Genomic DNA, 128,548 nt, shown 5'->3' with positions numbered 1-128,548 from the left:
CTATTTACTCAGCGGTCCAAAGGTTGTAGCATACGTCCATGTATTATCCAAGGGTTAACCCAAAAGTAGAGTATGTCTAATACTATTGAGGTGTACGTCCACGTACTATTTGTAGAGTACGGCGTACTATTGGCAGAGTACGTCCGATGGTCCCCCAACGTACGTCCTCACTTAAAGACAATAGCGTATGTACGGTGGTCCTCGGCCGCACGTCCAGTCAAAAAGTTTGAAATTTTCAAAATACCCTTCTAGCTGTTCCTATTGACTCAAAGTTTAAATTAACCCTCTAACTAAGCTACCTAAGCTTAGTTAATTATTTGAGTATGTAATACATGTATTTTAGGCCCCAAACCCTAAACCTAAAAATAATACAAAATATAATCGGATTGGTAATCCTACGAGGCCTGTCTGAACAGGACATACCCCTGTACGAACAGACAGTAACAAAGTGTGTAAAAATAACATAGGTGCATCCGGATGGGTAGAGGCCCCGTTCGGACTGGCTTTCCTGAGACTTTAATATTGATGACCTGTCCAGACATGTGGGATCCATGTCCGGACACAAATTCTACAAACTCCGAATTACTCCCCACGTCCAGACATGGATGTCATCTCTAGACACTGCGATCGTGTTTTGACTCCTTGGGGTCCCTTCACACTCACATATGCCCGAGTCTTTCTCATGAAATCCCAAACACTCCGATCTACATCATCCTCCCCAGGTTGAAGAGAATTCACCTTTGAATTCGTATCCTCGTCCGAAGAGTCATCTGTGAACGAGACAAGGTGCTTGATGTTAAAGACATCAGACGCCTTGATGTGGCTATGCAGTTTCAACCTGTAGGCATTTGGATTGATCTTCTCCACAATTTCAATCGGGCCAATCTTGCGGGTAGCCAGCTTGTTGTACTCTCCAATAGTGAACTTATCTTTTGTCAAAACAGCCTACACAAAATCCCCCTCCTCGAACTCTAGGGCACATCGCTTCTTGTCCGCATCCACCTTATACTTTGCCGTCGACTCATGTAAATTCTTGATGGTTGGCTTGTGGCCCTCCTGGATTTGGTCAATTCGGTCTTCAGCTTTAGTATGTGTTCGCTTCAACTTAGGAATAGGTGCCAAATCCAACGATGTATGAGGATTACTTTTATAAATGATGGTAAATGGGTTAAGGCCAGTACTCCGGTTGTTTGACCGGTTGAAGGCGAATTGGGCTTGGTACAACTTCTGATCCCATGACTTGAGATGCTCCCCCACCAAGCTCTGATGTAATGCCCCCAACAATCAATTGACGACCTCCGTTTGTCCGTCCGTTTGTGGATGGTAGGCGCTGTTGAAATCGAGTTTTGTGTGCGACATCTGCCATAAACACCGCCAAAAGTGGCTAAGGAACCATGTGTCGCGGTTGGAAACTATGGACAATGGTAGTCCATAGAGGCGATAGACCTCTCTAAAGTACAATTGTGCCACATTTACTACATCAAAGGTCTTCTTACAAGCAATAAAATGCACTATCTGAAAGAATCTATCAACTATCACAAAGATGGAGTCATTATCTTTTTGGTCCTTGGTAAGCCCAACACGAAGCCCATGCTCACATTAGTCCATGGCCTTTCCGAAATAAGAAGGGCATATATAGCCTGACATTAGTAACCGTCCCCTTGGACACTTGACATACGCAACAAATCCTCACAAGTTTCTCCACCTTTTTCCTTAAGCTCAGCTAATAGAATTGCTCCACCACCAATTGGATTGTCTTATCCCGCCCCATGTAACCTTCATTGTGGCGCTCGTGAATAATCTTCAGCCGTAGACTACCTTCGGGGATGCAAATTTGAGTGCCTTTGAAAAGGAACCCATTATGCAACCCAAAATCTCCCATTACTCTAGAAGACACATCACTGACAATAGGACCAAAAAATGGATCAATAGAAAATGAATCTTTTAACAATTTAAAACTAAGTACCTTCGAGTTCATGGTGGTCAATAGTGTTGTTTTCCTATTGAGGGCGTCGACCAATTTGTTCAAAGCCGCTGATTTGTGCTTGATGGTGAATGATAATTGATGCACATATGTGGCCCATTTGGCATGTCGAGATGACAATTTATCTTAACTATTTAGATGCTTCAGCGCTTCGTGATCTGAGTACAAGATAAAGTCGTTGTAGGTGAGGTATGAGCTCTAATGTTTTTGTGATTGCACCAACACATGGAACTCCATGTCATAGGTGCTATAGTTGAGTTGTGCTCCCTTCAACTTTTCACTGAAATATACAACTGGCTTACCTCCTTGACTGAGTACCGCTCCAAGGACTACCTTAGAAACGTCACAATGCAATTTAAAAGGCAAGTCGAAGTATGGAAGGACAAGTAATGGGGTTGTGGTCAATTTGAGCTTGATCAACTCAAAGGCGGTAGTAGCTGTGTCCCCCCAAGAGAATTTTCTTGCCTCATACACTCAGTGATTTGCACAATTATGGTGTTGAAATTATGAATGAAGCGTTGACAGAATGACACCAATCGATGGAAGCTTCGGACCTTATGTAGAGTAGTGGGAATAGGCCAGTTTTGGACAACCTCCACTATCGACCACCGCCAACCCATCCTTGGACACCACATAACCAAGGAAAAGAATGGAGTCCACCATAAAGGAACACTTGGAGTGTGCCGCATAAAATTTCTCCCTACACTGCACAAGTAATACATCACGTACATGTCGGATGTGCACCTCATGGTCGGAGCTGTAGATAAGGATGTCATCAAAGTAGACTACTACAAATTTCTCAATAAAAAGGTGAAACGTATGATTCATAACCCGCATGAATATGCTCGGAACATTAGACGACCTGAATGGCATCACCAATCATTCGTAGAGCCCCTCTCGCATCTTGCACGCGGTCTTTCACTCATCACTAAGCCGCACCCAAATCTGGTGGTACCCACTCTTCAAGTCAAGAATTGTGAATACCGTTGCTCCACTCAAATGATTAAATAAATTATCCAATCGTGGAATAAGAAATATGTACCTTACTGTGGTCTTATGACTGGACCCCTAGAAAGAAACTTAGGCTTTGATACCAATTGATGCGGCGTAGAACTCATGATATGCAAGAATAACAATAACAAGAAGGAATAAATACTTCTATGATCCTGATACTATCAACGACTCAAAGAAATCTTCTCTAAATGCTAAATGCTCTCTAGGGTTTGAAGGAAAATAATGAAGAAACTCAACTCTAAGTATTCTTATTGAAGAAAACTGAATAATAATCAAAAGCTACGTTCTAGGGTCTGTAATACATGTATTTATATGTCCCCAAACCCTAAACCTAAAAATAATACGAAATAGATTTGGATTGGTAATCCTACAAGGCTTGTCTGGACAGTCACTAACAAAGTGCGTAAAAATAACATAGGTGTGTCCGGACAGCTAGAGGCCCTGTCTAGACAGGCTTTCTCGAGACTTCAATATTGATGACTTGTCTTAACATGCGGGATCCATGTTCGGACACAAATTCCAGAAACTCTGAATTACTCCCCATGTCCGGACACGGATGTCATGTCTGGACACTGCGATGGTATTATGACTCCTTAGAGTCCCTTCACACTCACATTTGCCCGAGTCTTCCTCATGAAGTCCCAAGCACTCCGATCTACATCAGTTACCCAGTTATTTTTCGTGTCGTGTTTGAGAGTTCAACCCGTTTATCTGAACGAGTCATGTTCGTGTTTAGGTTAATCGAGTGACAGGTCATTACGGATCGTAATCGTGTCGACCCACTAACCCATTTTGCCACGCCCAGAGTTTTACATACATTTAAAGTACTAGCAGCAACTTTGCTTAAGTTTGCCTTAAATTTGGAGAACTAAGTTACATTTTGCTTCCCTATTCAAATAAACTCCATAGTAACTCCCATTATCTTTTTTTTCTATACCATTTTATCCTTTAGATTTAGATAACTAAGATACTTTTTGCTTCCTTATTTAAATAAACTCCACAATAAATTTTTTTTATCCTTTCCCTTTATGCTTTAAATATTCTTTTAAATAAATGTTAGGGGAAAGAGAGAGAGAGAGAGAGAGAAAAAGTAATTTAAATATTATTTCAAATAAAATGACAGGGAAAAGAAAGATGAAATAGAGAAAAAATAAAGCTTTTTTTTTTTTTTTTTTTTCTAAATAAGAATAATAATTGTAAGGAAAGCAAAAGTGCTATATTAGATCTAGGGTAATACTATAGCACTTTTGGTTCATTTGGGTTTTTATTGGTTTAGGGAATACTAGTATTACATCCGGGACGTAGAATGTTTATTCAATTAAAAAAAAAAAGATAACTTTTATTGAAAATATAATAAGGTGGAATGTAATAGTTGTGGAATAATGATTCCCACGGTTCATGAAGGAATGACTATCCCATAAATTGAGGAATATCTATTCCTCTTAATTATGGGCCATGAGAATAACTATTATAAGTGTTAGAGTATCTCTATATTTTAACACAAACAATATTTTATTCTACATTATTCTATTCTTAATATAGGCTATTCATTTTCCTAATGAAATAGTCATTACGCTTACCAAACCTACCCCAATGGAGTCTGTTGCAACGACTTTTTAAAAGTTTTTCATACATTTAAGGAAGTGATTGAGACTTAAAAAGTGTGTTTGATACGCGTAATATGATAGATTTTATTAGAAATAGAAAAAAAAAATGGAATAGAACAATCTTGGTGTTAGAATATATGATAATAGCATTATTAACAGTCTCATCAAATTTTACTCACCAAAATAACCAAAAGTACAATTTTCTCTATTTTAATTACTCACTTTTTTAGAGCATCTTTAACAGTCTCCATATTTTAACAATTTACTTTCACTATTCTATTTAAATATTATTTTTCAAATATTTGTTTATTCTTTCTTTAACTATTAAAGAAAGAGAGAGAAACATAAATGCAAAAAGGAGAAAGAGAAACCATTTTTTTATTCAATTGGTGAGTGAATAGTAATTCGCTTACTATTTTTATTTATTATTTTTTCCATCAAAGTGGTGTGACTGAAAATGAGGGGTAATCTGGATCCAACTCTGGCCGAAGCTGGGGCTGTCTTGATGGCTATTCGTCTATGTCACACAATGGGCTTCCATTCGGTGATTGTTGAAAGTGACGCACAGCTTGTGGTGGATGGAGTATATTCTATGGGAGAAGATTGGAGCAGGTTGGGTTTAATGGTGGAAGATATTAAAGCAGAATTGACGAGCTTTCAGCAATGGCGTATGAATTTTGTTCGTAGGGAAGGGAATCAAGCGGCACATGTTCTTTCAAAAAAAGCAACTATGGCTGAAATAAATCAGATTTGGATTAGTCAGGTTCCTGATTGTATTCAAGATATTATTTTGATGGAGCAACATGCTCCATCAACTTGATTTTATCTAATGAGAATGATTTGATTTCAAAAAAAAAAAAAAAAAGAGGTTTTTTAGGCATTTTTACCAAATTGTCTCATCAAAATAACCAAGAAAAGGTTTTGGTGAGAGCATTCTTAGCAGCTTCACTAAATTTTACTCACCAAAATAACCAAAAGTATACTTTTTTCTATTTTAATAACTTACTTTTTTAGAGTACTCCAGCAACCTCACTATTTTAACAATCCACTTTAACTATTCCATTTAAATATTCTTTTTCAAAAACTTCTTTATTTTTTATTTTTTTTTTAACTTTTTTCAAAGAATAGGAAATGAGAGAGAAAATTTATATTATTTCTCATTCATTTGGTGAGTGAATACTACTTACTATCTTTAGTAAGTACTATTCATTCACCAAACCAAAATCGTTATTTTGGTGAGGCTGTTGGAAAGTGTTTTTTGTGATTTTTAAAGATTTGACTTACCAAAATAATCAAAAAATAAGGAGTGCATCTTCTATGCGGTCATTGCACAAAACCCCTCATTTGTGCCGCCACTAAAAAATGGACAAATCAACTTGGAACAAAGTAAGAAAACTCATGCAAAACACTAGATTATTTCTTCCTAAAAACCAAACCTCACACAAATGAAAATATAGACAACACCCTTCCCAACCATCACTGCCACTCGACGCCTGATCCCACCGGTGTTGTCCATCTCAGATTGCGCTGCCGTCACCTAATCCCGACCGTCACCGCTTAGAGCTACCAAGAAGAGAAAAAGAGACTGAGAGAGAGGAAGAGAAAATCCACACAAGGCCAAGAAGGGCGACGCTGGTGGAGAAGATCTCTGGCGCTGGTGGAGAAACACACAAGGCCAAGAAAACCCCACCGCCATCTGAGAGAGAGAGAGACTAAGAGAGAGGGCGAGAGATACCCTGAGAAAGACTCAGATCACTGTAGATCTGATTCCGCCGCAACCACTGGAACCCCACCGCCCATGCATCATTGGTCAGAGCAACCGAGAGAGAGAGAGAGAGGGAGAGAGATACCGGCCAGCGTGGCTAGATGCGACGAGGATGACGTCTGGCGTGGCGGACAGTGGGGGAGGGGAGGCAGGCGGTAGGTGGAGATTGTGTTATTAGGGTTTTGTTTTTAAGAATAAAAAATGATGAATCATGTGTTTTGTTACACATGTTATTATTTTGTTCCCAGGTGATGTGTCAGCTTATGAATGGTGGGCACAAAACCCTTGCTTTGTGCAAAGACCGTATTGAAGTTATACTAAAAAATATGGTTAAATTCACTTTACCCCCTGAAGTTTCAGAGATTTTTTAATTCGAACCACAATGTTTAAAAATTGGCAATGTACCCCCCTAATGTTTCAAAAATTTTCAATTCAGACCATCCGTTACTAATTTTCGTCTAATTGAACAGAAATCATCTCACGTGGGATTTTGATGCCATCTATTCCAATTATGCCCTCATTAAAACCTATAAAATTACGTAATTACCCTCAATTTCATAGGTTTTAATGAGAGTAATTACGTAATTTCATAGGTTTTAATAAGGACAAAATTAGAATAGAGGGCATCAAAATCCCACGTGAGACGCACGTGAGATGATTTCCATCCAATTAGACGAAAATTAGTAACTGAGAGTTTGAATTGAAAATTTTTGAAACATTAGGAAAGTAAATTGTCAGTTTTTAAATATTGAGGCTCGAATTGAAAAATTCATAAAACTTAAAGGTTGTAAAGTAAATTTTCTCCTAAAAATTAAGCTTAGTGAGACTTCAAAGAATGCTCTGAGGGTGCAAATTGTGCTCTACGGATCTAATACTTATAATTGCCATCCTCATTCTCCATGAGTAATAATTATTCCTACCTCAGCCATGAAATTTGCTATAATAGGCTATTTTTATTCTTTTTAAAAATAAAAATAAAAACTATTCATTTTACTAATCCCATTTGTTTTTTTTTTTTTTTTTTTTTTAATTTTAATATAAATATGGGCTGGAGATATTCAGGAATCCCATTTGGGTCCACCTACGGTCGGTGTGACTTGACTATCCGGTACGTATGGGTTAGGGGAATTCCACGTGTCTGAACACTAAAGCTTGTGATTAAAAAATAAGTCAAATAAAAAAAAAAAAAAAGGAAAAAAAAAAGAAAAAGAAAAAAGCACCGTCTTTTGCAATTTCGAGAAAATATGTTGCAAAGTTCGTAATTGTAACGCAATTGAAGTACCGTTGGGTAAAAACAAAACCCTATAAATTTTCCTCTTTCTTCCTCCTCCCGTTGCGTTATCTTCTCTCTCAATCTCAGCCCTACTTCTCTGCAAACACAACAAACTTTGATCGCTCTCTCTATCAACTTCTCTTTTTTTCTGAATCTTCCTCTCACCGAACCCTAATCTTTTATCCCTCCCCAGCGTTCACAAGTCACAACTATCGCCTAATCTTTGATCTTCGAGGAACCCTCGATTTTTTACATCAATTTTATTTGTCGAGACAAAATTTTCTTTCAGAATTGTAATATTATCCCTTTTTATTTTTGCCAACACAGTATATATAAATTTATAATAGTATTTTTTTTTTTTTGGGATAAGATTTTGCTTGATCGAAACCCTAAAACTATAAGGAGCTCCTCTCTGATTCGATTTCCTAGAAATTTACGCAAAATTATACATTTCGCTTCCCTCAGATTCTATCTTTCGTTTGCACTCTTGGGGCCGATCTGGGAGCCGAGCAGATATGGTGGGCGGTGGAAGCAGGAGAGACGATGGTTCGATGGTGATCAACAACACCAACGTGTTCGCGGCGCTCGAGACTCTGCGGAAGAAGAAGAAGTCTGATAAGGACCGCAAGAGCGGCAGCAAGGCCCATTCCTCCAAGGCCCACTCCGCCTCGGCCCAGGCCGATCCCAAGGAGCCTGAGCGCCAGGTGTTCTGGACCCCTGCCCCGTTGACTGTCAAGTCCTGGGCCGACGTCGACGATGAAGACGACGAAGACTACTACGCCACTGCCGCCCCGCCACAGACATCCTGGGGCGCGGCGGAGGAGGACCAGCAGCAGAGTAAAGGGCAGGACAGCCACTTAGAGGTGGGGGCGTTTTATTTGCTTTTGTTGCTCTATTTGTATGAGTTGGTGATTGTAGCTCTATGTTTATTGTTCTTTCTATGCCTTCAAAATTTGATTTTGTTGCCTGATGATGGTGATATGGATCCTCCGCGTCAATGCCTTAACATTTTACTTTTTGTGTGTTGTTTTTTCATAAATGTTGTAAGAATGCTTCGTGGGTTGGTCGCTGTTTTATGCACGCTTGTCAAATCGCGAATCAATCTCAAAAATTTATTTTGTATAGCGTATAGCGAATTGTGTCGTAAACTCCATACATGACTTTTGAAATGAGGAGCTGCCTCGTGGCTATGAATGGAGGAAGTGGGTGTTGGGATTATTGTTGGATCCTAAGTGAATGGCCAGAAAATCTAAAATATTGTTTCACCTATTGTAAGATACAGAAACACATGTGAAAATTTATGAAGAATAATGTCTGCATATTGTGAAAAGAAGGCATAAATCAATTCATTGAAATTTATGTAACTATATTAGGGTTGAAGCTCAAAAGGAGAAGCTCTCACTTGTGGTATACAAGTCAAAAAGATGTATGACAAGATTAAGGTTTGAATCCTTGAAACACTAAAATCTATTTATTATGAAGTTTTTGATAAGTATATTTTTCTTTCTTAAGTCGCCAGACTTTAAAGAAATTTGCATTGCAAAAATGTCCACAATACATGTTATACGGAGTACTAGACTAGACATAAAGTAGATATTTCTTAATGAAAAAATCAAAAGCAATATACTTTCAAACTCAATGCGGAGATGAGCCGAAGTTGCATCTTGTAAGTTGGAATCAAGTTTGTTGTCCCTTGCGCTCCAGTGGTCTTGGCATTCGGAATATGCATCAGTTTAATCAAGCTCTCTTAGGGAAATGGCTTTGGAGATATGCGAATGAGAGTGAGACTCTTTGGTACAAGATTATCAAAGCTAAGTATGAAGGCCAGGATGGTGGGTCGTGCACGAAGGAGGTTTTGGGCTCTCATGGTGTGGGCTTATGGAAGCATATTCGACAAGGTTGGAACTTCTTTGCCAAAGGTATTCGGTTTGAGGTGGGGGTGGGTTCGAAAGTTCGTTTCTGGCATGATATTTGGTGTGGGGAAAATTCTTTGAAGCATGCCTTCCTGTCCTTGTTCAGTATTGCTAGATACAAAGAAGATTGGGTGAAGGATAACTTTACTTGGAGGAATGAGGTTGTCGAGTGGAATGTCATTTTTGTGCGGCCCGTCCAGGATTGGGAGACGGATATGGTTTTTTCTTTCTTTGATCGGTTGTACTCTTGCAAGATTTCCCTAGGTATTGTGGATCGTATTCGCTAGACCTCGTCTAAGAAGGGTAAGTTCTAGGTTAAGTCGCTCTTCAAGGCCTTGTCCAACTTTGATCATGAGGTGTTTCCTTGGAAGAGTATCTGGCGTACTAAGGTGCCTCTGCGAGTGGCTTTTTTCCCTAGACAAAATTTTGACTCACGATAATTTGCGTAAGAGGAACCTTGTGGTAGTGGAATGGTGTTGTATGTGCAAGAAGACCGGAGAGTCAGTCGATCATCTTCTTCTTCACTGTGAGATTGCAAGTGCTCTTTGGCATACTATTTTTAGTGGGTTTGGGTTGCTTTGGGTCATGCCTTGCAGGGTAAGGGACTTGTTTGATTGTTGGTGATCGGGAGGGTGTTCTCGAAGTGCAGTGGTGTGGAAGATGATCCCTCTTTGTCTTATGTGGTGTATATGGAACGAAAAAAATGCTAGATGTTTTGAGAATTCCATTAGGACTGTAGAGGAACTTACTCTTCTTTTCTTTTTTACTCTTTACTCTTGGACGGCCGCTTGGCTTGCTCCTTTAGTAATCAGTTTTTCTGACTTCCTCTTTCATTTCTCTCCCTCTTAGGCGCCCTCTTTTTATACTTCCCTTGTATGTGGGTTGCACCCTTTTGCGCTTTTGCTTTATATCATTATTACTTATCAAAAAAAAAAAAAAATGCAGATATTATCCTCATCATCTTACAAGCCATCAGAGTTGGGGAGCTCCAAGAGCTAATGTTTTGTGGATTAATGTAAGTGGGTCTTGCCCAAGAAAATGAGAAAAAGGTATGGGGAAAATAGCTTGCTTGAAGAAGCCAAAATTGTTCCCCAAAAAAGATTGATTTTTTGACATTTGGGTCCATCTAGATCTGAGTCAGATTCATAAGATCTTGTTGGATCTTTTGTAGAATAGGAATCATGTGTACATGAGATTGTATCACAATAACTGTATCGCACAATATGCCCCTTGTATCGCATGAGAACCATGGCCATAATACAAAGGCACGATATTTACCACTTCAGCTTCGATATGATATGTATTGTGCAATCTTAGCAACGATGATTTTATGTTTCTCAATATGACGTTTGTGCAAATTTATTTTTTTACTAGTTAAGAGGCTTATGCAGTCATTAAATTTTAAATATGTTTTGGTTGTGTGCTTTGTCATATTTATGCTTTTTTCTTGTTAAAAATGTTTTGTTTTACGATTTTTTAGTGGGAGTAAGGTTATAAATTATAATCCTTTTCGACTTGTGTGAATGCGTGGTTATGAAGGCATGCTTGAGAAAGACCATAGTTGATGATGTACCAAGGTCTATGGAATTTGGAACACTTCCACAAAGTTGATGGATGGTCCTAAAATATTGTTAACAAGATATGGCAGCAATAGATTGTAGAAGAGAATGGCTTATATTGTAGTTTGTTTTGAAGGAATGGCCTAATCAGTATCAGTGAGCTTTTTCATTGAAGAGATTTTGGTGACTTAGACAAGTGGATTAAAGTATAGCCACATGGTCGTACAAGTGGCTGATGGAAGTGGTTTGAATGGAATTATCTAGTTACAGTAGAAGTACAGTCAGAACTAGTGTTTTCTTTATTGTTTTTTGATGGTGGGGTTAGTGGCAGTTTTAGGGTGGTTATAATGGTATCACGTTGTTTACCTTTTTCTTTTGGAGCAGGAATGTATTCAATAATTTCTGATGGCATATAGTGTGTTCTCATCTTTGTGAGTTGTACAATTTTCTGACATAGTTTTGTAAATGTAAACTAATTGCACAAACAATTAATAAGTCTGAAATATCTTTCCATTGCAAATGAATGTTGCAGATTATTGTTTCATGTAAGAGAAATAAAACTCTTATCGCATCCTCTTGGGTGTTGTAGTAGGAGTAGCACAGTTCTTAACTTTTAAGTGCAGTAATGTCAGGCTGCCTTAATACATTGCTTTGTTTGATTTGGGATCAATTACTAGACATAATGAAATTTAAAGGCTTCATGATAGCCGTGCTGAATGGTTATGACACGAGCTGTTAGGGAATTTTGTTTTTTGTTTTTCTTTTGCTGTCTGTAGTGGTAAGATTTAGCTTTTGTTTTATAGAATCAACTTATTTTTCAAATGATTCTGCTTATGCAACTGCAAATAAATTCATTATTGCTTGCTATAAAAATGGGAAAACCCAAGGGTTTGGCCTAGTGGTTGAGACTTGTGGTCTTTGGGAGTATCACCCCATAGATCCCAAGTTCGAGACTTGCTAGGTGCAAACTTCCCTTAGGGGCTACACCCCCTGGTGTTAAAGCCATCGATTTGCCCTGATCCGTGTAGGGAAACTTTCGAGGGTGCAGTGCACGGGTTCGAGGTTTACTCTGCAGGGGTGGGTCCGAAGGGCCATACTTTGTTGAGGTTTCCTGTCTTAAAAAAAAAAGAAGAAAAGAAAAAAAGAAAAAAAGAAGGGAATTGCTGATGAAAATTAGGGTTGTTTTCTGTACTGAAATTATAAAATGCTTGCCTCTATGATTACAGGAAACTGAGAGTGAAGAAGATATTCTTGATGAAGGCGATGATGATGTAGAGGATGAACATGACCATGAACCAGAGGTTCCAGTGCACCCTGAACCAGTGGTGAAGAAAACTCCTGAAGTTTCTGAGCCACCTAAGGAGACAGAGAGGCAGCTTTCGAAAAAGGAAAAAAAGAAGAAGGAGCTTGCAGAACTTGAGGCCCTTTTGGCTGATTTTGGAGTTACCCAGAATGAGAGCAATGGTCAAGATGAGTCGAGCGGTAAATGTGGCCTATTATCTGTTAATGAAACTCTGTCTAATGCTCTTTAATTGTACGCCTATTTTAGTTTCCTGCTTAAAAGTGCAAAGTTTGTTCTGCATTCCACTTTGCACTTTCTCTTTTTTGGTCTTTTTAACTTGAGGTCTAAGAAACTATAAAAAGCTGAATCATGAATTATCTTGTTCCAAGAATCGACGACTTGTCAAAAAAAAGAACCTAACAAAGTCTTTTCTAGGGTTATGCAATAGATGTCTCTCTCTCACTCACACACAAAAGCACATAGCGGCATATGCATGTGCATGTCTGTGCATGTGTGGATGCATGCATGGTGAACCACAACCTTTGAAGCTTAGGGTCGGTTGTCATATTGAGGTCCTTGAATGACCACATGTATTCTGTAATTTCAGGAATAGTTTCTAAGATACAAAATGTTTGAGATATGAATACTTGGGTTTATTAGAATCTCGTATTATCATGTGAGTTACTCCTCATGTTTTGGGTTTTGATTTTTTTATAGTAGTTATTATTTTTGGTGTGATGATAGTTATGCATTCTAAGATGTATATCAGCCCATAAGCATTTGGTTATCCTTTCTTATGAACAAATAATGTTTACATCTCGTCTAAGCAAATGATTTTCTTGACTTGCATCTTTAGGTGCTTCACAAGAGAAGAAAGATGGGGAGGCTAACACAGATGGAGAAAAGAAGGAAAATGCCTCTTCCGAGTCCAAAAGCGCCAAGAAGAAGAAAAAGAAGGATAAAACTTCCAAGGAGGTGAAAGAATCCCAGGATCAGCCCAACTCAGAAGCGACCAATGGGCCAGATGAAGCTGCTGGTACTGAACAGACAGAGGAGGATGCATCTGGTGTTGATATGAAGGAGCGAATAAAGAAGATGGCATCTATGAAGAAGAAGAAATCTAGTAAGGAGATGGATGCTGCTGCAAAAGCTGCTGCTCAAGAGGCTGCTGCAAGGAGTGCAAGACTTGCGGCAGCAAAGAAGAAAGAGAAGAACCATTACAACCAGCAGCCAGTGCGGTAAACGATGTTTTTGTCGGCAGACCTTTCTTCAACATCTATATAGGAATACGCATCTCTTGATGTTCAGATGAAAGTACGAAATAAACTTGGCTCTAGTTTTGTGAAAGATGACATTTAGTTGTATTTCCGTGGACTGAAGGAGGTTTCTTTCTGGCTTTTTGGATCTTATGGTTGGTCAATTATCGTGGGACATTTCATTTTGACAGTTTTGCTCATTGAATATTCTTCCTTTGAAACTGGAAAGTAGTTCAACTTGGTAGCTCTGTATTTTTGTAGTTATTTCTTCCCATGTTCTTTTTTCTTATCTTATGGAATGAATCTTCGGCACTGAAAAATTATTATAGTTTCTTTGGAATCTTGTGCTACTAATTTCTGAAAGAGTAATCCAAGCCTTTATGGGCCATGAGAATTGGAATTCAGCATTTAGGTTCCTTCTAACAACTCGAATGATGTCCATTTATCACTGATTTCGTTTTATGTTTTATGTTATGTTAATCGGTGAGAAAACTAGCTTTACTTTTTAGTGTCTTATGCAGAAAATATTTAGGTAATTTGGCTCAACAACACAACTCCCTAGTTTCTGTAAGCAACCTGGTGGTGTGCTTTTGTGGGGGATTGTCAAAGGGGTTTAATTTTGGGTGGATGATCATGTGGGTCTATTTGCTACTACAACTTGAGAACTTGAAGAATGGTGAAAAAAATATGAATGTGCCAATAATTGAATTTGTTCCATTTTTCAGTCATTAACTGTTAATATACTCAACTCCACGTGCGATTTTCCTTGAGCAACAACTTCATGTGCATTTTAGATCCCAACGGATTAATTATGTCCCTAAGAAGTTGCTAGGGAGTATCCTTTTTCCTGTCTTTTAATTTTTTAAAAACAATTCAGGAAATGGGGAGATTACTAAGGTGGGTCTTTCCCACTATTAATCCAAGCAAAATAACGAAAATGAGAGTAATTGTGAATGTTTCCAAAAATTATGTAGGAAGCAACCTATTTTACGAGTTTATATGCTATGTAGTTAGCACTTTCGAAGGTCTTTCAAGCGGTCTAACTTTGAAAAAATTGGAAAAAATCTAAACTTTATTGATAGTTAGAATTACAATGAGAGAATCTCCTTCTAAACAAATAGAATAGTAATCCTATGATTGATTAAGTGAAACTATATGCCAATGGTCTCCATGAACTTCTCCAACATTAACATTCACCAATAGTTTCATAATTAACTTACATCTTTTGTCTTTTATATTACCATACAATAATGTTTTTCACTTTTCTCTCGTAATTCAATTTTTTTTAAAAAAAATCTTTATATCAAATCAATAACTTCTCGTTATCATTTACAACAAAAGCTCTTTACCAAACGGGCTAAAAAGAAGTGTTTTTTTTTTTTTTTGTTTGGGAGTGTTTTTTAAAAATGTTTTGAAAAGTGTGTTTTGTGGTTTTATATAATTATTATGCAATTAAGAATTGATTAAAAAGAGACCAGCTCAGCTCATTCATTACCAATCGTTGTTCAGTACGAGTTCAGATAAGGTCATTCTCGTCATTTCAAGGACTCCCCCCAGTGGCATTTTCGTCAACGAGACCCGGTCCGATATCCCCATTCCCCCGTACACAAAACCACCTGCAATTCAAGCAAAACAAAAGCCAAAGCGAAATATTCACAAAGAAAGAGCGGAAAGATAGTCCCGGAGGGAAAGGGAACTGAAACAAAACCCCCTATTCCAAGCAACAAAATCTCACTCTTCTTTCCCCTTTTATTTCACCTTCTCCGGGAAAATGCTCAATTCTTCCGCTTCAGGTTCTAATCTTCTCCTCCAAATCCTCCGATTCCATTTCATTTCCCATTCTACGTGTAATACGTAAACAAATATCACAATTCTATGCAACGTTTTTTAATTTTTTTTTTTCTTTTCTTTTACACTTGTTTGGCTGGTCAGAAAAGAAAACGCATGAAAGAAACGGTTTGAATATGTTTTCGTTGTTCTTGTGCCTTTTGTTTTGTTTTGTTGTTTGTTAATAAAAGTTGAGGCTGATTTACGTTCAAGAGCAACGTAAGGTTCACGATTCAATGCTTTTCTAGTTTTATTTTCGTTTTGTTTTGTCAATTTTCTTGGCAATCCATTTACGTGATTATTACTTAGTCTTTTTCCTTGTGTAAGGTTTAACTGGAAGTGGTTTTTTTACTTTGTTAGGGGTTTGAATGCTTGGCCGCTTTGTGATGCTATGAATTGTTTTGGGGGGGACTGAGAGCTGGTTCTTGGTCCCCAACGGATGAGTCGCCGTTTGGTGGAGTTATATATTTGAAGGGAGATAATGAGTGTAAAACTCCATTGCCCATTTCTGGGGACTTCGCTTGGTGGCTCTTCAAATGGTAGAAACAGAGGAAAGTTTGTTTATCTGAGCAGTAGAGGACAGCCTGTGAAAAGGGTCTTTCGCAGGTGTACATGTGCAAAACAGGATCCTTGGATAGCTCAGGTGATTAGGTTTTCGAATTTTTGTGGGCAAAATGTAGAGTTATTGAGGAGAGCCCTTAGGTCGAAAAATGGGTTGAAGGTGGAATGTGTTAAAGAGCCTTTTTCTCGAAGCAAGGCGCTAATTAGGTCATTGAGCCCCTTGTGGGAAGAGGGGTTACTTTTAGTTAGGTGTTCTGTGCTTGTGGCTGTGATATCTGGGGTATGCCTATTGGTATGGTATGGGCAAACAAAAGCCAGGGGTTTTATAGAAAGTAACCTTTTGCCCTCTGTTTGTTCAGCACTCAGTGAACATATTCAGCGTGAGCTTGATTTTGGTAAGGTCCGAAGGATTTCACCGTTGAGCATTACGTTGGAGTCGTGTTCATTCGGACCTCATAAAGAAGAGTTTACTTGTGGTGAGGTCCCCACTGTGAAACTTCGTGTTCTTCCTTTTGCAAGTCTGAGGAGGGGGAAGATTGTAATTGATGCAGTTTTGTCCCACCCAAGTCTCTTTGTTGTGCAAAAGAAGGATTACAGTTGGTTAGGGATACCCTCATCTGAAGGTAGTCTACAGAGGCACCTCTCAACTGAAGAAGGGATTGATTATCGTACAAAAACCAGGAGGGTTGCTAGAGAGGAAGCGGCTACTCGCTGGGAAAGGGAAAGGGATGATGCAGCTAGCGAAGCTGCAAAGATGGGTTACATTGTTTCTGAGAAAAGTCCGATTGTATCCGAAGTTGATGCTATAAAAGAGGATGCGATTCATTCAACAGCATTAACAGACTCCAAGTCTTTCTTATGCATGGATGAGAAGATGCACTGGAGGGATCATCACTGCATGGACACAGGAGTTGATTATGATATGAAGCATGCAGATTTGGAGAAATCATTTGGTATAAAGATTCCTGGTTTAGGGCTTAAATTCTGGTCTAGAGTGATAAAAGGGCCTAAAAAATACAAATTCAAGAGGAAGGCTAATGGAATTGACATTTCTGCTTCTGGTGTTTGTGCCAAAAGAAGAATTCTTGAGCGCAGTGCATTAGCAGCGGCTGCATACTTCCAGGGTCTATCAAATGGGAAGTCTGCTGAACTTTCAGAGGCATCTCGAGATTATGATGTTATGAACCTTGACTCACTTTTGGTGAAAAGTGAGGTTGATAGTCATGCTGACACTAATCTGATGGGAAGTCGTGAAGAAATTTTAACAGTTGATACTCAGAATGCAAAACAATTCGGAGATTCTGGAATCAAGGACTGTACTGTAGGTAAAAATGGTAATTTTGTTCACAATCTATCTCCCGTGACTGTAAGAGATCAGAAAATCGGTGAAAATTTGCCATCAATAGAAGATGTTGCAGGAGCTGCTAACACTGATAATTGTAATGTTAAAAATGAAGGTTTATGTGTTCATGATGAGATGTTCGGGAGTCAAAGAGGTCATACATTTGAAACTTCTACTTTGGGAAAGCTTGAGCCTTGGCTTTCAAAGTACCTTCCTGTTCCCATTTGGCCCCTAAGCCTAAAATCATGTTTGCCATCTTTCCCTAGGAATGTGGGGGAGCTGTTAACCTATCTTCTCATTGGTCCCTTGAAATCTCTGAAGTCAGGCATGGGTCTTAAGGTGGAAGATTTTGTTGCAGAACTTGATGATGGGTTCGATGTTGTGCAGAATGAAGGAATTCAGAAGATGCTTCCCGTTACATTGGATTCTGTCCATTTCAAAGGCGGAACACTGATGCTACTTGCATATGGTGACAGGGAGCCTAGGTGAGGGCCAATTCTATTGTATTTATGTCTAATTTGTTCTCAAATGTAAGATAACCTTTTCACTGGCTTAGGTCACTAAACAATTTATACTGTTTCTTTTTGCTTTGCCTTTATTGAACCCAATTGCTTGTATTTTCACTATTTCCATTGAATTCTTAAGAGGCTGATTCCTGGTCGGACTGTTTTAATCAGTTGCCTTACATGAACATTATAGTACAAAAAACATGGGAAGTTATAAAAAAAGAAAAAGAAAAAGGAAAATGATAAGCTTTAATCAACTGATATTGGAACTAATCTACATGTTAGCTGAAAGCTAGAATAGTCATGTTTGTTAGAATACTGACAATCATTGTATTGGCCAAGCTGAAATCAAATATGTGGTTCCCATATGAGATGGATGACAAGAAAACATGTCTCTTACTAATGAACCAATTTGGGTGATGAAGGTCTGCTTGTGTTATCATGCTGGCCAGAAGATCCAGCTGCAATCTATTTGTGATCATTTATAGTTAAATCACTTTCAAAGGTTTCAGCGCTTCAATCCAGATGGTCTTTGGCCTTGCCCTTGATGTAAGAGATTGATGAAACAAGTTATAAACTGGGAGAGCACAATAAATTATAGAATTTTCTTACAGCTTGGCCTTTGTAATGAAATTTTTTAAATGATTTAGAATTGATGGGAACATTTAAATGATTTAGAATTGATGGGAACAATTGTAGGACGCTTTAATTCAGACATTTTTCTTGGCTTTGGTAGGTTTTATTAAGAGGCGCATGTCCCACAGATTGACTTCAACCTATTTATATCTGCTTTACATTAAGCTGACAGCAAACCCATCATGCTTCTCATATTTATTGATGTTAAAAAACTGGTGAGGTGTCACAATATTTCCAAATGGGCATTGAAATAATTAGTGCTATTTGGTTGTGTGGGGTTGTGCAGATTTCTTCTAGATAATTTGTTGCCATATGTATACATGTGGGTGTGCATTTGTGTGTGTATTGATTGTTCCTAGCACCAAAATAGTTGATTATGGGTTTTAAACTTTTACAGTTTTACTTCAGTGGTGTGTATATGAAACTTGGGTGAGTTTTTTTTTTTTTTTTTGATAAGTAAACGCAATTTATTAAAAAGCGCAAAAGGTGCAATACAAGTACATATGAAGTATACAAGAGAAACCCCTAGGTAGAAGAAGAAAAAAGATCAAGAAAAACATGGAAACTAGAAATATTTATGTCAAATGCAGCTGTCAAATGATAAAGAGTCTTGAAAAAAAAATCCCCTTAATTCCTCCATCGGTTTGCGGTCTTTAAAACTCCAATAATTTCTTTCCCTTGAAAGACACCACATAAGTTAAGACTGAACATCTTCCACATGGTGGCATTCTAAAGCCTACCAAAATGCCCTTTCCAGCAAGCGAAAAGGCATAACCCAAGCCAACCACCCTTCAAGGCTGAAGATGGTATTTTGTAGGGCACTAGCCGTCTCACAATGGAGTAAAAAGCGGTCCACTGACTCCCTACTCTTCTTACACATACAAGACCAATCAACCACAATGGCATGCTGCTTTCTAAGATTATCAATGGTTAGTATCTTCTCTAAGGTGGGCGACCAAGCAAAGAACACCACTCTCAAGGGAGCCTTATTCCACCAAATGCTCCTCCAAGGTAAACGAGTGTAATCATAGGGGACAAGGGCATTGTAGTATAATTTAACATCAAACAACCCTCTCTTGGAAGGTACACAACAAAGCTTGTCTTCACCTCTCTAAAGGAGTATAACAAATTGAATAGCGAGGTAAAAAAATCCACCTCCTAATCACGCGCTGCTTTGAGAAAATGAATATTGATGAGAGTCATTAGAGAACTTGAAATGATCTATACCACAGAAGCATCCTTACAATGAGGCAAACTAAACAAATCTAGAAAAGCTGCCTTGAGGGCATGCTCTGCACACCACACATCATGTCAAAATCTAATTCTGGAGCCATTACTGACCTCAAATCTAGTATGACTAGAAAACTCCCCAGAGCCCCTCTTGATATTCTTCCAAAGCACTACCTCCATATCTTATTGACCTCATTTGAACACCACCTACCCCATAGAATCCATAACCACTCTCCAAAAGGTCTGTCTTTCTTGAACATAATGCCAATGCCACTTTCCCAAAAGAGCTCGGTTGAACAAAAGTAAATTACGGAACCCAGCCCTCCTTCAGAGATTGAAAAACACGCTTTAGACCAATAACCAAATGGAATTTGAACTCATTACCAATACCACCCCATAAAAACTGCCACTGCTTTATGTGGTTGGCAACACCAATCGAGAGGGGAAAAAGAGACATGAAGTAAGTAGGCAGATTAGATAAAGTACTTTTAATCAAGGTCACCCTCTCACCCTTTGACAAATGCATCCTCTTCCATCGAGCCAAACAATGCTCAATCTTCTCAATAAGAAGTTCTTGCCAATAGGATGAGGAGGATTGTGGAGAAGATCATTTCCAAGCCTCAGAATGCTTTTGTTAAAGGTAGGCAAATCCTGGATTCGGTTCTTTTAGCTATTGAATGTCTGGACTCGTATCCAGTCTGGCGAACCAAGGGTGCTTTGCAAGTTGGATGGAGAAGGCCTATGACCACATCAATTGGAAGTTCTTGCTATATTTGCTAAAATTGTGTGGTTTTGGAGAGAAATGGTGGTTTTGGATAGCACATTGTATTTTGTCTGTGTGTTTTTCCGTTTTGATTGACAACTCTCCTTCTGGTTTCTTTGGTAGCTCTCATGGGGGACCTCCTTTCCGTTTGTTTTTGTTATGAAGGCTCTTAGTAGAATGATTTCCGCTACTATTCATCATGGCTCTCTCTTAGGTTTTTCTGTGGAGTATGGACTCTTCAAGATGGTCAACATATCTCACTTGCTATTTGTAGATGACACATTGGTTTTTTATGGGGCTAATTCTAACCATATTTGCTCCTTGCGAGCGCTACTTGTTTGTTTTGAAGCTGTTTTTGGTTTAAAGGTGAATATGGCCAAGTCAGTGTTGGTTCCTGTGGGCAATGTGGATAATGTGGTTGAGCTAGCTAGCATCCTAGGATCCAAGACGTCCTTCTCTACCTTTGAAGTATCTTGGCCTTCCCCTTGGGGCTCATTTTAAGGTCAAGTCTATATGGAACGGCATTGTCGAAAAAAATTGAGCGTCGATTGGCTAGTTGGAAAATAATGTATTTGTCCAAGGGAGGTAGGGTTACCCTCCTTAAAAGCACTCTTTCCAACTTACCCACGTACTTCTTGTCTCTTTTTCCCATCCCTGCCGCAGTGGCAAATCGCATAGAGAAGCTCCAACAAGATTTCCTATGGGGTGGAGTAGGTGAAGAATTTAAATATCACCTGGTTAGTTAGTCCAAAGTTTGATCTCCCATCTCTGAAGGAGGCATAGGGATTCACAACATGAGATTGTCTAATCAAGCCCTCTTAGGGAAATGGTTGTGGTGTTATGCGAACAAAGACGAGGTTTGGTGGAAAGCTGTCGTGGACGCCAAATATGGCTGCAATTGGGGCAGGTGGTGCTCTATTGATTCCCCAAGGTCGTATGGGGTGGGACTTTGGAAGTACATCAAAAGGGGGCGGAGGTTCTTTTTGAGTCGTACTAGATTTGACCCGGGTGATGAGTCAAAGATTAGATTTTGGGACGATGTGTGGTGCGGCGAGGCAAGCCTCAAGGCAGCTTTTCCATTTCTATATAACATTGCTTATATGAAGGATTATTCGAGTGACACCCTTCAGTGGAACATCAACTTTGTCCATTTGGTTCATGATTGGGAAGTGGATATCCGGGCCTGTTTCTATTCTTTGTTGTATTCTTTCTGAGAAAGAAGAGGAGGGAAGGACAAGCTTTGGTGGTCCTGTCTTGCAAAGGGATCTTTGATGTTAGATCTTTTTACAAAATCCTAGCACACAAATACAATCCCTCTTTCCCTTGGAAGAGTATTTGGCAGACTAAGGCTCCCTCAAAAGTGGCCTTCTTTGCCTGGTTTGCGGCTTTGGGGAAGATTCTTACTATGGACAATCTCAGGAAACGACAACTTATCATGGTAAATTAGTGTTGTTTATGTAAATTGAATGGAGAATCCATCGATCATCTCCTCTTCCATTGCGAGGTTGCCAACGCCTTATGTAACACCATCTTCAGTCGCTATGGACTTTCCTGGGTTATGCCTAATAGAATGGCGGATTTGTTTGCATGTTGGTGGTCAGGGGCTAACCTTGGAGTGTGGCTATCTGGAAGATGGTGCCTCTTTGCCTTATGTCGATACTATGGAGGGAAATAAATGATAGGAACTTTGATAATCAAGAGGGCCTTAGAGGAGCTCAAGTTCTATTTCTTTTTTTTTTTTCCCTCTTTACTTGGACAACTGCTTATTCAGCTCCATTAGTTATCAACTTTTCAGATTTCCTTGTTCTCTTTCATCTTTCATCTTAGGCGTTTTCTTGTATATTCCTTGTGTACTAGGGTTGCGCCCCTTTACGCTTTTTGATATATACAACATTACTTATATAAAAATAATAATAATAATGCCACCCCCTATAAATTTGGCCTTAAACGAAGCTCCCATCAAAAGGTCTAGATATTTAATGATTGAAATTTCTGAATTTCAATCATGGTGGAATTCTTCTCTCCTTGGCATTCTTCTAAAAGAGGTGGAATTCTTCTAAAAGAGGTACATTCAAGGTCAAGGCTCTCTTTCTCTCCTTGGCATGCTCGGAGGGAGGAGGTTCCCCTGGAAGAGTGTATGGCGGACACAGGCTCCTCCAAGGGCAGCGTTTTTTGCGTGGTCGGCGGTTTGGGGAAAATTCTGACCTTAGATAACCTCAGAAAGCGAAATGTGATTGTGGTAAACAGATGTTGGATGTGCAAGAAGAGTGAGGAGACGGTGGATCATCTTCTTCTTCATTGTGAGGTGGCGTCTGCTTTGTGGAGTGCCTTTTTTGGCCAGTTTGGGTTATCATGGGTGATGCCTGGTCGGGTGTTCGAGTTGCTAGCCTGTTGGTGGTCTGCAGGAAGGGGGGGGAGTGCTGCAGTCTGGAAGATGGTGCCTACTTGCTTTTTTTGGTGTCTATGGAGAGAGAGAAATAATAGGTGCTTCGAGGATGAGGAGAGGTCCTTCGAGGACATTATATCCTATTGTTTCCATACTCTGTATCTTTGGACTGTAGCGTTTGTTTTCCCGGTTTCGATTAGCTATGACGATTTCCTTGTACGTTTTTCCCTTTCTAGTTAGGTGATCCTCTTTGTATACTTCCAGTGTACTTTGGGACGCCTACGCTATTAATAAAATCAGTTACTTACTTATCAAAAAAAAAAAAAAAATTCTGAATTTAATTTTTGAGCTTAGAATCATGGTTCATTTGAGTGTATTTGTAGCTTGATTAAAATAGAAGTGATTATGGATGATATTGTCTGCTAGAAAATGAAATGAAATTGATTATGTATAATAACAAAATTCTGCAATTATGCAATAATTGAAGCACTTATGATTACATATAGAGAGATGGAGAACGTCAATGGACATGTGAAGTTTCAAAATCACTATGGTTGTGTGCACGTACAACTGAGTGGCAACTGTATGATGTGGAAATCAGATGTATTGTCTGAAGATGGAGGCTGGTTGTCCGCAGATGTTTTCGTTGACACTCTTGAGCAGAAATGGCATGCCAATTTAAAAGTTGCCAACCTCTTTGCTCCGGTAAGGTATACAGTGTAGTCAAAACTGCCAACACTCTGTTGCATGCCTTTTGGTTGAATGGTTTATTTATATGCCTTGTGCCTGTTTGTCTTTTTGTGCAGCTTTTTGAAAGGATTTTAGAGATTCCAATCTTCTGGTCTAAAGGAAGGGCAAGCGGCGAGGTTCCTTCTAATTCTTCTCCTTTCCATGTACCAATATCAAATGAGGATATATGTCAAATTTAGACCTCTTATTGTATCTGTATTAGAACTCTTTACATGTATCCCATTCTAAATTTTAACAGCTGCTTTGGCATTTAGTCTTTTGTTATGGGTTTTCTAATTTCCCCCTTAATTTGGACTTTAGTATGTTAGAAAATTTGTTGAAGCTCTTTTAATGCTTCCAAGTGGTTTTTGGGTTTTACTCAAGGAGAAAAGATGGGGGAATCTTTGTCTTCACATGTTTGCTTCTCAAAGGCATGCTTTGAGGGGTTTGATGGGAGTGATTGTTCCACTTTCAAATACCATATAATTGGGCTATAATGAGGAGACACCCTTTAGAGCTGAAAATGACTTCTCAACTCAATAAAAAAAAAAAATTCTTATCAAAAGATAAAGTGCCAATTTCTTGTTTGATTTTATTTCGAGCAAGATGTTTTAAAACATGTATAAGCTAATAAGTAGTTTGTCTCCTTCTAACTAGGCGCTCTGATAGTGATTAGTTTTTTCTGAATTTCTTATTCTTTTTTCTCCTTCTAACTAGGCCCTCTTTTTTTATACTCCCTGTGTAATAGGGTTGCGCCCCTCTGCACTTTTGATATATACAACATTACTTATCAAAAAAAAAAAAAAAAAAAAAGAGTAGTATGTCTCTTGGACAACTTAAGTCTACTAAAGCTAAGCATTATTCCATATGTTCTATAATAAATGAGAATTTGTATACAACACACGTTTTAGTGAAAAAACAAAAAGACACATAACAATCTTCCTAAAGCCTTCAGGTGGGTTAAAATTTAAGGGTAATATGGGAATTAATGGATAAATGCTTTCATTTTCTGAAACTTTCATACATTTTTAGACAGCTCAAAAAGAAATCACTCCATTTGTTGTGGACCAGAGGGAATATACATTTTATGTTGGTTATTTGGAACATGAGATTTTTGGACCTTTTTTTCTTCTTCTTAATAAGTAGCCAGCCACTATAGTTCATCTCTTCTCTTTTAGAGATATAATAGTTATTATGAGATAGCCTGCAGAGGTAATTCCCATTTCAATGTATTAGTTCAAATTTTGGTGGAATTAAACCATTTCATTGTTTAAGAAACATGTAAATTCTTTTTGGATGGTACACATACGCTGTAGAGAGGTTCTTAATTATCTTCCTTGAGTAGTACTAAGATGTTAGATAACTTTTTTTTTTTTTTTGATAAATAAGATGCTAGTACTAAGATGTTAGATAAATTTCAAGTAGATAACTTGAAATTGTAATTTGGCCATCTATTTTTTATTAGGTAACAGGAAAGAGAAAATTTAGATTTACTTTAACAAGGATATTTGTTTGGTTACCTTATTCACTTTCTCAATAAAGTTGATATAGTTGGTGATTCATTCAATGGCAAAGATTGCATTTTCTCCCATATTCTGGTCTAATTTGGGAAACTTTTGTGGACCACATCTACATGCTCTGATTTCAGGTTCACTTGTGCATGTCAAGGGGAGAATTGTTTCCTAATCTTCATGGGCAACTTGATGTGACGGGATTGGCCTTTCACATATTTGATGCTCCATCATCATTTTCGGTATGTCCTAGTTTCTTTTGTTGTTAAATGCCTGCCCCTTCTTGTCAGAGATGCTTTTGCAATGTTCCAGTATATCATAGTTTTAATATCTCTTTGTTGCTTGTTAGCGAGACAACTGTATTTGTGATGTTACTGGGTCATATACTTACACTTACCAAAACATGTAGAGTAAGATGAAAAAAGATTAGAAGTATTTGTCATATAATTAATTAGTTGTTCCAGAATCGATGGTCCAAGGATTGAACACAAGGGTGGCATTAAGGGTACTCGACACTCATAGTTATACCTGAATGTGCTAAGAGTTGACATAAGTGGTGAGGGAGGCAGCAAGTTGGGCCATCAAACGTTGTATGACCTCCATGGAGACAGTAGAAGTACTCTCAAAAGACTTAGACGTATAAGTATGGGACTTTGATTAGATAAGAGCACTCCATCCTCAAGTGGGATCATAAAATTTCCAACAAGGATAGAAATTTCCAACAATTTAGGTTGTAGGAAAATTGTTCTAATCCAGTTTCTAAAAGTATCATGTGTCTTTTAGCATGTGATCTACGCATTTTGTGCTATTGATGATTTGATTTTTAGGTGAACCGTTGGTGCGTAGGACTTTCATGGGTGCTTGGAGGTGATGTTTTGTTTATTGATGTTGTGGCATGAAGTACTATATCTTTTCTGGAACAAATTATGACCCCATGAACCTAAATTGATGCTTTTATAATTTTATATATCAGGAAATACAAGCCATTTGGTGAGAGTAAGTGTACTTTTTTACTAGGTGGAGAAGTTTAGATGTGGTGCCATTTCACAGCTTTTAAGTACTGGCTGTATTTTGTCATTCTATTTGTAGCTTTTGTGGTTTGGGTTTTCAAGAGTGCCGGTGGTTTTGGACTCGGCAGTAAACTCTTAAGGATACTCTGGGTTACTTCATTTAATATGTGGAGATTAAATTTGACGAGGATGATTGAATGAGATGATATACTTTTGTCCAAATCTCATATACTGAAAAAGGGAGGGTCTTTTGATCACCTGAAGAGATTTTTAGGCAGAATTGGAATGGTTTTTGCTGTGAAGATTGAGCTGTCAATAGAGAGTTTCCTTCATTTTCTGGGCTAAAATATATATTTTGCAGTCCATTGAAGAAAAAAAAAAAAAAAACTGACAGTATCCTGCCATTTTTGCTTCTCTGATTACTTATATTATATATACTTTTTTTTTTTTTGCTTCTCTGATTAAATTGTCCAGTCATTTTTAGTGTTAAACTTCCCTTTTGAGGTACTTGGTTTGGTAAATAGCAGGATTTGAGATTGTGGCATTCCCCTTGTGTGGAAGAGTATTTGACTACTCTTGGGCTTAGGTTTAGATTCTATATGGATTTAAAAGGTTTTCTTATTTAGGAATGGGCATTTCAATGGCAATTCTTTTTTCATTGTTCTTGTTCGGTAATTTAGATTGTTTCTATTTTAAGCTTGATTTTTGGTTTGAAATTATGTTTTAGATTCAGATCTCTCTTTTATATGAAGGTTAGAGCAAGAAATGTTTTGGCATTTCAACAGATACCCCATAAGTGCTCTGACCCAGACAACGAGAAGAAATTGGCTAAGATGTGTTTGACATAGTCAATGACGACCAATGACTGTATCATTTATAGCTGGTGCAGTATAGGTAATACAGAAACTAGAGGAAGCTCATGTAAATCTACAGTTGGTGCTGGGATAAAAGACAAATGGCCTTGGGTTTAAGAAATAAATGGATCTACTGCTCTTCTAACCCAGTCCTAGTAATCTTTGTTAAGTCGTTTATCATCTTCCTACTACGCTTTAACAGCACAGTGATTTTCTTTATATTTGTTTCAGTCTAAGTTTGACCAGATTTAGTTGCTTCACAGTTGTCGTTATGATTGTTCATGCCATGCCATGCTTCAAGCTTATACTGATTACATTTGGTACCATTATACTGCATTTGAATTTGAAAAAAGATTCTTTTAGCAAGTTTTAACATATTTTGATGTATCCTACATGTCTTCAATGCAGGATATTTCAGCAAGTTTATGTTTCCGTGGTCAACGAATATTTGTACACAATGGAAGCGGCTGGTTTGGCAGTGTTCCTTTAGAAGCTTCTGGAGATTTTGGCATTCATCCTGAGGAAGGAGAGTTTCATCTAATGTGCCAGGTAATTCTTGCATTTACTATAGCCCTTGGCTTGGTATGAATGAAGCTGTAATGTTTTAGCTTTTTGGTGGTCAATACATCCCTTTGTAATGCTATATGTTGAGCATTGTAACAATACATTGCGAGCATTGTCTTGTTATATGTTGAGCATTTTCCATTTTTATTTTCTTCCCTGAATAGTAATGCTAGCGATGGATATTTCGATATTTCCAAGAATCTTCCATGATTTTTGGCTCACAGCTGCAAGATATACACCATATTGCCCACTTGTACAAAACTTGCTCAACTCCCCTCCTTTTAGCAGCGCCTCCATTGAATTCCTCAGTCATCCTACGCTCAGCCTCCCCAGGACCACCACTTTGAAAGTTCCTCTACTTCTCTCTGCTAACTGTGCACCACCAACACTAATTTCAGGACGAATCTCAAATGATTTAGCTTTCACATAGAAAAATCCCAAGTATCCCATCTCTCAACTCACATGAACTAAAGCAACCAGAATTGCAATGATACACCTCTAATAGCAATCTCACGCGCCGAAAGTCATGTTTTTAGTCTCATCACAAGCTTAGGAGATGTGGCATTTGGAGAACAGAGGGGTCAATCTTTGGAAGATGAGTTATTGGTGCTAAGTATGGGGAAACTTTGGGCCATTGGATCGCGGGGTTGTTGAGAAATATTCATGGGTGTATTTGTAGTCTTTGGAGGGTCTTTGTGAGCTAGACCTGATTGCAGAGGTAAAGATCATGAACTGAAGATGAAGAACTTAAGAAAGAACACTATTCTAGAGAATTGGAAAGGAGTATCCATATAGAAGAAGTGAGTTGGAGACAGAAGTGTAGGGCTTTTTGGTGGAGAGAGGGAGACAATAATACAAAGTTTTTCCATTTGTTGGCAAATCCGCATAAGAGAAATAATTCAGTGTAGTCTTTAGTGGTTGATAGGAATATGACTGTTGATTTATGAGTAGTAAAGGATCATATTGTGAACTTCTATAACCAATTGTATTCTGAACAATATAGGTGGCGACCAAAGGTGGATGGTCTCTCATTCGTTTCAATTGATGAGGGGGACAGAAGTTGGATGGAAATAGAATTTGAGGAGAGTGAAGTGTTGGATGCAGTGAGGAATTGTAATGGAGACAAGGCGCTAGGACCGGATGGATTTTCTAGAAATGCTGGGAGGTTTTAAAAGAGGACATTATGGCAGTGTTTCCATTATTGTTTGTGGTTATTATGGAGGCATTAAGTAGGATGATGTCTACTACGGTGGATAGAGGCTTTGATAACAAGTACTTTTACTTGTGAGATATGAGGTAGGAGATGGATCTAAAGTGCTGTTTGGCATGATGTTTGGTGTGGGGAGTAGCTTTTGAAGTTCTCATTTCCAGAATTATTCACTATTGCTTGTGGTAACTGGTAAGGATGTGTAGGTGGCGGATCATTTGCAGTTCTAGAATGGAAACATTGGAAGGTGAGGATACAATTTGTTGGAAAGTGGTTTCTGGGTTCTTTGAGTTGCTGTATTCTCAAAGAGTAAAGCATGAAGGTGAGGAGGATACAATTTGTTGAATTCCATCTAAAAGGAAATAATTTTTAGCTAAGTCTTACTATCAAGTTTCATCCAATCCTGTAAGGTTCACTTTTCCTTGGAAGAGTATTTGGAAAGTTATGGCTCCCTCGAGAATGGTGTTCTTTGTGTGGACGGCGGCTTTAGGAAAAATCTTAACTTTGGATAATTTACGAAAGAGGAACGTTAATGTGGTGGAGTGGTGTTGTATGTGTGAATTGGATAATTTACCAAAGAGTAACGTTAATGTGGTGGAGTGGTGTTGTATGTGTGAATAATGCGGGGAGTCCATAGATCATTTACTACTTCATTGTGAGGTTGCAACAGAATTGTGGAGTACGCTTCTTTAGTTGTTTGGTGTTGTTTGAGTTATGCCTCTAAGGGTGAGCGAATTATTGGGAAGTTGGAGGGGACAATTGGGAAACCATAATACTTTGAAGATCTAGAGGCTAGCTTTTTTGTGTTTAATGTGGTGTCTTTGGAGAGCAGAACGCAAGGAGTTTTGAAGATTGTGAGTCTGGATTGCTAAAGATGAAGCAGATGATGTTACAATCCTTGTATACATGGAGAGTGGTATGGAATAGATTGCCAGTTTCTAATTTTTTTGAGTTCTTGGAATTATATTCTTCTATAATTTAGAAATTCTCTTGTATACTCTATGTGTATTAGGGTTGTGTCCCTATGTGCTTTGAATGAATACACATTATTTATCAAAAAAAAAAATGTTAACAAGCATATTTTTTGTAGGATGTTGTGCCGCCGCAGATGCCATCAAGAGTTTGGAAGTTGTTTGATCTGCTTATTTTAATGAGATGTGGTATCAATGTGGCTGTTGCTTCTAAACACACTGCATCATAAGCCAAAAAGAAAAAGAAAAAGAAAAAGAAGGCCCAAACATATTTTTGCTTGTGTGTATACATATTTGTGTCTAGCATTGGATATATGGTGGTTCTCCTCCTGTCCTTGTCTTATCAATGAGGGTATATTTAGGTTAAAAAGGTTCATATCCATGAACCATCTTATTGTAACAGACTTGTACTCCCAAATCAAGGCATTGCGTTGAGCTTCAACTGGTAGCTTTAAATAGCTCATTTGTTCTTTCATTTCCTCATTAGTGTTGCATCCAACTAATATTCTGTGTACTTTTATGTCTAGGTTCCTTGCGTTGAAGTAAATGCCCTGATGAAAACTTTCAAGATGAAGCCTCTATTGTTCCCGGTATGTGTGACTTGAGATTGAATCCGACTCTTTAGTATCTAAAAGTGCTGATGCCTAAAGATAGGGTGTACATGTACTGTGTTATTTCTGTTTTGGTAGATTTTGTCCATTCTAAGAGTGCTGAATATTGTCTCGCTAAAAAATGTATGCCCTATATTATAGAGGGTCTTTTTGTTTTTCTTTTCGTTGAAGTTAAGTGCTAGGTGCATTATTCCACGTATATTCCCCCTTTTTTTTTCGTCGTTCTTGTTAAACTCGCAAAAAATACAGGCATACAAATTCATCCTGCCCATTCATCTTTATGTTCATGTCCATTTTCTTTCTGTATCAACTGCAGTTGGCTGGTTCAGTAACTGCTGTATTTAACTGTCAAGGCCCACTGGATGCTCCAATATTCGTGGGAAGTGGAATGGTTTCTAGGAAGATATCTCATTCAATTTCTGATTTTCCTGCATCGTGTGCATCTGAAGCGATGTTAAAAAGTAAAGAAGCCGGTGCGGTGGCAGCTTTTGACCGTGTTCCACTTTCATATTTATCAGCCAATTTCACTTTTAACACTGATAACTGTGTAAGTTCTATTGGTATTTAGCACATGTAGAAACCTAAGGGTGACTTGTTATTCTCTGTAAGTACAATAATATATCCTGTAAATTTACTTTGCATGTGATAGGTTGCTGACTTGTATGGAATTAGAGCTAGCCTTGTCGATGGAGGTGAAATTCGAGGGGCAGGGAATGCATGGATCTGCCCAGAGGTATCTAACTGCTTATGAAATAGCCTATCTCTAGTTTGTGATTAATAAATGCAAGACATCCCTTTCCCGAATTGATTGTGTATAGAGATGTAGTTGCTTCCTCGCGACCCTGCTGTTTTCCCTTTCTGTGGCTTTTATTTATTTGCCATCATTTCTAAAATGGTAATTGGTTGGCAAGCCAGTTCAACTTCCCCTTCTTAGGGGTGTCAAGAGAGAAGCGTTTTGTAGTGGGATTTGTTTTAGTTCTTTATGAGCTCATTGTAACATGTTTATGGATGGCTTTTGGATGGCAGTCATTTTTTAATTAGTCCTAAAAGACATGGGTGTAAAGTGTAGTGTCTTAACTTTAGTTAGGGGGCTGACTAGCTTATAGGAAATTATTGTTTTGAAATCTGTGGTGATAACTCATTGGAGTAATGTTTTTCTTCGTCTTGATGTAGAAAACTTCATTTTTGCAGGGTGAGGTGGATGATGGAGCAGTAGATGTGAATTTCTCTGGAAATTTGTCCTTTGATAAAATCATGCATCGGTATATACCTGGATATCTTCATATGATGTCACTCAAATTAGGGGATGTAAATGGAGAAACGAAATTGTCTGGATCTCTTTTGAGACCGTAAGATTCTTAGAATCCTCTTTGTTGTTGATTAAGTTTTGCTTTTGTTATTGCTTATAAGTTCCATATGCTTAATTTTTAGGCTGATCTACAATTTGGGTTTGTTGTTGATTTGATCCTTATAATTTCAATCTTAGCAATGTCAACCCTAAAGTTCGGAATCATTGTCAACTTGATCCTTTTGTCAATCTCTGGTAAAAAATAGTCATCAAATGTGTTGTTGCAAAAAATCAATGAAAAAATAGAGAAAAAGAGAAGAAGAAAGATGAAAGCCAGAGAAATTCAATGATGGGAGATGTGAGGATGATCTTCATCACGCACTGATCACAGCCACGTCGAAATCAAGCCCTCTCATCCTCCAGCACCACCCTGATCTCGCTGAAACTCTCCAAGCCCAGAGGACTCTTCCTCTCAAGAAGTTCTCTTGGTGCTGCAGGGGCAATACATGGGTCATCTCCGTCTTCATGATCGTCCACATTGTCGCCTTCTTTGCCACCATGTTTGTCAACAATTTCCAGGATTTTTGTACTTGATTCTATGGGTTTGAGTTTCTATTTTTTAGGATTGGGAATTGTGCTTTTAGTTGTAAGTGGGTTTGAGAAGAAAAGGTACAGGAAAAATTAGAGGGAAAGGAGATAGAAAGAGAGACATGCATGGGCGGGGCGGGGGGGAGACAAGCGAGAGCACAGAGAGGGGAGGAGTAGATATGGGGGTGGGATGATGAGTGAGGATGGGGCAGAGAAGATTCAGGAGGAATAGCTTTGGGTAAGAAAATAAAAAAAGAAAGAAAGAAAATGAAAATGAACTGAAAAGTGGAAATTGGGAAAGATTGAGAGAAACTGAGTTTAACCTTGGGTTTTCAAACCTCTTTAATAAGGACCACTGTTGATAAAGTTAATGTTACGAAGACAACTTGTGAAGGTAACTAGGAATCATGAAATTCATGAAAGGTAGATCTGCTTTAATCGTCCTCACTATCTCTCTCCCTCTCTCTCTACCCCTCCCCTTCAATTTTCAATCCATCTTAGATCTCGTATCATCGAATTTCTCTGGCTTCATCTTTCTTCTTTTGCTTTTCCTCTATTTTTTTTATTGGCTTTTGCATCCACAACACATTTAAGTGATTATCTAATGAAGATCAACAAAAGGATCAAATTGATAATGATTCCAACTTCAGGGTTGACTTTGCTAAAATTGAAACTTTAGGGATCAAATTGACTGCAAATCTAATCTTAGAGGGACAAAATCATAGTTTAGCCTAATTTTTATTATTCTGGATGTCCAATTGTTCTTCAAGTTGGCTAATGCAACATTATTTTTGAATGTAGGAAGTTTGATATTAAATGGATTGCTTCAAAAGCTGAAGGTTCCTTTAGTGATGCTCGAGGACATATCATAATTTCACATGATTACATCACTGTGAATTCTTCTTCTGTTGCTTTTGAATTGTCCACAAAAATTCAAACGTCTTATCTTGAAGAAGACTGGCTCAACAGAAAGTGTGGTTCAAAGAGTGTCATGCCATTTGTTGTTGATGGAGTTGAGTTGGATTTACGAATGCGTGGTTTTGAATTTTTCAATTGGATATCTTCCTATCCTTTTGACTCTCCAAGACCCATGCATTTGAAAGCAACTGGAAGGATCAAGTTTCAGGGGAAGGTTTTAAAGCCTTCAAGTATTACTAACGACCAAAATTTTGGTTTTGAAAAGACTAAGCAACTTGTGGAAATGTCAGATAAAGGAAAAACAGATAGTCTTGTTGGTGAGGTTTCAATCGCAGGTCTCAAGCTGAATCAGTTGATGCTAGCACCTCAGTTGGCTGGACAGTTGAGCATTTCACGCGAGTCTATCAAGGTAATGTGTAGAAATTTCAACTCCTATGCAAGTTATTTGTAAAAAAATGAGTTTCAGATGGTAATTTTGTTTGTACAAATTCCACTTTTCCAAAAAGGAATCAAGAAGTTTTGTTCCATTGTGGGTGATATCTGGCAAGCAGCACTTTTCTTGTTTGATGGTGGAATGTCAAGTAGCCTTAAGTGGCCCTATTTTAATAATGTTTTGGCCAATCCTTTTTTTTTAACACCCCGGTCGTGGAAATTTTATGATTTGTAGAACCCAAACGTATTTCTATATAGTTTTTCAGTATTGGTAAGCTTCTTATACACTCGAGGGAGCAATGGAGCAAAAACAGCTTGAAGTATATGATGTTTCATATATCTGCCTAGACCTGCAAGAATATTAACTCTTGGTGCAAAAGTATTATATAAAGTGGTATCTGATTCCATGAATGCTCTCTCTCTCTCTCCCCCTCTCTCATTTGTAGTTGGTAATGGACTGAAGACAACAGTATACTATAATATTTCAATCAATCAATGTCAAATATTTCAGCGTCCAACAACGCAAGTGTCTGCTCAAATTTAGGAGTATCTGATTATTTTGGTTGCCAGTACTTGGATGGGTTACACATAGTCACAAAAGAGTGGCATAATAAGCAGCTTTTCTTCTCTTCGCCTTGCACTTGCACTCGGGAATGGGACTCCAATGGAATAAATTTCATTAAGTTATTTAAATAAGAACTGTGATCTATGTTGCGCTTAGTAAGACTGATTTGTTAATTTGGTTATATGCAATATGCTGATGGGAGAGGTCAGGTACTATCATCATGGATCTACTCCAATTCTACATATTTTTATATGGTCCTGCTTTGCTTACTAGGTTATACTCAAATCTTAGCTCTATCTGGTAATGCAGTTGGATGCCACAGGTAGACCAGATGAAAGCCTCACGGTGGAGGTTGTAGAGCCACTGCAGCCTAGTAGTGAAGATAATCTGCAAAATGGAAAATTGCTGTCTTTTTCCCTTCAAAAGGGACAACTGAGAGCTAATGTTTGTTTTCGACCACTACATTCTGCTAACTTGGAGGTGCCTTTAGTTTTGTTCTTTTTATAGTAATTTAGTTTTATTTCTGTATGTTTTATTATTTATTTATAAAAGCAGCAATAGTTTGAGAATATAAGTTATTTCTCTCTCTTGACTTTGCGTGAGCTGGTTGTAGGTACGTCATTTGCCACTTGATGAACTGGAGCTGGCTTCATTGCGGGGAACAATACAAAGAGTAATCAGTCTTCCTTTCTTTCTCGTTTTTTTTTTTTTTTTTCTTTGGCCAATGGTAGGTAGCAATTTGATTCCATTGTTCTGTCTCCAATTTTGCTATTTGATAGTCTTTAATGTGCGTCCAATCATTATGAGGTGAACCAACCATTCAGAAATAGTCCATATTTAGTAATCATTTCTTTTGATGTAAGTTGAAAATAGTTTCTGAAAAACAACTAGTTATCTACCGTTTTGCTGGAAACCCTGAAAATATTGTTGGAGGGGGAGGGTGGAGGGAGAACACCAGTATCAGACAATATAACAAAATCTAATTAGATTTTATTGTTATACGTTGATTCCTTCCCCACTGTAAACCATTGTTCGTCTAATCCTGCTGTCTCCTATGTAGGCGGTAATTTTTATGTAATGTCATATCAGTGAACTTAAAAAGGGATCTTGTAAAGATCTTTATTTAGTGCCAAGTGGAAAGTAAAAAGTAACGTTAAGGGGTAGGGAGGAGGACAATATCGACATGGTTAGCATATGTAGGGGGTAAGAGGGCCCTGGTAAGTTTTTTTTTTTAACAAAATGGAAAATTGATGTTTATGAGGACTCAATAATCTGTTTAAGACAAAAAGCTCAAGTGAGTGCTGTATAAAAAATAGAATTGCAGCAGGAGATGATCCACTTATAGAAGAAACACTTTTCCCGTTTCTAGCAGTCAGGTATTTAATAGAGAGATTATTTGTCAAATGTTGTTGTCCATGGTATGAATGCAACTCTAGAGGGAATTAGAATCTTCAAGGGATAAAATAAAGGACTTTTGTTGGAAAGCTTTCTTAATTTCTTGTTTGCAACGTAGTCATTAATCTTTCTCCTTGGTAATTATGGGGAAAAATAACTGAAAGAGCTATATTGAACCAATTTTTCTTTTTTCTTCCTCGTTCAGTCTTTTATGAAATTCTCTGGAAGTTTTTTTTTTGTTTGTTTTAAATGCATTCTGGCAATTATGTCAATGGTGATATGCTGTATTTTCTTTCCAATGCTAGTAGAGGTGAAAATATTTTATGATCTCTGCTTGTGCTATTCACTGGAATCATAATCTGGGTGAAGCTTCAAGATTATTTATATTTGATAGTTTTTAATCAGCAGTTTACTTTCAGGCAGAAATTCAGCTTAATCTTCAGAAGAGAAGAGGTCATGGAGTATTATCTGTGCTTCAGCCAAAATTCAGCGGTGTGCTAGGTGAAGCCTTGGATGTGGCTGCTAGATGGAGTGGGGATGTTGTGAGTCCTTAAGCTATAGTTTGTGTCTTGAATCTGTCCTTTTTATGCATTCATTGGTTGAGAATTTATCAAAACTGAACACATTCTTGACTCACTTCCTCGTACCTTGAGCTTCTCCAACTATGAGTATTTAAAAGTATTGAATATCATACGTTATAGGATTAACCCCTTCCTTGCAAATGCCAATATATTATATAAAGGAAAAATACGAAAGAGAAACTGTACAGAGGTGAAACAAGATTTTAAGATTTGAGATATCTATCTGTTTTCCAATCTCTATCCTAGGAAGTAAAACAAAAAAAAAATGAAGGAGTTTGTTGTTCACATGGTTAATATGAGATGTCTATCCAAGTTCAATTCTTAAACTACAAAAGTAGGCCTAAATTGCATTGGTCAGTACCATTTGTGTTCTACCATGCTGACTTCCTTCCAAACAGAATACATGCTCTACCTTCTTGCTATTTTTGTTGTCTCTATAGCTCAGTTGATATCTTAAATGCTTTTCCGTCCATTACCTTCAAAATTATTCTAGATTATATAGCTACTAGTAAATCTCTATATTGTCAATTATGATGAATTCGTGCTTTTTCCAAAAATGAGATGCTTACTATTGTTTTACAATAATCACATTGGGAGATAATGCAATATTTTTTACAACATTGTTGATAAACTTGTCCTGAAACAAAGTTATAGCTGTATATTGCTGCAATATAACCATACTATTTTATCTTCATTTTTTACAAGTTCTGGTATATATGTAATTTTATATGTACAATTACTGCATTATGAATGACCTGTCTAATGATGTACTGGTTGATTAGATCACTGTTGAGAAAACTGTTCTGGAACTAAGCAATAGCCTTTATGAGCTTCAAGGTGAATATGTCTTGCCTGGTACCCGAGATCGTAGCCCTGCTGGCAAGGACGGGGGTGGCTTGCTCAAAAGGGCAATGGCCGGGCATCTGGGTAGTGTCATATCTTCTATGGGAAGGTGGAGAATGAGACTTGAAGTTCCTAGAGCTGAGGTTGCCGAGATGCTTCCACTTGGCAGACTTCTTTCTAGAATCACGGATCCTGCTATTCGTTCTAGATCAAAGGTTGTATTCCACTTAAATAAGTTGGAGATGAATATATATCACAATAATCATCTGGGCATAGCTTAGTAGCATTTGTCTGCTTGAAAAAAAAAATGAAGGCAAAATAAAGAAATTTCCCTCATTTTTGCATTTCGTATTTTAAATTCTTTAATATCCATCACTAGGATATTTGTAGTTTTTCTTTTATAAATCATAGTTCTGTGAAAAGAGAATCCTGATTGTGCATGTCTATGACACCTGTATGCAGGACATATTTATTCAGAGTTTGCAGTCAGCGGGATTATATGCTGAAAATATTCAAGAAATGCTTGAGGTACTCTGTTGATTAAAAACCATTTATTCATTTCTCATTAAATTCTCCAATACTTGATGACTCTGACTTGGTGCTCATAAAACCTGATAGAATTTTTTCTATTACCTTCTTATTGGTAATAAGATGAACAGCATACAAAATATCAGAGGCTCAAAATTTCATGTTTTTATTGTTTTAACAGCTGTATAACATTTCAGGTTATACGGGAACATTACACTTCATCAGATGAAGTTATTCTCGAAGAAAGTCTTCCAGGTTTGGCTGAACTTAAAGGTCGCTGGCGTGGCTCTCTTGATGCAAGTGGTGGAGGCAATGGGGACACAATGGTAGATATCTTTAGATCCTTGTTCAAATATCATAGGTGTATTTCTTGAAAGAAGTCAATGGTTAAATGTAGACTGCCAAAAATGCATTATCTTCTGGACCATCAGATGTTGGGGTGCATTAAAAACCTATGTTACGAGTACTGAGGTCCTGTTGTACGTTTCTTATTTTACAACCTTTGTAAATGTTACTCATTTGGTAGAGTGGTTATTAGTTGTTAGTCCTAGTTATACTTATCTAACTTGAAGAAAATTACATGTGTTAAAATTTCCTGTTCTTTTTGGCTCTATCTTTGTAAATCTGACTTGAAGAAAATTACATGCGTTGTCGCCCTTCATTTCCATTGCATGAATGTGTGGGTTTGTGTATCCATATATGTGGGTGTGCATGTCTGCAGTTTACGCCTTTTACATGTCTAAAGTGTACCATTCTGCCTCATGCATGCATGCATTGTAGAGCATTAGATCTTTAGGTAATTTTGATATGAAAATTGCTTTTAAGTTCCAAGATGGTCACATGGATCTCTGAGGCTCCCTTTTCGAAGCTCTTTTCATGCATTCTTTTACACTCCAGCACCATTGCCCAAAAAATGAAAAGGGTTCTATGCTGATTTATATTTTCTGGTGAAGATATATTTTCATTTCATTGCTCTCATTAATGTTTTCTGGACTTCTTTGGCTTCCAATTTTGTCATCTGGTTTGTTATTGTGTATATTATCAGACAGAATTTGACTTTCATGGGGAGGACTGGGAGTGGGGATCCTATAAAACTCAGCGTGTTTTGGCAGTTGGTGCATACAGCAATGATGATGGTTTGCGCCTTGACAGAATTTTTATCCAGAATGATAATGCCACAATCCATGCCGATGGGACTTTGTTGGGGCCTAAAACCAATCTTCATTTCGCTGTTCTAAACTTTCCTGTTAGTCTAGTCCCTACGTTGGTTCAGGTCATTGAATCTTCAGCTAGTGATGCTGTTCATTCTTTGCGGCAATTGTTAGCACCAATCAGGGGTATATTGCACATGGAAGGAGATCTCAGAGGGAGTCTTGCAAGACCAGAATGTGATGTGCAAGTAAGGCTCCTTGATGGTGCCATTGGGGGAATTGATCTTGGACGTGCCGAAATTGTTGCTTCCCTGACCTCGACCAGTCGTTTTCTATTCAATGCAAAATTTGAACCTATCATTCAAAATGGTCATGTGCACATTCAAGGAAGTGTCCCTGTTACTTTTGTCCTTTCGGAAGAAGATGCTGAAACAGATAAAAGTGGAGCAGCTTGGTTGAAAGAAAGGGGTACTGGGTCTGCTGATGAAGCCAGTGAAAAGAAAGTTTCTAGAGATAGAAATGAAGAAGGTTGGGATACTCAGTTAGCAGAAAGCCTGAAAGGTTTAAACTGGAACATTTTAGATGTAGGAGAAGTTAGAGTTGATGCTGATATTAAAGATGGGGGCATGATGTTGTTAACAGCTTTATCTCCTTATGCTAATTGGCTTCATGGCAATGCGGAAATTATGCTCCAGGTGGGTCAAGTCAAATACACACTATGGGCTTATTTTATCTATAGGGTTATGCTTGCAAACAAAATTTTTGAATTGCACTTTAAAGCAATTTGATAGACTTTACTTTCTTAAGGTTTGTTATATGTTTCAAATAAATAGGTGCGAGGTACAGTTGAGCAACCCGTGCTCAATGGATCTGCATCATTCCACAAGGCATCTATATCTTCACCTGTACTCCGAAAACCACTCACAAACTTTGGTGGCACTGTTCATGTGAAATCAAATAGGTTATGCATCACATCATTGGATAGTAGGGTGAGCAGAAAAGGAAAGCTGTTTGTGAAAGGGAATCTACCCCTCAGAACCAGTGAAGCATCCCTTGGTGATAAAATTGACTTGAAATGTGAAGTTCTGGAAGTACGGGCAAAGAACATTCTAAGGTTTATAACTCAAACATAAAGACCTTCACAAAGCATATGTTCTACGTCATTGGTAGCATTGATGTCAACTTAATTTTGGGTATATATGTCCATGGTGTGGTTCCTCTGTTCATGTTTACATTTAATGACATATTTCCTGGCTGTATGTTGGTTTTTGTTTTGTGGTCACTGTCCAAAAATAGAAATAAGATATCTATCCTCTATGAATGTTGATTATTTTTTCACAACTGAGCTTTTAATCCCTAGTTTTTATTTTCTTTAATTTCTTTCTAACTGCATTTCTCCATTCATCTTGCCCATACAGAACTAACATCCTGCTGAAATTACAGTGGCCAGGTTGACACTCAGATGCAAATAACTGGTTCTATATTGCAACCAACCATTTCTGGGAATATTAAATTGAGTCATGGAGAAGCATATCTACCCCATGATAAGGGTAGTGGAGCTGCTCATTTTAATAGATTGGCATCGAATCAGTCCCAGCTTTCTAGTAGTGGCGTCAATCATGCAGTTGCTTCAAGATATGTTTCACGGTTTTTCAGTTCAGAACCTGCTACTTCATTGGCCAAATTTCCCCAACCCTCAGGTGATACATTAGTATGTCATAAGTTTCTCTGAGATATGTAAAACTTTTACGTTAATGACCAGCTTTTTTTTCTATATCCAAACTAGGATTGGTCAAAAATGCTATATCTGTCTGCTCCATATATTGGGCTTTTGGTTGGAATTACCAAATTCAATTGTGTGCTCTTTCTTTCATATTTCTGCTCTGGTTATATTTTGGAATGGTTTGGGTCAATGTCTACCAAACAAATGAGAATTAATATTGATGTGTCAGAGGTTAAATTCATGGATTTGAAATAAACATAGCAGCAGGATTAAATTTTTGGGGGATATTTTTCATATAAACTAATAAACATTTTAGGTACTTGTTTTGCAAACTCTGCTTTGTTTACATTATTTTTGCACCTTGGCAGTTAAATCATCTGAAGTTGAAAAGGAAATGGAGCAAGTGAACATCAAACCAAATGTTGATGTCCGCCTCAGTGATTTGAAGCTTGTTCTAGGACCAGAGTTGAGGATAGTTTATCCTTTGATTCTGAATTTTGCTGTTAGTGGAGAGCTTGAGCTAAATGGCCTAGCTCATCCGAAATGGATAGAACCTAAAGGCATTCTAACATTTGAAAATGGTGATGTGAATCTTGTGGCAACTCAGGTGAGCCTTATGTTTCCTTCTCTTTGTAGTGCAAATTTTCTTTTGCACTGCTTATTATTATCTTAGTTTTTCTATGGGCCAACTTTTGCTTTTTGGTGAAAATGTGATGTTGACCTTTACAAATTCAGGTGAGGCTTAAACGAGAGCATCTAAATGTAGCGAAGTTTGAGCCTGAGTATGGACTAGATCCAATGCTAGATTTAGCTTTGGTTGGATCTGAGTGGCAATTCAGAATTCAGAGTCGAGCCAGCAATTGGCAGGACAAACTGGTAGTAACCTCAACTCGCTCTGTGGAACAGGATGTACTATCACCTCTTGAGGTAACATCTAATACTCCAGAATTTGTAGTTTCCTTCCATTTATGTTAATAAGCAGACAGTGCTTCTGGAACTTAAGCTATAAAGCCTTTCTCCCTATGAATTATTTTCATACTGCATTATGCATGCACGTGTAAAGTGTTCAGAATATGCCAGGACCATGATACATTAAAAGTGTTAAAAAGAAAAAGAAGCTAGAGGATATCATGACCATTTTCACTTTTGAATAATAATTCTTTCTTTGAATATCTAAAGAGATGAACTAATAACAAATAAAAGATCAAATCATTCACTGCTGCCAAACATATTGTCAAACCTGATTTTCAAATTTCCCTATGTTTTGAAAGTTTGCTTTGTGGATGCAAAAATGTACTTAAATTTAGCGTAGTGGGTGTGGGCAATTTCTCTGTGCAATTCTGTTCTTGTTGCCTACCACGTCTACATGCCGCATGGTCAAATCGATCATGATTTGCCTTAGATGTCTACTTTAGTTTATCGTTGCAATTTCAAAATTCGGATTGAAATGTTTGTCATGCTTTACAGCTTTAGACTTTAGCGATTTGATCTCATCAATCTTTTCCATCAACACAGGCTGCTAGAGTCGTTGAGAGTCAATTGGCAGAGTCCATTTTGGAAGGTGATGGCCAGCTTGCATTCAAAAAACTTGCAACTGCAACACTTGAAACATTAATGCCAAGAATTGAAGGAAAGGGAGAATTTGGCCAGGCTAGGTGGAGGCTAGTATATGCACCACAGATCCCTAGTTTGCTCTCTGTTGATCCTACAGTTGATCCTCTCAAATCTCTGGCCAATAATATTTCGTTTGGTACTGAGGTTGAAGTCCAGCTAGGGAAACGCCTTCAGGTTATCTTGAAACTCTTTACCCTGCATTGGAATTTTCACATTTTTGAAACTGATAATTGTAATTTTGTTTAGTTATTATTTTGGGGAAACTATCTCATCAATCAATCTACTATCTGATTTGCAACATCCCCCTTCCGCAAAATGACCCAAAAAAGAAAATGCTGTGGGTTTTTTTTCCTTCAAATTTTTATGAGTATTTTTGTCTTTTTGAGGCAAAAGAGGGACATTGCAACCCCAATGGTAAATCGGTAGGATACATTAACCAAATTAAAAGATTACAGAGACATTGCAAATTGAGTGGTAGATTGAGGAGATAAGTGTAGTTTTCCCTATTACTTTCCTTGATTTGTTTATTATCATCTAAAGCATCCGCAATCTTCTTCCTTATCTTTTCTTCCCCGCATTATTATTGTTTTCCTAGGCCTCCATTGTTAGGCAGATGAAAGACTCAGAGATGGCAATGCAGTGGACCTTGATCTACCAGCTAACAAGCCGCCTTCGAGTGCTCCTACAATCTGCTCCATCCAACCGCCTTCTCTTTGAATATTCTGCCACATCACAAGATTGACCCACTGGCCATGCTCTGCCGGCAAAAAATTTTGCTATGCAGGTGGTACCTCCACTAGTGAGAGAGGAAAAGGGTAGCATTTTTTTTTTTAGATGTATAGTTATTGTAAAGGTAGATACTATTATTCTTTGCTCAAAAAATGAATGAGCTTGTTCATATTTAGGCATCCTACTTTGTACAAAGTTTAAGTATCAAGGAAAACAATTTTTTGCTTGATTTAAGTTTTGGGCATAGCATGAGCCTTCTTGTTGTTAGGGATAATCACAAATCATCTTCATTTCTTTTAGAAATTGTCGTTTAACATTTTCATCCCAATTAATGGGTTCTCTTATATGATGTGTATTTTTCGCATAAATCATGAAAGTGAACAACTTCATTCTTCCTTGAATTGAGTGTATAGAAGTATTTTCTACCATAACCCAATTCGTGAACAACAACCGCTCAAATGTTTTCCAAACACATTTGAGCTGGATCAGGATTTGCTTTGTTTCAATTGAAATGGAGAAAATTTATTTTATGGTTCATATTAGATTTTACAATCTAATAGTGTATCCGTCACTTAAAATGAAAAGAGAATTGTATTCCATGAGAGCCAATGGAACAAGCCATTAACGTTTGCATGTAGTAGATGTTCTTATGCCTTTTAAAACAATTTCCTCTCGGACAAAATGCCAACCTAGGGGAAACTATGACTAACCTTTAAATTGTTTAAGAATCAAAAGAGTATTTAGACCAAAAGTAAAATATTTCACCAAAATCTCCATGGATCCTTGTAAGGAGGAACATAGTTTTCCGTGGGAGGAATAAGGCGAAAAGAAGCCACAGTTTTCTCCAGAAATGGCCCCATCTGCATCACATAAAAATCCAATTTTCAGTTAAGCTCATTCCTAATTGACAACTTCCCATAAATATCATTTTTTTTTTTTTTTTTTTATGACGGAGAACCTTAACAAGGCAGGGACCTTTAGACCCACCCTTGTAGAGTAAACCTCGGACCCATGCATCTCACCCTTGGAAGTTTTTCTACATGGATCAGGGTAAATCACTGGCTTTTTACACCAGGGGAGTTTGCATCTAACAAGTCTCGAACTTGGAATTTATGGGGTGATACTTCCTAAAACCACAAGCCTTAACCACTAGGCCAACCCTTTGGAGTTATAATGATTAAAGATGAGAGTCGGAGAAAATGAGAAACGTCATGCAGAGTATGTACTAACTATTCTCTTATGTTTACTTGCATAAAAAAAAAAAAAAAAATAAAAAAAGAAGAAGAAGATAGTTCTTCATTGGGTTGGAGAAAATGAATTTCATCTAATTTTAGTCTATTAAACTGACATCTGTCCTTAAAACATGTAATTCTCACATGTATTTCTAAAAATGCAGAGAAGAATCACATATTCTGTTAAACTTTTTAAAAATACATGTAAGAATCACATATTTTACAGAAAGACGTCAATTTAATAGACTGGAGTAGAGAAAAACTCTGTCCAAAAAAATAATGTTCACCCCAACTGCGATTTTGAAGATTTCATATCCCAGAAAGAACTCATGAAAGACCAATAATGAGACAGATTCCATACATGCAACATGAAGTGATTGTTAATTTCCTGTTAACCACCATTACAGTTTGTATTACTTTTGCAGAGTAGCCACAGAGAGAGAGAGAGGGGCTTACCTTGTTCCACTGCCTGCTAAGGGTTGAAGCATTTAGAGAGTACAAATAACCTGCAATTCAGTTTTTGTCAAGTCGAGCAAGATCTGACAAAATATTACAGTAAAAAAGACATCTGATTACAAATTTTCTTATTTTTTTCCCTCCACCAATCTGAAATTGGATATGATTGAGGTCCCAAATGGCTAAAGTTTATCTTTTAATAAATTTCAAGAAAGCTTCAAGAACTGGATTAACAAAAACAGTAGAATATAATCAACAAAGGCATGATTAAGTTTGTATAAATACAACCCATAATCGAAAAAAAGCATCACTAAGTTTTCAGACATTCTTATACATGTATAACAAAGAATAGAATTAAGAAATACTTCCTGTATATGTGGGTTGCGCCCATTTGTGCTTTTTATATCATTTATTACTTATCAAAAAATAAAAATAAAAAAGAACTGAGAAATAAGAGGGTCATACCATCTCTTTCAGCTGTTGACGCAACATAATGTCGAAAAAGGTTTGATTCTTGAGCCTGGAAATTTTGATGGAAGCATTGAAAACCATTAACAGAGTTGCTCATACTTTTGCATTGAAATTGCTACTGAAGATATAAACACTTACAGTTTTTGTAGGTGATTTGCGAACAAGGTACTCATAATACCAGTATGGCTCCCCATCAATCTGGAACAAGTAAACCCCAATCAAGTTCTACTTTCACACATTAAGACATACAAATAGACAAACATGGAGACACATATGTATGCATGAATGTGTGAATGGATGTGTCATGTACATTTATATGTATACAAGTACATAGAATATAGCTTCTTCAATGATGCTTTTGGAGGCGTAAGTTCTGTCATTTTGTTTATCATATTCAGGTCAATGTTGGAAAACTACAAAATGGAAGCAAAGTTTGAGAGCTTACTTCACTAGAATGTGCATCAAGAACTGAACTCTCAGCCATGCGCTGACTCGAGGTTACTCGCTGCAAGATATGGTAGCAAATTAGTCCAATGTAGAATCAACTTCAAGGGATTCAATCAAGCTTTTGGAAGGAAGAGAATGCAACACACCACAAGATAGATAAAGGCATAAGCACTACTATTATGGACAATGTCCATTATTGTTCGTTACATCCAACCAATAAACCTTTTACTCCATGCTTGTAACCAGTACAAATATATTGTTCACATGATTTACTTCATAACAATAAAAGGCTATATTAGCTTTTTTCCTTTTCAGTCTTTAAACACCTTGATGTGCATGCACATACTTCCAGGCCCATAGTCAATCAGTATACACTTTTTGAGATTGGCAAGTAAGAGGGAATCTCTTCTCACTGTTAAAACACTACTTATCTCAAAAGCTTAAATTAATAGGAAAGAATGAATTTAAACATTTACTTAATATTATAACACTCTCCCTCACGTGTAGGCTTAAACTCCCCTTTTAATAAGTGAAGCCTAATACATAAAATATTTAATTGAAATGGAAAGTGAATAACAGAGATAAGGTTCAAATTCAAGACATTTACTCTGATACCATATTAAATCATTACTTGTCTCAAAAGCTTAAGCTAACAGGAAAGAGTAACTTTAATCATTTAATCAATACATTAACACTCACTGAGGCTTAGAATCCTATGGAAGATCCATGACAAAATCTAATTTATTATATGGGTCAAAAAACTGAAGTTACCCTATAAAACTTCAAGACTTCTAATGCAATATCTTGCCTATGCTCTCCTCCTTGGGACAATGGTTCTAGATGGAGTAGCTGACCTACCAAATGCACTTCATAAAACTGAAGGGCTAGTTTATATGAGACAGGTGGACTCAATTACCAAGGCAGACTTGTCAGACAAAACAGAATCAGCAACATCTTTTGCAGTCCATGTCTTCTTGTCCGTTGTTTTTATAAACTGTGAATTTGGGGGACCTATCTGAATCAAAGGAAATAAAATCATTAACCTTGAGAAATAACCAAAAGGAAATTTAACTTAGCAAGCACAATATGGTTAAAATTAAAAGTTACCGAGACAGATATGATGAGGTTATCAATAATGTCAACACGCTCTGAAACAATGCGCAAGCGTGCATCAGCTGTATCATATTAAAGAAAAAAGAAATATCAAGTTAGCATTACATAGGTGATCAGGGTTCATTGCTTCATGTTCTCCTATAGATTGATATAAAAACAGCCACTGAGTGATGTTCCAAAAACTCTAAATGCACCAGGTAGAACTTGGAAATTGCAACAGCTGCAGAAAAAGTGGTGCAAAGCAAGACATGTTAGCTGCACTTACGAGACAGTGGTGCGGCTGACGAATAGCGTTCCGGCTTCCTAGATTCCACCCTTTAAATATATGAAAAGAGTTAGGTTCCTACCATTTAAGGATGCACAATAGAAATAAAGAAGATGACTAGCTTGCTTTTGAGTAATGTCAGATGCATTTTAATTTTGGGAAAGAAAAAATCCTATACTATTGTAAACAAAGAAAAAAATGAGAACTATTGGCGAACTTGGAATATCTGGTTTTGAAAACAGTCTAGGAATTTAGAAATGTTCAGATATATTAAACAATTGGAATCTGAGACAAAATTGTGAGAATTTTTTCTTTTAAATGATCTTTTCTAATCTTATGGCATATAAAAAGATGTGTTACAATTCATCCTTAAATGCTTCAAAAAGTAGAGTAAATTCAAGAAGAACATATTTTCCTGCAAAAAACAAAAAATAACACATGATTTTCTTTTGTTTAAATGAAGTAGCTATAAGAATTTCATATTTTGATGCAAAAGGCCTACCATTTAAAGAGGAACTTCTTAGATGGCAACTCCACTGGGTACAAATAAGAATAAGAATTTACATCATCAACAAGTGAAGTCATTTTCAACTCTTCCTCAGCCAGAGAATCTGCAAGAGAGAGGCTTTGCTAATATGAAGTCTTTAAGAAACTAAAATCCAACAACAAAACAAAATTTAGAAAACCCAAGAAGCAATAAACTTAAACATTGAAAACCAAATCAATTTAAAAACCACCAATTTGCCCATCGAAAGTCAATGTCCCTATTATATTTCTCAATGTATACAAAGATCTAAAGTTAAGGGAACTTCACAAACAACCCCCCCCCCCTCCAAGCTTCCATGCGTATTGAAAGTACCTCGAAATTAAAAAACTCTCAATTAAGAGTATTGAACTTTGAATTACTTTAAATTACCCAATTCGATTAGAATTTTCATGTTTTTTTATTATAAATAAAAAAATAAAATAAAAAATTGTAAATATTCAGGAGTATATATATATTTTTTATATATAAAACACATCTTTGTAATTTTTTATTTTTTATTTTTTCAAAAAAAAAAAAGGGGAGTATTTTGGGCATTTTGACAAAAATTAACGAAAAAATCTTAACTAAATGAGGTAATCGATAGAAATTGAGAGTTCGATACTCTTAATTGAGAGTAGCATCAAAAATGAGTGAAAGTTAAAAAGAGAATTTTCTGAAATTTTTCAAAAAAAAAAAAAAAGTTCAAAAAGATATTTCTAAATTTTTTTATCAAACAGACTATTTTTGCTTGAAACAACTTTAATGGACTAAAATCATCTTTAAAATATCCTTAACCCAATTTCAAATAGCCTCTTATATAAAATAATAAATAAAGAGCAGAATAAGAGCAAATGAAGCGTACCTAAAGATGGTAACATTATAGATAATGAAGAAGATAGGCCGAAGAGCACCAAATCCCTTCTGCAAAAACCATTTTGCGAAGTGGGTGTTGAAGTAGCACATGCAATTCCTTGTAATTTCCCATGTATTCTACATTTCTTGTGGTTTAGCATACTTCTCGCCTGCTTTCTGATTGCCAACACAAGTAATTTCCCATGAAACACAGATTGTGGAAAGAGTCAAACACATACATACATACATACATACATTCATGCTAATTAAGAACTCACAGAGAGAGAGAGAGAGAGAGAGAGAGAGAGAGAACCTGAAGCAGAGGTGGTGTGGAAGAAGAGAAGAGTTGGGAATGGAGAGAGAAGGAGAGGGAGAGAGAACCATTGTTCTTAGAACCTTCTCCTCTCTTCTTGCTTTCTTCTAATACAAATTGTTAGCTCATCCACTTGGATTTCTGCAGTTTTTCATGCTGAGAAGATAGGTTTGGTTTCTCTACAGTTTGAGGTAAGATTCCCAATGCGATATCCTCTATAAGATATATGATGTTTGGTTTCTTCCGAGTTGTAAGACACTTTGTTTCAGTAAAGGTCGGATTCCTTATCCAATAAAACCCTGCCACGTCACTGAAAGACCAACACCTGTCTCTACCGAAAAATTTCACGTCAATATTTTTTTCATTTTTTATTTTATTTTATTTTATAAATTTAATATTTAATGATAAATTCATCCATTCTGTAAAAATGGTTAAAAATACAATACATTATATTATTTCTCAGTTATATATAGTTTTTTTTAAAAAAAATTATTTAAAGTGTGTACATTACTACGTCGTTTAAAGGATTAAGTAATATTAATAATTAGATATAAGAAAATAAAATCTCGCAAAATTTTTTATAAATTTTTAATTATTATTTTTGGGGGGGATTATCAAGTGGTTACTGGTAAGTTAAAAAAAACGGCGCCAAAAAGCAGTTAAACCGGCTGCCAATCAAATCCAAACTCGGAAACATTTCTAACCCGGTTAAGGTAAACCTGTAACCAAACAGACCCTACACTGCACTACGAACTCTTCAATACAGAAAATCTCCCCCAAGACACGCGCTATATATATCTTTATATATTTCTCAATCTCTGCTTCTCCAATTTCTTTGCGCTCCTGACTGACCGGTCTGAAGAGTGAGGGTTTCATTTCTTTCCGAATTTTCGGATATTCTACGGTGAGTTTCCACTCAATTCGTAATCGCTATTATTTTCTGTGATTTTTTAAAAAAAACTTTACTGAATATTGTCTTTTCTTTTTCAGTTTAGGGTTTCTTGTTACACTAGCTTTACCGGAATGAAACGATTGGAATTTTTTTGATGAATCAAGATTGATTTTTGTATCTTGGTTTTTATTCCCTTTCTGTTTGAATTAAATTTGTTATGGGATGGCAATTGATTACTTGGAAGTCTTTCTGAAAAAATTAAAATACATAAATAGTCTGGAAATGAAAGGGGAAAAAAGTTAAATATGAAAATTCGAATGGTATGGTTGTTTCGTTCTTCGTTAGGGGTTTGGAATTGATACGTGATTAATGGGTATGATCGAAAGCTAAGTCGTAGGAACTCTTTACCCGATTATTTTGTTGGTCCGAGTCTAGCAATTGAATTGAAAAAAATAATAATTTCCTTGTGTATAATTTGGTTTAATGCGCTTTTATTGTGGTTATAGTTGTGGAATTATTATGTGGGAAGTTTTAGATAGAGGGAGAGATTGTTAAAGAGCCCTCTGGGGTGGTAACTTGATTTATGATTTCAAGTAGTATGGTTGGACAAAAGGTTAGTAGTCTGCTTGATATCGGGTTTCTGTGATTATTTGGTGCAACAAATTTATGTGCTCAAACTATGTATTATTGCCTTAGGAGATATCCAGTGCCTGTTATAGGGGAATCTTCTGATTACTTGAATACAACTTCCATGAATTATATGGAAGTTGCAAATAATTATTCCAGCTTTCTGAATGTTAGAGGAAAATCGTGGTCGAAAGATGTTTGAGTTCGTTAATGACATGGTTGGATTACAATGCTACACACAACCTTTTGTAATACTTCATTTATATATATGCATAAAAACAGTGCTAATGTCCCTTTGAGTACTTTTATGATAACAAGAATTCTTTAGCACTTTATGTTGAAGTGCGACTGCTGTTATTATTGTACTAGTCAACATCATTTAAATCCTATTTTTTTATATTGTATATGACTTGTTATTGTAAAGCGTTGAAGTTTTGTTTTGTTTTGATTAAGTTTATTTCACAATTTGCCGGATCTGCTAATAGTGGGTTTTTTTAAGGGAAAGGTGATCTTTTGTTTTTGTTAATGAACTGAAGCCATGAAGCCAGGAGTATCTTCCCTGAATCCATATGCAGCATCATACATTCCGCTCTCCCAAAGAGATAATAAAGATAGAACTTATGTGACAGCAAAAGACTATAGGAGTGGCAATGAGTCTGTCCAGTTTGGAGCCCCTGAACAGCTCCATAGAAAATTTTCTCTCGACCCTTATGCCCATGGTACTGAAAAAATCCCCAGTCGTGAAGTTTTTACAGTGAAGAGCCACCCTGCCCATGGTTATGGTTCATCACCACAAAATGTGAATCAAGCAACAGATAAACAGATACTGGATGAAGAATTTGACATGGATTTGCAATATCTTCAGATGACATTTCCTGGTTTATCTGATCAGTCCCTTAATGATGTCTATCTGGCAAATAATGGTGACTTGGAAGCCACTGTTGACATGCTGAACCAACTTGAGGTGAAAAAGTAAACTTTATTAATTTTGAAGTTTTAAACAACATTCATAATATTATCAGGTGGTCAAAGTAGACTTTATTCTCTATAGTTTCTTCCATTTAATTTTTTTATTATTTTGGTGTTGGTTTTTCAGCCCCATACCAATAGTTTGACTTCAGATTATGGTACCGTACAGCACAGTGAGAAAAGTGCTGGTCTAATGGTAGCAAATATTGAAAAGTTTGAAACAATAAACAACTTCTCTGATTCTTTGGTAGGACTATGGCAGTTCATATTGTCTTATGAGTTTTCTTTATAATCTGGGATCAAGAGAAGGTAAAAGGGATCCATCTCAAAGGTTGTAGCAAACCAAATAGAGCTTTATAGGTAAAAGGATGTTTGTCAATATTTTTTCACCTACCACTTTAACCACTTTGTGTAGGAAGTAAATCAATAAATTTGGGCACTTTTATCTTGTAAATACCTATGTGCCACAATTCCTGCAATTTTGAATAACATTGATATGAGAACAATATTACTTTTTTGTTGCATCAGAAAGCTTTTCAGCTTTTCATGTGGATGCCATGATTACTAGGCCAAAGAAAATCTAATAGAATTTATGTCATGTACTTTAATTTCTGGACCTACAAACACTAGAAAGATCTTACCAATGAACTCTGACTCAAATGATATTTCTTTTCCCCAAAAGAATGTGATGGAGGATGAGGTCGTGGGGTTCAAGATCCACTAAGGGCATGGTAATTTACTAATTAAAAAGGTTAGGAATATTATTCTAGGAGCAATTAACTAACCATTGGAATTTAAGAAGTATTACCAAGACTCGGTTCATTTATCAAAAAAATTACCAAGATTCGGTTCATATATATTCACCCTTAGGACCACATGCTTAAATAGAAGTTGTTACTTCAGTTGGCTGTATTAATCTTGCTGAAGGCTCAGACAACCTTTATCTGCTGTTATTTTCGGCCTCAATATCTTAAAAGGCAAGACATTAAATACCATTTTTGTCAGTTGGTGGCAAATGGTCTGAAGACTTTATGGAGCTTTTTTGTGTAGTCACCTCTAGCTGTGTGTTACTTCTGGCACTGAAACTCAGTGGCACAGTTTGTTTTTGCATTATTGCAGATATGATCTTGGAGCTGGTAAAAATTATAGATTGAATTTGGGTTGTTGTCTTTTACCGTGAGGAGAACACGTCTACACAGAGGGGCACGTGTGTCTGGATGCACGCTCAGAAACACAAGTTTAGAAATATTAGCTTCCGAATAACCACTCTCATTAGTCAATATGAGTTGCATATTTTCGGCTTCGTTATTATCATAAGCTGAACTCTAATCTTATGTTTTTACTGTCGATCATTTTAATTAGTGATTGCCTTCTTTTTACCTTCTTCTTACAGTTCCAACCTTTTGAGTCTTCTGAAAGTCTTCCAGACACTTTGGACATCGGCGATGTCTCAGAATTTGGATCTTCAGCCGATTGTGCGCCACTGAAACTGAAGAATGTAGAGGGCGAAACCAGTGCTGCTTCATCCAGCTCCTAGGACTTGGGCGATTGTCTTCTGATTGACCTTGTGATCAACAATCTTATTTGTTTTGGTTGGTATATCTGATCTTGTGGATAAGAAGCATATAAATAGGGCATCTTCTTGGAGATGGCAGACATCAGACGCTATGGTTGTATAGTTCTGAGGCTCATTGTTTTTGTTTGATGGGTCAGATTCCTCCTGTGCAGCTATCGTGCAGATTGCATTTAGTTCAAAATGAAAGGATCTTTGCTGTTTTGTTTTTCTTTTATGCTTTTGTCTTGCTTGGGGTATATGCTCTGTAAGGTTATAATTCTAATGTCATCTGAAGCTCTGGATATGTGATGCTTTAAGCTTGTAGCATGTGTTGTTGCGAAATATACCACAATTTTAACCTGCTGATTTATGATGTTTATTTTTACTCACTAAACACCTATTAGGCTACCAAGGCTTAGTGTTGATTGTTGATGGTTATCACTTTTTAACTAAACCTATATTGAACACGGTGATTTTTAACTAAATCACTTTTTAAGTGATTTTTTTTTTTTTTTTAATGGTTGACATGAAAGACTATTTAAAACACGCTACGTAACCGGTTTAAAATAAATGTGAAGAATAGCATTATTTTATTAAAAATGATATCACGGTCTAGCAGGGATGACTAAATTTCTTCTTCTTCTTTTTTTTTTTTTTTTTGTATTGAAATGACTAAATTTTAATCTACCTAATAATAGAGCTCATGTTTTGCACGTGGGGTCTTTAGGTGTTAGGTCTTTTTCTGAAAAGCCACTCTCTTGTTTTGGCGGGTAAACGAATATTTTTGTCAAAGTTTCCTTCAATTTTCAACGGAGGGAAAAATGTAAAAGTATTATTTATGATTTACTTGATTTATAATTAGTTCTCATATGAACTCATATCATAAGTGTATGAGGTATTTTAAAAAAAAAAATTACTCCTTCTACTCAAATTTTGTCTATTAACTTAACATATTTCATTAGTGTGCCCAATAAAATTGCAACATATGGCACACATAATAAAAGTGTAAAACTATATAAATTATATATTAAAAAAAATTATAAAACTAAAACATTAAAAACCACCCAAAAAAAAAGAGAGAGAGAGAGAAGGGGTTGGGGTGGCACGCAGCCAACCCCAAGCACCTCTACGGGAGCGCGATTCAACCCCAGAGATGTGGCGCCATCCAAAAACATATTAACAAGTTTTAAGGGTGTACCGCTATGAGCCTATAACCACTTAACCGTCTTAACCGTTAACTGCTATAACCGCTAGCGATTATTAGGTTTACTAACCGTAACCGCTAACCGCATTTTTTATATAATATATTTTTATAATTATAATTATAATAATATTTATACATATAACATAATCAATTGATTATTACATCACAAATTTTTTTTGAGATAATTAAATCACAATTTGAGTATTAATATATTATCACTATAATTTATAGGATTATATCACATGATCAATTGATCATTAAATCATTTAATTATATAATAACAAATTATATATATATAATATGGCATAACTCATACGTCATAAGCATGCAAGTTCATACTAATACAACAATTAAGTATCTAGAGACTTAGTTCCAATGTATGTTATAAACTTATAAGTCCATATATGTTATAATACATTATACATATATGCAATTATGCATATTCAATAATATAAATGTATAAGATCAATACTTAATCATATGATTCAATAACAATTCAAATACTTATTAAAGTTAATCATATTATTAATAGATAATGATAATGTGATTCGTATAATATCAAATTAAGTAATTGACATTGGATTAAACAATGTGTTACTTATAACCACAACTGAAGTATTAATGTATTATCATTATAATTTATATGATTATATAATAACAAATTATACATATATAATATGACATAAATCATAAGTATACCAATTCATACTAATATAAGAATTAAGTACTTAAAAACTTAGTTCAAATGTATGTTATAAACTTATAAATCTATGTATGTTATAAATTATAATTATACATATATGCATATGAATAATATAAATGTATAAGCTCAATACTCAATCATATGATTCAATGACAATTCAAATACTTTATTCAAGTTAACTATATTAATTTTTAACAGGTTATGATTTATATTTAAGGATTTTTTTTTTAAAAAAAAAGTACAAGTAAATGTAAATTTGTGGTCAAATATTTTTGATTTTTCAATATGGGCTCTTTTTATAGTAATTTGGCCCAAGAAGACACTAAAAATGCAAAAAACAAATGAGGTAAAAATGCTACAATGATAAAAAATAAAAAAATAAAAAAGCCAAAAACTGAAAAATTGGTTATATGTTTATCTTGAGAAGGCCCAAAATGCCCAATTTTGAAAAAGTGGTTATAGCGGGCGGGTACATGTTTTACTAACCACTAACCGGCAGTTAATAGCTAATTGCTAACCACTAGGCAGTTACAGTTGCTATTAGTAAAATTTAATAGCCGTTAAGGTGGTTACATTAACATTTTTTGTTAATAACCGCTAACTGTAACCGTATTGATACTCATATGTGGACCCCATAAAAAGCTTCTCTCAATTGCCTACCCAATTGCAACAAGCAGGCAATTGCAAAAAATTCCAGTCAGAAAAAGAAAGAAAAAAAAAAAAAACAAAACAAAACAAAACAAACAAAACAAATGGACAGCTCTATTCTTGGTTTTTTTTTTTTTGGGATTAATTGGAGGGTGAGGCTTTTCAATGGATATGAAACATTGTAAAACGATGTCATTCTTTCATGGGCTTATTATTGCTGCTCCAAAAGCGACACATTTTAGTCGAGGGGTCCAAGACTATATATATATATATATTGAAAAAAGTACACATATTTTCCTAAAACTATCATCTCATTGTCAATGCTTCTCCTCCCCAAACTAATGAATGGAGCAATGTCCCCCCTTAGGTACTCAACTCCCCAAACATTTTCATTTTTCTAATTTTAGGGAAGATATTTTTTAATGGTTTGAGATCACAATAAAATTGTTGTTTTTGAGGGGTATGTGTCCTTTCCCAAAAATCTTATATCTTATGACCAAAATAATCTATTCTACATTTTTGGGCAGTTGACAGGGAAAGTCCTTTCCTTTTTTTTGTTTTTTTTTTGTGGGTCGTTTCCATCGTATTCAATGTGTCGTTTAAGCTGCTAATCTTAACGACGCCGTTCTTTCATCTCGAAACCTCACCGTTAAAGTTTAAACCTCCTGGCTCCTCTTGTTCTTCAATGGCAGTTCATGCTAGGGTTTATTCATCCTTCAGGGTCGAAGATTCCCTGCCTGTATATCTCATCTTTTATTGGTATAGTTATGCTCTGTTTGGTTGCCAAGAAAAGGTAAATAAGTGAAACAGAATATTTCGAATTTTGTGTTTTTCTTCTTTTACTTGGAAGCTGAATGAAAATTCAAATCCTCAACAAGAAAAAGAAATTCAGGCTTAGTCTGCGAAAGTTTAAAATTGATGCAACAAAGTGAGAGGCTTTTTCAGAAATTTTCTTTTCTTTTCTTTTCTCTATTAATCTCTGCGACCAAACCAATCCTAGCTTTCACTAAATGAAATTCTACTTCAATCTCTCAATCTATCTAGCTTTATTTCACCTATTTTGGTTACAAAATTCCACTTCTTCTTTAACCTGCAATGCTTCTTTGTACTGTTCCTACAGCCAATTATTCGAATAGAATTTGCAAAATTGTTCGTTTCTTTGTCAATTTTTCTTCCTCCTGTGCTCTTAGAACCATCGATTTTGTAGAAGAGAGCAGTACCCATGATTGTGATTACATCAAATTACAGCGTAGAATGCAGAATTATGCCACCTCAGGTCACTTTAGAAAAGCTCTAGAAACTTTGAGTTCTATGAGAAATGCACCTGGAAAGCCTACTGTGTATGATTACAATTCTTTGATGTACTGCTATTTGAGGTCACGGAATGTGTTGTTGGAAGAGTTGGTTGAAGTTTATCTTGGGATGAAAAAATTTGGGCCAGCCCCTAACGCCTTAACTTTCAATGTGCTTCTTAATGGGATGTTATCCCTTGGTAATTTGAAAGACATGTTTTTTGTTGCCAATGAGATGTGTGGAAGTGGGTTTGTACCGTCATTTACAATGTTATTGAAAGTGTTGAAAAAATCACTTGAATTGGGAAGTTTGGATTGTTCACTTGATGTATTTCGGTTAATGCTGAGGTTGGAGTATTTCCCAACTGAAGCCGTTTTGAACTTGTTGATTTCTTTGCTCACCAAAGCTAGGATGATTCGTGAGGCATATTCCGTGTTATCTGCTCTTCTGGGTAAAGGTTATTTTTGTAGTGTGTATAGTTACAATCTCATTCTATGGGCTTTATGTAAGTCTGGTCAGAGTTATGCAGCTTTGGAATTGTTTTGTTTGATGAAGAAGAAGGGTATTGTCCAAAATGTATGCACTTATACTGCTTTAGTGTATGGGTTTGGTAGAGAAGGTTTTGGGGATGATCTTTTTCGTTGTTTAAATATAATGCAAAGTGATGGTTTTAAGCCAAATCTCAGAACGTACACTATAATTATTAAGTTTCTTTGTGATGCTGGTAGGGTTGAGGTGGCATTGGAATACTTGGGTAGGATGGAAAGAGAAGGATGTGATCCAGACTTGATTACATATAATATAATTCTTCGTGAACTTTGTCATCAAGATAAAGTGGGAAAAATATGTCAGCTTGTTCAGGTGATTGATCAAAGAGGGTTTTCACCCAATCCATACACCTATGCTGCCTTGGCTGGAGGCATGTTAAAAGTAGGCAAAATAGGGATGGCTCACAAAATACTGCTTGATGTGATATCAAGGGGCTGTACTCTGGATGTTGCTGTATATAATATATACTTCAATTGTTTGTGTTGTGATAATAGATCAAGAGAGGCGTTGTCTCTGTTGAAGAGTATGATGAAAGATGGCTTTACGCCAAGTATTGTATGTTATAACACAATTCTAAAAGGTTTTTGTAGGGAGAATAGTATTGAAGAAGCTTTGGAGCACTTGGACTCTTTTGAGTGGGAAAATAAGGGACCTGATGTAGTTTCTTTCAATACAATTTTGTCTGCAGCATGCAAACAGGGTAACTCTTCGGTGATTCAGAGGATTTTGTTTCGTATGGAGCATGAAGGGGTTGAGCTTAATGTTGTTAGTTCAACTTGCTTGATTCAGTATTTCTGTACAGTGGGGAAATTTTCAGAATGTTTGAAATTAATGGAATACATGATGCGTAATGGCCCTACTCCCACTACAATCGCTCTTAATATGCTGCTGGACAAACTCTGTAAAAATGGGTTACTAAGAAGTGCTCACGGGATTTTTGAATATCTTAGGAACACTGCATGTGTACCTGATACGACTTCATATAATATTCTTATACGTGCTTTCAGAAGGGAGGGTAATAGCATGCTGGTTGGTCAACTGTTTAGGGACATGTACACCCAGGGGCTAAAACCAGATGTTTATACCTGTGGGTCCTTGACAAGGGGCCTTAGTAGGAAGGGAAGCTATTAATTGCTCTCCAGCTGAGGGATTTGATGCTAGAGAATGGGCTTACTCCAAGTACTGCAATTTACAGTACCCTATTGAAGGCAATGTTCCAGAGAGGTCAGGTTTGTGCGTTCATCTCATTGCTGATAACTAAGGTAATGGAAGGGTGCCAACCTAATGAGCAAACTTTTGAAATTCTTAACTGAGCAAGGGGTTGGATGAAGAAATATCCGGAAGTTACAAAACTTCTAGGGATTTTGCCAATGCAGCAATTTTAAGAAAGGGACTCGGCACGAGCAATAACAAGTTAATTAATACAGAATCGTCGAGCTTGCTACTCCCACATCATCTGAATTTCCCGAGAAGAACACACCTTTAATCAGGTATGCAGATTCTAATTTATATTTGTTTTATATTCTAAGACTTTTCATCTAACTATGGACCCAAGTGATCATAGAGCTACGCAATAAATTTGATGTAAATATGTTTCAGGATAAATTTGTCTCAGGTATCTTGTCTGTCAAATCCTTTGGATATGTGAATAAGTACTATCAGAGGTCCCTTATGTTCTACAGTCTCGGGATAGGTCTATCAAGTACAAAATCATGTTGTCCTAGTATCACATTACTATTTTTTTGTCGGAGATTACTGATGATGTTGCTTGGTATGTCTAGTGCATTCTTTAATCAAATGCTTGAGAGTTGCTCCTGAAGCTTCAGATGCATTAAGGAACTGCTAATCTTGTGCTCACTTAAACTGGATCTCTCCTGCTTCATAAACTCATCCTCGCTTCCAATTTTCTATTTTTGTGCAGAATGTAATGAGCTCGTTGGCCGTTCCTGGATTCCAAACTGTTGACATCGGGGTATGCCTATCGTGACTTCTTATGCTAAATATGAGATGTTGATGGTTTCGTTCAAATTATAACCTTGAGTTGTGAATTAACATTTAACAAATCTCAATCAGTGAAAGATCCTCAGTTGATCACTAGTTTTATATGTGTCTTCTTCTGAGAAACATTAATTTCGCGTTATTGGAACTGCCATTTTGATATCACTCCTAACTTATAAAGAAAGGCTCAACTACTTGTTTAGTTTTGGTTGGATTTTTTTCTGTTATATTTGTTCTTGCAATATATATATATATATTTTGTGTGTGTGTGTGTGTGCGCGTGTGGAAAATCTGGATAAATAGTGCATGCTTCATATGTTATAAACTGCAACCTCTGATTTGTTGAGTCATCAATGGGATGAATCATTCCCTTTCATTTGTCACTCATGTTGACCTGCTCAAACTTTTCCTGGGAGCTGTTTGGGGATGTAAAGTTACCTTGGTTAAGTTCGTATCAAGATTGTCAAAACACTATAGTTGGTCTACCAATTGGCTATCTGTGTGGAGGTGTTAAAATTACTGTAACATTTGATTTCTGTCTGATATCATGGTCAAGAACATTGTGACAACAACAGCAATAATTATTTTCTCTAACTTGGCTTCTTTCAAACTTGGCAGATTAATGTCCATGTATCCAGGGAATTCCTGGAGTCAGTTGAGAATAATGGTATATGTCTGTATCCCCGCCTGGCAAGTTGATGCTCCCCAGGTTGATACAATTTGTGATTCTGTGCTTCTAGCTGCATTTGCTTATCCTTCTTGTGATTACAATTCTGTGTGTTGCACGTAAATATTAACTGATACTTGTATCCCAATTGGTCTGACAGCTTACTTTAGCTTGAAGGTCAGATCACTAACTTATTTCAATATGGCTTCCTCTAAAAGTTTGCACTCCTCATTCTATTATTTAAGCAAAGGTATATGGTAATAGACATGCACCGCACTAGAATATGGGTGGCAAGGTACTCATGTATTACACAAGACAGCAGTAGTAGAAGGGGATAGCACCCACTATAGCATTCTCTTAAAAGATTTTGCTTTCGTGAATTTAGAAAATATTGGCAAAATTTTGTGTAGCCAATAAGCATTTTGCTGCTATCATGATCGTTTTGATATTAGGAGTAACATTTTAATTAATGATTAGAAATACTAAAAGCAGTGTACCATTTTGAATCTGAGTGAGTCCTCTGCCAAACTCTTGGATTGAGTTTCCTGTCGAGTACTTGATAGTTGATATGATCATCATTCAAGACAGTTTCTCCTTGTGCCATTTCATGGCTAATCACCGTTTGTCTCTTCTGCTGCAGCTGTTCTCGTTCACCATATGCAGAGCTTTTGAGACATGCCCGGGGAGAACCATCGTCAATAATGGCAAGTGCTTGTTCTTAAACAGCTGAGAATTTCTTTTGCCAACCTAGTGAAGATGAATCCTGCCTTCCAAATGATTCATCTCTCCTCTTTGACAAGCTATTTCTAAATTATGTATGTTGAAAGAAAAATGCTACACATACTCTTACTCCCATACTCCTACTTGCACATTTCTTGGTGTGGTACTAAACATCACCATTGGATCCAAAATTTCAATCAAAATCTAATGATAATTTTTAGTACCACATTAGGGAGTGGGAGTGAGAGATATACATTATGCGTAAACCTTTTGGATGACAAGGATCTCCCCTGGTTTGGTTTTGGACTGTATTAGCAGTTAGATGCAGAGTGGTGTTGATTATTACTATAAAGCATGGTGATTATTTTCTTCCACTTTGGTTTTCTACTTTCTTGCCAATTTGCCAAAAATCGTTGAAGTGATTTTCTGGTGTTCTATTTGAAGCTCAGTAATTAAGCTATGATTTCTTGTTATTTGCCTCAGATCAATAAGAAATGTCTTTATTTTTATGACACAAGCAAGAACCTTGTCAAGCACTTGCAATAAGCCATATGGTGTCCCTACCTTCTCAGTTCTCAGTGCCCTACTCGCTTACAGGTAATATCAAAGAGGACATTTTTCTTTCAAATTTGGATTGGAAGAAATTCTTCAATTTTCTTTATAGCACGTAATTTTTATAAATTTTTAAAAATGCAAGTGTTCTTAAGATATATATATATACTGGAGAAACTTTGTCCGGAGTGGCGGAGAAACCATTTGACTTGACATGAAAATCATGTGAAAAGTTCATTGTTGAAGTATTGTTGATGCAAGTAATGCTAAGAGGACTAGAGTTCTTCTTGTGTTAATTTTTAAAATCATCAATAGATCAAAATTCAATAATAATAATTTCAAATTCAATAATATTTTAAAAATTAAGTCACATTTGAGAGGATGCAATGAAAAATGCATGAAATTTTCTGCATGTGATGAGATAGAAATAAGAGACTTCCTAAAAAAAAAAAAAACTATAGAAATAAGAGAAATTTGACTAAGCCTTATCCCACTGAATCTTGACACTAGATTCTCTGCTTAAATTGTAAGCACATATGAAGAAGAAGTCTTACAGATTTAATAATGAAAATGATAAAAAAAATAATAACAATAATAATAATAATAATATCCTATTAGGCTCTCCTAATCCTAATCCAAGAAAAGTATTTTTTCTATTGGACTCCCTACTTTGATGGAAAGTAGAGGAAATCGGTTTTTATAAAGTATACACAATACCCATTAGTTTTGTGTAACTCAAGAGGATTAAGTAATAAACCGTTTTCTAGTATTTATACTAAGAAACCGTTTTTAAGATTTTGTTGCTATGAAATCGGGTCGGTTCTTTTATAATTAGTTTATTAAGAAAAAAATTATGATAGTTGAGATGTTAGAATTTATTGAAAATTATGTAGATTTATTTTACATAAATGACGTGGCAATGCCTAGACTGCTAAATGCAGACGATTGGTGAGGATTTTATTTGGCCCGTAGAAGACTAGAAGGGCTTTTTATTTATTTATTTATTTATTATTATTTTTACGTGGCGCTCACAAAGAGAAGAAACACATTTTCCCGGAAACAAACGAAGGAAAACAAAATCAAATAAACAATATGATGATGATCCCGGAATTGAATTTGCTTCCACCATAAACAAACAAAAACCCGCAACTCTCGGTTTATAATTTATCAAAACCAAAAATCTCCATCTAACATTGATCGTAACTTTGACGAAGAAACTCTCTCAACCCAAGACACCAAAACCACCATAGACTCATTCAGATTCCCTCTTTTCGACGTAAAAAACTTCTGCAACGAAACTCTGGAATAAAGATCAATCACATTGAAAAATTCCCATTTTTTCAGATTTCCCATCTCTTTCTCTCTGTGTCGATTTTCATGTAGTTTCTTCAGGAGTTTGACTTGTAGTTCTCAGAGACAAGAGAGAAAGTGTGAGAGCTGAGCAAAAGGTTCCAGTTTGATGATCTGGGTGTTCTTGAAAAGGGTCAAATTTTGAAGATTTAGGGGGGGTTTGGATCGAACATCTTATTGGGTTCAGATCAGAAATGGGGTTGGATTACTACAGCGTATTGAAAGTGGACAGGAATGCCACCGATGATGATCTCAAGAAGGCTTATAGGAGATTGGCAATGAAATGGCATCCTGACAAGAACCCCACAAACAAGAAAGACGCCGAAGCCAAATTCAAGCAGATCTCCGAAGCCTATGAGGTAAAGCTTTCTTTCCAAAGTCCTTAGATTTTGTTTCTGTTTTCTTCTATTGGGGATTTCTTTTTCTTTAATTTTAAAGCTTCCTGGCTTAGTTATTAATTCTTTAATGGCTTGCTTGGTTTCTGGGTGATTGGAGGATCGAAGTTGAGTTTTTTTTTTTTTTTGGTCCCATTCAATTATATTGTTTTTTCTCACCAGAAAAATAGTATGGTATGGAATATGGATAGTCAACATGATAGTGATCTTAGTGTAGCTGATACCCTTAAAATGAAAATGATGAGATGGATCAATTATAGAAGTTATGTCAATTTACCAAAGTTGAGAGTCCTATGTATTTTGTTTCAAGTTTCAAGATCATCTTGGTTGAGATGGTGAGAAATACAAGATGAAGGGAAGTGAAGGCATGGCTCTGGATCGAATTGACTGACAGAATTTCCATATTCAGGGACAATGGAATATATGGCTTTGTTGAGTTCATATTCAATTGACTGACAGAATTTCCATATTCTGTCATCTCATCTATCAACCAATCAAATAATTTAAATATTCGTCAAAGTTTCTTTCTTTTTCTACAATTTGTCGGCAATCAAATAGGGCTTAGAAGCAGTGCTTTCACTTAATGTCAGTTTGGCTCCTTAATTATAGTGTCTATGATTTTACATTTGGAATTTTCAGGTTAACCAAGTTAATATTGCATTTAGTTGAGATTGAGTGGAATTTGATTTTTTTAAGTTTTTTTTTTTTTTTTGGTAAATTTGTGAATTCAGGTATTGAGTGACCCGCAGAAGAAGGCTATATATGATCAATATGGTGAGGAAGGGTTGAAAGATATGCCTCCATCTGGCAGTGGTGGGTTCCCATTTGGAAATGGCAGTGCGGGGAATGGATTCAACCCCAGGAATGCAGAGGACATTTTTGCAGAATTCTTTGGAAGTAGCCCTTTTGGATTTGGTTCCTCAGGACCTGGGAGATCTATGCGGTTCCAGTCGGATGGATCGGGGATCTTTGGGGGATTCGGTGGGAGCGAAAATATCTTTCGATCTTATAGCGAGGGCAGCGTGCCAAAGAAACCACCACCTGTGGAAAGCAAACTGCCGTGCAGCCTTGTGGAGCTCTACTCTGGATCAACAAGGAAAATGAAGATTTCAAGGACTCTGGTTAATGCCAATGGGTATATTTTTTTTCCTCTAAACTCTTGTTATTTTTAGTTCCTTCAATCAAACTGCTGTTTGAATTAGATATTAGAAACTATTGCTTTTATCTTCTGACATGGTACAATAGAGTTATAGTATTGTAAGTATTGATGGATTTAAACATTTTTTGTTTATTGACCAAAGTGATCTTACATCTTACCTAAGAGCCATCATGCTACCCTACTCTGCAGAATGATAAATTTGAAATCCATTATTGGTGAAATTAAGACTACCAACCTACCAATCTTTCGCAAAATATAGATATGTCATATTTTTTTTTTTCATTTAATGATAACCATTCTTCACTTCTTCATTTTTTTCTTTGTCTGAACATAGATAAAATGTCATGTTGCTCTCAAACATGCTGATTTTAATCGTTAAGTGATGAAATTCATTTCTTAGCCTAAAGAGAAAATCATTGTGATTATAAATATCATCACTGATTGCTTTTTTGCCTGACTCCAGGCTAATTTGATTTTTTTTTTTTTTTTCCCTGTGAAATTTACATTGCAGACGACAAGTGCCAGAAACAGAGATATTAACCATTGATGTGAAGCCTGGATGGAAGAGAGGAACCAAAATTACTTTCCCAGACAAAGGGAATGAACAACATAACCAGCTCCCAGCAGACCTGGTGTTTGTGATTGATGAGAAACCCCATGATATTTACAAAAGAGATGGCAATGACCTGATTGTGAACCATAGAGTGTCATTAGCCGAGGCGTTGGGAGGGACGACAGTAAATCTTACGACACTTGATGGCCGTAGTCTATCGATTCCAGTGACCGACATTGTGAACCCCGGTTATGAGGTGGTTGTTGCCAGAGAGGGAATGCCAATAGTAAAAGAACCCGGTAATAGGGGTGATTTAAGGATCAAATTCGAGGTGAAGTTTCCTACCAGATTGACACCTGAGCAAAAAGCAGGACTTAAGCGTGCTTTGGGGGGTTGAGGAGCTGATCTTCTTCTCTGTGTTTGCCACTGAAAAACTAAGGCTGCATTCTGCCCAATGCATCAAACTCTGGTGTTCCAACACTGGGAGAGATAACAGCATGCTGAGAAATGTTGTACTTAAATAGGTTTCCCTTTTGTAGTTTACTGATTATACCTTACAGTTCCACTATAGTTGTATCATCTATGCCTTTTCTTTTGTCACTATTATTTGCTTGATGTGATTGACTGATTCTTTTTTCTTTTTTTTTTTTTTTTGCTGTTTTTCCTCTGTAATTCTTTCCCAGATGTTGTATTTTTTTTTTCATCCAACTGTTCTATATTATTTATCATTGTCACTTGAGGATAGGATTTGCTTCTATTACAGAAACCTCTCTCTCTCACACACACACACACATATATACTCAAGAATATGGACAGGCTCTGAAAATAAATCAAAGAACCAGTAGGAAATGCAGATGTGTGTTCTGCTCCAATTCAATGTACAGCTATGTTTTCCTTTTTGCAAATATATAACTTAATACGACTTCTTCATTTCAAATATATAAATTAAATTAAATTCTTTAAAAGATGTGTTAATATTGACTTTATATGCACCAACTTAAATTCAGACCATCAAATAAAAAAGCTATCTATTTCATTTAAAATAGAGAGAATCTTTGTCAGCATCATCTACACTATTAGATGCAATAAAAATCTCGAAAGTAAAATAAATACTCTCCATTAATAAGATTATAAAATATGCTGCAATTGCCGGGAAAGAGTTTGTTGACTCAAAAGTCCAATATTTTATGCCCAAAAGATAAAGTTTATATGTAAATAAAGCATGAAATACACACTAGTAATAATAGTTTACACAAAAGTGTGGCAACCAAACTTTGTAAAAATCTTTGTAAAAATAATTATTCTTATAGTTTTAGGGATAAAAATGTAACATATAACATTGCCCGTGATGTTTCGGTAACTCGAAAGTTCCACAATTTTTATCCTAACCCATTATCCAGACAACCATTGAGATCGTGCATAACAAGGACCCTTTTCTATTGCACGGCAAAATTGGTTTTCGGTACAAAGCTAACCAACCCTGAAAAACATTTATGGTTACAGAACTGCACATATCTTTTAAAAAAAAAAGGAAATGGCATCTGCTATACAAGGAAAAGAACGAAAAAATATATATATATATATCAAAAGCCTCTACTTTTAGGGGGATTTTGTCGCCATCCTGCGCCTGGCTGGCCAACATTTCGAACGGGTGCGCCGTAGAACTGCCCTAAACTGGGTTGACAACCTATATTATTTGGTTGCTGGCCACTCCCCTGCACGGGAGGAACCCACCAAGTGCCTTGAGGCTGCAGCGATTGTAACGACATCATTGACTGCTGCGGAACTGATCCCAAAGGTGGTTGGTTTACCAAGTGTGGTGGTCGCAAAGTCGGCTGATGAAAGCCATGAACGGGCTGCTGAGGGGCTTGTGGCTGCCACTCCGGTATGTCGTCATCGTCGTCGTTCCACGGCTGAACCGCCACCCCGAAACCTCTATTGTCCTGCCAGTTTCCTGAAGGTGCACCAATTTTAGGTTGCCCGTATTTTTGTATAAGCTCCCTCATTTGGTCCACAGGGCGAGATGGGGTTTGAGAAAGTGACTGAATTGGCCTCTGCCCCCTTGGGGGATTTTGGGCAAATTTGGGTTGCGGGGATGGGATTGCACCACCAGAAAAATTGAATTCGGGAAGGTCATCTTCGTCCCGGGCACCAGGGCCAAACCCGGGAGGAACATCGTCATCGTCATCATCATCAGGGGAGGGTTCAAAATTGGTGCGAGTTGGGTTTGGTTTGGGTGTGAAATTGGAATTCATATTTGTCTCTTGGTGTCTCCTAGAAGTGATATTTTGCTTTTTATGTTTCTGCTGTGACGAAGAGTTGGGTGATATCCTGGAAGTTAACTGAGCCTTTCTCCATACAATAACACCAATTAGGCCATTATCAATATTATTAAGTGCCTCAACGTGTTCAGTCGAGAGGATCTTGCCGAGCGTTTCTCGTGTTCTATTATGCGGCGGGCAAAAATAAAGTTCGACTCCGGGAGCTGGCTCAGCAAAACCCACTCTCTCATCCAAAACATAAGAATCTGCTACCTGCAGCAGGCAGAGGTAGATTTTCAGGTAATGGCAATGACTGACAACCAACAACACAAATATTACACACTATATATACCATGCTTCTTACCTCGTTAAGACTAGCATGCTCGCTCTCAAGGGATCCCTCCACGACAACAAAATGCATAACCTGCAAAAACAGAGATTTCCATCACTAATAATATAAATACACATATATATATATAAAACACTAAACTCAGAATTCGAGTCTTTGTGCGAGTAAAAGTTTCCCCCCCGTATTCAATTTAATTTTTCTCACATTGAGAGAGAACTTCTATACGACAGGAGCAGCTATGTTCTTATAAACCTCTCCCTCTCTCTCTCTCTCTCTTTAAAAGCAACCATCCAACAGAGGCTGTGCCAATTGAACAATTTTCATTTTTTTATTATTATTATTATTTTTTTAATCTGGTTGAAAATTTCATCATCGATTTAAGTAAATGGGTCTTCGACCATTAAGTGAGTTTGTGCTAAAAGTAGTGGGGTTCGATTTCAATAACAGGATAAGGGGAGGATGCTTTCAAAATATGAAATTTGGTTCAAGTGATTAAATACATTTTATTACTTCTACCAGAAAGTCCAGAATGCACGAGCGCACCTGAGCACACGGGACAGAATAAAATATATATAACACACATCACTTATCCATAGAAATATTCTTGTTTTCTTTTTCTTTTAATTCATAATTTCTCAAACCAAATCTGATGAAGATACACCGTCTCTTTAGCCTAAAAACAAATCTCATTAGTATATGAGAAGACACTAAACTGAGAGAGTGCCAAAAGGGCGATTGATGGAAGCATCAAAACAGTGATACGGGGTCGTTTTCTTTTTCTGGAGATAGAATAATATGATACAGTAATACAATGAAAAGAAACATGATATACCATGACAGCACGACTTCGGGACAGTGGAAGCTCTTGGAGAAACTTCTCAAATGCATCAAGTCTGACTCTCCCCTTGATCTCAAGTGAAGTGGACCACTCTTTTGCAGTTGTTTTCTCACCACTATAACAAGAAAATTTGGTTATCAATTAAAACATAGAGATTCATGATTCTTCCAGAAAACAAAATCCAATGAAGATCACATTATCGAGCCTATTATTTAGAAATAGAAATAGGCCAGCTGCACTAATCGTTTTCACATTATCCACTGAATTATTGATCATTTTGATCCAAAAGCATCTTTAGATGACGCTTAGCATAGTGTGTACCCTCTTTCTAAATGACACTTTAATGCATCCAGAAATACTACAAAAAGATTTTAGAACCAATCCTAATGTAAGATTATTGTGGTTTAAGTTCTGGCCAACGTTATATTCCAATGTTGTGCACATTCTTTTCAAGTACCAACTTTTGACACATCAAATCATACCCAAATTTCCTCTCATATTATAAATGGCAATAGTCAAATACATCAAAAATTCAATTGAAACCATGACATTCATTGTCATGCAAATTGAAACTCTCGTCCTATGATCATGTAAGAGAAGAAGGAAGCACAAGTCAAACCGAAATATTGAATCCAACAAGGATCACCATGCATAGTAAATTCAAATACCAAGTTACCAAAGTTCATTTATTTCTGACTCTAACAATAAATCAAAACTAGCACCACCGCTTCCACATGATGTTAATGTTCCACATTAGACCAAAATATATAAATATCTGAATTAAGACCAAAAAAGTAACAAGAAGCATAAATAAAATGTGCCAAATGCGATTACCAATAAACTATTAAACAGTGAGTTGCAGAAAGGATCCCAACTCGAACAATGTACAATCATGAATATGTAAGACATAAATAAGTCCAAAGTCAAAATTGACAAGCTCATACTTATAAAATGTCAAAAAGATGAACCTAGATGCAGTTCTGACGTAATATCAATACTTTATAAGCTGTACTTACAGCAACACAGTAGATATTCCAAAACTCAAAACACATAACATACAATAGATTCTTCTTTTTTTTCAATATATAATAACTGCATCACGCAAATCTATACACAGTAAATGAAGCACTCTTGCAGGCACATAATCCAAAACTATATCAAACAAACAAGTTAATCGTAAAAATCATGTAGATCTTAGGCTCAATCTTGCAGTTTAAACAAACAAATAAATAAGTAAAATTTACAGCACAGAACACAAAATAATATATACTACTAAACACACACCTTTTGAAGATGCCAATCACAGAAGCCATAGCTGAGGTGGTCAGCTGAAGTAAGCCTTCCCAGATAAAATCACCCTTGGATACACCAGCAGGAGGTACATTTTCTGATTTTGCACGGCGGTCACTAGCTTTCAAATCAGCATAACTTTCAATGGTTTTCGCTTCAGCATGTCTGCCAGTGGAGTTTGCATCAGCATGTGTATCGCTCGGTTCAACAGTAGACTCACTGTCATTATATTTCACATCAGGCCGACCATCACGGGGTTTCATATCAGCATGATCGTCACTGGATTTCACACCGGCATCGCCATCATTGGATTTCTGGTCACCATCCAATTTTGAGTATGTTGCATCAACTTTTTCAGGTTCATCGGTGGCAATATCAATGTCTTTCGAAGTTGGCTCAGATGACTTCGACTCCGAGCTTGGCTCTAAGTCATCCTCATCTGAATTGGTGGTCATTTTTCCAGCATCCACCGGTAAATTTTCAAACGGTGGCTCTGAATCAAGAGATTCCATGAACTCATCTAAAGATACAATAGGGGGAAGAAATTCTGCATCCTTCAATACATCATCCACCATGAGCCCCTGCAATAAATCAGTACCCTCACTGGAAGGAATAGTGAGCGTATATGGGGCATTCCGGACGCCTAAATTACTTTTTTCACCAGAAGCATCCACTTCATCCTTGACTCCATCAGCTTTAGATGGGTGAGGGGCTTCCATCTCCTTGCTTTTTGATTCTCTTGGAGTAAGTGAACTTGTCCCAACAGAAACCTCCATTGGAACACTGTCATCTTGTTCAACTTCTACTTGAAACTCGCCCTTGTGTGTTTTCTTCACCAATCGTCTAATATCAACTTCATCAGGCAAAACTACCATTTGGGCAAGCTCTTCTGCCTTCGCTATTCGCCACTCAGAAAGCTCCTTAGAAGCAAGTTCCTCAGCTGTCATAGAACATAACCGTTCTGGGGGAATATCCCCAGACATAACCCTTTCTCTCAGTTCAGGATTACTACGATCCTTCAAATTGAATAGAAGAGACCTACCTTTTTCTTTGTACTTCTTATTCACACCACCAAATAATTTGAAGAGTTCTACTTCGATTTCAAATGCCACTATTTCTGGATTTTGATAGACTTCTTTCTGACCTCTACCCTGTGCATCAAGCCCCAACTTTTGTTCCTCGGCAGTATGAAACTCCCTTTTTCCTACCACCTGCATATCAGAATCCATTACCCAGGAAAGTCCATTCCCCTGCAAAAGTTCATCTTTCGCAAAGAAGTCATCGCTAAAAGAAACATCTTGCACAGGAAAAACATTACTTGATTGGGTTTCTTGTCCATCAGATTTCCGGGTCTGTGTATAGCAACCAGCATTCTCAGCAGCTGAAATCTTCACGGGCAAACTTTCAGCATTATTGCTTTTTTGAGCAGAATAATCTTCATGAGAGGGCAAATTCACTTTAGGCTCTACAGATACATTATCAAGTGCAGCAGCAGCAGCAGGTTGTGTATTCTTCTGAATCTGCCCCGGAGAACTTGCAGAGTCACTCTGAGAATTCTTTTCCGGACTCATAGATTTATCTTCTTTCTGCCGAGAAGCCAACACCAGTGCAGCAGCTAATGACTCTCTCATTTTGGACCTTACTGACTCAAAAGATTCAGTTTGAACCTTGGGAGATGGTTGCATCACTGCAGTTTGACTTCTTGAAACAGAAAAACGTTGGGAACCAGATTTACTGTACACTTTCTTGTTTGGTGTTTGAGAATGTTGTGATCCAGGCGTGGTGGGCATTGATTGCATCTGTACAGCTTTTTTATTTGGTCCAGATGCATGCTGCAACCAAGGTCTATGTTCCAATTGTGCTACCCGTTTATTAGGAATTGATAACAGCTCTGGAGAAGTATTACTATAAGGAGGTTCTATTGGTGCCTTTCGCTTAATTGGTGCATGCAACTGCTGGGAGCCTGCACTGTTTAGCATGGTTTCCATTGGTCCCAGTTGCTTGGTAATAAACTGCTGTGAGCCCAGATTATTTCCCCTGGGTTCCATACCTATTGTCTGTATGTTTGATATTGAGAACCTCTGCAACCCATGATTGCTCGACAAGGGATCCGCTAGTCCCATCTGCTTGTTTGCTATGGAATGCTGATGAGCTGCAGGACCATTGGATACAGATCCCATCAGTCCCATTTGCATGTCTTGTACCGATGGGTCCACTTTGTTCAGAATGGGTTCCAACTGACCCATTTGCATGTTTGGTATAGATAACTGCTGAGACACAAGATTGTTTGACATGCTAGACTAGCAACAAATAACTTACTATAAAAGCACAATATGAATCTCCACTAGTTTCTTGATCCAGTACAGTTCATAGAATGTTATTAAGGCTGTACATCCAGGTAATCCTTGATAATAATGTTAAAATCTGCATTCAAAATGGATATACTTAGCTGAAGATCATTAAATAACTACAAACTGAGAAAGACTGACAAAATAAAACATCTCTCAGACATGGATAAATGAGAATTCACATTTAACAACTCATAAAATCACAAGACCAACCAGAGAGTAAAACACTCCAATAGAACAAATTTATGAAAAGCGATTTTGGGCGGGTGAATGCGTACAGGTTAAGACACTCGTGAGTCAAAATGCTCAAGGCCAATGAACTTCTCAATATTTCTAACATGAAGATACTATTTAACAGTACTATGTAAGATATATCACAAGGACATGACTGGCAGCTACCACGTATGTTAATAATTTTAGTCCACAACAATCAGCTAGGCCTCGAAAGCAGATTTTTTAAAACATACACTTCGTACAACAAAAATCCACCAGAACAAAAAAAAAATAAAAAAATAAAAACCAAGAAACGTCCACTTACGAGATCAGAATTGAAAATCTTGACTTTTTAAGTCATTTGAAAATACTTCACTTTTAATCTTAGATGTGCTTCGGAAGATTTAATTTTTGTTTCTTGTCATTCTATCGGATTTACCAAGCCAAGTGCTGGGACTTGCTTGTTGTTTGATGTCTTTAAGTCTCATGTTCAGGAACTCCTAAAGAGGATTAAGAGTTCATTGTAGCTTATCTTTTACTTTTTAAGGAATAGAAATAAAACGAGAGTGTAACACTCAGACTTCTCTGGAGGTCATCACGCCCAAGCACTCTTATCTAGTTTTGATGGAATTTAATGCATCAATGACAGCACCCATGCACGTCACCTTATCTACCTATTTGTGTTGGCATTTTTTTCCCCTTATAACTGCTTTTTTGCAAATGGTGGAGATATTTGATACAACCCTTCACAGCAAACCGATTTCCCAAGTGAAGATGCCAAATTTACCAATCACCACCAACTAGATCAATGATTAACTTTCAAAGAGATGCAATCCCAAGAAATAGACCTTGACCGGAAGGTCCTTGTCAACTTTAAATGACACAGCATAGTTGGGGTCATATTTTAATTACAACACCGTCCCTCCCCCCCCACCCCCAACCCTTCTTTTTTCTCCCTCAAAATATAATTATTAGTAGTAATATACTAACGTTTTTGTTTAAAATTAATATAAAACTCTCTAATCCACAAGCTCATTAATTGCATTTTAAAGATGAGGTTTGAGATAAAGACAACATCAAAACGATGACACGAGTTTGAAGTCTCTTGAAATAGCCTGCCTTAAATTTGTATGATACACTATTGCAACAAAGCAAAAATATAAAATAAAATAAATTTCCGGTTAAGGCTGAGTTCAGTTCTTGCTACCTGCAGAGTCCTAAAACCAACTGTTATCAAACATTTAAGAAAGCGTCCCATACAGTAAAATACCCTGAAAAAGCACCCTTTCTGCAATAGCTTAAAGACGGATGCTAAACATAAACATGGAAATAATTTGCAATTTACTTTTCTTGCAAACAAAATTAGGAACATCAATTATAACAATTTTTTTAATATCTGCTCACTTGTAGCTCTTAACTTTAGCTTATTTTACACCATTACACCTAGTTTTTTTACACACCTGGTTTAACACACCATATCATCATGCACGGGAATAAGCAGTGGCAGTTGACAAATCTGCACAGTTCGCTTCAATGGCTGCTAATTGCAGAAGCCGACTCTCATTTCTGATGTTCTTCCATTTTTAGGTTATCATTACTAATCTTTTTATTTAAAAATAAATAAAATAAAAAACCAACAGTTGTCCAAAATTGTTGAGAACAAAACTTACTAAAAAATAAGTGAATGAGCCAGCTCAAATAAATTCCCATTTATGCACATAAGTTGTATCCCAACCTTGGTCACCCATTGAAATAGAGTATCTAACTGCTTATGCTCTATTATCTTTACTTAAGTTTTTCTTCTTTTCTTCCATTTGGTTTTTGTTCAGAAGGGGGATGTTTGAGAAAGGGAAGGAATCATAAGGAAGATTCCTCACTCAAACACCAGAGGAAGTTGAACAACGTTCAAAATATTTGATCCTTGATGGCAGAACTTATGAAAAATCACACTTTGATTCCTCCAGAGATGTCTTTAGAAGTTTTAACTCATAATGTAAGCTATGGTTAAACATTTGCTTAATACATTTGGAACAACCCCATAATTATGCTTCCACTAATAAACTGATTCCAGTTCAACCACACTATAATAATAACTACATCAGCCACCAATTTCTGCAATAGATATATAACATGGCAAATCATAAGGGCGGACAAATGTATGTGAGCCCAATAAAAATCTCTAGATGGTTCAGTTTCTAACTTCTGATGTATCTGCATGATTCATTTTCAACAAATAGTTTTCTATGATTCAACTCAGATAGGCATGCTTGCATCTGGATGTTTTAGCATTTAAGTTTTCATAAGGAAATCCAAACATACAAAAGATGTCGCAACAGAATCACTGCATGTCGAAAAAAAACCAAGAAATACATCACAAAATAACTCCAAATCACATAGAACGTTCAATACAACTGACAGGTTACAGTTATCCAGATAATATATGGCAAAAATGGGATGTTGGGACCAACAAAAAAAAATGATAAGTGTGATAGACATCTTAACCAAGGCTATATTTGCTTAATTGAGACCTTTGATCGAAGAATATAAACAAATTCTTGCATGCTACATATGTTCCACTTCACATAAAAATTAAAAATTAAAGAAAAAAAGAATTTACCAAACATTCCAATCAGATTTTTCTCAAGCTTCATACCATGAAAACAAAATACACTACTACAAACAAACTTTTGATAACCAATTCCCGGTCTACCTATCACAGAATCCTCATCATCTCGCTGATAGGGAATAGCTCTTAAACGTAAGAGGAGCAAAACAAAATAATAAAAAATCCATTTACTTAGATGCAAGCGGTAGCCAGTCTCATCATCTACATCCAAAATTCCTCATTAATAGTAGGATCCAAAAACCAGCAGACCCAAATCATACTTCATCAATTTGCTTTCACAAAGAAGAAATGAATATATCATCAGATTTCACCAATCTACTTCCAGAAAACCCTAACCTCATAAATCACAGAAATCAGCAGAAAACGAGTAAAACGCGACTCATACACGGACGAAAATAACGGGTTTTTCACAAGTATAAGTAATCATTTTTCATCGATTCACTCCCAAAAAACCCTAATTTCAGAAAGAAAAAAAAATACCACTAAATCAACACGAAACGAGCAAAACCCAATTCAAAGGACACCGATTCACATTCAAAAAGAGAGGGAAAAACACTAACCTCGGAAAAAAAAAATTATAAATATATACGCACATACAATCAATTCAACAGAAATCCTAGGGTTTTGTTTACAAAGTTGGGTTAGGCTCGGATGGTGGCGAGTGGCGACGAGTACCTGATCGTAGATTCGCCGGAGAATCAGCGACAACGCAGTCTAAAGTTGAGCTCAGAGAGAGACAGAGAGAGAGAGAAGCAAGAGATAGAGAGACAGCAAGAGAGAGAGAGAGAGGCTTGGGTTCACAAAGCTTTCGTTTATTTTTTGAGGATTAGAAACCCTAAAAATCTAAAGGGATAACATATATATGTGCTCCACGACTTCGTCTCCGTGATAAAGCTCGGGAGCGGTTCTCTAGAGGCTGTATTTGACACGTGGAGTATTCTTGTCCCCGCTGGGATGATCTGGACCGTTTGATTGATTTCAAACCTTTTCAATTTTTTTTTTTTTTTTTTTTTTTTTTTAGAAATGATATTTCCAAACAAAACAAAAACTCTTCAAACAGAACAATATATTTGAATAATATTATTTTGTAAATTGTATATGATTGTCTTATAATTTGATGATATGATAGTAAAAAATAATCATTAAATAAGCACTTGGAAAAAAACAAAAAATAATAATTACAAATTTTTAGTGTCATGTCATTCTAATTATATAGTAGTATATTTGATAATATTATTCAATACCTTATATATATATATATATCATTTTTTTTCTTATGCGTTCGCACCGTCACTGCAAAAAAGCAAAAATTCTGAATATCTAAGTTAGTTCTTCGGAGAAAAGTGTATGCATCAATACACAAGATTTCAGTCTTAGGTTAATACATGTAATGGCCTATTTATAGGTTAAGAAGTAAACTTAGACATGTACTAGGTCTCCTTCTTCAAATTAATTTGGGAGTCATGAGAGTTTGAATTTAACCTGGGCTCCTACTCCAATTTAACTTGGAATAGAACTATTAGACCAGATTCTTCTAATAGAGTCTCACTAAGATTCAGATTGTGTCTCACTCAATTGGCAACTATGTGGGCCTGTCATTGGCTTTGAGGCCCGTGATTTGATGGCTGGTTGAGTGAAATTATTCCCAACAATGCTTATTCGATTTATACAAGGAAAAATAAAATGGTATGGGAATGCTTCTTATGCAATTGATAAAAGCAACCTATTTAGTAGGGCAACAACCTCGATTTATATGTTGGGTTGAAGATGCTGGCAGTTAATAGCTATAACTGATAACTGCCATAACCGCTAACCGCTTTTTTATATAATATATATTTTTATAATTATAATAATAATAATAATATTTATACTTATAACATTATCAATTGGTGATTAAATTTCAATTTTTTTGAGATAATTAAATCACAATTTAAGTATTCATATATTATCACTATAATTTATATGATTATATCACATGATGAATTGATGATTAAATCATATGATTATATAATAACAAATAATACATATATAATATGAGATAACTCATAAGTCATAAGTTATAAGTATACAAGTTAATCATATGATTCATATTATTCATGCACAATGATAATCACGTTTCATATAATATCAAATTAATTATTAATTGACATTGGATTAAACAATGTGTCACTTATAACCACTTTTTTTTTGACATGTCCACACAAAGGAAAGAGAAAGAAGGATTTGAACTAATAATCTTTACTTCATGAAACGTGGTTCATAACCGATTGAGCTACCTCTTAGGAATACTTATAACTAAAATTGAAGTATTAATGTATTATCATTATAATTTATATGATTATGTCATATGATCAACTACTGATTAAATCATATGATTATATAACAACAAATGATATATATATATAAGTCATAAGTATACAAATTCATACTAATACAACAATTAAGTACCTAGAGATTTAGTTCTAGTATATATTATAAAATATAAACTTATAAGTTCATATAAATTGTAATTATACGTATATAATACAAATTGTTTTTTAGAGTATTCTTTAACCCTTTTCTCTTAAGTTATTAGTAATTTTTTAACCATTGATTTATCATTTCTTACTAAAAAATGACGTAGTTTTTCAAAGGGTGTATATTCATCATTTTCATCTGACCCTAAACGGATAAAGCAGTTCTCTCTGTCTCTGCCGCCTACCTCCATGTCTCTCTCTGGTCTCTGTCTAGCTGTCGCTGCTCGATGCCTCTGTTGCTGATTGCCTCTCCTCACTAGTTTCTGCCTCTCTTGCCGGACTTCTGTTTGGATTATGTAAGGATTTTTGTCCCTCTTCTCTCTTATACATTATGTAAGGATTTTTGAATTGCTTATTGGACTGTTTGGATTTTTGAATTTCTTGTCACTTTTGTAGAAATTCATGTTTGGATTTTACATGCCCATGATTAGATTTTCTTAGTTTAATTTTACATGCAATGCATAAATTCATGTTTCTTAATTTAATTTGGGGGCAACATTTAATTTGGATAAAATGGAGACGAACCATTTTATAATGAAGATTGCATTTAATGACATATATGGTGTCGTATAATTTAAAAAAAAAAAATTTATCAAGATTTTGTTGCATATATGGTCTTTCTTCTTTTTTTTTTTCTTTTTTTTTTTTTTTTTAATAATTCCTCTTATTTTTCAAAGAACATAGTGTAAAGAAAAGAGTGATAAGTTTCTTACCTTAATCTTAATTTTAAAAAATAACAACATTCTTTTGGCTGAAAAAAATAAAAAACAATTTTAATGCAAATTTATCATTCATTAAAATTGCATCTCCAAAATTATAGTGACGATTTTTTACATTGTTAGATGAAAATACGATATCATTTATATTTAAAATACTTATAAGAATCAGAATAAAACTTTTTAATTCGCAAACTCAAATTGAACCTCATATAACTCTCAAAAATAAAAAAATAAAATAAAAAAATGAACCTCATATACGTATTTGAGAGAATTAGTTTGGTCTAAATCTACAAATGTTTGATGACATAGCAACGTGCAATTCACTTAATAATTGTAGTGAAAGAGACCAAAATAAACCGTATACAAACAGTCTAACGTTCATTTGGGTTTGTAATTTTAAAAAATGATTTCTAAAACGCAATTAAGCATTCGGCAAAATCGCAGTTTGGCTTTTAAAATAGCAATTTAGCATTTAAAATTATGAGTTTTCAAAAAAGCACCTATTTATATGCAATATAAAAAAAAGTAGATATAATACATTTTTCAAATCGCAAATTTTTAAAAACGCAATTTCAAACAATCAATTTTCTGCGATTTGATTTAAAATCTCATTTTTGTTCTATAAAATCACAATGTCAAACGCACCCTTAGTCTAATATATATATATATATATATATATATATATGAGAGAGCCATTCCATTAAAACAAAATAAAATTAGAAAAGGCAGGGTGGAAGACCCCGACAAACAACCCTAAAACAGTCATCACAATGCAATAAAATAAAATAAAATAAAGTACAAATAAAATGGAAAAATGGATCTAGACATATTTGACCCCATAGTTCTTGACCAAAAGGCCGAGGAGAGGGGTATGTGATGCAATCCAATAAGTAGATCACCGAAAAGATGGTGCAATAATTATGACTATGATGAGGTAGTCGACTGAAGATCACATTTTTCTGCATCCTTAGACAAAAGAACATGTGTTCTAAAACTGTTTCGGATAAAAGAGAAAAAATTTTATTAAGAAAAGAGGCGAGAATGGGCTCTCGACAAGAAGATCTGAAACCGGATACCACCAAAAAGAGTCCACATGCACCAGTGGAGAGGGCAGCGTGTGAGCGCCCCATGCGCCGGTGGAATGGGTGGCTGGAGGTTGCTCACGGAAGTGAACGAGCAACATTAGATGTACCTTCCAACTTCCATGAAAGAAGAGAAAGAAAAAACAAACATATGTTGCCTTATGATCCATATTCTTAAAATGACGTGACCCTATACATACAGTTAGATGCAAGACAATCTAATCTATACCCCCACTTGAAATGAAAATGATCCTATTTCTTTGAGCATTGGTTGTGTTGATGGAGAGAAAAAGGAGCAAAAATACAAACTAGAAACGATGATCTATTACCTGCTCGCAACATCTCTGTTCTACATATTCGTATATCATAATTACATAAAATCATCTGTTCACTCTGACTGCCAAATAAAAAAGGGGGCCTTCACATGGCCACATGATGCCGCCACTGGAAGAACATTTGCTACACCTCAGAGGCTGCCAAACGCAATTTCAAAGTATCTATCTAGCAAGCTAAATCTCACCCAAAACTGGGATAGAAAATCGAAAAAGAATGGAATTGGGTGCATTTGGGCAACCATCCAACCATCCAGAAGTTTTTAAAAAGTAGCAGTTCGTTCATACATATATTATCATATTCTTTCATCCTTCTGTCATTGGCTACCATTTAGCCGAGAGAGTGAACCACCCAAAATGCTCCCATTTACCTCACTCTTGCAAAGAGGACACAAGGCATTGATCCTCAACCACTTATCCACACAATCTTTGTGGAAAAAATGGGAACATGGCAACTCTCTCAGCTCGTCATTGTTTGCATATTTTCCCAAGCAGATGCAACAAACCTGCACAAATTACTAAATAATTAACGCAACAGAAAGAATAACAACAAAAACAAAAACAATACCACCACCAGCCATTTATGTATGCAGCCATGTAAAAGGAACAATATGCCCTAACCAAACATAATTGTTCCAGTGAAAACTGGCTCAATGTAGCCTTAACATGTCATGGACAATCAGGTCCTGGTTTAAGTATTTGGCAGCAACAAGAAAAATGTGATGCAGCAATTTCAATATTTGAGAAATCTATTTTGCACGTTCAAACAAGTTTGTCTAATGCTAACTTCAAACAACAAAACAAAAAAGGAAAGTATGAGTCATGGTCAATTTTCTTCAACAGGTCAACCTTTCAAGACGAATGTTACTCTTTACACCATTTATCGTACTCATTTCACGCCAGTTGATGTGGCATGTTTTAAATGGCTTTCCATGTTAGTCAATATGAAATGGGTGTAAAGAGTATTACTCTTTCAAGATTGCAAGTCTTAACCTAATACTGCACAAATAATCCAATAGATTCAAATTTTCAAATCCTCAACATCTTCTGACCATTTTCTATCAGGGACTTGAATGCATGTAGAACCAGAACATGCAACTCAAGGACTCACTCAATATTCAAATGGAAACTCGCATATTTCCAACTATATTAATTCAAACCTTTCACAAGTTCAATGAAAATTAGGAACTGACTCCACATCCATGATTAAGTTATATAAAATGCTATGCTTGACTGGTCAATGAAATGAAAACAGAAAACACAGAAACACCATTAAACAAGTAGTACAAATCTCCAAGGAATGAGCCTCTTTTTATTCTTTTGGTTTTTAAGTAATAATCTACAAACCCTCCAAAGTATGAACCTCTCATTTCATCTTATCAAAATCACAAGGTCTTAATCACTATATGGGCATGGTTCATCTTAACCAAAAAGCAATGAGAACAGCAATTATAGCCATACTTTCTCCATGGAGGAAAAGAAAAAGACATGACAGAAGCCCTCTAGCAATGATGAGGTATGATGTAACAGAAAGAAAGAAACATGGAAGGCTCACAATGGAGGCCAAGAAGATAATGAGAGAAGACTTACAGCATCTTCTCCAGAAAACAGGTGCTCCTTTTCAGTTCCTGCAGCCACAACACCACCTTCACTGACACCTGAGTTGCTTCTCTTCAACTTAAACTTGTATGTTGGTAGGGCATCAATTGATTCAGGTGTGGCTCCTCTAGTCTGTGTCAGATCTTCTCTAAACCCAAGGATGGAGATTATACAAGGCAAACAACAGCAGATTGTTGCACATAAAATGAAGGGCATAGCATATCCAATACAGCTGAAGGTAAGAAACACTATACATAACCTGCAAAGCAAAAAGATGCAGAAATAAGAGCTCTTACAAAGTGCAGAAATGGGATGTGCTCTCACAAAATGCAAAAATGAAAAGCTTAGAAAGGAATAGACACCACAGAGCGATACCTGTACAAATTAGGAGCATCACCAGCAGATGCGTGCCCTCCAAAGACCCACACATTGCCAACCACAAACCAAACCGCAAAAAAGCAATCCAGGGCCATTTTGAAGTATTCCACAAGTACCTTAATCCTGCAACATAAAGTTGAGCTTATCTAAAAAGGGAGAAAATAAAATAAAATAAAAATACAACTCTCCTACCAAATTTGCAATACCCATGCATTTAATAAATACAGGAAGCCTAGCAATAGAAATAAATGTTTTTTTTTAAAAAAAAAAGCTCATATAAAATGAGTCGAGCTTTTCCAACTGAAAAGTTTCAAAATCTTAAATATTCAATAACATGACAGCTAAAAAAATCCGAAAAACTAGCTGTTTCAAAGAGTTAGACACCTGGTGACAGATGATTACAAATCACACTTTCAGAATTGTCATCCTTTAACAACTGACAATGATAGTCACTACTGAAGGATCACAAAAATAGTTTAAAGCAATGACTGATACAGGTAAAGATGGAAAAACTTTAGGAAAATGCTCAGTAGAAAGAGCATAGATAAATCAGCAATAGAGGAGTCCAGTTACAAAATGTGCCACTTGGTCATACAAGAGGAGGCATAGAACTTTATAAAGCACAACTTTGTGGGGGCATATATCAACACCTGAATAACTAAAGAAATCCACAAAATCCGGGCCTCTGCCCATACTCAAAGCCAGCACCGATGACTGAGGGATTTCAAGTTCTGGCAGTATGGGCTCCAAATATTCAGAAAAGTACCCGCCTTAGCTCTTAGCCAAAGGCCAATGCACCATTTTTTTAAAAAAAAAAAAATTAATCAACTCTTTCACCCACTGTACAGAATTCTACAATCTCAGATAGCAACAATGCTGAAAGCACGCACTCAGGGACTAATAAAAATACATCCAATGCCATTTAGACAATGACCACACAAGTGAATATCGTGGTTTTTTTTATCAAAATTTTATTCCACAAATGACTGAATTATTATGACAGCACAAAATGACCAACTGCAAAGGAGATTGATAAGTTGATTTAACAGCCCAGCCACAAGGTGTGCACACTTCAAAAGACTCAAATTCAAAGTGCAATTTCTTGATTTGCAAAACATGACAAAAGGGGAAGATATAGAGGCAATTGGGGTATCTCATACCTAAAGATAAACTGGGGGGGGGGGGGGGGGGCGGGTGGGGAGGAGGGGAGAGAGAGATAATAAGGGTGAAAAGAGCATGACAAAAAAAAAAAAAACACAGAAGGGCTTCGTATACACATAACACATGATGCAACAATTTTGTACTGACACATTCCTCCGCATTAGACTTCCAAATCCATCACATGGTCATTGTACCTTCCATTCCAAACATCCAATTCTGCATCCATGGCCAAACTGTAGCCACAATCCTTTGAAGAACCAGACATCTATTACTACCAACCAAAGCACTACAGCTATAGCGTTGGATTTAAGAACTTCAATCTTCAAAGCAAGTTTTTAAAACAGCTTCAGTCACTCATGCAATTTAACAGTTCATCACAAAATGGTAGAATGTAAATTTTTCCAACAGGGAAAACAAGTGGTGTAAAACACTCCAAGCATAAACAGCTTAAAATAGCAATAACAAACCATACCTTGCACTCAGTACTCCTGAATGTTGACTGCCTCTAGAGGTTCCAACAGCAGTCTGATGATCTTCTCCTTCTGAATTCCTACTAACAGACAGAGAAAATGGCCCGGCAGGAACATTAATCTGAGAAGTCTGATGGGGTTGAGCCGAATCTTGCTCTGAAACCTGGTTACGATGGCGATAGCGCCAATAAAGAAGGGGGAGGGTGGCAACACATCCAGATGCATAACCCACAATCCATGCAAACAATGGCGCATGTGGATTTTCATGCCTTGACAAAGACAAAACAACAATAGACGCAATGATCTGGCCCAGAGTGAGAACTAGTTCAATCGATATCCATACCCCAGAATTCAATGGACTCCTGCGTCGACGGGCATCTCCCCTCCTTACATGTGAGGAGTTCCTGGAATTTGTACCATTAGAGGAAGAAACTGGGGGTTGGGATATGGAAACTCTAGCGCTACTTGAAGGTCTGTCTTCCAGCTGTGATGTGTTTATGCTATTAGAGCGTCTATCATGAGGCAAGCTCGATGAGGATACATCGGCAATCCCCGGTATGTCAATGATGTGCTCGCTACTGTTAGGGTATTCTGGCCGCTCCATTAACAATGGGCAAGTATCACTTTGACTTTCACACGGTAGTTCCGCCGAGGGAACATCCATCTAAGTCCACCAAGCCAGATGGGAATAAGGAAAACATAGACTTGTATAACAAGGACACTGTGATTACATCCCAGTCCCAACTTTGGTGAAACAAATGTCACTCTTGTCCTTTCAACTTGTACTGACTAACTTAAATTACTTGGCACCACTAGGCGTGGAGAATTGAACAACTTCCCTTCTGTTAAAAAACAAAGTAACAACTTAGCCAAAAAAAAAAAAATGGTGGCTAGAAAATAGAGGTGAAGTAAGAATGGAATATGCAGATTTTCTTTGCTCTAACTGGTTACAGCAAAACCACAACCCATGTGGGAGTGATGTTACTACTTGTCTTGGTTTGGATGATCTTTCGTTTTTCGGATACAAAAGCAATATAAAAAACTTAAAAACAAAATTGATTTTCTTTCTTTTCCTCTGATTTCTTAACAGCCAACCAAATGCAAGTCACACATGAAAAGGTGATGGTACATTATGTAACAAACTAACCACATTTTTTTTTATTAAGTTAAAACCAAGAGAGATATAAATATAACATCACAGCCAAATTTACTCAGAGTGGGGGGAAAAAAAGAACCTGATTTACTTGCACTAGTTTATAACCACCACAGCTGTACCGATTCACTGGCCACCACTGATAAACTTGACAAGATCACCAAACCTATTTGATGTAAATTAATGGGTAAAAAATTGTTCCTCAAACAACAGAATACAAATCACAAAAACATGAGATTCTTCAGAGTTGTACTGATTTACTGGCCATCACTGATAAAACTTTTTAAGAACATCAAGCCGATACAATATAAATTTTAGGAGTTACCAAAGAAAAAATCTCAAACAGAAAGAATAAAAATTAATATAAATCGAAAAATAAGATTCGTGAGAGCAGTCCCATGCATGGCACCAAATACCTAACCCTCCAATTCTTCACAAAGAAAGCAAACTGAAAGTGTAATGTCATGTCATCTTTCTTCCACTCATTAAGCGAAAACAGTGATATTATGCACTGTACAGACAATCTATTATTTCCCAAAAAGATGATAATTGAAAAGATGTTTTCATAATCTCACTGTCTTCTTATGAAAGATCTTTTCAAGATCTTTGATAAGAAGACTGAGATTATGCACAGTTGAAAAGATGTTTTCAATTCTTAAACCCAAGATATGAAAACTCGAAACTTCTAATTTCTTTATTCTTCCTAACATAATGATATTATGCACTGTTGAGAGGAATTTTATTTCTCAAAAACCAAAGAAATAGGAACTCTAAGCTTAATAGTGATATTATGAACAGCTGAGCGGATGTTTTGATTTCTCAAACCTCAAGAAAAGAAAATTCTTCGCTTTTCCCACCTTTTGGCAACCAAGCAAGGTATGGCTAATAACAACTAGCCATTGGAAGAAGAGACAGACAATAAATTTGTGACAAAAAAGAAGAAGCACCAAACAGAACAGAATTCAGCTCAAATGATATTAAATTCCATAGTTTCACTATACAATGCCTTAAGAAAATAGCTTAAATGGCACAACGGTGTGGGTTCAAGACTCACCGGCTGTAAGTGTAACTTGCCAATCAAAAAAAAATTCAAGAAAACAAATCAAATTCAACCACTAGACGTTGTTGAGGTCAAATTTTCAATTATAATGGACAAAGATTACATAAAACAGAAAATTTAATCTTGATGAAAAATAAAAACTAATTTCACAATGAAACTTAAAGCAATCGATAATTTCATTAAAAAAAAAAAAGTTACAAAACCCTAGAATTCAAACGTTGACTCATCAAGAACGATCGGGCAGTCAAAATCCCATAACCAGAGATTCCAGAAATTGCAAAAATAAACTCACAACCAGAGATTCCTACAAGCATTGGGGCCGTACCAGATTGGGCTTAGCGATGGGTGTCACAGTGGTGAGGAAGAATCGGAAGCGATGAAACGGTACCGTATTTGGAGTCGTCTCTGGCTTCGCTTCTTTTTACTTCTTTTACATCCGCGTCTGCTTTTTGTCGCTTCGCTTTATTAGGAGGCGGAGAGAGAGATAGAGATAACGTCAGCTGTTGGACCTCCGTTGCTTCACGGCGTCACCTGAGAATATATATATATATAATATATCATAAAAGGTTCCGTGCGGTTTGGGCAAATATCCGTCCCACTCTTGGACGGTCCGGAACTGACAAGAACTCAAGTATTCCGTTTACGATACCGCCGTAACATCGTCCGGACGTGGGGCCTTTGATCTTGAGCTATATACAAAACTGTCGACAATGCCTAGGTGTTTGGTGAAATGCCTATGATCTTTACATTTCTGGATTTAAATCATGTGATTTAATTTAAAAAAATAATCTCTAGCAACATTGTATATTTTATTTAGCTAAAAAAAAAGACTTTTTTTTTAAAAAAAAATAAAAAATTAGATACTACTTTTGAGATAATAGCTTCAATTAGGTTGTAGTCTAAGCGGGATATTTTGTACCTTTCAATAAGAAGCAAACATATCAACTTAAAACATAAAAAAAAAAAAATATAACCATCCACAACAAAATGCATCATAGGCAAAATACCCACTAATAAACCTACATGAGCCACCGTCTTGATTGGTTTTGGAGACTCCAACGTTGAGGGGTCGGAAGAAGGTGGGGAGTTTGATGGTGTCTGTGGGCGTTAGATTATAACGAATAGAAAAATCAATGAGATTGATTTGAATTAAAAATACGGTGTTTTCAATTTTCATCTCTATTTATTTGATGTTTTTACCTAATGTATCAAATTTCTATTAAAGACTATATTAAATTTTTTTACACCACTTCCTAATAGAAATGGCTCTACTACTTTTTCAATACAAACGCTAATATATTATCTATCTCTTTATTTTAATTAAATATTATTTTTATTTTTATTATTTCTTTCTCTACTCTACCACTCTTTTTTTTTTTTTTTTTTTTGAAAGAAATACATTCTAATTTCATTGATAATAATCACGAGCATAAAACTCTTACATCGCAAGAGCACAAAGCCCTGAAAATGCAAATTATAGCCGAAGCTATAAGGATACAACATTACCTAAAACCTCCGCTAACCTATGACTAGTTTTCAGTTGAAATAACAGATCTGCATAAGACAGACGCAATCCAATGCATAGGTAGCGCAAATTCCTCCTCGACCCAAAAGCCAGGATGAAGTTCACATCCACAACTCGAAGGTTTTGACTAAAATTCACATCCACGACCTAAAAGATCTGGACCAAAGTTTAGTTTACATCCAGATCGAGTGGCTAAGCCTTATTACAAAACAGAAGCAAAAAAACCAAAATAAAACGTTGGCGAACCAAAGAGGCAGGGCCTTATTACAAGCAAATAACAGGAATGAAATGCATACAGGGAAAAAACATGAACAAAGACAATACAAGGAAAATAAAACAAACGGGAACATGCACACGCAGCGTGGATGCCGATTGTGCACTTGCCGGAAACCGACACCGGAAGGGAATGATGGAAGCTCGACCCGGTGGAGACCGGAAAAAGCCCAAAACAGTGGATGGAGGGTGGCGAAACCGACTGCTAGTTGGCTGGAAAACCATCACAGCAGGGGACGTTGAAGCTCATTGCTGGAGGGGCACGAGGAAAGACCTAGCATCGGACGGTGGGCGGCAGAGCGGGCGGAGGAGATCGGCGGCGAACACAAAACAAAACTAGGGGGAGTTTGAAAGAAACCCCCAAAATCAGCACCCACACCGAGTGGCACACAAGTAAGGCTACAAGAACATCACACAAAAAACACAGCAAAAAAACAGAAAGGAAAGAAATAGAAAACAACCAGAGAGTCCCGCCAAGGACAAAAGCGAAACAAAGAGGAAGGGGCGACAGAGAAAAGGTAGGAAGGAGGCAACCTGAGTCAGGGACATCAAGTAAACTACTAGCACCCGGTGCAAGGGCAGGCGAGGGGGAGGAGGGAGGCAACAAACGGCCTGGGGGAGGGGGCTTACCTGAGGCTGCGGCGCTAGAGAGAAAGTGAGAAAACCCTTACTCTACCACTCTTTTTGTATTAAATATAAGTGCTTGTAACTTTTTTCCGTATGGTATACCCAAACCCTTAATCATTTCTTGGTAGGACTAACAATCTTTAGAGTGACCGGTAGAACAATACCGGTGCTTAAGATATTGCCGTATATCAGTTAATGAACATTTTGGGCCTATTTTTTTTACTCTTCTGAGTCTTCTTTTTACCTCTATTAGAGCTTATTTTAAACGATTTTAAAAATATTTTAGGCTTGTGTTTAGTGTTTTTGGCCGGTTTTAAAAAATGCTTTATTAGTTCAAAGTATTAAACAGAATGAACAATATAAGATTAGAGCATTTACAATACTTTTATCTAAAAATATAACAAAACTCTTAAAAAGACCCATTTTAACAAACTCCCTACATTATTTTAAGTGAAAAATTCACTTTATCCCATAAAATTTTAGAAGTTTTTCAATTTGAACCCCAATATTTAAAAATTTGCAATGTAACTCTCTAATGTTTCAAAAATTTTCAATTCAGATCTTCCGTTACTAATTTTCGTCTAATTGAACGGAAATCATCTCACATATGTCTCACTTGAAATTTTAGTAATTATTCTCATTAAAACCTATAAAATTACAATTGCGATTACCCTAAAATCGCTATATGATTTTTGCTAACTGTATCCGCGTCATCCGTATATGCGGATACCAGATAACAAATAATAACAATTAGTTGCGTTTAATAACCATCCCGCTTGTAAGTAAATGCACACTACTATACCAACATACGGAGATAAAAGTTGACTATTTAAAATAGAAAGTACACTTAAAAAAAAAGCTATTTAAATAATACTTTTCCATTCACAGCTTGGGAAAGCCTCGTCATTTGATCTGTTGACTGCTGTCCACGTACATTTTACAATTCAAAAAAATAAAAAAAAATAATACTTTTTTATTTTTTACTGATATTATTATTATTATTATTATTATTATTATTTTGTCTGGAGAAATACCTAACACTTTTTCCGAGAAAATGCCACAATTTTCTCATCGACCGAGGAAAAAAAAGAAAACCAGGAACTTCGTCCATTTATTTTAATGGAGATCAAACAGCCATTACATGCTTCTTAGATCTCCATCGCCTCTATTTCTTTCTTTTTCTCACGTCACCTTAAAACATCAAAAAATAATATAACCATTCACAACAAAATGCATTATAAGCAAAATACCCATTAATAAACCTACACGAGCCACCATCATGGTTAGTTTTGGAAACTCCGGCGTTGAGGGATCAGAGGTAGGTGAAAAATTTGGTGGTAAGTGGTAGGCGTTAAATTATAACGAATGGAAAAATTAGTGAGATTGATTTGAATAAAAATACGGTGTTTTCAATTTTCATCTCTATTATTTAGTGTTTTTACCTAATATGTCAAATTTCTTTTAAGGAGTGTGTATTAAAATTTTTCACACTACTTCCTAATAGAAATGGCACTACTACTTTTTCAATGTGAACTCTAGTATATTATATTTAGGAGAAAGTCCACATAACCCCTCAAATTACCACTCAATTGATAATATCCCTCCAAACTTTCAATTATGACGATGTCGCCCCCAAACTATCAAAAATTGTCAATGTCCGCCCCCCACTGGCAAAATTACCCTTAAAAAAAAAAAAAAACTAAAACTAACCCAAAAAAAAAATCCAAACGTTGGCCAATTTTTTTTTTAATCAATTTTATAAGAAAAAAATTAAATATATAAAAATTGAAAATTTTCATTTTTTATTTTTATTTTTATTTTTGTTTTATAATTTTATTTAAATAAAATTTTACGTTTTAAAAAAATAAAATTTTCGTTTAATAAAATGAAATTTTTTGTTTTTTAAAACTAAATAAAAAAAAATAGTTAATAAAAATTTCCGTTAAAAAAAAAAAAAGTTGTTTAAAAAAAAATTATTTTTTTTAAAAAAATTATTTTTAAATTAAAATTTTTTGTTTTAAAAAAAAATCAATTTTATTTTTTTGAATTTATAGGGGTATTTTTGTCTTATTGAGAAATCTATAAGGGCATTTTTGTCTTATTGCTAGTATTTGGGAGGACATTAATAATGTTTTGGTTGTTTGGAGGGGACATTGCCACAATTGAAAGTTTGGAGAGACATTGACAATTGAGTGGTAGTTTGAGGAGGGTATGTAGACTTTACCCTATTATTTATCTCTTCATTTTAATTAAATATTATTTTTATTTTTATTTTTATTATTTCTTTCTCTACTCTACCACTCTTTCTCTTTCTGTATTAACTCGTAACTTTTTTCCGAATGGTATATTCAAACCCTTAATCATTTCTTGGTAGGATTAACACTCTTCCGAGTGATCTGTAGAACAATACTGGAACTTTAGATATTGCGGCATATAAGTTAATTAGCATTTTGGGCCTATTTTTTTATTTTTTCCTTTTTGAGTCTTCTTTTTACCTCTATTATAACTTATTTTAAACGATTTTAAAAATATTTTAGGCTTGTGTTTAGTGTTTTTGGCTGGTTTTTAAAAAATGCTTTATTAGTTCAAAGTATTAAACAGAATGAACAATATAAGATCAGAGCATTCACAATTGGCTCTTTACATTTAACTTTTCTCTAAAAATATAACAAAACTCTTAAAAGACCCATTTTAACAAACTCCCTACATTACTTTAAGGAGAAAATTTACTTTACCCTGAGGAGTTTTTCAATTTGAATCTTAATGTTTAAAACTTGGCAATGTACTTTCTAATGTTTCAAAAATTTTCAATTCATACACTCCGTTACTAATTTCAGTCTAATTGGACGGAAATCATCCCACCACACGTGCGTCTCATGTGAAATTTTGATACCCTTTATTTCAATTTTGTCATAATTAAAACATATAAAATTACATAATTACCCTAATTAAAACCTATAAAATTGCAGTTGCAGTTACCCTAAAATCGCTATATGTATCTACAACGTGATTAGTAATTTTTGCTAACTGTATCCGCATCATCCGTATATGCGTATACCAGATAACAAATAATAATAATTAGTTGCGTTTAATAACCATCCCGCTTGTAAGTTAATTCACACTACTATACCAATATATGGAGATAAAAGTTGACTATTTAAAATAGAAAGTACACTTAAAAAAAGAAAAAAAAAATGCTATTTAAATAATACTTTTCCATTCACAGCTTGGGAAAGCCTCGTCATTTGATCTGTTGACTGTTGTCCACGTACATTTTACAATTCAAAAAAATAAAAAATAATACTTTTTTTAATTTTTTTTTTACTATTACTATTATTATTATTATTATTATTATTATTATTTTGTCTGGAGAAGTACCTAACATTTTTTCCGAGAAAATGCCACAATTTTCTCATCGACCGAGGAAAAAAAAGAAAACCAGGAACTTCGTCCGTTTGTTTTCATGGAGATCAAACAGCCATTACATGCTTCTTAGATCTCCATCGCCTCTGTTTCTTTCTTTTTATCTAAGTATCTGTTTTTTTTTTTTTTTTTGGTTTAATTACCCTTTATCTCTCTAATTTTATTGGAAGAATAAGAAGCTTGAGATCCTGAAAACTTTCTACTTTTGGCTGTTCGGGAGGGAAACTCAGAATCCAGTTTTGCCTGATTCTAGAACGGCACCCCCACACGTTCAAGATCTGGTGTTTCATCAATGCCCAATGCAGTCTCAAGGAGTTTCCCCACTGCGCCAAATCTTTCACAACGTGGGGATCTCATAGCTTCATTAGAATCAGATCTAGGGTTCTTGTAGATATATCAAATCGGCCCCTAATGGGTGTTTGATCTAGAAAGCGCAGGCCTTTGATTGATATTTCTCACGAAGTCGCAAACATGTTCAAGCAATTCCTTAGTAAACTCCCACGGGGCAACAAGTCTTCGTCGAAGGCCGACTCGGTCGATTCGCCCCGCTCCGACACTACCCGATCCTCGCGATCGAACGGCGGGGGCGCCTCGGGCGGCACGTCGAAGCGAACGGCGGTGTTTCCGGCGAGTGTGGTGGCCGGAATCGAGCCGCTGGTGGCGTTCCGGGATGTGCCGAGCGGCGAGAGAATGGGGCTCTTCGTGAGCAAGGTCAGCCTCTGCTGCATGACCTTCGACTTCTACGACCCGGCCAAGAACCCGGTCGAAAAGGACGTGAAGCGCCAAACCCTAATCGAGCTCGTCGACTTTGTGGCCTCGTGCGGGCCGTCGATCCGGTTCACCGAGGCGGCGATCCACGCCACGTGTCGTATGTGCGTGGCCAATCTCTTCCGGGTCTTCCCGCCGAGCTACCGATCCGGGTCGGGCGGGGCGGGCGAGAACGACGAGGACGAGCCGGTGTTCGACCCGGCATGGCCTCATTTGCATTTGGTCTACGATTTGTTGCTTAGGTTCGTCAACTCCTCGAGCGTCGACGCCAAGGTAGCGAAGAAATACGTAGACCATTCGTTTATACTGAGATTGCTAGAGCTCTTTGATTCGGAGGACCCCAGAGAGCGAGAGTGCTTGAAAACGATTCTGCACAGAATTTATGGGAAATTTATGGTTCACAGACCTTTTATTCGCAAGGCAATCAACAATGTTTTCTATAGGTTTGTTTTTGAGACGGAGAGGCACAACGGGATTGCCGAGCTGTTGGAGATATTTGGGAGCATAATTAGTGGGTTTGCTTTGCCTTTGAAAGAGGAGCACAAGATTTTCTTGTGGAGGGTGTTGGTTCCATTGCACAAGCCCAAGTCTGTGGGGATTTACTTTCAGCAGTTGTCTTACTGTGTATCGCAGTTTGTGGAGAAGGAGCCCAAGTTGATGGCGACGGTGATAAGGGGGTTGTTGAAGTACTGGCCCGTGACGAATAGCCAGAAGGAGGTGATGTTTTTGGGGGAGATAGAGGAGATTTTGGAGGCGATTAACATGGTGGAGTTCCAGAAGGTCATGTTCCCGTTGTTCTGGCGGATTGGATGCTGCATTAATAGTTTTCACTTTCAGGTATTGTTTTCTTTCCTAACGTTTTTGTTTGTTGCAAATCTCTGGTTGGCTTTGGCACCTCTTGATTTGCAAAATAGCGTCTTCTCTTTTTCTGCTACTGCTAGTGTAGGGGCATTTGATTTGTTTTCTTTATTCGGATAAGATATTCTGATGCATTTTACCCTCTTTACGCGGTCTACTCGTTGAAGTATTAACTAGTTTTAAAGAAGATGTCTTTGGGGCTTCAAAGTAATATTATGGTAAATGTGACTAAAATTTCCTTAGACATAAGAATGGGCTATGCACTTGGTGTCAAAAATCTATCTTGGCATTGATCATGTAGGAAAACATGGAACCATGTTTTGAATGTTATGGATCTGCATGTAGGTTTTGAATCTGCTTTTACTCAGCATAATGCAACTTGACAGCAGATTGTTCATTTCATTCCTAAGTTTTCATTAGCTTTTGAGATCACAACCCGCAACAAGAGAGCAGATTTGTCGTCTTTCATATTGGTTACCAGTTTCTGCTAGAGAATGTATTGGTCCCAAAGGGTTTTAATAGCAGCATCTGTTTCATGGTTATTTTTATCAGATTGTCATTTATAACTACTCTTTTTGGGGTAAATTTCATTCATAACTGCTTCTAATGTTCACTTTTTGTCTATTCTATAGACATTCCCTTGGTACATGCCATATTGTTTCAGAGACTTCTACCGTTTACACGTTACTCTTCACTGGGTTCAATTTAACATTTTCACTGTGCTAGATGATACGTTTGTTGTCAGTCACATGATTGTGGGAATGATACGTGTTCTTGTGATGGCTCTTTAGTTGGCACTTTTTGTTTTGCTTAGTTTCAGTAGTGCAGAATGGTGGTCATTGTGTTTTCCTCGTCTAGATTTTAGAAAAAAGAACTTGAGATTTGCAGCTTGACTTGCAAAAAATAAAAATAAAGATTTGGAGCTTGGTTAACTATATGAAATTTTGTACAGCTGTACAAACTGGTGGGATGTTTTTTTTTGTTAGGAATGGAATGATGGTAAGCTCTGTCACCTTGCCATGCATGGCTAGAAGTAGAGCCAAGTTGAGACAATATATGAGCAGGGCTTGGGGTTCTAGAGTATCCATTAAACTTTTCATGTGCATTAGGAGCCATATGTATGGTACCCAGAACTCTTGCAGTTAGCTATATTTTGGCTGGAGATTCTGAAGGTCTCACTTAACATCAAGCATTGACGGTTTCTGTGCACTAATAGTGTAGACATTTTGTCCAATTGAGCTTCCAATTCTGCTTAAGATATTTAGGCTTTTATGCCATTCTTGTGTGGTTGTCTGAGCACTGTATCATTTATTCCTCATTAGTTGTTCCGCAATTTCGCTATAATTGTTCCACGATTTTGTTCTTCCTTTTGTGGGGTCATTTGAGTAACTGCACTCTCCCTCCCTCTCCACCCAACCAAAAATTTATCTGTTTTTCTCTAAATAGCTTTTGCGATGCCTCAACTTATTTTTTCAGGTAGCTGAAAGGGCCCTTTTCTTATGGAATAACGACCACATTGTCAACTTGATTGCACATAACCGCGAGGTGATTCTTCCCATCATATTTCCAGCCTTAGAAAGGAATGCCCAGAGCCACTGGAACCAATCAGTGGTCAACTTAAGTGTAAATGTTAAAAAGATGTTAATGGAGATGGATGACGAGCTTTTCATGTCCTGTGATGTTCATTTTAAGGAGGAAGAAGCAAAGCTAAGCCTGGCGGCTGAGAAACGGAAGGAAGCATGGGAGCAATTAGAGAATGCAGCCAGTCTCCAGCCGATAATTGGAAATACTGCTGTTCTGGTAGCTCCTTTAGCAACCTCAATTGCCTGTTAAGTGCCATTACTAATTAATTGATTGTGCCAAGCTTTTCTTTCTTCTCTTTTCCTGTTTTTTATGGTGGTGGGAAACCAGAAGAAGTGGGCACTTAACAGATGAAATGTACTAAAATGGCTGTTGTTTGGAGGGTGGGAAATTATTTTTGGATTGTCCTCTCACAGCCACTTGTAACTTTGTGTTGATCCTGTATTTTCCATTGCTACCGTGTGGAAATGTTAATTGCTTCCTTGAAAAAGTAATGGGAAGGGCCATGCAGTGGGACTAAAATCTTCTGTACCAGCCAATGGCTGATCAATTTTTGTCCTCTCTCTCTCTCTCTCTCCAAATGCCTGCGTACCTTTGTGTTAGTGAATGATAAAGGTGAGCTTCTTTTTGCACGAGTAATGCTAGGAACCACTTTTTTATCTGGATTTATTTTTCCTTTACTCTTTTGTGGCAGAGTGGTCCCGATTTCACTTATTGTGAAGGAAAAACCTTTGCATTCGAATGAAAAGATGACCTCTAATATTAATCTTAAATTATAGTTCTTATTTATTGGGAAATGGGCTTTTCTTGACAGTATTCAATTTAGATTTTGGAAGATTTCTGGAGTGATTGTGGGAATGTGTATACAATTATTCAGGGAGAGATTGAAGATTTTTTTAAGCATTTAGCAGGTTAGTTCACCCCAGATTTTATAGGTGTTTCATTCCTATCAAGTAATTTGCACAAGTATGCTAAAATCAATTTTTTGACGCAGTGTAATGATAATGGGTCCGTATGAAAACAAGAAAAGCAAGTATGCCCTGCATGCATACTTTTTTTTTTTTTTTTTTTTGAAATTGTTTCTTATTATAATAGTCATGCCCTTGTATTTTCACCAGCCCCCATTTTCGAAGTATTCAAGTCGAACTCCTATATGGGTGATGTCTATTTTATAGTGAGAAATGCAATACTTAGGGGTGCTCAAACAGTTATAACCGGCTGTTGTAGGCTATAACCGCAACCGCCTTGGGCGGTTATTAATTTTTAATAACCGCAGCTGGCTAGGTGGTTACCAATTATTTTATAATCGGCGGTTAGCGGTTATTCAATCCAATAACCTGCGGTTTTATAACCGTTTTTTTTTTAATGTGGGATTTAGGCTTTTTAAGTGTTTTGAGCCTTTAATTGGAGTATTTTTTTGGCTTATTTTAAGAGTTTAAGGCCAAAATGTTCCAAAAAAAAAAGCAAATATTTTTGAATAAGGCTTAGTCTCTAAGAGGTAGCTCAATCGGCTGTGAACCCCGTCTCAAAGAAGCAGAGGTCACTAGTTCGAATCCCCCCCTCTCCCTTCCCTTGTGTGGACATGTCAAAAAAAAAAAAAAACATCACATACCACATTAAATATTTCACATACATAGTCATAAATAACCCAAATCCATTAATCCAAATACAAATGAAAAATATATATATAAATGAAGGCGTTTTACCCCCTAAAACCGCTAACCGCAACCACCCTATACAGTTAGCGGTTTTTAATAACCGCCTGCCAAAGACTCCATTGAGACATCTTAAAGATGTGAGTAATTCTAGGTGGCCTACTAAGAATGATTTGGCTATTAAAATCATCATTTGATTAAAATTCAATAATGATCAATCACAAGTCCAATGGTGATTTTAATAGTCACATCATTCTTAGTATGACACAAGTAGGTCACCTAGAATTACTCACATCTTTAATATGTCTCAATGGAGGTTTTTTTTTTTTTTTTTTTTTTTTTTCAATAAGAGAACATTTGTAAGATGTCTCAGTGTTTGGAGTCTTTTAGCAGTTGTGCACTAGGAGTGAAAGTTGTATGGTTGGGATTTGGCTTACATGCTGTTATTAAAATAACAGCATGTATGCTGTAGTTTAATCAACGGTCAAGATTGAATTTTTCAAAATCTCTTTTCATTTTCTCTCTCCTATTAAATGCTTCTAAAAGTAAATCAACTTTAAAATTCAATCTTAACCGTTAATTCAACTACAGCATACATGCTGTTATTAAAATAACAGCATGTAAGCCGGATCCGTATGGTTGTAACTCTATTTCAATTATGTCTTTGAATAACATTGCAAAGAATAATTAATTAATTACTGAGCAATGTGTACGTTGCAGGTGAGGTCCTCTAAAACCTATTTATCCCACTTTTTATCTATTATAATGCTATTATAGGAAAGCCACATCTTATTATGAGGTCAACATCTAAGGCTTATAACAAAGTGGTTTATTTGTGAATAGGCATATTATCGCATAGTGATTGATCATTGGCTACTTGCTACATCATCTTCTAGTAAAGAATTGACTTTAGAAGTAGGAAAAGCTAAGCAGATGTCACAACACAGATGAGACGAGTGGCAAAAAGTTTTAGGAAAAGAAAATTGTTAAATCTTTCAGATGTTGCACTAATCCATCCTATTGAGTTGTAATATTTTCCTCTTCAACATATTCACATAATCACATTCCGTGCAATGAGGTTTGAGGTTGCATATTGCATGTGTAATGGGCAAACTCATGTGGAAGGACACTCAGACCCTACTTGTTTTTAGGGGTGTAAAAAATTATCAGGAAACCGGAACCGGGGACCCGATTCTAGTTCCAATTGGAAAAATAAAAAACCAGGTGCGCCATTTCCAGTACCTGGTTTTTGAGACCCAATTTTTACCAGGTTATCGGAACCAGGAGCATATATATATATATATATATATATATATGGCCGATAATCGAAACCCCGGTTAACTGGGGTGGGGTACCAGTTCCCGGTTCCAGTCCCCGGTTTTGGCCAAAAATCGAGAAATCAGACCGGGTTGACACCCCTACCTGTTTGGGCACCTGCCCAAATAAGGTAGGGCCTAGGTGCCTATAATTAAAGCAGACAATTTTTGCCCAAATAAAGGCCTATGTGCCTATAATTAAAGCTGACAATTTTCATACAACCTGCGAACCCGACACAAAATTATAAGATTAGGATTTGGGTTATAAACAAGTCAACTCACTTGACTCAAAGGTTGACCCATTTGACTAGTTTATGAATATATATAATAAGTACATGTTAAAACAGGTCAAACGAGTAATATTTGAGTCAAAATAAGTCAAATGAATCGTGTTGTGTTAGATCAAACGGGTTAAACAAGTTGTGTTTAGATCAAACAGGTCAACCCGTTTATTAAACGAGTCACTCATATGTCATGTTAAGATTGAAATGTTTAACCTATATAACTAAATAGATCGTGTTTGAATTGACCCTTAACAGGTTAGCGGGTTAAGCGGGTCGACTCAAATTCAACCCGCCAACCATACCTATAATAGGCAACCTCATTACACCCCATCTCCTTCCCTCTTCAACAACCAAATCCGACATGCATTATTATAACATCAAGTCTTGTTCAAAACTTCCCTGCATAGCCTACTTGTAGGAACAAAATGGGCAACTTGAGTGGCAAACTGTGGTTCAAATCATAACTGACATGTCTCAAGGAACAAAATGGTCAGTGGATATCATGAATCCAAATGTTGCTAAGTCAGTAAATTATTAGATTTTGAACTCTTTTTTACCATAGCTTCTAGTAGGTGGGGGGAGCTGTAACGGGATTGGATCCTAGGATCTTGCACTAGAATGTCAATTATTGACTTCCAAAGAACTTAGCCTTGAATTTGGGTACCCAACATCAACAACGCTTATTTGATGTTAGCTGCAAGCTTGCACAATGATTAAATGATGCACTTAAAAATTCAGGCATTACCTGTATTCACTGATATGTTTACTTTTCATCTCTTTTTGGCTAATATAAGTACTGATGAACTTGTAAGTGGAGCTGAAGCTCTCTAGACTTGAACTTCTCTGATCATATGTATGTGCACTAGTTCACATGTCAGTGCCTACAAATGTACCAACATTATGGGCCAAATTCTATTTAAAGATACGACAGCATAAGGACCAAATGGAGAAGTGAATCCTACAAACAACAATGAAAATGCTATATTTAAATTGCAAACTACTTTTCTGCAAAAAAGGAGCAATTTTTTTTTTTTTCCCTTTCCATAATAAGGTTTTGGATACATTAATTCTCAAATAGCTACATTTCCTGTCACAAATTTGCAACCCAGGAATCCTAGGTGCTGTTAAAACTTCCAATGGGATAGGAAGTTTTAGAAATTATTCTGCCGAATGGCATATAACTTACTGCCTTAAATGTGTCATGCTCTAACAATTTCAGGTTACAAGGGCCGAGATCTGGAAGCACCAGATCTGGATCAGATGTTACAACAAACGGCAATGTGAAAGAAAAAAAAACAAGAATTGTAAACATTAATTAACAGTAAAATTAGTAACTTGAGATGTGGATCACCCTTATATGGTCAGAATGTAGAGAGCCCTTCCACCTCAAATATTTCAATTCAGCCATTAGAGAATCAGATATCTTGATTATAGAAGAGTGAAACCGGTTGTGGAGAGGTCAAAGTCGCCACGCACTTGAACTGCCATAAGAGATGCCATTTTATGAGGATACTCTAAAAGGAATATTAGAAAAGTTTTTAGTATCATGTTAATGCTTAAGAAGCACACTTTGAGGAACCCAAAAGGCCTGCTGTCATTGTAGTTGTTCTACTTATAAGCAACCATCACATTAAGAGCTAGGTAAACTAATGCTTCTTTTTTGTTGGTTCACTTAGTTTGACCTAAATGAGAGTTGGTTCAGAGAGGCTGAATGAGAAATCCTTAAGACTTCTTCCGGCTTTGCCAAACAGAGTCATAGATTTTCTTACAAAAGCATTAGGAGATGCAAACAACTGGAAAGATAAGTAATTCAACTACAGTTTGAGAGAAATAAACTTTTTCATGTAGTCCTACACGACAAACTATTACCTTCTGTTGTCTATACTTCTCGCGTATAGAATTTAGGGAGCAACCGTTGGTGTTCAGTTGCAATTCTTCGAGTGCTAGAACGATAGTTTTCAGCTCTGAAGCCTTGTAACTGGTATAATATTCTAAAGTTGGATTCTGCATCAAGTGCACATCAAGAACTTTTTCAGACATTTTTCTTCTAATGGAAAGGAACAAAAAAATTTCAAATGGAATGAGGGAAATTGCAGACCCATGGGTGGTCTGATTGGTTGAGTGTCCATTTAGCAAGGAACACAGCAGCTGCAGCTATGAGGGAAGGTAGAAACTTTAGGAAGCTATATTCGACTAGTGTCAATTCTGCTAAATAATTTGCCAAGAACTCAAGTTCGACAGAAGGAAGCTGTACAACAAAATAAGAAAAGTAAATTTAGTTTTCTTTTGTATTTAATTGATTTTTTAAATGTAATACAAGAGATGAAGAATACCATAATCTAGAATACCTTGTAAGAAGCTTGTGCTGCTTGAATGAATCTCCTGAAACCCAAAGATTTGAGGATCATAGAGATTAGTTAGTTCACTATTAGATGCCATTTTCGAAAAACATAAAGGTGGTGCATTACCTGAGAAATGTTTTTGTGCTGGGAACAGATAACTGGAAGTGCAAGAAATTCAAAACTTGACGCTCCAGTTCCAATACCTGCCATTTGATGTCAACAATCAGGGACTTATACATCAGTATATCTGACTGATCATCCCTCTTTTAGAATGAGGGGATGATACGTGGTCTGGAAACTTGAGATATAAACCAAAAGAATTTGAAGAACTCTTCAAAGAAAACAAATTGCTCTTCTCTACTTACAGGAGGGCTTTTATGAGACTAGAGTAAAGTTCTGCAACTTAAGTTTTAGAGACAAAAATTTACAGGGGGGGGCCTCATAAATAAGACTCACATTACTACATAAGGCATAAACCTTGGAAATTGAGGCTAGCCCTGAAATTGCAGCAAGTGCCTCATTAAATTATCATTAATGAGTTTCGCCTTCCTTTCCTTTTTCTTTAAGTTTTGGAGATACAAGGTTTCATAAGACACAAATTTCCTTCAATTCACTCTAATAAATGCTAAGTATCTTTTAAAATGTTTGAATTCCTTAAAAATCAATGTTTGAGTTCCTAGGTTAGTAGAAAGATAATAAATAATCATTAAAGAATGTTAAAGAAAACATGTGCATCTCACATGTTAGAGGACACTTGGCATTTATTAGAATGGAATGGAAGAAATTTTCTCCAAACTGGTTCGAAAGAAATTTGTGTCCATATTATTGTTGACTACTTAATAATAAATTGTTTTTTTTCTCAGTAAATGTTCGAGGATAGGTTGGTTGGTTGCCTTTACAGTGACTTTAAATAACCTTGCAACTGCTCAATCAATTACTTCTTCCGATTGCTTAAAAAATTTTATGTATCTCAACTAATCTTGAAAAAATCACGGGCCAGTGCATCTTTCCTCCAAACAGTTACTCGCACTCATTTTGACCCTTTCCTTATATTCATCCTGGCCTTCAACTCGAACAAAAATCACTCCTTACTAGATCTTCTTCATTCACCAAATCATCTAAGATGACTTCCATCTTATTATACCCACCACATCATTTCTCTAAGAACTTTGTCACATTATTTCTTGGTCAATGTGTACATATATACAACTTAGTTTCAGAAATTATGACCAACCTCATGATAATGATTGATGCAGCAAAGCTATGCACTAGTTTTTATGTTCAGAATATTAAGTTTGATTACAACATCAAATGGGATGCCAATGACTTGCCAGAAATATGGATGCCATAAACATAAATTTCAAGTAGCAAGAGTGTACCTCTCCTCTCATGTAGGTATTGTCTGTGATGACACAAAATTCCTCCACTCTTGGTGCACAGATTTCCTCGTACTTCCTTCAAGCCACAACAGAAAAGAAGCAGACTTTAGAATCCCATGATGATATAGAAAAATAGACGTAACATCTAATTTACCAACACCAAGAAGTGAACTCAAGATTTGGCATATATTGACTCAAACAAATTGAGCTAATTTCATGTTAAGAACTAACTAATGGCGGCAACACAAGAGAGGAAGATAGACACTACTTCACTCACACACACACACAAAGGCACAGAGATGTCTTTCGTGTGTCTATGACTTCAGCAATTAGCCTAAAAAACAATAATTATAAGACACTCTTGTCTCATTACCTTGGATCCAATTTTATAATTTGAGACACGTCATCTTTAGAAGACTAGAAAATAGGGGAGTGTAAAAATGTTATTTAAATCTTATAATATTCATAATTGTCCTTGGCATTATCATCATTATTATTACTTATCTTATACAAACCATAGTTCTGAATTGGAAACATTTTAATGAATGAGAAAACATTTCTCATCAAAAAATCAAATGTAGAAAACTGCTGCACCTTATTTACTGAAACCACCAAAAACTATAGAACTTACGAAGCAATTAGCATGCAAGTAACACCAAGCAACTGGAGTCTTGTTTTTTCCATATAATTTTTAGAGAGGAACCGATCGATGAGATTCACTGTGAGGTAAAGTGTATCTGGAACAAGCTTATATTCTTCAGAAACCTGAAAAAAAGAGACAAATCGATAAAGACCAAGACTAACCCATTGAACATCCAATTAGGAAATTACTCGCAGATCAACAAAATAGGTCTCCAATCCTTTCTTCTGGCTAAAAATATATAAATAACTAAATCAAAATTCAAAATATTCTTTGAAGATGAAATAGAACAACATTGTATTTAGAACATGATAAATAATGAAAGTAGCAATCTACTGTCGATATCTAAGCACTAGATTATTTTCTAGTAAAGAGCACAACAAAGCTGGACCCTAAAGTAGTTTTAAATCCATATATATATTTTACATGATTCAGCCAATGAACTATGGCCAAATAGCAGTTCCTCTTCCATAAGAATTGAGTGAAGGATGAGGCCCTAGGTTTAAAATCCAGTAACTGCCAAAATAACTTATCAATCAATAAATAGAACATATTTAAATAGAAGACAAGTGAAAACACGATGCAAATTAACAAAGAAAGATAGAAATAGAGAGGGTAATGGCTACTTGACAATTACAGAAAGCTCCTTTTAAATTAATTGAAGAACAAATACAAGTGATATTATAAATATCATATTAGCAGTCTAGCACTAGAAAATAGTAGATGGACAACAATTGAGAAATTTGTTAAATTTTTTGGCCTAGTTTTTCAAAATCTAACAAAAGGAGAATTACTGAGTTTGTTAAAGCAATATCAATTTGGATGTTTACTAACCTCCACAAGCCAATCAATCAGAATTCCTCGCATGCTTGGAGTGATATCTCGCTGCACCTTTTCCATGTAATTAGTTGATGGCCTACAGTCAAGCTGAGGAAGGAGAGTTTTTTACAAGTTAGCATATGTCACTTTTTTATCACTAAGCAAAAAGGGTAAGAGGGCAGGAGGACAGGAGGTTGGAACTCTCCAGCTAGACTTATCACAATTGCATCTTACCCACTGGGGCGCGGGTCAAAAGGGGTCTAGATGGGCCTACAATGCGGAAAATCTGCATGCGCTCCCTCAAGATGAGCTAAGCCCTACCCTGGCCTCGGCCCCAAGGGCATAGTAGCAAGAAACTAGTGAGAATGGATCAATGGGCATGAATCTCGTCCCCTTAGCATCGTGCCCATGGAAACTCAAACTCATGTTCTCCCCCTCACCAAACCACTCGGGAGTAAGCCCCTTGCCATTACACCAACCCCTCCATAATAGTTAACATATGTCACTTATTAAAATAAACTTGTAAGTTAGCAATCCTGTACTTTTCCAAGAACCATTTATAAGTGAAATTTTGAGTTTTGAAACAAAAAACTAACATAAAAAATATCGGGAACCTTGTGCTTCTATCTCTGTTGAATGAGACATACTCACAAGTTATTATTAAAATTTTAAAGAAACTTGATGATTATGTACTGCCATTATGCCGTCAACACAAAAGACACTTTTCAACGATGGAAAAAGAAGCAGCACCAATTATTCAAAAGTTTTATGTGATAATGTGTTTAAAACATGCAACTAGCAGGATTTGCAGTTAAGCATGGACTATAGAATTAGCAATAAGTGAATTCAAAATGAATACTACTTGCAGTACAAACCTCTGCAACACGTATATTACTGTGTATATCAGAGGCATATGAGCTGCAGGCTTTAGGATCTTTTAAGTTCGAATCAATATCCACAATGTCTGGACCGGTTGAGGTTCCCAATTCCTTGCAGACCATATCTTCTGCATTATTTAATCAAAGAGCATCACAGATAATATAACATTAGAAACAGAGTGCAATGACCTAGAAACATCTTTCTGACTAACAAGTAATATCCTTTCTGAATTCATGATATTTTTTCTCTGCCATAACATTAACTAAATGAACAATGTAACAACATGAACCCCTTTTCACATCAGCTTCAAAACTTATATAATTTATGAAATGGACGCATTAAGTTACTGTACAATTTTGTCAGTTATACAGTATGTTCATAAACTGTAGCATCCCGGGGAGAAATTTGAAACAGAAAACAAACCTTTCTCTGGCAAACTTTGGAGCCCAGCAGGTTTTGTGGAAGCCTGTACCAGAGGCATCTGATCTGCTAAACCACATTCCCTCATGCTATTACTCATGCTTTGCTCGCTAGACTCTTCCTTTTCTAAATTAACTAGTAAGGTGACATCTTGTGATTCCACCATCCTTATTTTGGACAATTCTTCAGCTAACTTTGTTTTTGCATCCCCTTGCATAGCTGACATATCTTGAGTGGCTCTTGCAACCACCATATTGTTCTTCTTTCCAGGACCTCTTCTAGCCTGCTTCCTAGTCTGTCAACCAGCAATGTCAATGATACTAAGTTCACATGATTTAGCAAGTATTGATATATTTTGCAACCAGTCAAAACCTATGGGACAATATAGTTACTAATATGGTCATTGTCAAGAACAGTCTCCTAATTTTGGGTAATCATAAATGTCATAGCACAGGGATAAGCTAATTGCGTCTGCGTGATTATTCTGAAACAATTCGTCAAAAGCTAATTGCATCTGTGTGATTATTCTAAAACAATCGTCAAAATTGGGTTTTAGATAATTGGTTAGATAGTCTAAATTGACCTAGTACATGGCACTCAACACACCCGTGCGACTACAATGTAATCCAACTCAAGATACCATAGTAATTTTTAACAAATTGGAAGTTACTAGACAAATACTATCATAAAATCTTGCTACTTTGAAATTGGCATATCAAATCACAAACTAAAAGATGGCAAATCCTTACCTGAATTTTTGATGCATGGATATGGTTCATAAGTGAATTGTCACATACGATATTACTCATATCCGCCAGCACTGCCCTTCTCTTATGCTGTGTGCCAGAAGGGGCAACCACAGAAGCTTTGTTCTCATCTGATGCTGCTCTTTTGAACTTTGACCGTAGATCATGCTTCTGGCCTTGCTTAAAAGAAGGTTTAGAGGACGGGAATGTCCCTCCTGGTCCGCTCATGGCTTTGGACCGTGCTCGTGTGATTCGAACAGTAGACTCTTCAACTTTGGCAGCAGTTTTATTTTCTTTATCCATATTTGCATGCCTTGTAAAGGAGCAATGCATGAATTCAAAGTGAAATCGTCTGCATCGAACCTGCACTTCTAAGACCAATTCATTGTGAGATAATAGGAGCAAGCAGCTGGTCTATAAGCTGGAAAAATCCCATGTAAAGATGTAATGCAATTTATCCCTTCAACCCAAGCAGCATAAAAAATTCAACTCGACAAAGCCTTTGCAGTAACAAATTTTCCAAGACATTGCAACACAAAGGAGAGAGTGAAAACCACAAGCATACACTTAGCGGATATGCCAATGCGTGCACATGTAAAAGATTAACAATTTCACAGAATTAAAGTTAGCTTCGCTATATTTTTCCCCTTCTGTGTCACAAATTTAAGGTACATTTACTCCACATTATGAGGTTAAATTCGGAACTTAGCCTCTCTTCTCTGTATAAACTTTTTTTTGAAGGTTCAGTTTTATATAATGCTTAGCAAAACCAAAGACAAAAAATAGTTGCAAATTTCAGTTTAATCAGAATAACAGAAGTCATAGGCTAAAATCAGAGGAGCCTAAAACAATTTTAGTGCATTTTGTTTTAGCTCGTCATTACTCTATATCCTATGTTTGGTAGCTGATAAAACCTGAAGAAAATAGTAGAAAATAAAATTTTCCATTGACAAAAAAACTCTCCTTTAAAGAATTAATTTTAAAATAAATAAATAAATAAATAAAGCCAAATGGATCACAAGGTCCAGCTCAGTAGACATTCTACTTTTTTTCCTCGAGTCAATGAAAATATTTAAAAAAAAAAAAAAGTTAAAAACGAATTCTTTTGTTCCTTTTTTTCGCTTCGAACAATATCTCAGGAACCAAACAGAGATCTTAAAACCAAACCAAAACCCTAACTTCTCATAGATTTTCTCTAAAACTTTCAAATATACTACACTAAACTCGACGAAACGAACAAAAGCACCGGATTAAACTCATTGACCCGAATTTTTCCGATAAATTCCCCCGAGACGAGAGAAATCAGAAGCCGCACAGAGCGACGGAAAAACCAAAGATTTCAAATCAAACAAAAAAAGTAAAAATGTGCAAACAAACCAAACCAAACAAAAACAAAAGAGAGAGAGAGAGAAAGAGAGCGTCTCCGTCACAGATCTGTTCACGAAACTGAAAAAAGAAAGAACTCGAGAGAGTTCGCACAGAATCTGTGACGCGTCATCGATACAAATCCAAAACAACGAAGCTCCAGCATTACGAAATTCACGCGATTTCGAAAATCAAAAAAAAAATTATACCAAAAAAAAAAAGAAGACGAATTGAAAATGCGTGGAAGAGAGTATGTGAGAGCTCGGAGCTTACAGTGTTGTTAGGAGCTCCCGGAGACCTTCAGGCGCGGCCTGGGAAAGCTCCGAGCCGAAGAGAGAAAGAGAGAGAGTTCAGAGAGTTCAGAGAGAGTCAGAGAGTGTGTGTGTGTGAGAGAGAAAGAAAGAGTGAGTGCGTGGATATAAGCGGAGCGTCTGACTGGGCGGGACGAAGGTACAGTTTGAACTTCCAAATTCCAAAGGGGAATTTTTTATTATTTCCACTACTGCTTTTTCTGCTTCCACGAATATCATTCATTTTTGCATTTGAACCTTTTTTTTATATATATACTTTTTTTTTCTTTTCTTTTTGTTTTCCTTTTATGGGCACGAATTTTAGGATAAAATTGGGTGTAAATGTAATTAATTGTTTATATTGCAGCTTCAAAGGGAGGTTAGGTCTAGATTTTACCTGCTCGGACACGTTAGCCTCGCACCGCAATCCGTCAAAATTGGCGAAATTCATATCTGCTCTCGGTATGTGGGATAAGGATTCTTTCAATTTCAAATAAAATAGCCAATTTATGCATCTAACGGTATACATAATTTTACATAATTTAAATATTTTAAAAAATATATCAACACTGGTGTATTAGCGTATACCAACCATGAAATAGATAATGTCAAGTTTATTTGATATTCTCAACTAATTGCACCTTATCCATATCCCATATAGTATATATTTAGTTTTTAATATAACACGTGAAAGAAAGAAAAAAATAAATAAATCAATAGTGAATTTTTCAAGTGTTCCTTCGATGATTTATTACTTGCTTGTGAATTATTTGAAATTTCTAACTTGAATTGAATGATTAAAACTTAAAAGTCATTTAATTTAAACTGTTATTCTTGTGTAATTTATTATACCCATTGAATGGTGGGATTTGTTTTGAATGTTGAATGTAATCTCATAAGATGCATGATTGAGTATGAGTAATAATAATTTAGCATTATTTTATATGCAAATATCATTTATTATTATAAATTCCTTGCAAATTGATATAACAAATCATAATTTGTGAAAAATGATTATATTTACTAATTATAAAGTAGAGAAATGCTATATGCATTTTTATATTAAGTGCTAGAGAGCCAAATAAATGAATCCAGAAAAATTTTCAAACTGACGTGGTAGACCGTGAGTGGCAGACAAGGGAGAGAGAATTGCATTTTTTTTTTAATTTAAAAACCTTTGCCACGTTAATTTGAAAATTTTTCTTAATTCATTTGTTTGGCTTTCTACCACTTCTTATATTTTCAAATGCTTACTCCCTTATATAATAATAAAAATTTCTATTTCTTTTATATTTTTTTTATTAAAAAATACACGCGTTTTTAAATAAAAACCATGAAAAATATTACGTTTGAGAGTGCATTTAAAAAGAATGACGGTTTGAAAAAAAACAAAAAAAAATCTGTATTTTCATGCAATAGGCAAGAGGATGCATTAAAACACAATTTTAACAAAAGAACTGCGGTTTTGAAGGTTTAAACCGCACGATTTGAAACCGTTAAACTAAACAAACATAAAAACTACAGATCTATCTTCTTTTTTTGAGATGATCCCTCTCAAATTGCAAAATCGAAGCATTTACGTGTGAAGAAACGGCTTTAATTACGTAATTTGAGAATTTACAATTTTTAAAAAAAATTGTAAGGAAATCTGATTTTTGTGAATCAGATAATTGGAACATTCATGAAAGGATTTTGAAAAATGTTAGCAAATATATTGCGTTGACTTGCTTGCTTTGCTTCAAGGCAAAGGGAAAGGGTGCCTTTTTGTCTTGTCATGATTTTTCTTTTTTGAATTGGGAATTTGGGAAAGGGCGCTCCAGCTGGCGGTGCGAGTAGGGCCGATTTTCACTTAATGGGAAAACCCGAAAGGAGGCAGGCCCAAAGTGTAAGAGGTGTGGGCCAACAGCATCTGTTTTTGGCCCAAGTGGGCCCATCTTTTGATCCAAACTGATTAAATAAGGTTTGGGGAAAGACCAATTTGGTTAGATAGAGATAGAGCACTTAAAAGTAGTATTTTTATTGAATTTTGAGTGTTTAATCATATGGACTTTGACCCTTTAAAGTAGTAAAATATATAATGAAGGAATATTTGGCATACGCTCCCCCCTCTCTTCACATGCCATTGAATCTGAAATCCTTGGCATATTTTTGAAAGGAAACAAAGCAATTGTGAAGGATAGAGAATGAACTTTATGCATTGTGGGCTTGTTTGGTTTCAAAGGAATCATTTGGGTGTGATTTGTCAATATATTAGGCTTCGTTCTTGACTTTTGATGGGGATCGGATGCAACGAGGTTGTCTGAATATCTATTCGAACAACATTTTGATGCAAATTTTACTCATGAAAACTAGCTTAGAAAGAGAGTATGCTGAAGAGTTTATATTCAATTAGGATCGTAACATACAACCACGCTTCATAACCGATGTTCATTGGCCCGTTATATCGACACTAACTCAATGATAGCCATTTTTTTTTTTTTTTTAGCAGCTCTATTTATTTATCAATATTCAATGACTTTATAAAAAACAATATTGGAATTCACAACAACAATTAAATATTTAAATTGTTAATAGTTATTACGAGAGAGTCTATATAAAACTTAGTTGTCCAATTAGGTAGCTAAATAGTCAAAATTTATTTAGGCAGCTAAATAGCTAACCAAATTGTTAGCAAATTAGACGGCTAACGTTGTTGATCTCCATTCCGAAAACAACTTTATGCACCGATGGCTTGCTTGGTTTCAAAAGAATAATTTGGGTTTGGTATGTCATTGTCGTACCTGTTACCCGATAAGACTCGAGTACAATGAGACTATCCGAACACTTATTCAAGCAGATCGAGAGCGTTGCAAGGACTTTAAGCCATATAGTAGTAAACATAAAATGGGAGAAGATTTGAATTTTTGAAAGTTAGGCTTCATTCTCAACTTCCGATGGGATCCGAGTATAATGAAGCTGTCGGAACACCTATTGAACAGATCGAGAGCGTTGTAAAGGAAAAAAAGATAAGTAAACAGTAAGCGCAGGCACTTTTTCCTGACAGACATTTATTTGTGACCAAACTTGTCCCACGGTCCCCCACTGCACCAATCCTAACACAAACAAAAGCCAGTGACTTTCCATGACTCTGGAACGTGAGGCTCCTTCAAAGGGATTCCAATGGGGCTCCACAAAGATGAATATGCTAATAGAAAATGCCAAAACTTATCAATCTTTTCAACCACCCATTTTTAACTATTTTGATGACCCATTTATATATATATTTTGTTTTTTATTTGAAAAAAATATGAGAATAATTTTGAGTGTTTTTGTTTTGGATTATTTGTTAATTTTTTGTTTAAAAAAGAAATAAAACCAGTGTTAATTATCAAACAAAGCCTAATCACCTCATTAAAAGTCTAAAATCACATTCAAATAGTGTGAAGGACCAAGTTATTATAGTGCATTTGGCGTTGTGATTTTGTATATTTTAAACAAAATTGTAAAAAATAGATCATTTGAGATAGCGTTTTTAAAATATTTCGATTTGAAAACATTTAAAAAAAAAAACAACAACAACATTTTCAAATCGCAAACAATGTGATGCTTTTTGAAAATGAAAAATTTTAAAGGCTAAAATGCAATTTTGTCAAACTCTTAACTATGTTTTCAAATTATATATCATAAAATAACTATTTTTAAATCACAATTTTTGAAATCGCAAACGGATCGGACCCTAAATACTCTTTAAGAATTATTGGCTTGGCCAAGTGGTCACAGGTCAAGACACATGTGCTTCAAGTTGACTTAGGGCCTTGGGCAATCAATTTGATCTCGTAGCCAGTTAAGTAGCTATTTGTTTATTGCAATCTTTTGTCCCCATTACTTCGGCTTAACAAAATATAATAGTAGAAAAAACTTCCCTCCAGTATTTTAGAGTGCATTTAACCTTGTAATTTTTTAGATAAAAGTTTGTTTTAAAACAAAATTGCAGAAATACCTTGTTTGGAAAAGCGTTTGAAAAAAAACGCAAGCAAGTGGTGCCTTTTTAAAAATGTACAATTTTAAATGATGAACAACGATTTTACAGAAGGCTTGATCATGTTTTTTAAAATTGCATTTTAGTACCGTTAAACCAAAAGGAATGCATAGTTTTCCAAACAAGTGAATTGTGGGATTTCTTGTTCGCTTCTGTTGAGACATTTTTTTTGTCCAACAGTTTTTCCGATTGGTGTGATCTAGACGTTCTTCATGTTCTTTGAGGTGCCGTGTTCCTGCAAGACAACAACCAATTAAGAGAACTCGTCGTTGGTAGGGTGCCAGCAGGTCTCACTTCGATGCCTAAGTTAGTTAATTTGAAAAAAGTCTGCCCAATATACAATAATTGAGTCTAGGGTTTATACCTGGTATAGAGGCCTATATATAGGATATGATTAGGTCTTCTACTTCGACTTGCTCTATAAGTGTTGAAAGTTGTGGCCCATTATTAATTTGGTGGGTTGGTATTGGTCTTGAGGCCCATTATATATCTGGTGAACTAATAGAGTGAAATTATTCCCAACGCCTTCCATTGTGTTCCTTCCCAATTCTCCCCCATCGAAACAATTTGAACACAATTTTTATGTATAGTGTTGCTATTTAATGTTCGTTCTGGCCCAATAAAACAATAATGTCTGATTTTACTCGGCACTTGCTTGACTTTAATAAGAGCATAGAATACAATTTTGTCGATAATTAACAAGAATCTGACGTTGACATTTGTTTAGTCAGCCACTAAAAATATGGAGTGTCACGTGAAAATTGATAAATTTAATCATTTAATTATTATTATTTTTTTTTAAAAAAAAAACCGTTACATAAAGTTGATTGTGCAAAATTTCAATGCTTATTTGTAAAATGTCCCTGATGTCATAGCTTTTGGAGAAGTAGCATAGGGTTTACTTTGTGTACCTAAAAAAGAGGGTGGATTAGGTTGAAGGAAAGTCACAAATTGGAAGAAAGCTGCTGTATCAAGTTGTTACGGAAGTAACCTAGTGATAAAATAGACATTATATTAGAGTAAACTTATATTTAATATGAATTAGATTTCATTTAAGATTAATTTATACTAGTTTTGTTATCAGTACTTTTAGATTAGAGATAAACATGCGTCTATTTGTATTTCAGTTATCTAGTTATTTATTTTAGAGTTAGTATTGCATTAGTTATCTTTGTAGGGGTTTATCTTAAAGTGATTGCTATTTAAAGGATTATATTTTAATAAAAATGAAGCAGAATTAATCCCAAACCTTATGTTTGAAAAATGGTTTTAAGTTTCTTTAAAATATAAAAGGTCTAGGTTCTCTTAGAATATAAGAGAACTTCTTTGCAGAGTCTGAATCCATTTGGGTTACAGGGGTGCAAGCTTATTTACTTAAATGGCAGGAGTTTTTGGTTTCAGTTCCAAGGGAAAGTTCTTGGGGTTGGAGGAAAATACTTCACAGAGCTACTGATAGGGCTCTTTGTAAGCATATTGTGGGTCAATGTGATTCAAATTTTCTTTGAAATGAAAACCTTCCAGTGTCCTCCAAAATGGTAAATAGGTCTGGCAAAGACCTCTCGAACTTCTTAATGTAAGACAGATTTAGATAGGATTGCAAATGAATTGAGTTCAGTTTGTTTAATAAACGAACCAAACTTGAACAGAAATTTCAGCTCGTTTATTAAACGAGCCGAACTCTTATATACTTGGTTTGACTTGTATAAACTCATATAACTTCATTTTTATAATTTTTTAACTTTGCAATGAGAATTTCTTAAGCATTTAAAAAGATAAAAAGGGATTTTTTTTAAAAAATGTGATAGATATAGCATGAATTATTGTGAGTTTTAATATTTAAGGAGAAGAGCTTGATCTGGAGTTGTAATGGAGAAGAAAAAGGGAGAAAGTTTGTCACTTCTCAGAGGCAATTCAAATTGGTGTAAAGAAGAAGAAGAAGAAGAATAGAGAGAAAAGAACACACAATAAGGTCAATGTGCCTCAGAACTGAAAATATTTAATAGTTTATTAATCAAACTGAGTGCTTTGAATACAATGAAACATATTTGTACAGACACTCTGTTTAACCTACTATGATTCTCATTGTGACTATCAAACTAATTCCTAATAGAACCCAATAAGAGAAAAATATTGGATTCTTAATTTCTGAAGGACTTCAAATTAAGGGTTTCTTTTTCCTTTTCACTGCTCTTTTTATTAAACAGAGGAGAATGAGTACACTATACAAGACTACATTAGCTAAAATAGTTTCTACAAGAAATTCAGACTAATGAAAAATCAACCATATCCCTCTATTTATCATCAAATGGCCTACATATGGCATGGTAATAAGCATACAAAGCTTTCAACAATAAAAATGAACTTGCTAATTCCATCATGTGGACAGATCATAAACCAATATGCAGAGATTACTAGTAACATTTGAACAATATACATTATCTATTTCTGCATGCCAAGCTAAGAATTTTAAAATTCTTACCATCTGTTTTGAATGTAAACATGTTTTTAGTGTAATGAATAGGGTCAACTCTTAATTACTTCTTCCACTGCGGAATCCTCTGAACCACTACCTACAACCAACAATTAGAAAGGAAAACTATTAGCTCTGTTAAATGCAAAACAACCATGGTGCTCTCATTTCAGTTGATAAAACTAAATTAATCTATCTACCAGAAATATGTAATTTGCATAAATCCAGAGTTGGTCTACTCAAAAAGTTAGGACTCGTATAACGGTAAAAGTATAAACGAAGCATTCATCTTTCTGCTGGAACAGAATAAGAAATTAGATGGAAGTCACAAAACCCTAAGCTAATCACACATTAGTGAACAACTTCAATTCTTCTTATTAGTTTCAAAGTCAATGGAGCAAAACTACATGAAGTTCTGATAAAATAGAAAAGCTCCCAACCCTCTAATTCACTGCGGCGTTATTTGTTTCAGCAGGAAATAAAAATGTGGAGAGTTTGATGGGAGAAAGATTTTAACTCAAAAACATTGACAGTGGCAACTGAAGAAGAATAAATTGTTTGGAAAGTACCTTGCCAGAATTTTCCTTATTTCCCACAATAGTTTGACAAGCAAGCCTCCAAGATTCGGGATTCTGTACATAATAACTCAAGTTAGCTAAACTAGCCATTTTCTAAAAACTGAATTTTCATGATGAACAGAAAAAAAAATCTTCACATACCAAGATAGTAATTTACACTGCTTTAAATTATGGGAAATGCTATCATTTTTTTTATAGAAGCAACGGTTTGAACGTCCAAATTTCACTATTGATGTTTAACACCTTTAGAGCCTTTTACAGACCATTATTACCATTTGATTCAATAATTTATTAGCAATTGGGGAAGCTTGAAAGGTTGGGAGTGTTTACAATAGAGAGGGAAAGCTTGCCTTCTTCAGATACCGGAGCTCTGTATTTGTTCTTTCATTTAAAAGATCCTTTCCATCAATAATCTGCACAACAAGGAACAAGGAAGCTGCACTTAATTAGAAAGCCACTCACTCTGCATCTATCTGTCTCCTAAATATGCCTCAACTGTTGCTTTGGTTTACTCATATATTGCTCATTCTCCCAAGAAGCATCTTTATCTTTTTCCTTTTCTGGATGAACAGAAACAAACTGTTGATATCTTTGCGTTTCAACTTGTAAAAGTCTAGACATTTTGCGTAGAAACTTGGAAACAATGTGCAGAAAACACTCCTTAGACAAACCAATTTTTGAAAAAATGTTCTTTTAGAGAGTCTGACAGCATCATAAAAGCTTTACCTTAAGAAATTGATGAAAAGCAGAAAGTGCAGGATGAATGTTAGAATCATACCTCCACAATACAAGTTCCACAGCTTCCACCACCGCCACAATTCATCACTTTTCCCTAATCAAAAGTAACCACCATCTCACATTAGATCATCTAAAATACAACTAAAATGTACATTACTGGTCAATCAACATATTAATTAAAAAAATGCGAAATTTCACTTAACCCCTCTAAATTTTCATCACTTTTGCAATTACCTCTCAAAGTTCAAAGGCTATCAATTTTTTTTAAAAGGAGTATTTTGGTAATTTTGACATTCCTTCATTAGAATTTAACTAAAAAACTTAACCGAGAGGTGACATTGCAAAAAATATTGGAAGTTCGATATACTAAATTGAGAGTTTTTGAACTTTATGGAGGTAATTACAAAAGTGATGAAAATTCAGGGAAGTTAAGAGTAGTTTTTCCTCAAAAAAAATACAACTTCCATTGTTGAGAATTATCATCATAGACAATCATTATCGAAGAAGAAAGTAAACACCAATTGGTAGTGCAAAAGACACCACTAGGCTTCACTTATTTTTTAAAATATACATGAGAATTATATATAACGTTGGGCAGTAAGTAGCTGGCAATCTTACACTCCCATTACTAATTAAAAGTTGAAATTGAAAACATACACTTCCCAATTTGACCCTCATGAGTCAAATGGCACATACATGTCCTTGCACTTATTGTAGATAATAAGACTTTAACATATCACTAAACTATATAACATTATAAAATATCAATGGTAGAAATAGTTTTCGGAATTTTTGGGAAAAAAAAATTGTGATTGGAAAGTGAATTATTGCTTAATAGCAGAGATAGTAGCGATTAACATGATTTAAAATGGTGATGATCCATATTTTATTGTGTTGCATCTAACAGTGTATATAATGCCACTTCATTTAAAATACATCAGTGAATTTGTAAAATATAATTTGAACTATGAATTAGAGAGATCCAATTCCCATTTTTTACTCTCGTATTTTATTATTCCTCATAAAATTCAACACTTGGAATAACATATAAGGGTTGAACAAATCATGCCATCCTCAACCGCCAAGGTGATAGTTGAGTTGGTAAAGCAGCAGGGGATAAAGTTCAATTCCCCTCCTTCTTTCTTCCTAGTGGTCACGGGTTCGAACCCGCTTGCGGTAGTAATCCGCAAACTAGATGCTACTAAGAAGGGGTTTTACCAAAAATCATGCCATCCTCACTACTTAACCGATGTCATTTGAGTAACAATGCGCACGGTAGAAATATTAAGGTTCATGGCTTAAGTGCGTTTGATGTACAATGGGTAGTAAAAAAGAAAATTACAATCTAGCCACTTGTTTAATACTAAGGCCTCGTTTGGTTCGCGGATTGTCTAGTCCATTGAAAAAGGACTAGCTACCACTGAGAATAGAAGAATGTGGAATAGATTAGCTAATCCTATTCCTTTGTTTGGTTGTAACGCTGGAATAGACTAACTAATCATATTCCTTCGTTTGGTACAATGCAATATGTTGGTGAATGAAATCGTATTGTGATCTTATACAATTTATACTATTAAGGACCTTTTTTAAAAAAAACATAAACAACTATACTATAATTTTTTTTTTTTTTTTTTTAATTATGTCATGTATGTGGGCTTTTTATTTTTTATTTATATAAAAAAAATCACATAATCATCATATCAAATCTGGGTCCAAACTTTACTAAAAGATAAAATCTAACAATAACAATAAAAAATAAAAAAAAAAACAAAAAAAAAACAGAGAGACAGAGAATCAGAATCAAAGAGAAACGTTATAGAGAATCAAAAAAAAAATTTTTTTTTAAAAAAATGAGAAACGGTACAGAGAAAGAGAGAAGGAGAAACATAATAAAAAAAAATAAACGGTATAAACATTTTTTTTAAGAAAAAACATAGAGATGAAGAAACAGAATCAAATAAACGTTGCAGAGAATAAAAAATAATAATAATAATAATAAAAAATAAAAAAAAAAACTGAGAGAGAAGAAAAAAAAAAAACTGCTAGAGAAAGAAAAAAAAAAAAGCTGAGAAAACGAAAAAAAAAAAAAAAAAAAATTGAGAGAGAACGAACAAAAAAAAACTGAGACTCACTTTGAGAGATAGAGATCGTGAGAACCTTGTGGGTGTGAGAAGGATAGGGTTTTTTTGGGCAATTTTACACATTAATTTTAATCCCACAGTAATGGATTAGCTAAGTCACTCATTTTTTAGTGGCTTAGCTAACCCTGTATGTATGAAATTAGTAGTTCTATGGGAATAGACTATTCCCAGGAATAGAGTGTTACCAAACAAAGGACTAGTTATACCTAGTGTTAGTTAGTCCAATCCAAGGGTCTAATCCGTGAACCAAACGGAGCCTAAACGTGATTATTTTGTACAAATTTAAACAATTTGGAATTTTATTTTATTTTTTTTTTTAAAAAAAGATTTAAAAAAGCGATTAAACAATTTAAACAATTTAGAATTGATTTGAAATCAAATAATAAGCCGGTCCTTAAATAAGCACATTGCCATAATAGGTCAAGATTTTGAAACCAACTTGTACAATAATTTACTTGGGATAATACCAACTTGTACAATAATTTATTTTTTATCAAATTAAGTTTTTGAAATAAATAATGATTTAACATGGTATTATAGCAAAGGTTTTGAGTTCCGATTTTGCATCCATAAATCTCAAAATTTAATTGAATATTTTATGTGTTGAGCCTATTAGTCAATTAAATTAATCAATAAAATTCACTATTTTCTATATTAGTTGGGGTGAAGTCCCACACACAAGGCTCATTGAAGAAAAAACTAAAACCAAAAAGTGAATTAAAAAAAAAAAAAAAAAACCATCTCTTATAAAAGTGATATTAGCATTTCTCATAAAAATGTAAAAAGTAAAAAAATAAAATAAAAAATAAAAAATAAAAAAATAAAAAAGGAAAAAGAAAAAGGACTTACATACGTGGCGTAGAGCTCAATCTTGTTATCCAACATGATGTTCCTCAGAAGCTTCTCACCACTAATCTCTTTGGCTCTCTCCACCGGGTACGACCCGTCGTTCCCAGGCTTCGGCTGCCATGACCAAAATCACAACCAATCAAATTTCATTTTTTATTTTATTTTATTCAAATTCTATAATTCCAAACAAAATTCGAATGTCAAATGCACCCCGATGAACTCCAGCTCGATTTCTGGCTTTTCCGGTGGTGGAGCTGGCGACGGCTCCTCCGGCGAATTCGCAGCCACCGAGACAGAGATGCGTTTCTTTCTGAGGTGCAGCTTGACGGCGTCGGCGTTCCTGTAGTTTCCGGTCCCGGAGGAGAAATCTGGCCGCCGGAGCGACATTGCCGTGAACTTCAGGGAAGCCATTCTATTACTATTTGATTTTCTAGCACTGTGGCTCTCGGTTTTATAGCTCAAGCAAAAGAACGAGCTTCTCGACAGTCGACGCAATATGGCTAAAAAACTTTATCTTTAAAAATAATACTTTTTTTTTAAAAAAAAAAAAAAAAAATTATTACGAAAAAAATACACATACCTCTTCAAACTCTCACCTTATTGTTAATGTCTCATCTAAATTACCAAAAATTACAAATTATATTAACGTTCTTATAAATTACCAAAAAATGTCATGTTAAAGTATATAAAAAATATAAAGAGAAACAGATTAAGGTGGTTCGGCCTATGACCTATATTCACACGTCAAAGTTTTTTCTTAGCTACATCTTTTTTTTCACTTGATAGAAATTGTACGATAAAATAACTTATTTATAGTTGAATGGGTAAGAATATAATAAGTACATAATCAATATGTAACCTATAAGAATTAAGAGAGTTACATAATCAATATGTAACTTATGAGAATCATGAGAGTTACATAATAAATATGTAATATATGAAAATTAAGAGAGTAAATAATACATTAATTTAATTCAAAACAACTATTTTACGTCTTCAAATGTCTCAATAAATGTCCCTAATAACAAAATACCCTTCATAAAATTAAAAAATTCCTAAAATTATTATAAAAAAAACTAAAAACTAAAAAATCTAAGAAAAAAAAAGTAAACAATTTTAAAAAATCGTTTTTTATTTTCATATTTATAAAGATATTTTGTGTCTTATTAAAAAATTGTATGGTTTTTTTTTTTTTTTTTTAACATATTCACAAAAGAGAAAGATTAATTTGAATTAGTGACATCTACTTTATGAAGTGCGGTTCCCAATCAATTGAGTGATCCATTAGAAACGTTTTTTTCTATTTTCTTGTTGGCCTTCCGATGGATAATGACATCCTTTAGTAGTTTAGAAAGGACATTGACAAAATTGAAGAAGGGGTGGTACCGTGGTAGTTTGAGAATTATTTGTGTATTTTTTTTCTTTCCAAATTATTAAAAAAAATTAAAATATATACTTTCAACATTATGGAAAAGGATAATTTTTATTTCAAATCTCCTCTATTTCCTTGGGTTAGTATATTTAGAAGGGTAAAATTGTCCAAATTTTTGAAGTTAAAATTTTTGGACAACCCTACCATTCTAAATGCACTAACTTTAGGAAATTGAGAGGATTTGAAATGGAGAGATCCATTTCCCAATGTTATGGTTTTAAAGATTATTTTGAGATTTATTAAGTCGACTTGTCGCCTCTTTATAAAAAACTTAGGTTAAAGAGTTGTCAAGGCGCAATCTGAAATTGAAGATTTCGCCTTAATAGACTCCATCCCCACAACAAAAGTCTGCTTCAGGTGATTAACAACTTCTCTTTGTTTCCACACAGTTTACAGTAAACTCTCTCTCTCTCTCTCTCTCCCAAATGCCGTTTCACAGAACTCTCCGTTTCCTCTCTCTATATTCCATCCTCTACAAACCAAACACTAACCCTAACGGCTATCTTCAAACCGTTAGTCGCCGTTTCTCCTCCGACCAATCATGGCTCTCCGTTCCCGGTAACCCCCTCATCAAGTGGCCCCCACTGCTCCACCCACAATGCTCTCCTCCACCTCCGAATCCAAACCCTAACCCTAACCCCAATTCTTCGCAAAATGATTTCTCCACCATTTCTGACCTCTTCGCTGACCCTACCATCTCTCCCGGTCCACCCCTCGAGGCTGCGCTGGACCGGGCAGGGATCGAGCCGGACTCGGCTCTGCTACAGGCCGTGTTTGAACGGTTTGATTCTTCCCCCAAATTGCTGCACACGCTCTTTGTTTGGGCGGAGAAGCGGCCTGGGTTTCAACCCTCTGCGGCGCTGTTCAACTCCGTGATCAATGTGCTCGCGAAATCCAAGCAGTTCGAGTCCGCGTGGTCGCTGGTTCTTGATCGGATTGGTGGAGATGAGGAACAGCGCGCCTTGGTTTCTAGGGACACGTTTGCGGTTATGATCAGACGCTACGCTCGCGCAGGTAATAACAAGGTTGAATTTTGCAAGTAATTTGATTATGGAATTTGGCCTTGCTTGATGATTCGCATTGGACAATTTTAACTTTCGCATGTAATTGGAGCTAAGCTTTGAGTTTGTATTTTAGAGTTGCATTTTTGCAATCCAAATTCACATGTAATGTAATTGAGGAGACACGAATTTGCATGAAATTTGAGTTGAAGTTTTGGAATTTTCATTGTTATTTAAATGGAGATATCTGATTATGCATCTTATTAAGAATTTTTTTGGTGATGTTTTGGCATATGGAACTGAAGTTGTGGCTGTTAGATTTGTGATCCTAATGTTATGGTAAACTTCTGTAGGTTTGACCCAACCTGCGATTCGGACATTTGAATTTGCATGTAATTTAGACCCAATTCGTGGTTTGGATTCAGAGATGAGGTTGTTTGAGATTTTGTTGGATTCCCTTTGTAAGGAAGGGCATGTAAAGCCAGCCTCAAAATATTTAGATCAGAGAAGGAAGTTGGACCCAGGTTGGGTTCCGTCAATACGGGTTTATAATATACTTTTGAATGGATGGTTTCGATCAAGGATACTCAAACAGGCAGAGCAGCTTTGGGAGAAGATGAAAATGGATGATGTGAAACCAAATGTTGTGACGTATGGCACTCTTGTGGAAGGGTATTGCCGGATGCGTCGTGCTGAAACGGCAATTGAATTGGTGCATGAAATGAGAAGGGAAGGAATTGAGCCAAATGCGATCGTGTATAATCCAATAATTGATGCATTGGGAGAAGCCCGGAGGTTTGAAGAGGCAATGCGGATGCTGGAGCGGTTTTTGGTTTTAGAATCAGGGCCCACTATCGCAACATACAATTCCCTGGTGAAGAGTTATTGTAAGGCAGGAGATCTTGTAGGGGCTAGTAAGATCCTTAAGATGATGATAAATAACCGCCTTTTGCCGACTCCTACAACCTATAACTATTTCTTTCGGTACTTCTCTAAACATGGGAAGATTGAGGAGGGTATGAACCTTTATACCAAGATGATTGGATCTGGGTATACACCAGATCGTCTAACTTACCATCTTTTGATGAAAATGTTGTGTGAGGAGGAGAGACTGGACTTAGCAGTTCAAGTTAGCAAGGAAATGAGAGCCAGGGGTTGTGATATGGACTTAGCTACAAGCACTATGTTGGTTCATTTGCTTTGCAAAATGCATAGATTTGAAGAGGCTGTTGCAGAGTTTGAGGACATGACTCGGAGGGGCATAATTCCTCAGTATCTTACTTTCCAGAGAATGAACAATGAATTAAAGAAACAAGGAATGAATGAAATGGCACAGAAACTACGGAACATGATGTCTTCTGTCCCTCATTCAATGAAGTTGCCAAATACATATGGGGGGGAAGGAGATGCATCACGCACAAAGAAAACATCTATAATGCAGAAAGCCGAAGCAATGTCTGATTTGTTGAAGACTTGTACAGATCCAAGAGAACTTGTTAAGTGTCGTAATACATCTAAGAATGTTGTATCAAGTGCAGACCAGTTGATAGAGGAAATTAAGAAGAAAAACTAACAGTACTCAAAATTTTGAGCCAGCATGAGGAGTAAAGAACTCTTTAATTGCACATGCAATAAGTTGAACTTAGATATTGAATCGGAATGACTAATGGATGACTAATTGGAGATCTTTTTGTGTTTTACAAGTTAGCATGTGCTTAAAACTTATCCAGCTTCCAGTAAATGATATGCGTGCAGCTTTCTAATGGATGGCTGAAATCAAGTCGCTCAAATCAAATATGAACCTGTGAGCATGTGCAGGCCGAGTTTTGGGGATTGTTCATTGAAGAAACAATGGAAGGTGAGTTGGACGCTGGAGGATTAAATCAAAATTTTGTAGGAATTTGAGGTGCACGTATTTTAGGATTTGAAAATGGGGTTGGAGGGTTTTTGATGCTGCAATCACTTCCACCACTTCCTTCTTTCACCTGGGATCACTTGCACAATAGAGCTTCTGTTTTCTTGGTCTCCAGAACCCTGACCAGGAATGAGGGAAAAGCTTTCAGACTCCTATCTATGAAGTTCTTGTGGAAGCTAGTCTCAAAATAGTGGACTCTATTAAGGCCTAGGCGAGGATGTGATTATGAAAGTGAATGTGAACGGTAATTCTCTTGTAAATCAGTAGACATGGGTTCTGATGGGACATTGATTAAGGCCTATCAACAGTTGCTAAATAGGGATTGGGAGTGCTAGACTAAACACTTTATTGGCGAGGAAATTCTTGCACAGATTGTCAGATAGCTGCACCCTATTGCGTTGTCAAGGATAGCAAACTTTCACCTGCCACATTGTTGATTGCGAGCATTTCTATCAGGATGTCATTGGGGCCACAAAGGCCTAAAAGGTTTGTAGTGGTATGCATTGCTCGTTAAATAAAAAGCCTTGTGCATTTTTGTAGTGACTTATCTTTCTTCTTAGCCTGCTTACACTCCTAATGACTTCCCCATATATTAGAGACAGGGACGGAACCGCTTTGACTTTGGGGACCTAGGGCCAAAAAATTTTTAAGGAGGGACCAATTAGCAAAAACTACTCTATTAAGGCCAAGCCGGTCCCCCCTAAATAATTTGCCCTCCATATAGTGACAGCAGGATTGCATTCAATTTGGACAACAAATTTCAAGAGATCCCAATCCAAGGTGTAAACATGGCGTGCATTGGAAGATGTGATGGCTCTAATAATTCTTGAGGTCTGATGGGTTTTGTCAACTGAGTAGTGCCACCACTTGCACATTGATACATCAAGGGCACCTTGGTCATGAATTTTGTTAGAAGATCAAGGGTTGGATTCTGCTGGAATTGAAAATAAATAAAATAAGAGCTGGAATTCTCAGGCAACCTAATAAGAATGTAATGGCGTGGGATGTTTTGTATTGAGTGGTTGAGAAATTAAGGATTAAATTAGAAGATGATAATTAGGTTTAATCATATTCAGAATGGGATGACGAGAAGAAGTACATTGTATTTATGGATTCGTTGACTTCTTGTGTAGCTCAGCACGTGTTTTGCATCTTTTGAATAAGTTTCACGCCTATGCTTTTGCTTTTCATGCCGTACGTAGTGGGGGAGTGCTAGCTGCCCATTGGAGCCAAACGTGGAATCGACTTGGGGGAGATTTGCATATCATCTCCCTATCAACAAAGTTATCCTGTTTTTCCTACTAATTGGGTTGTTCCAAAAAAAAAAAAAAAAAAAAACCTTATCGTAAACGAAATTTGGTTGGGAAGCTCATCCAACTCAATTTAAAAAAATATCTTTGAAAAATTAATTTCTTCAACCCATATTGGAGAAGAATTGTGCCCCCTGCCTCCTTTAAAATTTCAATCATAAGACAATCATGACATAAATTTCCTCCAACCCACTTTAATAAATGCCAAGTGTCCTTCTACATGTGAGCGGCGCATTTTTTTTTAATTTAAACATTAATTTTTGAGGAACGCAAATATGTTAAAAGATATGTGGCATTTATTAAAGTGGGTTGTTTTGAGGAAATTTCTATCTCGGCATTCACCTTTGTTAGGAATTAAACAAGACTATCATGTTATTGTTATTGATGAATTAAGATTTTATTCACTCCCTATTATTGTAAGCAAGGCTGTGCAATGCATGCGTGATTATATATATAGGATACAGTTTTCCAAATTGGGTTGAACGAATTTTCTTAAACCTAATCTATAAAAGTGAAATGTGTCTATTTTTTTAATAACATGTAAGATTCACATGAGTTTTTAATAAAATTTATTTCAACTTTGTCCTTACTATTAAAAAAACATGTCCATCTCACATGTTTAAGGAACACATGTCACTTTTATAAAGTAGGTTGAAGGAAATTCCTCCAACCCAATTTAATATATATTATACGTGATATTAAACTCGGATTAGTCTCCTTGAATCGGTGATTAAGACAATTTTTGTTATTTTTCAAGAATCATGCTCGTGATCCCATGGAAATTTTTGAAACATAACAAGAGTTGAATTAATTAAGACTTTAATGTTGTTAACCAAGATAATATAAAACTGAGTCCATATCTTGCTTAATTATCTTATTTTATGCATTTTTTTTCCTTAGTTGTACATTTTATATCTACCCTATAGATTTTTTTTTATTTTTTTTTATTTTTTTTTTTTCGGTTCTCGAGTAAGTCAATCTGTGACATATATGAGGCTCACATACCTATAAAATATGTGTATTGACTTCACCTATTTTTTGTATTTTTTGAGTGAATCAAACAATTTTTAGTCTTTGAAACAAGAGATTGGATGGAAAAATTAAAAAACAATATATATAAGAGGAATGCTATATCTACTCTCATTTTTTTTTTATATATAAGAAAATAAAATAAAATCGAGTAGAATATTAAATATTTAAATTTAGTTCATTTAATTTTGTTTTAAATAATGAGTTAGAATTTGAACTTATAACCGAACTAATAATCTTTTCAAACTCATGTGATATACATGCACGTAAACAAACTGACTTTTTTTTTTGAGATTTTTTTATCTCCATATACACCAATAAAGAAATGGTGGACGTCATGGGGATGGATTACCGAATTATTAAATTTATCATTTATTTTATTTTTCTTCTAAATAACCAGTAAATCAGTTCGGTCTCACACTCAAATTAGTTCTTTAATATTTCTTGCACCATTAGATACCCTTTATATATATATATAGCTTACATATGTATAAAATATGTGTATTGGCTACATTTTTTTTTTTTTTTTTTTTTGGGTAAATTTTTAGTGAATTGAGCCATTTTTAATGTTTGAAAGGAGAGATTGGATGGAAAAAGAAAAAACGAAATATATAATAATACACCAAATGATTAATATTTTCTCTTGTTTATGAAGAAATTCATAAAGATCATAGAAATATAAAAGAATAGTGGAATAGAATAAATAACACAAAAAAATTTACGTGATTCGATCAACGACCTACATTCACAGGATAAAGCCAAAAGGGCAATATTATACTCTTATGTTAAAAGAAAAATAGATGAATTACTCCCTTAATTTCTCTCGAAAGAAAATTTTTGGATCATTCATGAAAATATTCCTCTTAACATTAACTTTTTTGTTAAATAAAGGAAGCAAAATAATAAATTAAAATATGATTTTTTTTTTTTCATTAACTAAATAATATGATCAACTTCCTTTATTTTTAAGGGATAAATGTAAAATTGGTCCATGTGGTTGGCATAATTTACAAATCACTCCATGTGGTTTAAAAAATAATTTATAAGTCCCAAGGGTAGGCCAAAATAACATTTTACTCCATGAACTCATTTTTCGTTAATGACTTAACAGAAACCGTTACATTGCCACATCACATCCAATAAAAATAAGACACGTGTTCTTTTTTATTTATGCTTTTAAAAAAATGACAAATAAGTTTTTCCATGTCATTTTGAGGCTCCAACATATACTTCTTGTCAAATTAAATAAACATAATCCCTCTATTTCCCTTGTACCACCGTCGTCTTCATCATCTCCAACGATTCTTGCCGTCGTCTTTATCTGCGTTTTCCGTTAAGACTTACATCCACAGATGAATATTCCTACAAGCACAAGCACCATCTTACACATGCACACTAAGGAGCAAAACAAGCCCAACAAAAGAAAAAAAATAATTGCATATCTCAAAAAAGATATCACTTTTTAAAAGACAAACCTACGGTTTGCTTTTTAAAGCCACCATCTTCCAACATCTATTTAACACAAATTAGAAAGTACTTGCCATTGAACAAAAAAAAAAAAAAAAAAAAAAGAAACACAGAGAGGGAGAGATTGTTTCCATAGAAAGCATTGCCAAAAAACGCAAATGCCCAAATCTTAAACGCAGATGAAGACGACGACAAGAATCGCTAGGGAAGATGAAGATGACAGCAGTACAAAGGATATAGAGGGATTAGGTTTATTTAATTTGACGTGGAGTGTGTGTTGGAGCCTCAAAATGATGTGAAAAAGCTTATTTGTTATTTTTTAAAAGCATAAATAAAAAAGAACACGTGTCTTATTTTTATTGGGTGTGATGTGGTAATGTAACGGTTTCCGTTAACTCATTTAACGGAAAATGAGTTTAAGGAGTAAAATGTTATTTTGGCCTACCCTAGGGACCTATAAATTATTTTTTAAATCATAGAGAGTGATTTGTAATTAAGCCAACTACATTGACCAATTTTGCATTTATCTCTATTTTTAATTATGAAAATCCGAATAAAAAGAGACAATAATGGGGACAACAAGTAAACAAAAACCAAAATCCTCCACTAAATGATTGGTTTTGTTGATCCAAGTCTCGTGTGTTTCATGTGTCACTCAAGGTGTGATGCATGGCCAAGAAGATGACCAACACAGGAAAAAGTAAGGGAAAGTGCTTAGCAAAAGCCATTAGCTAGTGCCATCAAAAGGTAACTTCAATTGCAATAACCATAGCCATGGTAATCAGCTGGATCAAGTTTTTAGTTTGTCTTTTTCTTCATACTATCAGAACCATCGTTTTCTTTGTGCCTTTCATAAGCCTTTGTTCTACACCCATTCAATTTCTCATTTAAGAGATGTTTTTGTGTGTTTTCACTTGGACAATAGTATACCAAACGCTTTGTTGAGGTTAATTTTTACACTGACAAAATTTGAGAGTTCATTTGATCCAGCACGAACCTCCATGCACCGACTACAATCTCTATTGTTGTCTTCACACGCCACACGCACAATTGTCTCTTCTACATCTTACAAATCAATTTTCACAACCGGTTTGTTAATCATAAATCAAGTGATAATTTAACATAGCATTAGAGTTGATATGTGAGAGGTGATAACATGATATCAAAGCAGAATTTTATGGTATCAAAGTCACCGTTTTCTTGGTGCCTTTCATAAGCATATGTTATCTATTGTCTCCAGTCTGTTGGCGCTTTCACATTCGGTAAGAGCTATGGGAACCTATGGTGTATTATCTTTCCTGAAAAATTAACCTATATATAATACACCTCTCGTCTCTCTATATTATTATTATTACTATTTTGTGGGAATTTGAGAGGCTACCACACACACATAAACATAAATCTAAAAATCAAAACCTAACAATCTCTCTTAGATTATCAAATTTAATCTAAAAAGAAATTAAAAAAAAAAAAATCATCAAAATCATAGTACTGTCGGCAATACTTTGATTCCAATTAGACTGTAATTTCCTCTGGCAGCCAAGAGAGAAGAAGCCCAAGACCATATCATAAATTACACATAAAATGATAATAGTCAAAGATTATGTTTTAATAATTAGTTACTAATGACTATTTGTTAGGAAAATTTGACTTGTCTTGTACATGTTAAGAGTGTTTGATAATCATATCATAAAATATTAAAATTAAGCTAAAAAGTATCTTTGATAAAGATAAATGTTATATATTACATTTTTATCTCACAACTATTCCACAGTGTTGTCTTCAAGGGGTAACTCAATCAGCTGAAGATCACGCCTCATGAAGCGGAGGTCACTAATTCGAATCCTCCTCTCTCCTCTCTTGTACAAACATGTAAAAAAAAAAAAAAAAACCGATCCCACAGTGTTGATGTGACAATCTCAACCGTTCATGTATTTTTTAATGATCGATCAAATGGTTAGTTGAAATTGACACATCATGACATCAACATTATGTGATAATGGTTAGTTGAAATTGACACATCAACATTATGTGATAATTTCTAACTTTACTCATAATGAAATCAGGTTCTATTGTTATGCGTTTTAATACTTATTTTATTATAGTCATATATAGTTTTATATTATAGATAATGTTTCTTTTATTTGTAAATATTTTTACAGAATTTTATTAACAATACCTGTGTTTACAGTTGTTTATATAATAATAAAATTTTCCAAAATTAAAATTAATAAAAAATTGAAAAATAGATTAAATGGATTAATCATTTCATAAATTGAAAATAAGATATTAAAAAAATTAAATATAAAAACTTAATTAGTAATTTTGTGGTGAAAAATAGTTTTTAAATAGAATATAAAAATTAAAATATATCTTATTTAATATAAAGGAACTCTCTTTAACTTTATCCTTTAAAAGGGGTCTGATCGTCTTCATTCTTTTACCTTAAAAAACTCGAACTGAGCTTTATTAATTGCAAGGTTGGTTTATGTGGTGAATGATGAAGTCAAGCGAGGGCAATAGTGGAAAACATGTACAGTAAGCCCAAAGTGGGAAGGACTGCGGGGATATAATAGTAAAAGTGTAATGGTGGTAGCAGTCAACAGATGTACTTGAGAGAGAACCTGTGCCCCAAAATTCCTTCCAAGTCCTAGTGGCCATTACTTGCTCCACCACCGCAATCTCCCACCAACTACTCTCCAACACGTGTCCCCTTTAAGCTCTTTTAATAATTTATTGCCACCACTTCCACTCTATTTTATAATTAAAAAAATAGTAATGAAAAAAATTACGCTTTTATTTCATAATTATCTCGCAGATATGACAGTTCTAATTAATTATTTGATCAATTTATGTTAAGATAAAAAAAAATTTAAGGCCGGGTTAGTTGGAACTAAAAATGTAGAATAATTGTGAAATAAAAAATATAGAATATATATATATTTTAAAAAAGAGTGGTTTGATTTCTTTCGAGTTTGTTAATGAAATTGTTATGATTTTATTTAAAAATAATATAACTCTTCACAACAAATAATTTTTTTTTTTTGACAAAATACCCCATAAACAAAATATGCATTGAAAAAAAAAAATATGCATTGAGAAAACTACTAGATTAGTTCTGAAGACTTCGGTGTTGAGAGCTCGGAGGTGGTTGGGGGTTCGGTGGTGAGTAGTGGGCATCAGGTTATAACTAATGAAAAAGTTCATAAAATTGATTTGAATTAAAATTACGGTGTTTTTATTTATATTGTATTTGGTGTTTTTGCTTAATGTGTCAAATTTCTATCGAATGCTGTAAAACTGAGTTTTACACCACATCCTAATAGAAGGACTCTCATCTTATTTATAACATTTTTTATTTATGAAAAAACAATTTATTCTAAGAATTTAAGTATATCATTACTCTTATTTATTCTACAAATTTAATTCAATAAAAATAATAAATTTAATTATTTAATTAGTACTTAATATATATATATTTTTTAACAATTGAGATCCGATGTGTTGAATATTTTTTAACTTAATTAGATGTTAGGCTAAAAATATTACTAAAATGTAATTTCACAACCAATATAAGTTGTACAAATTTACTGTTCATTGAAAATTAATATTTTATTAAACATTTTGTCTTTCTTTTATATCATTGCAAAAAATAATATTCTATTGTTGAGAAAAAAAAACAGTGTGAAAGAGAGAGCGTGTTAGTAACGGGATGGAGGGTTGACAATTGAGTGTCCAAGACTCCAAGCAAGGCCATAACCAATAATTCCTAACTAGTAGGGCCTATGAT

General features: G+C 35.7%; 11 protein-coding genes across 21 annotated transcripts; 6 read left to right on the top strand and 5 right to left on the bottom strand.

Moving 5' to 3' along the window:
- Positions 1-7,694: 7,694 nt before the first annotated feature.
- On the top strand, positions 7,695-13,986 carry LOC132189314 (nucleolin 1-like). The gene is made up of 3 exons (XM_059603994.1): positions 7,695-8,506; positions 12,342-12,597; positions 13,254-13,986. Exons 1-3 carry the CDS (start codon positions 8,159-8,161, stop codon positions 13,637-13,639), a joined length of 990 nt encoding a protein of 329 aa, XP_059459977.1. The 5' UTR covers positions 7,695-8,158; the 3' UTR covers positions 13,640-13,986.
- Positions 13,987-15,297: 1,311 nt separating this feature from the next.
- On the top strand, positions 15,298-43,103 carry LOC132190031 (protein TIC236, chloroplastic). Its single transcript, XM_059604909.1, has 24 exons — positions 15,298-15,446; positions 15,841-17,868; positions 23,411-23,609; positions 23,711-23,770; positions 25,282-25,386; positions 27,417-27,557; positions 30,278-30,340; positions 30,678-30,908; positions 31,011-31,094; positions 31,553-31,710; positions 33,039-33,564; positions 34,462-34,632; positions 34,766-34,825; positions 35,967-36,089; positions 36,911-37,186; positions 37,434-37,499; positions 37,697-37,825; positions 38,545-39,345; positions 39,484-39,764; positions 40,094-40,350; positions 40,742-40,980; positions 41,109-41,300; positions 41,889-42,161; positions 42,583-43,103. The coding sequence occupies exons 2-24, from the start codon at positions 15,962-15,964 to the stop codon at positions 42,727-42,729; spliced, it is 6,489 nt and encodes a 2,162-aa protein (XP_059460892.1). The 5' UTR covers positions 15,298-15,446; positions 15,841-15,961; the 3' UTR covers positions 42,730-43,103.
- Positions 43,104-43,288: 185 nt separating this feature from the next.
- LOC132190032 (psbP domain-containing protein 5, chloroplastic) lies at positions 43,289-48,606 on the bottom strand. The gene is made up of 11 exons (XM_059604910.1): positions 48,392-48,606; positions 48,089-48,255; positions 47,203-47,311; positions 46,701-46,750; positions 46,430-46,497; positions 46,239-46,337; positions 45,321-45,380; positions 45,014-45,073; positions 44,870-44,924; positions 44,405-44,454; positions 43,289-43,576 (listed from the first exon to the last, which is right to left on the bottom strand). The coding sequence occupies exons 1-11, from the start codon at positions 48,460-48,462 to the stop codon at positions 43,478-43,480; spliced, it is 888 nt and encodes a 295-aa protein (XP_059460893.1). The 5' UTR covers positions 48,463-48,606; the 3' UTR covers positions 43,289-43,477.
- A 580-nt stretch (positions 48,607-49,186) lies between these two features.
- Positions 49,187-52,800, top strand: LOC132190348 (polyadenylate-binding protein-interacting protein 5-like). 3 transcript variants are annotated; one of them, XM_059605316.1, is made up of 3 exons: positions 49,187-49,295; positions 50,410-50,874; positions 52,273-52,800. In XM_059605316.1, the coding sequence occupies exons 2-3, from the start codon at positions 50,449-50,451 to the stop codon at positions 52,414-52,416; spliced, it is 570 nt and encodes a 189-aa protein (XP_059461299.1). In that variant the 5' UTR covers positions 49,187-49,295; positions 50,410-50,448; the 3' UTR covers positions 52,417-52,800. The 3 variants fall into 3 exon arrangements, with proteins under 3 accessions (XP_059461299.1, XP_059461301.1, XP_059461300.1); XM_059605318.1 differs by having other exon boundaries at positions 49,188-49,295; positions 50,447-50,874; XM_059605317.1 differs by having other exon boundaries at positions 49,188-49,295; positions 50,416-50,874.
- Positions 52,801-55,644: 2,844 nt separating this feature from the next.
- On the top strand, positions 55,645-64,969 carry LOC132189321 (uncharacterized). 3 transcript variants are annotated; one of them, XM_059604004.1, is made up of 8 exons: positions 57,967-58,321; positions 58,431-58,803; positions 59,448-59,538; positions 60,137-60,573; positions 60,700-60,813; positions 62,161-62,477; positions 63,245-63,648; positions 64,184-64,969. In XM_059604004.1, the coding sequence occupies exons 6-8, from the start codon at positions 62,313-62,315 to the stop codon at positions 64,620-64,622; spliced, it is 1,008 nt and encodes a 335-aa protein (XP_059459987.1). In that variant the 5' UTR covers positions 57,967-58,321; positions 58,431-58,803; positions 59,448-59,538; positions 60,137-60,573; positions 60,700-60,813; positions 62,161-62,312; the 3' UTR covers positions 64,623-64,969. The 3 variants fall into 3 exon arrangements, 2 of the variants coding, with proteins under 2 accessions (XP_059459987.1, XP_059459988.1); XM_059604005.1 differs by lacking the exons at positions 57,967-58,321; positions 58,431-58,803 and adding an exon at positions 59,316-59,336; XR_009441038.1 differs by lacking the exons at positions 63,245-63,648; positions 64,184-64,969 and having other exon boundaries at positions 55,645-58,321; positions 62,161-62,314.
- A 663-nt stretch (positions 64,970-65,632) lies between these two features.
- Positions 65,633-74,993, bottom strand: LOC132189320 (uncharacterized). The gene is made up of 5 exons (XM_059604003.1): positions 74,826-74,993; positions 68,958-71,387; positions 67,668-67,788; positions 66,851-66,910; positions 65,633-66,759 (listed from the first exon to the last, which is right to left on the bottom strand). The coding sequence occupies exons 2-5, from the start codon at positions 71,255-71,257 to the stop codon at positions 65,809-65,811; spliced, it is 3,432 nt and encodes a 1,143-aa protein (XP_059459986.1). The 5' UTR covers positions 71,258-71,387; positions 74,826-74,993; the 3' UTR covers positions 65,633-65,808.
- A 3,776-nt stretch (positions 74,994-78,769) lies between these two features.
- Positions 78,770-85,080, bottom strand: LOC132189897 (E3 ubiquitin-protein ligase At1g63170). 2 transcript variants are annotated; one of them, XM_059604729.1, is made up of 6 exons: positions 84,929-85,080; positions 83,643-83,726; positions 82,410-83,249; positions 80,774-80,899; positions 80,390-80,657; positions 78,770-79,305 (listed from the first exon to the last, which is right to left on the bottom strand). In XM_059604729.1, the coding sequence occupies exons 3-6, from the start codon at positions 83,069-83,071 to the stop codon at positions 79,117-79,119; spliced, it is 1,245 nt and encodes a 414-aa protein (XP_059460712.1). In that variant the 5' UTR covers positions 83,072-83,249; positions 83,643-83,726; positions 84,929-85,080; the 3' UTR covers positions 78,770-79,116. The 2 variants fall into 2 exon arrangements, with proteins under 2 accessions (XP_059460712.1, XP_059460711.1); XM_059604728.1 differs by having other exon boundaries at positions 84,946-85,080.
- Positions 85,081-90,440: 5,360 nt separating this feature from the next.
- LOC132189768 (serine/threonine protein phosphatase 2A 57 kDa regulatory subunit B' kappa isoform) lies at positions 90,441-94,225 on the top strand. The gene is made up of 2 exons (XM_059604552.1): positions 90,441-92,073; positions 93,571-94,225. Exons 1-2 carry the CDS (start codon positions 90,940-90,942, stop codon positions 93,925-93,927), a joined length of 1,491 nt encoding a protein of 496 aa, XP_059460535.1. The 5' UTR covers positions 90,441-90,939; the 3' UTR covers positions 93,928-94,225.
- A 3,743-nt stretch (positions 94,226-97,968) lies between these two features.
- Positions 97,969-105,895, bottom strand: LOC132190486 (cyclin-A2-2). 3 transcript variants are annotated; one of them, XM_059605493.1, is made up of 12 exons: positions 105,794-105,895; positions 104,159-104,526; positions 103,413-103,704; positions 102,986-103,116; positions 102,126-102,218; positions 101,283-101,416; positions 100,652-100,727; positions 99,399-99,475; positions 99,279-99,312; positions 99,029-99,178; positions 98,800-98,934; positions 97,969-98,411 (listed from the first exon to the last, which is right to left on the bottom strand). In XM_059605493.1, exons 2-12 carry the CDS (start codon positions 104,486-104,488, stop codon positions 98,346-98,348), a joined length of 1,518 nt encoding a protein of 505 aa, XP_059461476.1. In that variant the 5' UTR covers positions 104,489-104,526; positions 105,794-105,895; the 3' UTR covers positions 97,969-98,345. The 3 variants fall into 3 exon arrangements, with proteins under 3 accessions (XP_059461476.1, XP_059461474.1, XP_059461475.1); XM_059605491.1 differs by having other exon boundaries at positions 104,159-104,523; XM_059605492.1 differs by having other exon boundaries at positions 104,159-104,518.
- Positions 105,896-109,977: 4,082 nt separating this feature from the next.
- LOC132190487 (photosynthetic NDH subunit of subcomplex B 3, chloroplastic) lies at positions 109,978-117,030 on the bottom strand. 3 transcript variants are annotated; one of them, XR_009441140.1, is made up of 7 exons: positions 116,815-117,030; positions 116,605-116,718; positions 113,655-113,708; positions 113,227-113,289; positions 112,868-112,930; positions 112,308-112,398; positions 109,978-110,063 (listed from the first exon to the last, which is right to left on the bottom strand). XR_009441140.1 is itself a non-coding variant. In XM_059605494.1 (6 exons), exons 1-6 carry the CDS (start codon positions 117,013-117,015, stop codon positions 112,363-112,365), a joined length of 531 nt encoding a protein of 176 aa, XP_059461477.1. In that variant the 5' UTR covers positions 117,016-117,030; the 3' UTR covers positions 112,219-112,362. The 3 variants fall into 3 exon arrangements, 1 of the variants encoding a protein (XP_059461477.1); XR_009441141.1 differs by lacking the exon at positions 109,978-110,063 and adding an exon at positions 110,684-110,739; XM_059605494.1 differs by lacking the exon at positions 109,978-110,063 and having other exon boundaries at positions 112,219-112,398.
- Positions 117,031-118,430: 1,400 nt separating this feature from the next.
- On the top strand, positions 118,431-121,623 carry LOC132190682 (pentatricopeptide repeat-containing protein At5g11310, mitochondrial). Of its 2 annotated transcripts, XR_009441160.1 has the most exons (3): positions 118,431-119,050; positions 119,391-121,438; positions 121,549-121,623. XR_009441160.1 is itself a non-coding variant. In XM_059605723.1 (2 exons), exons 1-2 carry the CDS (start codon positions 118,462-118,464, stop codon positions 120,608-120,610), a joined length of 1,809 nt encoding a protein of 602 aa, XP_059461706.1. In that variant the 5' UTR covers positions 118,431-118,461; the 3' UTR covers positions 120,611-121,623. The 2 variants fall into 2 exon arrangements, 1 of the variants encoding a protein (XP_059461706.1); XM_059605723.1 differs by having other exon boundaries at positions 119,391-121,623.
- Positions 121,624-128,548: the final 6,925 nt, after the last annotated feature.

Source organism: Corylus avellana, chromosome ca8, assembly GCF_901000735.1.
Source record: "Corylus avellana chromosome ca8, CavTom2PMs-1.0".
NCBI classification, from domain to species: domain Eukaryota; kingdom Viridiplantae; phylum Streptophyta; class Magnoliopsida; order Fagales; family Betulaceae; genus Corylus; species Corylus avellana.
This window is presented reverse-complemented; position numbering and strand designations above follow the sequence as displayed.

Bases quoted from the DNA above. Each gene is read 5' to 3' on its own strand.
- LOC132190486 (XM_059605493.1), bottom strand. From the start codon at position 104,488: ATGCATTGCTCCTTTACAAGGCATGCAAATATGGATAAAGAAAATAAA. The intron at 103,117-103,412 runs GTTTGTTTTCTG...TAAATAATGCAG, and splicing joins CCAAAGTTTGCCAGAGAAAG to AAGATATGGTCTGCAAGGAA. The intron at 102,219-102,985 runs GTTTGTACTGCA...CTCCTTCCTCAG, and splicing joins GTAATATACGTGTTGCAGAG to CTTGACTGTAGGCCATCAAC.
- LOC132190032 (XM_059604910.1), bottom strand. From the start codon at position 48,462: ATGGTTCTCTCTCCCTCTCCTTCTCTCTCCATTCCCAACTCTTCTCTT. The intron at 45,074-45,320 runs GTAAGCTCTCAA...TACTTGTTCCAG, and splicing joins TTGATGCACATTCTAGTGAA to ATTGATGGGGAGCCATACTG. The intron at 44,925-45,013 runs GTAAGTGTTTAT...CAAAATTTCCAG, and splicing joins GCAAATCACCTACAAAAACT to GCTCAAGAATCAAACCTTTT.
- LOC132190487 (XM_059605494.1), bottom strand. From the start codon at position 117,015: ATGGCTTCCCTGAAGTTCACGGCAATGTCGCTCCGGCGGCCAGATTTC. The intron at 112,931-113,226 runs GCAAGCTTTCCC...TATTATGTACAG, and splicing joins AGCTCCGGTATCTGAAGAAG to AATCCCGAATCTTGGAGGCT. The intron at 112,399-112,867 runs GTACTTTCCAAA...TGTTGGTTGTAG, and splicing joins ATAAGGAAAATTCTGGCAAG to GTAGTGGTTCAGAGGATTCC.
- LOC132189897 (XM_059604729.1), bottom strand. From the start codon at position 83,071: ATGGATGTTCCCTCGGCGGAACTACCGTGTGAAAGTCAAAGTGATACT. The intron at 80,900-82,409 runs GTATGGTTTGTT...TTTATGTTGCAG, and splicing joins TCAGGAGTACTGAGTGCAAG to GATTAAGGTACTTGTGGAAT. The intron at 79,306-80,389 runs GTAAGTCTTCTC...TAATTTGTGCAG, and splicing joins TGTTTTCTGGAGAAGATGCT to GTTTGTTGCATCTGCTTGGG.
- LOC132189768 (XM_059604552.1), top strand. From the start codon at position 90,940: ATGTTCAAGCAATTCCTTAGTAAACTCCCACGGGGCAACAAGTCTTCG. The intron at 92,074-93,570 runs GTATTGTTTTCT...TTATTTTTTCAG, and splicing joins TTAATAGTTTTCACTTTCAG to GTAGCTGAAAGGGCCCTTTT.
- LOC132190031 (XM_059604909.1), top strand. From the start codon at position 15,962: ATGAGTGTAAAACTCCATTGCCCATTTCTGGGGACTTCGCTTGGTGGC. The intron at 23,610-23,710 runs GTAAGGTATACA...CTTTTTGTGCAG, and splicing joins TTGCCAACCTCTTTGCTCCG to CTTTTTGAAAGGATTTTAGA. The intron at 37,187-37,433 runs GTTGTATTCCAC...ACCTGTATGCAG, and splicing joins CTATTCGTTCTAGATCAAAG to GACATATTTATTCAGAGTTT.
- LOC132190682 (XM_059605723.1), top strand. From the start codon at position 118,462: ATGCCGTTTCACAGAACTCTCCGTTTCCTCTCTCTATATTCCATCCTC. The intron at 119,051-119,390 runs GTAATAACAAGG...AAACTTCTGTAG, and splicing joins CAGACGCTACGCTCGCGCAG to GTTTGACCCAACCTGCGATT.
- LOC132189321 (XM_059604004.1), top strand. From the start codon at position 62,313: ATGGGGTTGGATTACTACAGCGTATTGAAAGTGGACAGGAATGCCACC. The intron at 62,478-63,244 runs GTAAAGCTTTCT...TTGTGAATTCAG, and splicing joins AGATCTCCGAAGCCTATGAG to GTATTGAGTGACCCGCAGAA. The intron at 63,649-64,183 runs GTATATTTTTTT...TTTACATTGCAG, and splicing joins ACTCTGGTTAATGCCAATGG to ACGACAAGTGCCAGAAACAG.
- LOC132190348 (XM_059605316.1), top strand. From the start codon at position 50,449: ATGAAGCCAGGAGTATCTTCCCTGAATCCATATGCAGCATCATACATT. The intron at 50,875-52,272 runs GTGAAAAAGTAA...TTCTTCTTACAG, and splicing joins ACATGCTGAACCAACTTGAG to TTCCAACCTTTTGAGTCTTC.
- LOC132189314 (XM_059603994.1), top strand. From the start codon at position 8,159: ATGGTGGGCGGTGGAAGCAGGAGAGACGATGGTTCGATGGTGATCAAC. The intron at 8,507-12,341 runs GTGGGGGCGTTT...CTATGATTACAG, and splicing joins GGCAGGACAGCCACTTAGAG to GAAACTGAGAGTGAAGAAGA. The intron at 12,598-13,253 runs GTAAATGTGGCC...TTGCATCTTTAG, and splicing joins TGGTCAAGATGAGTCGAGCG to GTGCTTCACAAGAGAAGAAA.
- LOC132189320 (XM_059604003.1), bottom strand. From the start codon at position 71,257: ATGTCAAACAATCTTGTGTCTCAGCAGTTATCTATACCAAACATGCAA. The intron at 67,789-68,957 runs GTGTGTGTTTAG...TTCTTGTTATAG, and splicing joins GTGATTGGCATCTTCAAAAG to TGGTGAGAAAACAACTGCAA. The intron at 66,760-66,850 runs GTAAGAAGCATG...TGCCTGCTGCAG, and splicing joins AGCATGCTAGTCTTAACGAG to GTAGCAGATTCTTATGTTTT.